This window comes from Oryza brachyantha, chromosome 12 (assembly GCF_000231095.2).
Source record: "Oryza brachyantha chromosome 12, ObraRS2, whole genome shotgun sequence".
Lineage (NCBI taxonomy): Eukaryota > Viridiplantae > Streptophyta > Magnoliopsida > Poales > Poaceae > Oryza > Oryza brachyantha.
Genome location: NC_023174.2, coordinates 2,316,905 through 2,441,269, shown reverse-complemented (window position 1 = coordinate 2,441,269; position 124,365 = coordinate 2,316,905). Strand labels below are relative to the sequence as shown.

General features: G+C 39.0%; 10 protein-coding genes, 1 non-coding gene and 1 pseudogene across 12 annotated transcripts; 7 read left to right on the top strand and 5 right to left on the bottom strand.

Annotated features, from left to right (window-relative positions):
- The first annotated feature begins 1,109 nt into the window (after positions 1–1,109).
- Positions 1,110–4,241, top strand: LOC102710646 (probable serine/threonine-protein kinase WNK9). Its single transcript, XM_006663778.3, has 7 exons — positions 1,110–1,258; positions 1,406–1,443; positions 2,006–2,236; positions 2,620–2,837; positions 3,046–3,203; positions 3,290–3,572; positions 3,650–4,241. Exons 1-7 carry the CDS (start codon positions 1,160–1,162, stop codon positions 3,907–3,909), a joined length of 1,287 nt encoding a protein of 428 aa, XP_006663841.1. The 5' UTR covers positions 1,110–1,159; the 3' UTR covers positions 3,910–4,241.
- Positions 4,242–9,807: 5,566 nt separating this feature from the next.
- Positions 9,808–16,483, top strand: LOC102708487. Its single transcript, XM_015843350.2, has 6 exons — positions 9,808–9,982; positions 10,461–10,546; positions 13,193–14,494; positions 14,573–14,785; positions 14,862–14,986; positions 15,235–16,483. The coding sequence occupies exons 1-6, from the start codon at positions 9,980–9,982 to the stop codon at positions 16,095–16,097; spliced, it is 2,592 nt and encodes an 863-aa protein (XP_015698836.1). The 5' UTR covers positions 9,808–9,979; the 3' UTR covers positions 16,098–16,483.
- A 144-nt stretch (positions 16,484–16,627) lies between these two features.
- LOC121055970 lies at positions 16,628–18,747 on the bottom strand. The gene is made up of 4 exons (XM_040529366.1): positions 18,439–18,747; positions 18,293–18,365; positions 17,444–18,150; positions 16,628–17,033 (listed from the first exon to the last, which is right to left on the bottom strand). The coding sequence occupies exons 1-3, from the start codon at positions 18,745–18,747 to the stop codon at positions 17,465–17,467; spliced, it is 1,068 nt and encodes a 355-aa protein (XP_040385300.1). The 3' UTR covers positions 16,628–17,033; positions 17,444–17,464.
- A 65-nt stretch (positions 18,748–18,812) lies between these two features.
- On the bottom strand, positions 18,813–20,239 carry LOC121055969. Its single transcript, XM_040529365.1, has 2 exons — positions 19,772–20,239; positions 18,813–19,675 (listed from the first exon to the last, which is right to left on the bottom strand). Exons 1-2 carry the CDS (start codon positions 20,237–20,239, stop codon positions 19,049–19,051), a joined length of 1,095 nt encoding a protein of 364 aa, XP_040385299.1. The 3' UTR covers positions 18,813–19,048.
- A 19,202-nt stretch (positions 20,240–39,441) lies between these two features.
- Positions 39,442–43,619, top strand: LOC102707922 (annotated as a pseudogene).
- Positions 43,620–48,887: 5,268 nt separating this feature from the next.
- Positions 48,888–63,638, top strand: LOC102707638. The gene is made up of 4 exons (XM_006664295.2): positions 48,888–48,995; positions 62,188–62,400; positions 62,494–62,618; positions 62,973–63,638. Exons 2-4 carry the CDS (start codon positions 62,267–62,269, stop codon positions 63,326–63,328), a joined length of 615 nt encoding a protein of 204 aa, XP_006664358.1. The 5' UTR covers positions 48,888–48,995; positions 62,188–62,266; the 3' UTR covers positions 63,329–63,638.
- An 876-nt stretch (positions 63,639–64,514) lies between these two features.
- Positions 64,515–64,586, top strand: TRNAP-AGG. Its single transcript has one exon. It is a non-coding gene; the product is annotated as a tRNA-Pro (tRNA).
- A 4,672-nt stretch (positions 64,587–69,258) lies between these two features.
- On the bottom strand, positions 69,259–70,827 carry LOC121056025 (E3 ubiquitin-protein ligase PUB23-like). Its single transcript, XM_040529711.1, has one exon. It carries the CDS (start codon positions 70,791–70,793, stop codon positions 69,474–69,476), a length of 1,320 nt encoding a protein of 439 aa, XP_040385645.1. The 5' UTR covers positions 70,794–70,827; the 3' UTR covers positions 69,259–69,473.
- A 3,945-nt stretch (positions 70,828–74,772) lies between these two features.
- Positions 74,773–79,091, bottom strand: LOC102710356 (protein FAR1-RELATED SEQUENCE 5-like). Its single transcript, XM_006663777.3, has 5 exons — positions 78,707–79,091; positions 76,079–78,259; positions 75,865–75,995; positions 75,690–75,776; positions 74,773–75,143 (listed from the first exon to the last, which is right to left on the bottom strand). The coding sequence occupies exons 2-5, from the start codon at positions 78,255–78,257 to the stop codon at positions 75,084–75,086; spliced, it is 2,457 nt and encodes an 818-aa protein (XP_006663840.1). The 5' UTR covers positions 78,258–78,259; positions 78,707–79,091; the 3' UTR covers positions 74,773–75,083.
- Positions 79,092–90,552: 11,461 nt separating this feature from the next.
- Positions 90,553–96,267, top strand: LOC102707362 (BEL1-like homeodomain protein 1). Of its 2 annotated transcripts, none has more exons than XM_040529633.1 (5): positions 90,553–90,795; positions 91,308–92,109; positions 93,814–94,217; positions 95,092–95,152; positions 95,265–96,267. In XM_040529633.1, exons 2-5 carry the CDS (start codon positions 91,396–91,398, stop codon positions 95,934–95,936), a joined length of 1,851 nt encoding a protein of 616 aa, XP_040385567.1. In that variant the 5' UTR covers positions 90,553–90,795; positions 91,308–91,395; the 3' UTR covers positions 95,937–96,267. The 2 variants fall into 2 exon arrangements, with proteins under 2 accessions (XP_040385567.1, XP_040385566.1); XM_040529632.1 differs by having other exon boundaries at positions 91,301–92,109.
- Positions 96,268–96,630: 363 nt separating this feature from the next.
- Positions 96,631–102,319, bottom strand: LOC102707083 (transcription factor LHW-like). Its single transcript, XM_006664293.3, has 10 exons — positions 101,534–102,319; positions 100,972–101,124; positions 100,756–100,837; positions 100,224–100,265; positions 100,083–100,142; positions 97,927–99,645; positions 97,697–97,798; positions 97,438–97,578; positions 97,214–97,339; positions 96,631–97,112 (listed from the first exon to the last, which is right to left on the bottom strand). Exons 1-10 carry the CDS (start codon positions 101,623–101,625, stop codon positions 96,948–96,950), a joined length of 2,682 nt encoding a protein of 893 aa, XP_006664356.1. The 5' UTR covers positions 101,626–102,319; the 3' UTR covers positions 96,631–96,947.
- Positions 102,320–115,271: 12,952 nt separating this feature from the next.
- Positions 115,272–117,528, top strand: LOC121056031. The gene is made up of 4 exons (XM_040529730.1): positions 115,272–115,556; positions 115,669–115,776; positions 116,164–116,338; positions 116,992–117,528. Exons 1-4 carry the CDS (start codon positions 115,311–115,313, stop codon positions 117,168–117,170), a joined length of 708 nt encoding a protein of 235 aa, XP_040385664.1. The 5' UTR covers positions 115,272–115,310; the 3' UTR covers positions 117,171–117,528.
- Positions 117,529–124,365: the final 6,837 nt, after the last annotated feature.

Here is a 124,365-nt window from a genome sequence, read left to right as displayed (position 1 = left end):
ACGCAGTAATCAAAATAAAGTTATCGTTACTTGTTATTGGAGTGAATTATTTGGTGAAGGGTGATATGCCGGTGTATGTTTATATGTTGCAATATCAAGAATTTAGAAAATGTCATGTGAAATTTTCTTGTTTTCCCTATAACATGTCCTATTATCATAAATATAGTCACAAAATATTTTCCTATTTTTCATATATTTTTTTAGATTTTTTAAAGTTTTTTCATTTGACATCACATCCGCGGTCTCCTCGCGGTAACCGCGGTTTTGGCTACAAAAACTACGCGGTAAGTCGCGGTAACAACTGTTCTCATGTGTTGTTCCAGCAAGTAGTTACCGCGGTTTTCGCGGCTTACCGCGCTAAGCCGCGAAAACCGTACGAGTTTAAATTCAAATGTTTTGGATTCAAATTCATCACGGTTTTTGCGGTTACCGTGCGGGATCGGCGGGAGCGCGGTACCGCGGTTTTGGCGGCTTACACGGTAAGGAGAACCCTGTGTACTACTACGTGACTATTTTATTTGTATTAAATAATATTTTGTTATTATCTAGATTTATCTATAGATTAATGAATATGTTTTATATGTGTCTGGTTGTATTAGCATCTACTCCTATAGATAGTATCTTATAACATCTATATAAAACATCTTATAACGTGATAAGGAGATAACAGTAAACAATTGTAACATTACACATCTGGTTTTAGGAACTTATTGAGTCCCTCGCTAATTGAGTCTAGAGTTGAAGTTTTGTAGAGCAGCGAAAGTAGAAGACACGAAAGGTTGCAAAGTGTAACACTGTTTCTTTCAGAATTTGCCAAGTTAAATTCTATTAAAATTGTTCTACAGCTGTTATTAATCTTATTAACTAAGAGTAGGTGGGCCCACATGCCATAGAAAAGAATATCCTGCAGTGCTCCCTGCGTCATCTCCCAACCGAATCCACCCCCACCCCCCCTATCGCACCCATCTCCTAGACCGAGTCCACCAGAACCATCTCACTGCCACGTGGGCCCACCCCACTCGTCCCCCGCCGCTGACTCGGCTGGGCCGGGCCCACGCGCCTCCGCGACTATTAAATCGGCGCCCCGCCGGTCGGTCTCCGTCGGGAAGCAGTTGACCTTTCTCACCGGAGAGAGTGGTCGGCGGCGGCGGCGGCGCCGATGGATCCGGTGGAGGCGGAGGCGGAGGAGCAGCCGCCGGACGAGGAGGAGGAGGAGGAGGGGTACGTCGAGACCGACCCCGCCGGCCGCTTCATCCGGGTTCGTCTTCGATTCCCTTGCTTCCGCTTGTTTCCGTTCCGATTCTAGGGTTTGCCTGCTGCTGCTGCTGCTGCTGCTGCTCGTTGCGTTGCAGTCGGAAGGATGTATGGCCGTGTGTCTAATGTTGTTCTTGCTCCCCGTGTGCAGTATGATGAGATCGTGGGGACAGGGGCCGTCAAAACAGTGTACCCTTCCACCTTCCATCCATTTCATGTTTCTTGCTTGTAGCTCGCGTGTTGATTGACTATTACAATTTACTCGTACTTATTTATTAGGTTGTGGAATATACTCTATAGAATTTGATTTATTAATCAGCGGTGTGTAGAAGGGGCTCATGATCTGAGAGAATTGAACCATAACATCTTTATTATGAATTACATGCTATGATAAACTCTCCGGTTGCCATGTATAATCCATCTGACACATCCAGGAAATTCTTGGCCCGACATTTTCCATGTTTCTCTAATGTGTGTTCAGTGTCTTGGCCTAAATATTGATCAGGATTAACTTATTAACCTCCATAGATTCATGGCAAGCATGTTAATCAATAAATATTTTAGTTTTGCTAGATATATTTATTTATGGTATCATGTGACAGTCTGCAGCTAGTGGAGCAAATCCTTTCGTTGTTAGTGAATTTTAGATACTTTGGATTTTCTTTAGTTTCAGATTCTACCCCTGAATGTCTGAAGCTGATGGGGAAATTAGATGCTCATACCATGTTCCTTAATTGTGATTTGGAAATAGTTATAAAGCCTTTGATAAGCTGGAGGGTGTTGAGGTAGCATGGAGCCAATCCCGGATTGATGACTCTGTTATGGGGTCCTCTAAGAAGATGGAGCAGCTGAACAGAGAGATTCAACTATTGAAGACACTCAAGCACAAAAACATTGAGAAAATGTTTGCTTCATGGGTTGATGAGGAGAAGAAGACCGTAAACATCATCACAGAGTTGTTTACATCTGGTAGCCTGAGACAGTATGCCCCTCATTCTCAAAACAACTATGCCTGTTGCTAGATATTTTCTAGACTGCTCGTTTTATTAGGAGTGCATTTATAAAGTTCTACTTATTTTTTCAGTCGTTGATGCATGCTTTCTAAATAGAATTTTTTTTTTGTTGAAGTAGTGCTATCTGAACTGTTTTAGAGTTTGCCAATGTGTCAATTGATTACTTCTCAATTCTTGAAAGCATAATGCTAATTTGTCTTCTCATCTAATTTGTTCCCAGTCACCCTTTAATTCAGTGTAGATGACTGTTGCTTAAAATTATTCACTCTCTGAAACTTCAAAAGGGATAGCATTATGTTCCTTTTACCATGCAAATTGTGCAATTACCATTTTGATGTCACTATTTAATCAGGTACCGTAGGAAGCACAAGAAAGTGAACATCAAGGCTATGAAACGATGGGCAATACAGATATTAACAGGGCTAGAATATCTGCACTGTCAGAAGCCAGCAATTATACATAGGGATTTAAAGTGTGATAACATATTCATAAATGGAAATCATGGAAAAGTGAAGATTGGTGATTTTGGCTTGGCAACATTCATGCAGCAACAGAAAAAAAGTATAAAAGGTAGAATCTCATATTCATGCAGCAACATTCTTGCGTCTTTTCAAATGATTACATTTTTTTAGAATGTAACTATTCTATTTAGCATGTATTTCCATGATACATATCTTACCAATTTAATTTATTCCAGTACATTCGTTTTTTTCATCTCACAAAAATATTTATTTATCATTTGTATATGTACTTAGAATGTTTGCATTGTTAACTGCAGGCACCTTAGAATTTATGGCACCTGAGCTCTTAACTGGACATTACAATCAGTTGGTTGATATATATTCGTTTGGGATGTGCATGCTTGAAATGGTGACATGTGAATACCCGTACAGTGAATGTCAAGGCATGGCCCATATATTCAAAAAGGTTGTTGAGGTAAGGTCTGAATGATCTATAGATAGCAGGCTGATTGTAGCAAACAACAGCTGATTTATTTTGTCTGTATGGCTCATTTGATGTAGGGTAAGAAACCAGATGCTTTCTACAAAATTAAAGATGCAGAAGTAAGATCTTTCATAGAGAGCTGTTTAGCTCCAGTAGAGAAAAGAATGTCTGCGACAGAACTGCTGAATGGCTCTTTCCTCCAGAATGATGTCCCTATCTCAGTATCTCTGGTCAAGAATATGTCTGAAGATGGACATGAATCTGTCAGTTTCATGCTTTGGAAGGGCCAGTTTCTGCTCAAAGGAAACGTTGATGTAGCCAGCCATGTTGATTTATGGCTAAGATTTCCTGATCCCAGCGGTAATCATATTTGTTGAAATCTTTCTTTTCCATAATTCAACCAACATATTTTGTACTAAGACATCAAGTTATTTCAGGTTTTTTCAAGAATGTTGAGTTTCCATTTGATGTGACTGAAGATACCAGTCTTTCTGTGGCTGTGGAAATGGTCGAGCAATTTGGACTGACAGAAGAGAGCAGGCTAATCATCGCGCAGCTGATTGATGCATTCATGGTCATCCTGATTCCTGAATGGGCACCGTGTGTCACCATTGGTCACGTGGTTTCTGAGGGCGCAAACAGCAACATCAATGAATCCATGAACTGTGGACAGTTCCGAAGTGCTGACCCGGAGTGATTCTGCTTCCCCCAACCGCTGCTACCTTCCAATAGTCATAGTTCTCTATTTATGTATCCTTTGCCTTTCCTTTTGAGATGGAGTGGACCTTATGCTTCAGCCTCTTGTGTGCACTCATATTACAATGCCTACAGGATGTGCTGCTGAGCATGGGGTTCTTCCTATGGTGTGATGATGACGAAAGTTAGGCCTAGTTGGGCTTATTTAGTTTTAGTTTAATTTAGTTGCTAGGAGGCAGCGGAAAAATGAGAGTAATCAGTTAAAAATGTTACTTTTTCATCTTCAAATACATTGCTTGATTAGTTGTGGCATATGTCTGATCATAATTCAAATCTGTAGATTGCTGTGCAGTGTGCATTTGTGCTAGCTAGCGTCTAGCATTTCTTCTGCTTGTCGTTCTCATTCGGCATTTTCTTTCCGTGGATTTAGGATGTGATTGGGAAACGAGAGTGGAGAGCGAGATGATAGTTGTCATGTGGATGACTCCAGTCTCTTTTGGTACAAAGATTCTTTCCCAACTCATGATGTTCGAACGGTGATAAGCAGTACAGATTTTTCCTCGTTTTTTTCGTGCATAACTAATGTTCACCATCCCACTTTTATAAGTGAATTTTCAACTTTACGGTAGTTAATTTTATTGTTTATACTATTAAATATCTATAAAAATCAAATAATCTTTTATCTTTTATTATCAAAAGAACACAAGAATAAATTGCAGGGTGAAAGTTTAAATAAGACTTCGATAAAATCTTATCCCGATGTTCTTTTTTTCACTTCGCACCACTTTTCTTTTGTTTTCTTTTGCTTCTCTGTTATCCACTTTGTCTTGTGCTTGAGCTCTGTGAGCCAAGTAGCGGAAAATAGCTCGAGCTCATGAGCTTGGCTCAAGCTCCGCTCGGCTTGAATTCTAAACGAGCTGAGTCTGACCCTGGGTTTTAGCTCGTTGGTGAACCGAGCCAAGCCCGAGCTAGCTCGCAAGCAGCTCACGAGCTTAGTAGACTCGGTTTGAATAGATCAATTTCTGGCTCATTACTTCGAAAAGTTCTATTAGGGTTGTCAATTGATCTTAGTCCTCTCCGGCTCTCCCCTTCTTCTGTTCCCGTACGCAGTAGGGCGGCATGTCGTCGATGCGGAGTCCCAAGTCATTGCTACGTCTATTCTTTTTATCAAACATATATTGTTGCATGCTGGATTGTCAATTGATGATTGCTTAACTAGATTCTTCTAGTCCTCATGTTCTCCTAGAGGGTTTTTTTGTTGCAAAACTCACGAGCTAGCTCGAGCCTGTCCATGAGTCCAGCCGAGCCAAGCTTGGTATTTGGCTCGCTTCCACGAGTTGAGTTGAGCTTGGTGTATAGCTCTATTGGAATACTGAGCCGAGCCTAGTATTTAGCTCGCTTTCACCCCTAACCACAAGCAGTATGCCGGTGTGGCCATTATACTATTTTGCGGACACAGAAGGGGCATGTGCGATTGAGTTGGAGAAGAAGGATATGAGGCCTAAAGTGAAAACTAGGGATTTATGCTAAAAGTTGATGCTCTAGGAGGTTCGAATTGCAATTAAAAATAGTTTATGGAGTGAATGCATGAAGAGGCTTGAACTAGTATATTATAGGTGAATTGCATATCCAATGGCTCCAAAATAGTTAAAAATATATCAAAAGTTATTATGTTTTAAGCAAGACATTTTTTTGGAAAACAAAGATATAGTGTAGTACTCAATAAAATATCGGAAATTAAAAGGAAAAAAATGCTACCTAACCCTTCAAAGTATTAGGGTTGGTTTTACTTAATATTCTGAAGTATGAATAGGAGTAGTTTTACCTCGCAAAGTACTCAAACCAATTCAAATAACCCTTAAGACAGTTTTATAACGTGACATCAATATTATTTATATAGCAGGTGGTATGTGGCAGACACGTTGGTTCATTTGGCCTAAGTTGGTCGAATGATACATTTCTTTTATTGCAAGCACGAGAATTACGTTTGACCTAAGTTGGTCGAATCAATGTATTTCTTTTATTGCAACTACGAGAATTACATATTTTCATCAATGTGCTTATTTTTCAAGTTGTTACGCTGGTTAAAAGTACTTTAACACACTCCATTGAAATGTCATTGTTACATCGTAGTTCACATGTTCAAATCTATTTATAAAATCATTCTAGAAGATTATTTGAACCGGTTTGAATATTTATGGGTAGAATGGTTTTATACTTTAGAGGGTTACATCCAAACAACCCAACACTCTAAAAGGCTAAGGCTGCGTTCGTTTATGGGTTGGGTAAGTTAACTTACTCGACACGGAAAACGCAAGAATAGATTAGTATATGATTAATTAATTATTAATTATTAAAAATATATAAAATATATTAATATGATTTTTTAAAATAACTTTTCTATAGAAAATTTTTGCAAAAAAAACACCGTTTGACAGTTCGGAAGCACGTGCGTGGAAAACGAGCAGGCTAAGTTATCTTTATCTTAGCCTTGTTGCCGAACGAGTAGACTTTGGAAAGTATGTTAGAGGCAGAAAAATATATAAAAGGAATCTTTGTAGATATCCATATATGGAGAATTATCTTTAACAAATCTAACTTAGACAGTAGGAAGTTTTCTTTAGTACTATAAAAGTCTCTAAAGTCTCTAGTAGGAAGTTTTCTTTCACTGCCACCACCACATACTCTTATTGGATTTTCACAATTTACCCACTTAATTTTGTAATATTAAAAATTAATCAAATCTAGATGGATATCTACATAAAATCAAATTAATATGGATATTTTCTATATAAAAAGATGGTCACTTATTTCATGAAAAATATTTTCTGTTTATTCTACGAATAACATAATATATTTTTATCCTCTGTAAAGCACATAATGAAATACGAACAAGAATTACAACCTTAAGAGGCCATGACTTGGAAAAAAAATAAAACACACCATCGCGTACTGGCGACTCTTGCACATAATCTCGAGGACGAAACTAGGCCATTATTAGGCGTGACCATTCACCGTTGATATTTTAGACAGTGAGACTTATTATTTTTTAATCCTAGTCAACAAAAAAAATGTTTAGCCTAGCAATGAGACCTGCTTAGTCTTAAAAGAATATATTGCAGTTTGACATTTTTTTTTGCCAAAATTTCACTTTGAAACCACCATTTTTTCAATCTTTTCACTTTGGGAATAGGTATGTTTGTCTTTTTACACTATGAAAATAACCCTAAAAAAATAAACCCTAAACCACTTCTTTAGCACATCAAAAACCTTGAACACATCTACTTTGACACACCGGAGAACTCCCCACCCATAAACAGAGCACATCTTCACCAGATGAGATGTTAAACATGAATAATTACCTAGTCAAATAAATAACATAACGGATGACCCAAAATTAAACATTGGCAATAAAATGATGATACAAACCACAATTCCTTCTTTATTACCAGACTTTAGGTCTAAATGCTAAGAAAAAACTCTTGAGGACAAACAATATGGTTCCATTGGTATTAAATAGGAATAAAAACAGTTAGATATTATCATTCTTATATTAATTTTACAGAAATGGTCTCTTACAGTTGAGATTTTTTTTTCATATTTACGAATTTAACTATTTAGTAGAAACTTTAGTATGATGCTAAAAGAAATTAGGGAAATAAAAAATGAACGAGTTCTAAAGAAAATATCAATATCGGTACGGTAAGAAATATCCGTACCATTCCGGTAAAAAAAAATTCTGTACTGTTATCATCCCCGCTGAATAGCCTCCTACACTGAGCTTGACACACACACATCGTGCAATCGAGGTAGCCAAAAGAAGAAAAGGACAGTAGAGAAAAAAAATGAAACATGAATGAGCTTGTCATCCTTATATATACTACTCCGTCTAAAAAAAGATTTATGAGTTTTGTGTGGAGTATTTGATCATCCGTCTTATTTGAAAAATTTACTAAAAATAATAAAAATTAGTCACATGTAAAGCAATATTCATATTTTATCATATAGTAACAATAAAAATATTAATCACAAAAGAAAATTTTAAATAAGACGAAGAGTTAAAACATTGTATTTAAAAACTGAAAAATGATCTTATTTTGGGACGGATGTAACGGATGTAGTACTTTTTTTTTAAAAAAAATTGAGAGCTCATTTGTACTCCCCAAATTTGTAGATCTCAAATCATATTCGCTATTTTCTTTTAAATCTTTTACATAGGGATTCTATGGCGTTTGTTTCTATCAGCTCACTCAACGCATCGCATGACTTATTCGGTTAACATTCTTTATGAAAACTGAAGGGGATTTAGAGTTAGAGAGGATCAAGTGTGTACCTATGATTTACAGAGGATTAAGGTATAGATTTAATTTCATTTTATGAGGATTAACCCAACATGTTTTTGTTAAGAAAAATATACCGAAACCGCTAACTTAATAGAATTATGGGTAGCCGAGAACTTACGATACAGATAATCGTTGACCGTTCGTTTGAATTAAAGCCAATCAATTGCACTACTACTCTTCTTATAAATTCAATATTAGATACAAATGTTTGGTTTGCTAATTAATTTTGTTCATACCAATACATAGGCTGTGTTATTCTGCACCAGATTATTTCTCAGCTTTTACGCGTTCTCAAACTGCTAAACCATACGTATTTTTAAATATTTTCTATATAGAAACCCATCATCTTATTTTTTTGAGTTAATTTTATATTAATCAATTTCATTGTTTATCCTATTAAATAACTACTAGCTCTGTTCATATTAGAAGACTTTCTAGTCTTTATATATATATATATATATATATGAATTTAGGTAAGGTTAGAAAGTATAACATTATTAAACGGATGAAATATTACACAATCAGGTATTTCTAACCTTTTATCAACCACGACCCATAGCCATAAGGGTTCTTTTGGCTTTTTAGTAGAAAAACAAAGGAAAAATTGCAAAGATGTCATTATAATTTTGCAAAATTAAAGATATGTCATTATGACCCACATCAACTCATGCGGGCCCCATATGTCATTGTGTACCAATGTCATATATCTAAATTTGTAAAATTATAATATTACGTTTGTAAATTTTCCAAAAACAAATGGCATATTGCAAGCAAAAATAATTTATAAATAAAACTTTTGTATGCGTGTTCATAGCGATCTAAAAGACAAAACTAAAACATAAATTATAATAATAAACCTTAAAATTAACTTTAAATTTAATGTTTAAATTCAAATTCCACTTATAAGAAAAACCAAAATATAGTGGTGATAGAATCTACTGTATGAAAAAGCTGGATGGTCAATCCTATCTGTTTCGGCGCCGTGACGGGATCAACCGCAACCACGAGCGCTCGATCTCCGTCCGTCCAGACCCCGGATCCAACGGCCCACGATCCCCGCGACCCACGCGGCGCCACGTCGCCTCGCCGCGCCGCACATCTCGCGCACGATTTCCGAAACCGCCTGGTTAACCGCGCCGCCGCTCGTCGTTAACGACCCCGCATTACTGCCTCATCATCGTCTTCTCGTCTCCTCTTGAGAGAGAGATTTAGAGAGAGATTACGAGAGCCAGTGATCCCGGGAGGAAACCACCACCCCATTATTGCTGCTGCTGCTCTTCTTCTCTTCCCTATCTCTCGCACTGCCGCACAAGGACGGGACGGAAGCCTGCCACTGTGCCACTGCCACCCCCTCTCTTTCGCTCTCACTCTTCTCCTCTGTTTGCTGGTGAGAGAGAGAGAGAGAGAGAGAGAAAGGTGAGGCCTTTTTGCCCTTTGGGCGGTGCGGTTGAGGGAGGAGGCTGCAGAATCTGTTTCTTGGGCGGCGGCCCTTTGTTTGTTTTCGGGTTTCATTGATTGAGGTCCTGAGGAGGAGATGGGATCAGACCGACGGTTTCTTCTTTCTTGAGGAAAGGCCTCCATGGCTCCATTGTTTTTGGGTGCTGTTTCTTGGTGAGATCTTCGGGTTCGGAATCCATCTTGAGGTCTAGCGCTCGCTGGAACCGCTTCTTTTTTCTTGGTGATTCTCTTGGAGGCGCCCGCCGCAGAACGGAAGTGCTCTGCTCGAGGATGGTAAGTTTTTTCTTTCTTTCTCGTCCATCCCATTTTTCTTTCTTTTTTTTCTCATTTTGCTTTTCTGGAATACATTGTATGGGAATTATACCCAGAAAGATTGTTTCTTGGTGGTCGAGAATAGAGATTGTTTCTTGGTTGATAATGGATATTACCTCTGTTTTGTTTTATAGAATAAGCTGCTTTGCTCCTTCCATTAAATATGGGTGCTAATAAATCTGAACATATATGAATAAAACATATTCACTGATTCATGAATGAGTTAGACAGGGCCGGAACATCTTTTAACATGGAAATGGAATGGGTGGAGTAGTTAATAATTAATTGATTGTGTATTTTTTGATTCATACACTATTTACCTATAGATGAGCATTGACTGTCTTCAACTTACAATACGATGCCTATATTCGTTGGTAATACTTTCTGATTACCTGCTTAACAGATGGTTTTGACCAACTTCTATTTTGGCATTATGCAGACCACTGTATGTGAAGTTTGTGGAGTTATTGGTTGTAGAAATCTTTTGCTATCTTGCAAAAACTGCAATGGAGCTGCTGTGCACCGGTATGCTTTCAAGCTGAATATAGCATGTTGCACAATTAATTGCTTAGTTGATAAATGATACTACATCTGTCCTAAAATAAGATTATCTTTGTTCTATTTAGTTTATCCCACAATAAGTTTATTTTTAGCAATTATTGCATTGGAGTTGGTGAAAGTAGAGAATAAATGTATTGGAAGCATATAAGGTGGAGGATAATTGCGTAGAGATTTGATAAAGTGGAGGGTTTGCTTTTGTATTGGGATGGGTGAAAAATGTAGTCATTTTGGGACGAAGTGAGTAGTTGTTTGTACTGATGACTTTAATTCGATGATAGCTTTATAAAGAGTAAAACTGATGATCACAGCAGGCTCTTTGTATGTCAATGCCATACAATTGTTGTCTGCTAAATGTCACTATGTCTATTAGAAAACATGTCAGAGCATGATCTATGATTTTAAACAAAATTATACCTTTCTATGTTATGGCTGATACATTATGCCAGCCATAACATTTATGTATGAACATGGACCTTTACCATGATGAAACTTAGGGGCTGTTTGGGTTCGTGTCTAAGTTTGCCAAACGCAAGTTAGGCATGCCACAATTTTTAAGGTGCACGTTTGGTTCATGCCACAACTTTGACTTGCCATAGTTTCTTAGCACCCTGTCACCTATTATAGACTTAGTTTCTAGTCACAGTTTGTCTAACTTGTGGTGCGCTTAGGGTGTGTTTGATTGTTCATATGACCCTAGCTTGGTCTATCTCTTCCATCCAGGTTGAGTGTAGCTTGGCTGTGGATGTACGCATGCGCTTGTTTGGTTGTAAGATTAGCCTGGCTCGCATGAGATCGTGTTTGGTTTCAGGAATTATGAGCTGCACAAATATATAAAGGAAAATAAATATGAGCTGCACAAATATATAAAGGAAAATAAATATGAGCTGCACAAATATATAAAGTAAAAGAAATATGAGTTGCACAAATACATTCTCAGATAATACATTGTCGCAAAATCAGAATAACAATTGATGAAATGCACAAATACATTCCCAGAATATGAGCCACACAAATACCAATTGATGAAATGCACAAATACATTCTCAGAAAATCAAAAAAATCATTGGGAAAGAAAAAGATGAAGAAAAAAATTTGAGCTATGGCTACAGGGGACTTCAATGGGGATGGCGGCGGACTTTGATGGCGTCGAGCTGTTCCGGCGGGACTTTTCCAACGGCGCGACGTGGTGGTGTACAAGCGGTGGCAGACCATGGATGACAACACGCTGGTGGTGGCTGTGGCATCGCTGCCCAAGGAGATCACAGCGGGCCTGCTGCCGCCGGACGCCAGCGCCAGGGCGTGCGGCGGTGGCCTGCTGCTGCAGCCCGGCTGGGTCGTCGAGAAGCAGCCTGACGACGCTGGCACCGGCAGCGGCGACCCCTCCCGCTGCGTCGTCACCTACGTCGTGCAGCTTGACCCAGCCGCCGACTGGCTCCCGCGCTGCTTCGTCAGCCGCCTCAACAGCAAGCTCATCATCTTGATCGTCGCCAAGCTCAAGAAGATGGCCCGACAGATCTGGAGACGGGCGCGACGACCCTCGGCACGGCTGGAGATGAACGTGGTCGTGGCGACAGCCGACGGGTGCGGCGGTGGTGGATCTGGAGACGAGTGCGACCGTGGAGCCGGATCTGGAGTTGGGAGCGCGACCGTAGGGGAGACGACGATGGCGGGGATGGCAGCGGAGGGCCTCACGTGGACGGACGGGGTGACGACGGAGGGTGGGGAGGAGGCAGGGGCTCGAACTCCTTTCTATGCATCCGCGCTGCATGCACCGAGCCTGGCTGGAGAGTGAAGCTCGCTCGGTGCGTTTCTCATGGGCATGGCTGTGGGGCTACTTTTGCACTAGTTGGGCCTGGCTAGAAAGCGCATGCAGGCTACCAAACAACCGTTAGTTGCATCCACTAATGCGAGCCAGTCTTCATGCAGGCAACCAAACAGCCCCTTAATTTCTTCGCCTCACTTTCAATGGTGTGCCACATTTAACTAAAGTTAGGCATGGCAAGCTTGGTCACAAAGCAAACAATCCTCTACAAACTAATCATAGCCTTAAGTTGTTTGCTGACTTAAATGTGGCATATAATAGGCAGCTGACTTCTGAATAAACTTTTGATGGCAAATGTTTAAAACCATGTGGTAATATGGAGTTTTGAAAAATACAGATGGATCTTTGAAAGTTCCCTTTATAAACATCTTCAACTACAAGTTAGGTTATGAGATGTGCCACCATTTATTTTTCAAATTTGATACTTTATATGCATCTTAGGTGAAATGATTTCTGATTTATGTAATTATTACTTTTCTGTACAGTGTCTGAAAGAATTAGTTGAATTGTTGATATGTTATGGAAATTTCCACTTAATTCTATTGAAATTATTGCTGCATCTTTAGTTAAAAAATATGAGTTTATTTTGACTGAACTTTAACTTCTATATTATTCTTGTTAAAGTATGTACTCAATAACAAGTTCACTTTCTTGATAAATGGGTTTTTGTTAATGCCATCAGTAATGGCATTGTTTGTGTATAATTGTTTTGCCACAACTTATTTAATTGACATTTTATGTTTCTAATAATGAGTTTTTCTTCCTTTTTTTTGATTCTTCATTTGTAGATATTGTCTTGAAAAAGCTGATTTTGATGGAATGGTGGTAGATTGGTCATGTGATGAATGTCATCCAGCATGTAGCAAAGTTCCTGATGCAAGATCTTTAGAAGTGTCTCAAGATGATAAAACAGTGGTTGGCAGGCTGTCAGAAATAAACGAGGCTGCATCATCACTGGATACCAACCACGACGAGCCTAGGGCACATGGTGGTAGTGGTGAATTGACATTGGAGAGAAATAAGGAAATACTTCAGTTCCACGTTAATGCAAACAATGATTTCCGGCAGAGAAGTATGTCTGCTAATGTGGCTCAGCCTTCCCCTCCGCATGAGGAATCTCTGGCCCAAACCATATCGGCCTCAGCAAATACAGATGTACTACCGAAGGATAGCAATTGTGCACCATCTACTCACACTCAGATTGGAAATATAGGAGGCAGTAGTGTGGGATTAGTATTAACAGGGGGAAAAGAAAATCGCAGTGAACCATCAACGCAGCTGGATGAGGCTTATTCAGGTTCCTTATCAAAAGACTCTTCTGGAGAGAAAATTGTTCATCAGGCCAGTTCTTCCCAGGTGGAACTTCCTGATGCTGCCAAAAACTTCTGCAAGGACAACCCCAGGAAAAGAAGAAAACTCATTTTGGTAGATGATGATGATGATGATGATGATGTAGAGGTAGAACTGTCTAATACTGTCCAAAATGTTAAGGACAACCGAAGGAAGCGACGAAAACTCATTTTACCAGATGATGATGATGATGATGTAGAGGTGGAACTTTCCAATACTGTTCAAAATATTGTTATGGACAACCCAAGGAAGCCGAGACAGCTTATTCTACTAGATGATGATGTACAAGAGGATGCTAAAAATATGAATCCATTATCTCTTCAGTGTGAAGGACCAATCAAGAAGCATATTATAGACAGTGTATATGCCAAAGAGTCTGTACAGGCTGAAAGTGAAAGTTTGAACGGTCAAAGTCTCAAGAATGATAAACCCCTAAAAGAGCAGAGATGTTTAGAAGATGATGAACATGATGTACTGCTTGATAGTTTGGCTCCCCAAACTTTGGAGAATAGTTGTCCCACAAAGAAATGGAGAAGATACATATGTACAAGTGAATATGAAGAAGAGGAGGCTATTAAAGGTTCTATGATCGCTGACTGTGCTCTGAATGATGTAGAAAATATGGCTTCACAACCTGTAGATGCCAAGGACCATCTGCAGTCCAGAATGACACTTGCTTCAGATTTCACCAAACATCAATATTATATTTACTCGCAGCCTGTTGGTGAGCCTGTTTGGAGGTATGCAGGATTCTCTTTTATATGCTGAATAATATTTATGTATTTGTACGAAATGCCAATGATTTTTTCTGTATGTAGTGGTATCTTTATGACAGATAGCAATGTGTCTGTAATGTTGGCGGCGCACCTATCAACTAAAGCATGTCCAAGAGTGTTTGAATTTGCAAGATCATTGCAACAAGTGATTGAAGTAATCAAGCTCCCTCGGTTGAAAGCATGGCCAAAGAGCTGGGGCACATCAGGACCTACTGATGACAGCATTGGGTTGTTTTTCTTCCCACGTAGTATGAGGTATGTTTTAGGTTATGTTTCTTCACTTATTTACCTGATCAAGACTAAAGGTCTAACACCCTCATTGCATCTCCAGGCCAAATGAAGAGTTAGATAGACTGCTGAAAGAAGTAATTGAGAGTGATCTCGTTTTAAAAGCTGTTCTTGGAACTGTGGAGCTACTAGTCTTTCCCTCTATTCTTCTACCGGAACAATATCATGGTAAGTGCCCAGTTGGTGACTTCGTAATTCTGCGATGTTGCACTAGACATGGCACTGCATCTAGTTCAGTACGCACTAACCAGGAAGTTGAATGGAGCTATGCATGGCTACTAGTTATTATCAATCTTCTTGGAATTGTGTTCTTGCAAACAAGTATTACTTTGAACGAAATTTTGACGGATCATTATATATCATAATATCTTTACGCATGTTTTAGCAGTTGATGAACAAATTCTGTTATGTCTCAGAGTTCCAGAGGAAATACTACCTGTGGGGAGTGTGCAGGGCCAGGAAAGATGATCCTGACACAGCTGTTCTAGTTGAAGAACAAGGTGGCTTGGCCTCTATGTCAGAGGGAGGTGAGGTACAAGAACATCATATCTTGGACCACCAATATGAAGCACAATGCGAGTCGCCAAAGGAAGAATGTTTTGCTGTGAAGCGTGTTGAGGATCAACTGGCAGCAGACCGTAACCACGAGGCACAGAAGGGGGACACCAAAACTGCCTTGAGAGAAAACTCTGTCTCACCTGATAGCTGTTTGTCATCTAATAACCCGAGCCCCCCGAAAGCTGGATCACACTACTTTATGCAACCAAGAGGTGGCAATAAACCTAGTGAGCCTGATGTAGCAGACCAGCAAGAGGAGCAAGACTTCACCTCTTTGCCTAGATGGAATAATGATCGAAATGCTACCAATCCACCAAGTGACCCTCCTGCGAACAGACTGTTTGGATTTGTCACAGCACAGTCTGCAAGATGCCATCAACTCATCCAGGAGATGATCAAAGAAGGTGCTCTCTTATTCTCAGTGCCAGAAGAGATGACGAGTGCTGGATCTGGATCTACCACAGGCAAGAGCAATGGAGTAGGAGCAGCCCAGGCCCCTGACAGTGGCTGTCAACATATCCAGGAGCTTCATAAACCCATTGAATTCGTTCCGATTGATCAAGACGACGCCGACACCGACGCAGCTTCTGAGGCCTGCCTTGAGCTGTTCCCGGTTCGGCAGGAACAGATTGGATCGACTCCTGGGGTAGATGTTCAAGTAGTTGAGCTGGATTTGAGTCTTGGCGCGTCCCGGAGACCACCTTCAGCACTTTCAAGATGAAGGCTGAAGGTCCCGGAGACCATTCTGTGGCTCTGGTGTGTTTTTGCTGAAGCTCTTGGCTGAGCATCAATAATTTTGTCTGTGAATGAATCAATCTGTACTGTTTAGGAAACTGACAGTTTTCTCTCTAGTTGTCGCCTGTATATGTTTCTGACTGGATTTCCACTAAGGGCCTGCTTGGGAGCATTGTATATCTTTACCCTTTAAACACATTGCCCTTGTAATTTTTAGGCCACCAAGAATACCCTTGAAAATATTTTCCGGTTGTATAATAATACAAGGGGGAGAAACATGTTGTTTGGGTAAATGACTGGAATTTCTTTCTTCCCCCCAAGCAAGGAGTGACGTTGCTGTACTCATTGAAGCATATTAGAGGGCAACATTATAGCCTGAAACAAAAATTCAGTTTTCCGGTAGTATTAAACAAGTCGGCTGTCATTTTCATTATATGGCAACACACCAAAACACAATTAGAGACTATATTTGCAGTGACAGTTACTTCAGAGCTCTAAAGAAAAAAAATTCTGAAGTAAAAAACAAGACGAGACTCCAACCCATAGCTGCTTATGCATACCAAGCATATGCAGTACACAAGTGATTTAGAAATTTCAAAACAAGTTTTAACAAAAATATTTGACCCCTCATCCACATCTAACATGACGAAAACAACACCAAAAACTCCATTTCAAGAAAAAGAAGAATACATCAACTTGATTACAGATTACACAAGGCATCAACGTCTATTTCAAAAAAGACACCAACTTTGTGAAATACTCCTAACACACTACAGTACCACACCAACATTGTGAAATACTCCTAACACTTTGAATGTCCTAAAGTCCCAAATGCTTGCATTGAGTGCCATATGCTTGAGTAGTGATTGCTGGCAAACATGATTTTGAATACAACTACTGCTGCTGCCGACTCATCATCCATCTATATATGAAAAGTTAAAAGAAGTCAGCAATTCTGTATAACATATAATAGTACTAAAATTAATGTACATTCAAAGGGTACTAACTGATCAACTTGCAGGCTATGATCAACTCCAAAGTTAAAATAGTATTTTGAATCAAAAGATGCATTCATAACGGAAGTTAATCTAACAGGAACTAATTACCAAGCAATGTCACAATCACAAAGGCATATCTGAACCAAATGTAATCAGCACACACAATAACATTTTAGACATAAATTGCTACACTAAGATCAGGGAGACATCAAATCATTCCAAATCAGTAACTAGCGCTAAAAGTGAATTGAACGAGTCCTAAAACATAAACAATATTACCCTAAATAGCAGTTGAACAAAAAGAACTTAATTGCCTAGATTTTAAGTTTCATACCTGAAATAAAATCTTGTGAGCTCAAATATGGGAACTCGACATTGAAGTGCCCAAAGACCCAAGTTTGTTCACCTCTTTCTTCAACCATAAGCTACGCAGTCTAGGCTCATAACGGATGAACATTTCTCGGTTCAATGGATCTTTGAAAACATCGGATGCCATGACCTTGATATCATCAGATAAATCCTCCATAGAATGCAACACTTCAAAGCAACATGCAATCGAGAATTCCTTTCCTTCCTTTGATGCTTGTTTCTGGGATCTAACTTGTTCTCTTTTCAGATTAAGAAAAGCTGACATTGTCTCTTCAACACGTGGTATAGGAGCCCCTTGTTTATTGGATTTCCTTTTGTGCGATCCAAGAGCATCACGTCTTGCCTTTGCTTGTTCACCACGTTCTTGCTGATGTTCTATATCAGGTTCGCCTTCATCTGACAGGTCATCATCTCCACTTTGTCTAGCCATATTCCCAAAACTACGACCAATGTCCTCTTGCCTTTGGACTGAGTGGACAGTATATTCCTCTTCATCTTGTTCACGAGTAACCTCTAAGCTACGCCATCCAGTTCCCTGAGCTTCCTCACTAACACATCCATCCCATGAGCGCTTCCTAGCTGTGGTGTTTGCCAGTGTTTTGCCTTTGCCCCTAAGGTCACCATGGCTGGGATTACTTGAGGTAAAGCAATGCTTTCCTTCAGCACATTGACCTATTAGGACACCAAATTAGTAATATTACGACAGAATTAACTTAAAACCAAAATATTAGCATATAATTCAAGCATTCAACTATTACTAATTTAGCTTATATATAGTATACAAGCATATTTTAATAATTAGAAGATGCCTTACCTTCATACAAGTGATCCAATGACTCGAACAATGGGAAACTTTTGTTCTCATACCTCTTCAACTTTGGATCTTCCTACAAAATTCATTGAATGGGTCAGGATTCTGATGTGCAATATAAATCTGAATTCAAATAAGTACAACCTTACCTCAATGACCTCCTCCCATTTTTCAGGTGTGGTTTTAATCATCGATGCATTATGGTCCCAAGAAAAGCCACTACGACTTTTAATTGATTTAATTGCTTTGAAGTCTTTTTTCAATTGGGTCTCTTTATCTTGAATTTGAGACTTGGTAAACTTAGCTTCTGGAAATAACTTGTTGAACTCTCTCACTATTTTATTCCACCCCTCTGTACACCATCCATTTTGACCTCGATAGTGGGAGACGTTATACTCCATAAGTATATCCACTAATGCCTTCTCATATTTTGATGTCCACTTTGCCCTTAGAGCCATCTAATCTAAAACAAATCACAAAAAATGTTGAAGCAAGAGCAATTTTGTTCAAGATATCATGGCCTTAAATGATTCAGCACCAAAACATTCAAACAATTCAGAATATTCAAATAGTTCATTACAATAATAGTGGGTTCAACATGAGAGAAAAAATAAATTACACTTTGACATATAAAAGTGTTACTACAAATTAAGAAGATCTTCTATGCACCCTTCTTTGCACCCTACGCTCTCTAATTCTTTGGTAGCCAGCCCACATCTTCTTTGCAATATTGTCCCTCAACTCATTTCCTAAGTTTCTTTAGCTATTCATTGGTGCAACATCATCTCTATATGTATCATCTCCTTCAGGTAACGGGACATATTTCTTTGGAGGGATATACTTTTTTTGATGACTTAACCACTCCTCATCACCTTTATGGCTCCTGATTATGTTGTGGAGGACCGCTGCAGCAGCTGGAATAATTACTTGGGTCTCGATTGGATAAAATGTTGCCACTTTTAGGATTGGAAATCGCATCTTCAGGACTCCAATAGCACGCTCTATGTGGTTGCGTAATAGGGCATGGCGAAGATTAAATAATTCCTTGTAATCCTTTGGCCGACAATTTTTTCGCCCTTGTTCTTTAAGATGATACCGAACTCCTCGATACGGCGCGAGAAAATATGGTGTATTTGCATAGCCACCATCAACCAGATAAAACTTTCCTTCCGGTACCTTAAATCCATATTTAATGGCAGAATGCAATACCCCGGCATCAGATGCAGACCCTTCCCAACCAGTAGAGATATAGACAAAATTCAGATCAAAGTCACAAGCTAGCATCACATTTTGAGAAAGTGAACCTTTCCTATTCCGATATGGTGCAGCCTCACAGCTAGAAATTGTGATAGGAACATGTGTTCCATCTATTACTCCTATACAGTTCTGCAATGAAACAACATACGCCATTACCTAGTGAGGTATGTAAGGATAGGGTAGAGAAGTGTTAAATTATAATATACTATCGTATATTAGATATACCTCAAAGTAAGGCCAAAATTTTGGATTTGATGATATCTTCCAATGGCATTGAGTTGATGGGGGCTTGATAATATCAGAGGTCAATGATCTCATTGCAGAAAAACAAGATGTAAGATGCCTGTGTACAGTCTCAGGACTATGCTGGAATCTATCTGTTAAGGCTCCAAAACTAGCATTCCTTGATAGCATATACATAAACATGCCTAGTTGCTCTTCTACCATAACACCTCTTGTACTTTGGAGAAGGTTTTTTGACCTAAGATGGTCTGAAAGCGATTGAAAAATATGAGATTCCATCCTAAGGTTATTGCAGCAGCGTCTTGGGTGGCCATTTAGAAGCTCTGAAATATACTCTGCACCGCTAAGTTTGGATGTATGGCATGGGATTTTGTTTGGTCTAGTAGATGCTAAATAAAGTGCTGGAAAGATGAGCAACATCATCTCGTCATCTTCTTCTTCAAGCTCCATGTCCATCAGTAAGAACCAATCTAGTGTAGGTCTAGGACAGAACTGCAATATGTTGGTACAATAATTGTATCATGCAGTGCTATTATGGTTTAAACCATACAGTTCAATCACAACATATACTTTCACGCCTTGTAGAATGTAACAACAATTTTTTTCACTATAATTGCATGACAAATTACAAGATTATGAACACAAATTTTGCACTCAAAGTGAATTGAGCAAGTAGTAAATATAAGCAAATTACTACTAAACAGTAGTTCAATCAAAAGAAAATTAAATTGCCTCGATTTTAAGTATTATACCAGAAAATTAACTTGTGAACTTAGAAAATTATCATCTCAGCCAAAGATGAACAAATCATCAGACACACATACAAAGAGAGAGATAAACACAGAGAGAGGAGAGAGAGGAGGGGGCAGCACAATGGCTCACCTAGACTAATGTGATGGTGGCATTAAAATCGAGCTACCTAGGTGCAGATCCACAACTCGTTGGTACTACAGATCAAGCTAGGTTGTGCACATAAATCAACTCTGCCAAATCGAGCTAGGGTTAGCTGGCGGTGATTGAAGAAGGAGGGAGAGGGAGAGGGAGAGGGAGAGGGGAGGAGAGGGGGGCTTACCAGCGCAGGTTGTGGACGATGGCTTCAACGGCGAGCGGAGCAGGCGACGTCGGCAGGGAGCGGAGCAGGCACCGGCGGCGGCGACGCTGGAGGCTGGAGGAATCGATCGTTCTGCCTGGAGGCTGGAGCACGCACGCACGAGAGGGTGAGCCCGACAAATACCGGAAAAAAAATATGGCCTCCCTAGACCACACAATTATTCCGACGGATTGGGCTCAATACCACCGAAAAATAAAAAGGATACGGCTCATCCAAGCACCACTTTAAATCTACCTCGGAAAGTTTTCGCGGGCCTATATTTTACACCCGGATTGGGCCAAAAACGAGGCTTCCAAGCAGGCCCTAAGGTGTTGGTTTTGTGATTGTCTTGATCACATTCTTGTTCACTGATATACTGTTACTCATTTAATTAGTGTATGCTTTTTTTTGAAAACGCAAGAGAATTGCGTTTTATTTCATTAAGGGGAAAAATATATATATTTCTTTAAAAGAAGACAATGATGATGGCAGTGAATTTGTCACTCTATCATATATTGTTTTCTTTACTAACTACTCTATGTCTTTAGTGTTAAGAAATAATCTTTCTACATATTATTAATATCTTATTTTATCTCTACGATACAAGTTTACCCTCTCAAATAATCTATTAAACATTTGATAGTGTTAAGAAATAATCTTTCTATATATCATTAATATCTTATTTTATCTCTACGATACAAGTTTATCCTCTCAAAAAATCTATTAAACATTTGATGTACCATTGCAAAGTATCATTGCAAAGTATGTGTGAGTAGATGCTCCCGCTAAACACCAAAGATTTCCTTCAATCTCTACTGCCTGCAAGACCGTAGTAACACTTGGACTGGTATTATTGAAATACAATCATTGTGATGCTTCCTAATCTTCGAAGAGATAACCAGGGAGTTGAGTCATTTTTTTATGTTTTTTGATGGTATTTTGTAGTTGGCAAATGTTAAGTCTAAGAAATGTCATTGACGAATACGAGTTCTAAGAAATGCCATAGTACAAATAAATTTGTCTGAGAAATGACATTACCGTTAGGTTTTCATCTATTTTTTTCCATTAAATACACTATTCATACTATAGCACTCAACGGAAAAAAATTGACAGAACCCTAACGGCGTTGGCATTTCATAGACAAATTAATTTGTATGATGACATTTTGTAGAACTTACACTCGTCGATGGCATTTTTTAGAATTAAGTGTTTATCAATGATATTTGTTAGATTTTCCCTTTGTAGAGTGGTTTCACCGCCTCAAAAACTATTGGTTGAAGGTCGAGGCGCTACATCAGGGATACCAAGCTTAAAGAAAAAGTGTGTCCACACTTGGCAGAAAAAAAAAACAAGCTAGCAGAATGGGTTGTGCGGTTTTTTTGAGAAAAGGCCATGCAGCCCTACTTTTTATAAAGCAAAAATGGTTTTACATTGGGAACACCAGTTTACAATTTGAACGATACAACCAAAAACACCAAAAACATCCACTCACTAACACAAAAGCCCACAAAAATATGACAACATAAACGACCAACCTCTAACTCCTTACACAGCAAAGGCTAAATAAAAACACACCACCCCTACTCCAACTCTCTGATTAAGTTGTCTAATACTCTGCAGAATATTTCCCTTCAATTCTGACATCTTCTACTTCTCTTCCTTCACCAGTAAGCTCCACTGTGTCAAAAAGAAAACACCCCTATATATTAGTAAACAAGGAGAGTTAATAATTTTTTCTCTAAAATCATCTCATTTCTAGTAAGCCAAATGGTCCAACAGAGAGCTCCTAAAATCATCATCATGGCTTTGCAGTGTTTAGTTGAAAAACCATCCAAACATAAATGTAACAACAACTCTAAACTAGTTGGGATAACATATCAACCTAAAGCATCCCTGCACACACATCAACCTAAAGCATCCCTGCACACATATCAAACAAATTTAGCTATAGAGTAGTTAAAAATAGGTGATGAGTTGATTCTACCTCACCACACAATTTACAAAATTCTGGCCCTCCCTTCCCAGTGTTTACTTTTCAAAACTACAGCAGCTTGAAACACAAGCCACAAAAAATGCTTCACTTTGAGAGGAATAGGCGCTTTCCACGTCATATTCATCTTAGGCCCTGTTTAGTTCTCAAAAATTTTCTTCTAAAAACATCACATCAAATTTTTGAATATCTAAATGGAGTATTAAATATAGATAAAACAAAAAAAAAACTAATTGCACAGTTATGGGAGAAACGTGAGACGAATCTTTTGAGCCTAATTAGTCCATGATTAGCCACAAGTGCTATAGTACCATACATGTGCTAATGACGGATTAATTAGGCTTAAAAGATTCGTCTCGCGGTTTCTAGGCAAGCTGTGAAATTCATTTTTTCATCCATGTCAGAAAACTTCTTCCGACACCCGGTCAAACGTTTGATGTGACACCCAAAATTTTTTTCCCTAACTAAACACCCTCTTATAATCAACCACTCCTCTAAAGGACAGAATGTCATAGAGAGATTTAGAGGTAAAAATTTTCTTACTTCCCGTTGGATGGTTTCTTCACTTTGATCACATAGGGTCCAGGCCGCTGGGTGCTCTAGTCCTCGCTTTGCAAGTCAGTAGGCTGTCCAGCGTCTATTAGCCAACCAAAGGAAGAACTTATAGCGAAGAGGGGCCCAACTCTTCCAAATGTGTTTCCAGCAATCAGACTAATCGATCATAGAAAAATATGCTTCATAGGTAGATTTACTATTATAATTCCCATTCCCATCAGCGGTTAACTTCCAAACATGTTGGTTTCTTAATTACCAGAACCACTCCTTCTACCAAAGACCAAATGGTCAAGTATTAATTAACGAAGGACCTGAACAGATAACCCTCCACGTATGTCAGGCTGTCAGCCGCCCATCTTCTGTTTTTTCCAAAGCCTGCGCCAAAGGACGTTGCTGATGTTTTTGTATTGTTGTGGTTTCTAGTAGCAGATTGCTCTGAGAAAAAGAAACTGACCGTTAAAATTTGAGATCTGTTGCGAAACATAGATAACAATTATCTTGAGAACATGGAACATGATGCATTTGAAAGCTAGGAAAACAACTTAGATGTCTCGACATACATACGGAAGGAACTCTGCGTTTATGCATGTCTTATATTAATAGAAGCAACCATTACAAATTTACAGGATAGGTGGATAACCAATGCTCTCTCCGTTTTTTTACTTGACACCTTTGATTTTTAAGTCTATGTTTAATCTCTTATCTTATTAAAAAATTTATATAATTATTAATTATTTTTATAGTTTGATTTAGTACTTAATGAACTTTAAACATGACTTATATTTTAAATACTTGTTAAAACATTTAAATAAGATGATATTTAAATATAGATTCAAAAGTCAATAATATCAAATAGAGAAAATGGAACTGAGTATCAATACTTCACATGTTGCTACGTTGTCCTTTTTCATATATTTTGCATTACGTGATTCTGTGGTGGTTATGGACATGCGAGGAGGGAGAATGACTCCTCTTTAAGTGCTACTACTCGTCCGTTCTAAAATAACTCTATTTTTTAATTTCTGTGTCTAACGTTTAATCATGCATCTTATTTAAAAAATTAAAAAAACTTAAAAAAATTAGTAACATGTAAAATACTTTATCATCTAATAAAAATAAAAATATTAATTGTAAAAATATTTTAAATAAGACTAAGAGTCAAATATTTTATCCAAAAACTGAAAAATGAACATATTTTGGGACGGAGGAAGTATCTCATCTGCATAAAGATTTCAATTTTAGTTCCTCTCTTTTACCCTACTAATACTTTATTTTTTAAAACAATTATTGCATTGAAGTTTAGCAAAATGGAGTAGTATGAATTGAATTTTTTAAAAAAATATAAAACAAATATATTGAGATTTGAAAAGATGAAGGATATATCGGTATTTATTGATTTATATTTGTAAGTATGATATAGATTCATATTGGTACGTATGATATAGATTAAAACTAAAGATTTTTTAAAGATTTTTTTAAGGATGGAGGGAGTAGCAAGATATATCACGTGAGCAAAAAAAATAGCAAAACACAACTTATGTCACAAACAAATCGCCCGGAAAGTTTGGCCAGAAAAATATAGATATTTCTCTATGGAAAAGAACGTAACATGATGCACATGTTCGGTTGCAAATCTTCACGAGAAATTTCTCTCTTTCCTCTTATGTTTTTATTTTTGGATTGAATTTTTGATTCTTCGTCTTATTTGAAATTTCTATGTTATTACGTGATAAAACATGAATAGTACTTTGTATGTGACTTTTTTTTTTTAATTTTTTTAATAAATTCTTCAAATAAAACGGATGGTCAAACGCTCTATAGACAAAACTCACTTATCTGTTTTTTCTGGGACGGAGTAGTAGTTTGTAGAGGGTACAAGTACCTCATCGAGTTGTTGTCAAGCCAAGGGCACAAGCACGACAGGGGAACGACTCCGAGGCATGTTGTGGGCAAGGTCAGCTTTCGTGACACGGTTTCCCCCCTCCTCCCCCATCCAAGTAACAACTGGCAGTGGTGATGGTGAGCTTGGTCCATACTCCCAAGATCATCTCGATCTACTCGAGGAGGTGAGGTTGGAGGCACCACCACTTGATTTGCCTTTCGGCACCGCTGTGACTTTGTAGATCTGATGATGGAAACGAAGGAGGGGGGTAAGGGTGACCACGACAAGGGAAGGAAGGAGGGGGACGAGGATGCGACATAAAGCGGGCGAAAGTGTTGGGTGAGGACAGCCACACACGATAGGGAGTAAAGAGGGAAGGGTGGCAACATGAAGGGGAGGAAGGGCGGGCGAGGGCAATGGTGTGACATGATATTCGGGGTAGAGGGTCGAGGTACTTTATATTTTGTTTCTAATTTTTAAGGTGTACAATGTGAAGTTTTTTTTTGACTTCTCCGTAAATTGAGAAAACATGAAGACCACAATAAAAATTAACAAGAGCATATATGTAAAACTAAAGACGTCGCTTAAGGTACTTTGCACCATGTATGGGAAGGAGGAGTGCTCTTAATTTACGTGGGACATTATCTATTTATCTCTCCTCCAAAGTCACTTGGAGTGAAAATGACTCTCCACCGACTGGCTCGTTGAAAACTAGGGAGAAACAAGGGAAAATGTAATGATTTTTAGTCGAGCAATTTATCATCTTTAATAAAGTATCAAAATTTTAGATACATTGAGATATATGTAACCGGAGTCACTAACTTTACACTAGAAAACAACGTTGTATCTCTCGGTACTTTTCTAAGAACAGTGAAATTACTCCTCCTTTTAGCCTATTTTTACTAGGTAAAAAGCGATGAGTTTGGGAAAAGAAAATTCAGAAGTAAGCCTGAACAAAGATGGACGAAATATAAATCGTTTAGTGGTAACTACAAAGCAGCAGCGCCCGGGCAAAGAAGGGCCGGTTTAGTTCAAAAATATCACATCATATCTTTGAACACTTAAATGGAACATTGAACATAGATGAAAATAAAAACTAATTGCACAGTTAGGGGGCAAATTATGAGATAAATCTTTTGAGCCTAATTAGTTCATGATTAGTCATAAGTACCACAGTAATCCATATGTGCTAATAACGGATAATTAGACTTAAAAGATTAGTCTGGGGTTTCCAGATGAGCTATAGAATTTATTTTTTATCTATATTTAAAAATATTTTTCAACATCCGATCAACGGCTGACGTGAGATACTGTCTAAAAATTTTTTGAACTAAACAAGCCTAAATTAAACAGTGTGACAGGGAGGGAGAAAAACATGACGGGAGAGGAAGGCAATCCATCCATCCATTTGTTTGGAAAACCGAACAGTAGCACAGACAGACAGCTGCAGTGCAGAGGCCGGAAATGGATCCAACCCCACGGAGCTGCTACATCCTGTCCAAGGCCCTATTTAGTTAAAAAAAAAAACTTTTCTCAATAAGATCCCGTCAAATCTTTAAACACTTAAATGAAATATTAAACTTAGATAAAAATAAAAACTAACTATACAATTATGGAAAAATCATGGAACGGATCTTTTAAACTAATTAGTGTATGATTAGTCACATGTGCTACCGTAACCAACATGCTAATGACAGATTAATTAGACTTAAAATATTCGTCTTACAGTTTTCAGGCAAACTGTGAAATTCGTGTCTGAAAACCCTTTCCGACGTCGGGTGAAACGTTCGATATGATTCTTTTACTAAGGGGTTGTTTATATGGTGTTAAACATTTTAGCCCCCATGTCACATCGGATGTTTAGACACTGATTTGAAGTATTAAACTTAGACTAATAAAAAAAAACTAATTTCATAAATGAGAGCTAATCCGTGAGACGGATTTTTTGAGCCTAATTTATCTATAATTAGCAAATATTTACTGTAGCATCACATTCGCTAATTATGGATTAATTAGGCTCATTAGATTCGTCTTGCGAATTAGTCCAAGATTATAGATAAATTTTATTAATAATCTACGTTTACTGTTTATAATAATTATGATGAGACAATGGGCTAAACTTTTCCAAGCACCTCCTAAATTTTTTTTTTACGACTAAACAAGGCTACAGTGGCCTTTGGCACTTGGGCACGCCTACTGCGACACGACCTCTCTATCCGCTAGTACTAGCAGGTTCATAGTACAGTACTCCGTAATTCCCGGTAATCTGATGCTGCAGTACTACTGCTACCACCACGTGGCACAGTAGAAAGCGTGGCAGTAGAAATGGAAGCGTGTCGATACATATGGCAGCTTCATCGGGTGGCCCCACACCCATCCATCTGCAACGCGACGCAAGGGGTCTGGCGGTCTGCACCCGGAACGCCAACTGCCCTACGCATATCGTATTCGAAACGGTCCATCCAAAAACCCAACATGCAGATTATTATTGTTAGTGGTAGATTTTTCTTTTCGTCCTTGTAGATATGTTTTGTTGTTTCTAAGAAGTTTTCTCAATTTTATTATCTTCTCTTTATAAATATGGAGTAGATATTTATTTTTCTAATAATTAAAATTATTATACCATTAACAAACTATTAAAAATATCAACAATCTTACGTGAGAACAAGCCATATACATGTTAACTGAAATTTTTTATGCAGAACCACTGCTGCTCGGGCCGTATATGTAAATACAACAGAAAAAAGACCGCGTCTGCACGCCTCTCACCTCCGTCGTCTTCGACCGTCCGCTCGCCTCTTTCCTCTGTCACCACCGCGTGCCACCAGCCTCCGCACTCCGCCCACATCCGCACGTCGCCGCGCGGTGCGCCACCACGCTGTGCTCTCGCTACCGTGAGCTGCATGTCTCCACGCGCCTCTGCGCTATGATGCATCTCGCTTCGCTGCACGTAGCTGGTATCAGATGATATTACCAGATATCATATGAGACCGTGTTGGTATTATCTGGTACTATATAGTTTCGCGCACGAGAGTAACTCAAAGGATGCTGGCAAAGATTGGTGTCCGGTGTGCGAGGTAGTACAAATGAGCGACGTAGACGTGCAGGGAGGCATGGAGGACGAGCACTGCATGCACATTGGGGAGAAAGGTGGGGGACGCGGCGAGTGCAGCGGAGCGAAATGATATTTAGGGTACGGCCGTGGTATTTTATATTTTGATTTGATTTTTAAAGTGTATAATATCAAATTTTTACTTCTCCATAAAGTAAGAAAATACGAGGACTATGATAATACTCCATTCGTCCTATAATACAAAACATAACCACTTTTTTCTTTGTCCTACGATATAATACCTTGTTCTTCACTATAAAAATATTTAACCACGTTAATACATATACCTAAATAATTTAAATAAAAAAATAGTTATAACTCTTTCTTTATCTCTATATTATGAAACAGAGGATGACTCATCCCACCTGTTAATTAGGACGGCAACCGGACAACACCCTGTCAGCTCTCAGGAAGTGCTCAGGCCAGGCGAAATCTACCGAGGCCCTGTTTAGTTCCAAAATAAAAATTTTCATGCTGTCACATCGACGTATGCATAAAGTATTAAATGTAGGAAAAAATCAGTTACACAAATTATGTGTGAATTACGAGACGAATTTTTAAGTCTAATTACGCCATAATTTGACAATGCGGTGCATAGTAAACATTCGCTAATGTCGGATTAATTAGACTTAATAAATTTGTCTCGCAGTTTTCTGATGGAATCTATAATTTATTTGTTATTAGACCATATTAAATACTTTAAATATCTATCAATATATCCGATGTGATACACAAACCCAAAATTTTTCCTCGTTGCAACAAGTTCAATAGCATGACCAACTACTGGTTCTAAATCATATATAGTCAATCTAATAGCCAATTTATATAATAGTTACCTATAAATATATACTACCATATTAATACTTGGTCTCATTTATCATACACACATTATGTCTTTAAGTCTATATTGTAGCTGGCTATAAATCTGTAGTTCGCTGCTCTTCTTTTTATCTTATCTCTTTAAAATATATTTATAGGCTATAGCTAGCTTATAGGTGGTGTTTGGATGGGGCTTAAACTTTTTAACCCTCGTCACATCGGATGTTTGGACACTTATTATAAATATTAAACGTAAAGTATTAATAAAACTCATCCATAATCTTTGACTAATTCGTGAGACGAATCTACCGATCCTAATTAATCCATGATTAGTATATATGATGCTATAGTAAACATGTGCTAATTATGAATTAATTAGGCTTAAAAATATATTACGAGAATTAGCTCTTTTTTATGTAATTAGTTTTATAAATAGTCTACATTTAATATTTATGATAAACGTGAGATATCCGATAGAACATGGACTGAATAAATTTTTAAGCTCCATCTACATGACCATAGTCTTCTATGGTAGCTGTTCTAGCTAGTGACCAAACAGCCCGATACATCCTGTTCAAGCTACAGTGACCTTTGGTTGGGGGGACTACTGCGACATGGCCTATCTCTGGCTCTGAGCGCTATCCGCTAGCACTTCTATGTTCATGACAGTAACTCTGTCATGTAATAACTTTATTTTTTTCCGTATCCAACATTTAATTATTTGTTTTATATATGAAAGAGCCACCGCTGCCACACGTGGCACAGTAGAAAGCATGGCAGTAGTCAAGCTCAGGTGGAAAAAGTGGAAGCCCATCCACACGGAATTAGAGGCTGCGTTAGAACCTGTGTTGCAAAAGAAAACGATAAACGTAATTAGTATATTATTAGTTAAGTACTATTCATTAAAAATTTTAAAAATAGATTTATTTGTTCTTTTAAAATAATTTCTATATAGAAAATTTTTACACGAATTACACCATTAGTTGTTTAAAAAACGTGCTAACGGAAAACGAGAGGTACTTTAGCCGAACAGGTTGGTTCAAACACAGCTTTTTAGGCTATAAGCCAGTTTTAAATATATTTTAAAGAGAAAAGAGAGGAGAGAGAAAAGCAATGAACTAGTATTAATTTGTAGTCAGCTATAGCACAGGTTTTAAAATGCAATGTGTATATAATATATAAGACCATATATTAATACTTTGTATATAACTATTATGTAAATTGATAATTACATTAACTGTAGATAAGTTAGAGCTCTCGTACATACCTTGCTCTTTCATATGGCAGGTTCATCGGGTGGCCCCAACACCATCCATCTGTAACCCGAGCTCGGAAACCGGACTCGACGCGACGCAAGGGGTCTGCACCCGGAATCCCAACCAGCCTATCATATCGTATTCAAAACGGCCCATCCAAAACACACCCAACATGCAGATTATTGTCAGCAGTAGATTTTTTTCCGTCTTTGTAGATATGTTCAGTTCTTTCTTAAAAAAATTCCATCATTTTATCCTTTTATACCAGTTTAGAGCCTGTTTAGGCTGCGTTCGTTTCGCCTGGTTGAAATGAACTCCTTCTCGTTTTTCAAATTACTAAATGGTGTATTTCGTGCAAAAATTTTTTATATAAAAATTATTTTAGAAGATCAAATAAATTTATCTTTTAAATTTTTAATAAGTAATACTAATTAATCATATAGTAATTACGTTTATCGTTTTCCGTGTTGCTGATTAGCTTTACTCCTTCTCGTTTTCCGTTAGCACGCTTTTCAAACTACTAAATGATGTATTTCGTGCAAAAAAAATTTTATATAAAAATTATTTTAGAAGATCAAATAAATTTATTTTTTAAATTTTTAATAAGTAATACTTAATTAATCATATACTAATTACGTTTATCGTTTTCCGTGTTACTAATTAGCTTTTGCAATAGCTTGTTTCGAACGCAGCCTTAGTTTTTAATTTTTTCTTAAAAACATCACATTCAATCTTTGGACAATTAAATAGAGTATTAAACATAGATGAAATAAAAAACTAATTGCACAATTATAGGAGAAAGTGTGAGACAAATCTTTTGAGCATAATTAGTCTATGATTAGTTATAAGTGCTACGGTAACCCAAGATGAGCTGAATTAATTAGGCTCAAAAGATTCGTCACATGGTTTCCAGGCAAGTTATGAAATTTATTTTTTCATTCGTGTCCAAAAATCTCTTTTCGACATCCAGTCAAACTTCTAATGTAACACCTAAAAATTTTCATTTCCCCAACTTAACAACCCCTTATTATCCCATCTTTATAAATATGGAGTAGATATTTATTTCTTAATAGTTAAATTCATCGTTGGTACCATTAGATAACTATAAAAAACAATAATATTACATGGAAACACAACCATATATAGGTGAACTGAATTTTTTACCTTATAGCCCCTTTGGACACTTTTGTTATAAATGGACTCTTAAAAAACTTTAACAAAAAAATGAATCTTTTTACTCGATGCTATGATCATTGAAGCCTAGGTCCAATATTGTGACGCCAAAGACCATACCACGGACAACCTCAACCCCTGGTATAGACCAGATGGCTAATTCATTTACATAAAGGAGGTCGACCCTGAGGACCTATTTGCAAAATATTTCGGAATAAAAATCTATCGGTAGCAACAAATTTACAGATAGACCATCAGCGCCAATATGACTATCACCGCAGACTTATTTCTAAATATTTTTTTATGTGTAGATTTCTTTTTTTTATATAAATAGGTCCTCAGTGCTAATAGAATACGTTTTCTTGAACGGTTTATTTATAAATTAAGGGGGTATTTAGTCGGTAAAATAAAAATTTTTGGATGTCACATTAGACGTTTGACCAGATGTTGGAACGAGTTTTCAGACACCAATGAAAAAAACGAATTTCACGGCTGCCTGTAAACCGCAAGACGAATCTTTTGAGCATAATTAATCCGTCGTTAGTGTATGTGGGTTCCTGTAGCACTTATGACTAATCACGTACTATCTCCGTCCTATAATAACTTCATTTTTTGTTTTTCCATATCCAACGCTTGACCGTTCGTCTTATTTGAAAATTTTGTAAAGAAACTTAAAAAAAGTTAGTCACGCGTAAAATCCTATTCATGTTTTATCATCTAGTAAGAAAAAAATATTAATCACAAAATATTTCAAATAAGACGAAGAGTTAAAATATTGTATCAAAAAACTGAAAAACGATCATATTTCGTAACTATGCTGATTCATCTCACAATTTCTCACATAACTGTGTAATTAGTTTTTTGCTTTATCTATATTTAATAATCTATTTATATGTGTAAATATTTGATGTGGTGTTTTGAAGCGAAAATTTTTGGAACTAAAGACGGCGCTATCCCTGGCTTCGGGCCTTTCCCCTTTTTTACTCACGATTTCCGTTTCCTTTTCCCGGCTTAATCACGCCCCCCCCCCCCCCCCCCCCCCCTCACCGCATAAACCCCCTACAAATACGCCACTACGAGAAGGGTTTCCGCTCCTTGGGTTTCCTTCGCTCTCTCTTCGCTTCGTCTCTATCCGCGCGCGCTCTCTCTCTCTCGGCGGTTCCGGCGACCGCTCCTCGGCCGGAGGCGCCGGCGTGCGCGTGCGTGCGTCCGCTCGCCACCGTCGTCAGTTCCCAGAGTTGTCGCTCGCCGTCAGTATCTTAAGGCCGGAGTTCGAGTCGACGGATTTCTGCTGCCGCTTCGTCTCCCGCTCCTCCCAGGGGCTGTTCGGGTGTGGCGGCGGCGAGGCGAAGCAAGGTATGCGTGCTTCTCCCATCGTTTGATCTTCCCAAGTAGTACGTCTTTTTTTTTTTCACAGATCGGTTTTAGAATGCAAGCTTAATCATGCTGTTCGTGAGAGTGTCGCCGTTCCTTGTGGTGTGTCTGCAACTCTGCATCCGCATTCCTGTTGTTTGGATCGTGAGAGGGCCGTGTGGTTGATTGGTGATGCTTGATTGGGTATTTTGTTAGCGATTGGTTTGCTTGGTTAGGGTGCCATTGCCATCTAATCTATGCTATTGTCGCACGGATCATGGGGCTTTGTGTGTGCACTCGTACGATGGTATGTTATGTGATTTTCTTAATCGATTTTATTATCAAATATTCGAATCGAGCCTTGGTGTGGGGAAAATTTAAACAGGTTCAATCTGCAACCTTTGCACAGATTGAGGTGGAAGAGATGGGCAACAACTAACTGTGGATGGAATCTGATGCTATGACGCACCATGGCCCGTTTGTTTGCATTTGCTGTCCTCCAGTTACTAACATTACTAATCTGTAGAATTTGTTACTTCGGGGGCGGGGGTGCTAATGTTTTCTGTTGATCTCGGTGTGGTTACTGTTCTTCGAATGGTTGCAGTTGCATCCTTACCCTCCCAAAGTCCCAATAATCTAAGAGAAATGCTTTACGGCATGCCCAGTAGCTCATACTCTATCTACAAAATGGATGATGGATGGTCAAAAATTTGACCCAGCAGTTCCTCCCAACACATTCTTTAATTTTAGGCATCATCCATATGATGAGAGAAACTCTAAGTAGAGGTAATGTTTTTTTATCCAGCGTTGATATATATATGGATGATCTGTTGGAGCAGAAACAAATATAGATGGTGAACCCTTTTTGGGTGGTTATTCAAACAGAGATATGGAGGATCAAAATTTGGATGACCTGTGGGGATTTAGTTGGTATGACTAAGAACAAAAGATTTAGTGGGCTGGAGTTTCCTATGGATCGCTTTGGGTGGGTGTTGACACCAAATATCAGGTAGGCAAATGTACTATTCAAACCAGAGCAATCCAAGAGATCTAAGTGATGCATCTTGAACAACTCCAATGTAGCTCATACAATTGCAATTGCTGGCAGAACTTAGGGCCTCGAGTGGTGATAAAAACCAGTGGCGACATGCCAAGAGTAGATGTATTGATCTGGGACGCTAGGTGCACATTTATACCATGGGCAAATAGTAGTTCATATCGGACATAACACATCTTTCCTTAAGACAAAAGGAAACATACAAGCCCTGACTGGACGCTAGACTTAGTTCAATATTCAATATGTTTCTATAGGAAACATAGTCTTGATAACCGAAGACATAAAACTTCCTAAAGATAAAGGAAAAGTACTAAACCTTGCCTAATTAATAAATAGAATTAAATTGCCATGCATCTTCATGATTTTTTTTGAACTCGGACTCTTCTGGATAAACATTCCATCTACCGATTGTTCTCTTAACTGAATCCATTAAAGAATCCTACCAAATTTTGACGTTAATAGTGGGTTGAAATGGGTTCATATAAAAATATGTTGGCGTAGGTTGGATGAAGATGGAATATGTATTGGATTAATTTGGACTTTGGTTGGATATTTTGTGTTCAAATTTTATTTGATCCATGTGAATCCATTGGATTGTCCAGACTCCCTAAACCCTCTTTGTCTTCTACCTAACACCACATTATTTGACGATTACTTGGCGTTGTCGAGCTCTTCCCACCTTTCTCTTCTCTTTGTTGGCTTGTGTAGCGCTGCCCTTTTGAACACAAAATGTTGCCAACACATTAGGGGTGGCATGAAGATTTCTTCGGTGGTGCGTCAATGGGAAACGAGATGCATAGGACAAGGAGAATAGGTGGACGTCATGCTTTGCCCCTCAACATGTGAGGTTTAACATGGAGACAATCGTGCGCTTTAGAAATGTCTGATCACGTACGCCTACAATTGTACTGTGCAGTATGATTGTGGTGGTGGCACCTTTGTAACTCCTTGCTGCCGTTATCTCTACTAGCTGCCATCCTCAATCTTCATTTTCTCCACCATCTATTGTTGTGCTTTTGCGCTACATACCGTGCATCTTCTTGTTAGAGCCATCGACCATGTGAGGATGATGACCTTGGTCACTAGAACAATGATCTTGCTATACGTCGAGTCCATGGGTTTAGAATGGATTGGACCCACTTATGTTATGGGCTTTGGATCAAAGGATTTTCATGGCATATTTTTTGGATAGAATAAATCGTTAGGAAGAAAACAAGTGGAAAGTTTCCTTCGGTGTTAATTTCATAGGAAAAACCCATGAAACTTCCCATCCACCTCGAGCTCTTTTCATTTCCTTCGTATAGTACTGAATCAATCATGCAATAATGTAGGTGGCAATATAGTATTAGAACAAGAGCCATCTCAAAAGAAATTAAATTAGCAAAATAATAGGGGAAATACAAAATGAAGAAGCAACAAATAAGGGGCCATTGGCTACTACAACTCGACGCTTGGTGGCAAGCTCAAGCTTTCGTTGATTGCCTTAGCTAATTGAATTTGCCTTAATACTTGCAGCCTTATTGCTCTGCTGCAATGGAGGTCATGCTTTCATTGTTTGGGGTTGAGCTTGCTAATAGTTGTTTGCCACCTAGAGGTCATGTCGTCGGTTCACATTCAGTTGGGTAGTTGAGTAGATTATGATGATGGGTAAAAACCAATTACTGTGCACCTTGAAACACTTCTGTGATCTATCGGAATGCTCTTATAAGTTGTATTCCTCTATTTTCCACTCAATTTAGTTTCCTTTCATATTCCTATCCTATCTTCCAAATGAGCCCCTTCCAAATAAGCCCTGAATTGTCTAGATTGGTTTGGTAGTTCTGGATTGGAGTTTGGATTTTGATCAATTAGGCCTAAAGTCATGTGCTTGGCATGAGGGATGACATCACTATCAACTAGTTGCATTCCTGTGTAGTGTTAAGGAACATATTCAATGAGGAAAATGTTTATCTTGCTTAATTATAGGAAATCTTTTATCACACCAAAGTAACCAATGGAAATAAGCAACCGGGTTCAGTAGCTACCAGGGAGCCCTAAACAACTCCATATGTTATTCTACCGACATGCTTAAGGGGTGTTTGTTTCATTGCTAGATTAGTGGTGTGCCATAGGTTTAGTTTTTTATCCTAGGGATCCATGTCATGCATCCATTTTCTTGTCAAAACCTGCCCAAGATGGTTATCAATTTGGTGGACACCTTTGGCTAGGTTTTGCAAGCTTGTGGCAATGTTAGGACATCAATAATTCATGCCCATCTTTAATTTTTATTTGGATATTGACATGACCATTGAAATGCAAACACTGACTATAATTTATGTTACATTTGAAAAAGGTAATGTCATTTTTGGCCTTAAGTTATTCTTGAAGTGTATGTTTACCTTGAACATTGAAACTGGTTGTCTCTTTACTCATTTTTAAAATAGGAAAAATGGCAACCTATATACCATAGCAAATTTATGGATCTTGCAAGTTCTTAAATTGTGTTATACCGCTTCTATTTTTAATAGATAACATGATTTTTGGGCATACATTTGATCATTTTTATCTTATTCAAAAAATATGCCATTATTATTTATATTATTGTGGTTTGTGTTATCATTGAACATTCTTTAAGCATTATTTGTATTTTTGTATATTTTCACAATTTGAGACAAATGGTTAAACACATGTCCAAAAGTTAATATCTTGGTCGATTTAAAAATGAGAACATCCATTTTACTCGTTAAACTATTTTTTGGCTCATTTTACTCCTTAAATTATTGAAAATAGTTCACCTCACTACTTCATAAACATTTCTCTTTGGTGTTATTTTTAATACAAAGTTTTATTACATGTTGTATTCTTAGAGCCATATATGACACAACTTGAACATTAAAATATTGATGTTTGAATCCAAACTATGTAAATAGTTTGAAAAATTGTAACAAAATGATGAGACTTAAACAAGTTGTAATACATGTTTCATCCTATCAAAATTCCATGACTAATATTGAGAGAAACAAAAATAGAAGAAGCGTTCGAGTTAAGTGAATCTTTTTCAATAGTTCAGAGTGTAAAATGAGCTAGAAAATAGTTTAGGGCTAAGTGCTCCAATTATTCATAGTGTAAAATGAGCCAAAAAATAGTTTAGGGGCTAATTTGTCTAATGAAATAGCTCGAGTTGGAAGGCTATGATGTGAACACGATTGATTTTTTTAGTTTAACGTGTAAATGGATTTTGAAAATTACTCTTTTGAATATTAGGAAGATGCTTACAATTATAGTTAATTTTTGATAGCATAAATTATATTGAATAAGCTAACTTTTTTGTTACTCCTAAAAACTATCGTGTATGTCTAAAAACAACTTAATTAGCTTAGCCCTACTTAGTCCAAATGACATTATGACCCCTTCCTATTATGTCTTCTACTTTTCCATGTTTTCTTAAGTCATCAGATGCCTTCGACTGTCTTCACCTTGAACTTGATGTACTTCCACGGAGTATTGTGCCCATATGTTCTCATGCTTGAGGTTAGGGAAACCGCTAGAATGGAGGTCCTTGGGGGTAGTGGCAGTTGTGACAATCATTTGTGCACTCGGCAATCAACTATTGTCGCCCTTGATGATAGAGCTTTAGGAGCAGTTGGTAGCAATGCATATGCCCCGATGGACAATGTTCTATGTTTTCTAGATTTTCATTTAGAATAGTGTTGCACTAATTTTTAGCGTTTGTTTGGTTTGGTGCCTTTATATGCTAAATTTAGGGGTGGAAACGAGCCTCGGCTTGGATTGTGAAAGCTTGGTCAAGAACATGCTTGGCTTGGCTTGATAAAGAAAACGAGCAAAAAAGGGTGGTGCTTGGGAAGGGAGGCGGAAGCCGACACAACCACATAGGGGAAGGAGGCGGCGCCGCGGTGGCCGGCAATTCCTCTCGCCGCCTAGTCGTGCTACTGTCTTGGTCTTGGTGGAAGCCAAGAAGAGGAGGGAACTTTGTGTTGTGCAAGCGCATAATAGGTTAGGGTTTTCGTATTTCTCATGGGCCAGACAACTTGTTAATGGGCCATGTCAGTTTTTCCATGGCTTGACAAGCCTACTGAGCGACTAGCGGGCTAGCTCGGGCTCGGCTTGATTTGCAAATGAGCTATGGAGGTAGTTTGGGCTCGGCTCGTTTAGTTTTTGAGCCGAGCTCATGAGCCCGAGCTTTTTGTCCACCCCTAGCTACATTGTACTTATTGGAAGGTGAGCCATAGTTCATTTGGAAGGTGATTGACTTATTGCCACGATATTTTGATTGTTTTAATAATATGAAATTTAAGGGGTAGTTTGCAAAATTGATCACAAGTATTTGTGGTGACATTATTCAGTGCCTCTAACACTTGAGCTTCATGGCTAAGTATGCCTCGTGTGATTGATTGCCTAATGTCAAGTCATTGTTAGTAAATGATAATTTACATGTCATACTTTATTAAAATTAGGCATTGACCAAGCATACTCTTAGATAGTACATCAAAAGTTCCCCTGTGCTATTATTAAGTGGTTAGAGTAATATGAGCTACATTTCAAGCTTATATCTAAAGATGCAATACACTTAAGTGGTTAGAGTAATATGATGTAGTGTTGACGGTTATTTAAAAAAACATAGAAAGCGTTAAATTGTATGATTGTAGAAATTGCTCTCAACATTCAATACTATAGGTTTGAAATTCTTTGTGTTTGTATTTGGTAGTACCTAGACTTACCTGTGGCTCCTACATTAATGATATGCAGCATGGTGATTAACTCAAGTCAACTTAAGTTTGGCTCCTACATTAATGATATGCAGCATGGTGATAAACTCAAGTCAACTTAAGTTTGGTCCCTCTGAAAGGAGAATTACGTCAAGATTTAAGTCTAGCCGAATGATCAGGATTGCGAAAGAACATGCGAGGACTCAACGTTATATGCAACGACCGAAGGAAAGAACAAATAGCAATGTCAATATAACAAATGTTGATACAAATACGACTAAAACCTCTGGTGTGAAGAAATATGGTTCTTCTAAAGTGTCTACTAAGGAGGCTTCCAAAACCTTTGAAAGGAATATCTCTCAAGTTTCTAATAAGCCAATGAATTTTAGCGGATCTTGCAATGCAAAGGTGAATAGTGCCTACGAATCAAGTGAAGTCTTAGCATCTACCTCTAGGATTGCACATGCGTACTCCATTACAAGGTAGAAGAACAGTAGCTGGGACAAAACAAAGAAACAAAAGAAATGAGCCGCAAGATAGTCAAAGCCATTTGGTAAAGAGTTCACTCCCTTCGTATAGTGAGACCCTACCGAGAGATGCAAGGGATGGACTAAGTGATCAGAATCACGGAACTTTGGCTCTTGAGCATATGAAAAAGATCAATCTTCATAAAGAGAACTTGGAGGGATGTGTTCAACAAGGTAGAATTCCAAAATCTTTGCTTGGAGAGGGAGATGATGCTAATGGTTCGACTTCAAAACAGAAAATGGGTCAAATGCTAAAAAAACGCAAGACAATCGCCAATGATGACAATGAAGATTTAGAACATCTGACTTCAAATGATTCTACGCTTAAGAAAAAATGGAGAGAGTTTGATGCAAATGAAGTCGTAGATGTCGGAAGTCAAAACGCTCGACATATCAAAGATTGTGTTCCTGAAGTGGAGCTAACCATTTCAAAAGCTATTAAGTGGCATTGCTCACTACCCGTCGATGAACCTATTTGGAGGTACAATACATTCTTGCAATTAAAATTTGAAGTTTCATGTATGTTGATCATTTTTGCAATGTAAAAAATCTTTGCTTACATGGCAATATTAGCTTTGTTTGCTTCATCCTACATCTCGTCAACACTTTGTGATACAGCTAATGTCTGAGGCTTTGCCATCAAGAACAAAATGTTTCCATTGTAGATGAAAGTATGCAATGTAAATTCTTACATTACAAAAACCACCGACAAAGCAAGCCTAGTGTGAACGGACATCTTTCGGCCTATACATTGTTAAGTGCACACTTTGTAGTTATTCTTGTAGTAATGTTCAAGGCTATAAATTCTATTGCTCCATGATATGGAGAACTACTAAAAACCCCATGTGATGCAAAAAAAAAAAATGATTTACAAAGTGAATTTACCTTGCATATGGTTTAACATCATATACGCCATTTACAATTTGCAACTTTTTATCAATCCTTTGAAGGCTACTAGCAATCTGGATAGTGTGGTTAAAGAGGAGAGGCGATTGTGATTTGCTAATTAAGGGAAATCAATGGGCTAGTTTGGCTGATTAGTTTGTCAGTGTTGTCGTTGCCTTATTGGTCCTAGTTAGTTGGTTTTTAGTCAATTAGATGGATTCGCCGGGATAAAATTTATGAGATGAACATTTATAGTAGGGTCAAAAGTAGTGGCTAGGTTTAGTCGAAACCCACTAGATCTCCCTAGCTCTTCCATTGATCATTATTTTTGACCCTACGAGCCATCACACCTTTGCTCTAGTAACTTCATGTTGCTTTCATGCCACACAATGCCCCTGCTTGTTTCCCTTTATGCATGTTGGGGCACACATGCACCATTGCACATAATCCAATCTTCGCAACCTTCAAATATACTCACTTTTTTTAGTAGATGACGTTGTTGACTTCTAAACATGCCTTTGACCATTTGTCTTATTCAAAAAAATGTGCATATATGTCAAAATGCATGTCATGTTGAAAGTACATTTAATGATAAACCATATCACAACAAAATAAATGATTGTGTTAACTTTTTTTAATAAGATGAATGGTCAAACATATGTAAAAAAGTCAACATCGTTTATAAAAGTTGGAGTACAACAAATGTCAAGATAGTTTCTCGCTCTATCCACAAATTTAAATGATTCTAGCATTTGAAATTTGTCAACAAATATTAGGGATCCTAGAGTACTAATCTCACCCGACCACCTCATTTAAGGGACATTTATTTTCACCCAACCATCCAAATGAGGGGCATGCGTCTTTTTCTTTTGTCCTTAATGTCTCCAAGAAAATCTAAGTTTCTCATAATTATGGAAGCTAAGAGTAGCTACTTCTGTTCAAAAATCGTTTTTTGGTCATATTGGAGTGTCTAACTAGTTGTTGCATTGTTGGCCTTATGATTAGGTGACACTCATTTTGAGGCTAGAAACAATTTGTTGATGTAGCTTCACATTATAAAGAGAAAATTTGCACCTTAGATTAATCATGTAAAGTCTAGAAATACCTATGATTATGTGACTTAATGAGAGGAGATTATTTGCACCATAGGCTAGAAATTGAGATGATGTGGCTTCACGAGAGAATGTTGGACAATTTGCAGCATAATTTAATCACCAGAAGGTTAAAAATAATTGCGGTGAGGTGGCATCATGAGAAATGATTGCACTATATGTCTTTGTTTGATTGAAAGGTTAAAATAATGGGGTGATGTGTCTTCATGAGGGGGAGATAGATGAATTATCCATGTGATAAATAGTTGTGGTGGTGCAGCTTTGTGAGAGGAGAGATATAGCACTAAATTATTGACAAGCAGTTGAGTTGACCAGATATAAAGCCAATTATGACGGAAAGGATGACTTCATAAAGTGAACCCATCAAATAGATGTGAGGTCGATCCTTGGGTTTCACCAACGGGGAGCCAACTAGATGATGTTCCGATGTGACACCCACTTTCAAGAAGCTCTACTAGAGGATGCTGACATAACTTTCGAGAACTTTCTTGCTCCCTTGCCTTTGTCTGACCTATAGGTTTGCACTAGAGGCCCTCCTCCCACTTCTTTTGCCATTTAGATTTCTGTCCTCCCTTGTAGCACTTGTACACCAAAGGCTATTGTGGTAGAAAAATATTACAAATTAAATCTCCGTGGTATGGTGTGCGTGAGGGATGATTAAACACCTACTTTGATGTTGACTCGTTGCATGGGTGTAAAATGAACTTATTGTAGATTTTGCAGTTCAGATTCATGATATGGTCCACTCAGGAGTAACTCATGTTCTATATAATCTGAGCGTCATGTCAACATTAGATCCATAAATTATTCTTTGTGCTAATATATGTATTTTTAATTTTGAGCAGTGGATTCTTCAAAATTGGCAGTAAGAAATATGTATCATTGGCTGGGCATTTGTCAACCAAATATTGCAAGAACGTGCATATGCTGTCAAGATCTTTGGCCCTGTGATCGATGTGACAAAGCATTCTAGGTTAGATGTCTGGCCTGGGAGCTTGGAGATGTCAGGTTGTACTGATGAAAACATTGGTTTGTTTTTCTTTCCACACAAAATGAGGTATCTTGCTTAATCTTTAATTTGCAACATCAATATACTCTACTGCAAGTAAATTCTGATCTCTAATCTATTTCTATTTGTAGACCTGATGAAAGTTTCAATCAACTTGTGAAGGAAGCCATGGAGAATGATCTGGCATTTTGTGCTGTCATTGACAAAACTGAGATGCTGATATTCCATTCAATAATGCTGCCTAGACAATACCAAAGTATGAGTTCTATTTCTAATTGTTAACCTTACACGGACCTTTATATGATTTTTATATCTTCCAATTAAATTGCATCCATAATCAAATGTATCCAGAGATGGTAACTATCTGTGCTGCTTGTGGGGAACCGATAAATGTATTCTAAACTACTTTGTCATACATTGCAGTTTTGCTCATAACCTCAGTGACTTAGTAGGTTTTTATTGTATTTATCTGCAGCCTTTCAAGGGAAACACTACCTGTGGGGGTTGTTCAGGCCCAGGAAAGATATAGTTGGCTTAGCAGAAGAACAAGCAGCAAATGCCAGGAGTTCAATGGAGCATGGCATGGGTTTAGAGAATCAGGAGGGTTTCAAAGGTGGTGCTGAACAAGTTGAATCAAGCCATGTTCCCAACCATAGCATGGATAGCGAACCGAAAGATCCTAAAGTGCCAAAGGAAGAACAAGCAGCACATGCCGTGAGCTCAACCGATTACGCCGAACGTTCGGACAACCGGGAGGGTTTCAAAGATGGCACTGAACAAGTTGAATTCGGCCGTGTTCTAGTCCCCAGCATGGACATTGAACCTCAAGATCCTGAAGGTGCAGAGACGCGAGACACATCTGACCAGAATTCAGTTCCTACACTAGGTGGATCACGTGCTAATCAACCTTCAGTGGCTGCTACCGTACCTGCAAATCAGGAACAGATCGACTCAAGCTCAAGAATCTCCCCTGGCTCTGGCTGGATGTTTGCTTTTGTAGCCCAGCCATCACCAAGATTTCTGGAACTCATGCAAGAGCTGGAACGCGAGGGCGCGACAATAGCAACGATGCCAAGAGTAACAGCTAGGCCTGGCCAAGGCCAAGGCCAAGCCACGGCAAGGGAGTAGCAAACGTGTCTGTTTGAATCAGAAATCTTATGGTGATGTAGATAACTTAACCTAGAACATGTATCGTACTCATTGTAGTGATGAGCTCCTGTTAAATTGAATTAGATGGCTGCCTGCCTTATCTGAAATTAATCGTTTTTAGCGTATTCCTGATGCATGGTTAATTAAACAGTAGATCTTGGGGGATTTTAGAACAAAAATTCTGACGATCTCGCTAACCCAACTTGATTGTTCGAATCGATAGAAATATATGGAAGAAAATGAAGCATACCGGTTTTGATCCATGGTGCTTGGCTTCATCTGCTCTCGCTAACCCAACTTGGTTGTGTGTAGGGCTGTCATTGGTATCCATACCCATTTGAATTTTGGATATGCGAGGGCATACCCATGTTACACACTTTATTAATACCCGTATTGCATATATAAAACTCGAATATAAAAACTTTAAACATGTGTTTACCTTAAAAATATATGAAATTTGAGTAAAATTTAGATAGATGATTTATGATGTTAAAGAACAACTTTATATAAATTTTCATCAATTTTTACATGTAGGACTCGTATATATCAATTACCTATTGAATCACACATACCCGTTAGATAATACAAATATAATTTGAGTACTGGTACTAGGTTTGAAAATGGGTATAGGTAAAATTAGATATAGGTACGAGATACCAATATTCTCCTCAGTGATAGGCCTAGCTGTGTGCGTCTTTAGTTAATGCAAGGTCGGATAGCTTAATGAAATATTCATTCAATAATTTTGTTATTAATAAAAGATAGGCCTTGCACAAACATTTGCAGGTTTTTTTAATGAGACACAATTGAACATATTCACTCTTTAATATATTGATACTTATTTTAGTGCCATGGGCACCTTACAATACTAGATGGACATATTTTGAACTTTATAAAATCATTATGTAAGTTTTTTTTGAAGAGTGTGTCACTTATAATTAGTTATAGATACAAATGCATGTGTAAAATCTAGGATTCACATGTAAGGGTGTAAGTGAACTGGCCCGTCAACTCGCTTACAGGCCAATTAAGCGGGTTCACGGACCGGCCCACCTACACCCTTATTCACATGTGTCAAATCTAGGATTTGAATTCAGATAGGTAGGATTTACCACCAGAAACCTAACCATTTGAGCTACACTTTAACTTTTTTAAATAAGATTGTAACTTTTTTCACCGATTAAACACTTATTTTAAAATTACAAGACAACACACGTATATGCACTAACAACACTATGTGTACACATCACATGCACCTGACGTGACTATGGCTTTTCTCACGCATGCTCAAAGAGATGGAATTGGTGACAAATTAATCCCGACTTTACTGAAAATTTATTAAAATCGTCGTAGAATATTGGTGATCAATAGAATTTTAACCCTCTTATGTCACGACTTCACCGTAGCACCAATACTTTAGTCAGGGGTGAAGCTAGGCAGGATCCGAGCATGAGGGGACCTAAATTGACTTGTAATTATGACAAAAAAAAGTAAAATAGACATAAATTTCAAGATTTTTTATTAGTAATATATATTGTAACGATGATAATACAATAGAAACAATATATAACTATACTGCATACAAAACGTACTAATTATAAGAATAACAATATTATCCAAACTAAAAAGTACAGGTAAATAGTTACATACGAAAGTTAGACCTTGGAAAAATAAGAAACAAATTATCTTAGTGTTACTAACTACCATATTTATCCAAAAATAAAGCAAAAATATAGGTCAAGCAATTTGTTTAGATATACACCAAAAATTATTTATATTTTTTTGACAGAGATAGTAACATTTTAGTAGTAGAAATTTAAATTGAAGTGAATAGACAAATTATAGACGATGAATGTAGTATTTACTTATATTATAATGCAAAACAAAATCATTTGTTTTTATTTGGGAGACGGATAGGGTTTACGTGGTGGACTTCCATTGGGGAGGCTAGGGCTGCGTTCGTTCCACTCTCTTTCCAACCTAGATTCTCTCGTTTTTTGCGTGCACGTTTCCCGAACTGTGTATATTTTACAAAAAATTTTCTATAAAAAGTTGTTTTAAAAATCATATTAATTGATTTTATATTTTTTAATAATTAATAATTAATTAATTATATAGTAATCTATTACTATATTTACTGCGCTAGCTAACTTACCGTAAGCCAAAGGTGGCCTAGGACCCCTCAAGCCCTCCTAACAACGCCCTTGATTTTAGTTACGTGTGCTTCTCTAAAACACACCAATTTCAACGCAAGCATTAAGAACATTGGTTTTCAACAGAGTTTACCTTCCTCCATGTTCTATTCTTTGGGTATAAATTTGAAGTACGAATCGGGGCTTCCACCGAGACAAAAGCCGAGTTTTTCATTATACGGTGCTTTTTTATTATAGTTTATTTTACGTCATTGCTTTTGAATTGTGATAAATATGTACAAAACTTTTATCTATAAATATTTTCTAAATGTTTATAAGTTGTGTGTTTTTCATCCATACTTATCATCGTGATGATGCTTTCACTCTGTGTGTATCCGTCCAGCCTGTCTGGTGGCAAGCTAAGGCCACCTCAAACGGATGCCACCTTGGCAGCCAGCTTCACCAACTGCAGTCAAAAAGGCCCCTCTATCTGTCTCTTTCTGCTGCTTCCGCGGAAACGGACGCCAATCCAAATATCCAATCCGGCCCGGGGTTCCAAAGGGACGTGGGAATGTATTCCATCGATCCGGATCATGAGGACTATTGTAACCAATTTAGACAATTCTTTTGCCATTAGATTAAACAGACGAACTAGATCAAATACTAAGGCCGTGTTTGCTGGGAAGACAAGCTAACTTAACCGTCTGGTTTTCCACGCGCATGCTTTCCAAACTGCTAAAGGGTATATTTTTTGTAAAAATTTTCTATACGAATTTTTTTTAAAAAATCATATTAATCTATCTTATATCTTTTTAATAATTAATAACTACGTTTTTCACGCTGTGTAAGTTAACTTACCCATACCCTCACCGAACGTAAGTAATATACATTATGTGCTACAGTAACTAAAATAACAGTATTTTTGATACCATTCATGACATTTTTTTCACTTTGCTTCTCACATAAACAGTTATTGTCAACAGTTATTGTCTACATTAGTGCAGATAATCCGGATCAATATTCGATGGCTCAAAGCTTCCCTTTGTCAAGTACTAGCAACCGAGTTTTTGGTTTTCACGGTTCTTATAGTTTTGCACACTCATATTTTTTGTCTTTTCCTTATACTTATAAGCCAAATTTAAATTTTTAACCATAAATTTATAGTTGATCTTAAGGTTTTCAGACTGAAGTTTATTTATAGCTTTGGCTTTTAGATCTCTATCAACCCATATCTAAAAGTTTTACTTGTAAATTATTTTCCGTTTGCAAATCGTTTACCCTTTTCATTTAAAAACTCAAAAGGTAACCCCTGTTTTCCTAGAACATATAGATAAAGAAAAGCTAAATTTAAAACCTAAAATAAATGGTTCAGTCTTTTATTAAATCTTGGGATTGTCCATTCTTTTGCTAGGCTTTTTCTTAGAGTTTTGTAGATTTTATACCCACACTTTTCGAACTTTCTATACGGTATGATTTTCACGAAAAGATTGTATGTAAAAGTCTGTCTTACCCTTTTAGGTAGATTTATAACCGTGTAGTGATAAATTTTATATTTATACTATTAAATAGCTATGTGTGTTGTTCGTGGACTCTAAGATGCTCTGGCCATGAGTTTTTTTTTCTCTATAACCCGTCTATGGTTTTTACTTTTTTTAAAAAATATAATTGGTAGTCTTTCTGCCGGTTTTCAAGAAAACTGTTAAATAGCTATTAAAAATCAGATAATCATTCTTCGTTTATCTCTGAGCAAGAACATAACCATCGTCGTGCTGAGCTCAAACAGAGGACGACACGTACTCACGTGTCCCTTCAAAATACGCTGTAAGTTGCAATTTACGCTTGCGTGCAAATGTTTTGCCACCGGCTTTCCATTTGAGGTGGCCGTCCCCTTACTAACCCAATTTCCTTACTTCGTACATACGGTTTTTAAACTGCTAAACGGTGGGTGTTTTATGAAAATTTTTTATATAAAAGTTGTTTAAAAATCATATTAATCTATTTTTTATAACTAATAATTAATTAATCATGTATTAATCTATTTTCTGCGCCAGATAACTATCATACAGAACACAGCTTAATATTTGTAAGGCTACACAGTACTTCACGATTTTTCTATATTAGAATAGAAATAGAAAGCATGTGATTTCATTGGGCTAGTTCGCAACCAGCTGCGATAAGAAGTCACATCGGCACATGTAAATTAAATTAAGAAGATCATTACTATATAATTAATTGACTATTAGTTTATCTAAACTTTAAAAATAAATTAATATGAATTTTTAAAATAACTTTTACATCAATTTAGGAAACGCGCTTGGGAAAAAGGTAAAAGTTTGGCTCATGCCTCCTTGAGAACACGCCCGTTGTCGTTTTGTTAGAGCACCTCAAATGCGTGTAGTGAGGTGCTTAAAAACAGAGATTAAGATATAGATTTTTGTATACAAGCACCTTTAGCACTCTATTGGAGATTGGAAGGTGCCCTTATAATTCTATTCGTGGCCCATAAAATTGAAAAAAACGAACCACCAAAGTTTATCAAAATGAGATGAAAATAAAACTAGGATCAAACAATACGAAGATATAAACCAAACAAAAATCACCACGTAAAAACCCACTGTTTCGGATCAATCTAGTGTCAATTTTTTATTTTCTAAAGACTTTTTAATATTTTTTTCGTAAATAAACCATCCCAAATCTTATTATAAATATGACATTGTTTTATAAGAAAAAAACGTTGCCAAACCCCCGTGACATAACATTGTTATAGGCAAAATAGCGTGGCCCGTTGAGAAAAGGGTCGTAAACTATTTGTTTCTAAAATTTAAAGTTCATCAATACTCTTATAAAAAATAGTGGCACCTACCCTTAATACAGTTTTATAATTTAGCCCTTAAATCTCTTGATATTATAAACCAGTAAAATATAGATTGATATCTACATATAAATACAAATTAAGCTGACTATTTTATATAATAAAATTTGATAACACATTATAAAATCCATAATAAAATATAGGTATTTAACTAGTAAAATAAAAATAACAATATTTAATGTGGTTTGGCTCCTTAGTTAGCACATTTATTGTGACCAACCAGCAGCAATCACTGCCGTTTCCACTCACCATTTCCGTTTCCTCCGGGTTTTAATCCGCCGCCAAATTACCGAAATGCCCCTCACCACCGCCAGCCTACAAATAGGCGAGGCCCCCCGCCGCATGGGTTCTTCACTCTTCAGTTGCTTCCGCTGCTCTCGAGGCGTCGATCGGTTCGGTCGCCGCCGCCGCCGGTCTCCGGGAGGAGTTGGAGCTCGGTCGCTCCGGCGGCGCACGCGAGGTCTCCCTGCTCCTGGTTCGTCTACTCTTCCTGCCGTCGTTGCTCTGCCGGCCGGTGGGCTGCAAAGGTAAGCCCTGCCGCTGTTCCCATCTGTTCTAGAATGTTTCGTGTTCGGTTTTGAATTTTTTTTACGATGGATACGCTGCTGCTTGCGTGAGATTGTTCTGCTCCTGTTCGTGCTTAGATTAATTCGTCGCTCTGTGAGTATTTTTTTTTTGAGCGGTTGCTTTTGATCTTGGTCACGGCCTGCGGTGAAATCGACGGTTTCACTCCATTTTTTTTTTTGCGCGGTTCAGCGGAGATTTGAATCGGGTGACGCAAACGATTTTGCGCGGTAGCGGGGGATTTTTGGTTATTTTCGACAGATTGAAGCGGAAGGGATAGGCATCTATTGGGGGATGCAGGTTGAATTGCCACTTTTGTTTGTGTCTACTGTCATCAGTAGGCTTGCTTAGAATGGAGTAGGATTAATGCATTCCTGATTTGCTAATTGCTATTGAGGGAGTGAGAGGATTTGTCCTGTGTGTGAAGATTGTTCTTCATTTTAGTAAGCACGGGTGCAGTTAATGGCCAAAGCTGCTGATGAGTAGAAACACAAGTTAGCACTGCATGAGGGGACATTAAGGCCGTATTCTTTTTCTTTGCTCGTATTCTCAGCTTTCTTTTCTAGTGTTTTGCGCACATTTTTCGAACCGTTAAACCGATCATTTTTTAAATGTTTTTATAAATAAGTTTATCATCCCATGTATCTAAAGTAGAATTTAACTTTGTAGTATAATTTTACTATTTACAGTATTAGCCAGCTATAAAAAATAAAATAATTTTTCATCTTTCATTATTAGCTGCAAAGGGGTACAGCCTAATACTAGCAGTTTTTGTGGAGAAAAATATGTCGGCTACTGCTGACCGATAGGCGATGGCCAATGATTGCCTAACCTACATCCCATCTGCTATTCCTTTTATTAAAAAAATATTTTTGTACTTATGTCCATACTAAAAGATGATTAACAAAAATCTTGAATCACAACCAATAGTAGAACAATTGGAGATGAGATTAATCATATTATTTTAAATTGTATATTGAATTCAATCTCATTTAGTCATTTGAAACAAAGAGTTGATAGTTTGAAGAGATTGTTGGCACCAAATCATGCAAAGGCACACTTGTGCAACATGCAACAACACTTAGATACGTGTCGTGGGATGGTAGGTGCCATTGAACCATCACCCGAGGACGACTTAGATGCGTTTGGTTGACAGTCAAGGTGGGATGGGATATGTTCAGTTTTATGTTTAGTTGGATGGATAAGTATGGATGAGATTAGCATATTGAATTACTAATAAATAATAATATAAAATAATCATCATAGATTTTATTGTAATTAGTACAAATAAACAATAATATATATATGACCACTTATTAACACCAATTTAAACTAGGCAATTACTAATTAATTACAAAATAGGCTACTAAATAATCTATAATGATCAATGTCTGCACGAAAATGAGGGCGAGGGTGTCTCACACCCGACCAGCCGGGCGACCATAATATAAAATAATCATCATAGATTTTATTGTAATTAGTACAAATAAACAACAAAATATATACATCACCACTAACTAACACTAATTTAAACTAGGCAATTACTAATTAATTACAAAATAGACTACTAAATAATCTCTAATGATTGATGTCTGCACGAAAATGAGGGCAAGGGCGTCTCACACCGACCGCCTGGGTGTCCATAACCACCGTCGTGCCGATCGCCCTGTTGAACCAAAATCCTCAAACCCAAACCCTAACCGCCCTAGCTAAAAAAGAACAAACTGTGAAAAGAACAAATAAATCCACGATGGTAGGTCCACGGAAGAAACAAACAAAGCCATAGAAGAAAGCGACGGGGAAGGGAAGGGAGAAGAGCTTACACCGTGGAAGCCAGTGAGAACCTTGATTCGTGTTTGGGTCGGGGCAAGGACAAGAATTCGTGTTTGGCAGAATAAAAGCTCTCAAACAAGGATTCGGTTTTTCGGAAACACCGGATTTTTGAGATCCAAATTTGTGTTTTGTTCTGCCTTAAAAAAATACGGTCAAGGAAAAAACATGGATCCTAATTTCTTCAACCCGAATTGTATCTGTTCATGTAAAAAAGCACAACTACGTTTGAAAGCATGAATCCTAGGTTTTAAAAGCAGTCTCCCTTATTTTGCTAGGGTTTAGGGTTTTGTCCACTTAAGTTCACTAGTTTTTTGACCACTAGGGTGGCCTAATGGCATGGGTATTTACAATGGTATGGGTAGTTACAATGACACGCTTGATATTACAAAATGTAAGATTTTAATTAACATGCTGAAGCAAAACCATGGCAAACAAAAGGCCTAGGTGGCTGCAAAAACAGAAGCTCCCCGCACTCGTTCACTACGGAATCGACGTGGCACTCGTTCACTACGGAATCGACGTGGCACTCGTTCAAGCCACTCACGAGTCATGACTTCTTTTTCTAGGTTGAGGTTTAGGGCTGGTTCGTTTTGGCTGAGGGCGTAGAGCTGGTCAGTTTTGGCCTAAGACTAACCTAATCTTTTCCCATCTTCCTCCACCCGTGGTGGCGTCGACATCCAGCGCATCGAGATCATCGGCGCCGTCACCCACGTTCCCGTAAGGTCGCTAAATGAAATTCTGTCAGTTGATCGGAATGATGTGGTTTCTTCTTTGTGAATAGTAGATGACATGAACTTCTAATGCAATGACGTGGTTTCTTTGTGACATTGCGAGTCCCTATGTTGTGGTAACCGTTGATTAGGAGCAATGGATCTACATTTAATAGTAGTACTGAGTAGAAGTAAAGTTATTTGCATTGCTACTTGTCTCTCACATAAGTATTTTACGTTTACGATCTTCCGTATTCTAAAAGGATGTATGTCAATATTAGAAAGGTTGCCCTCAACAAAGCAAATAATGCAATCATTCATGAACTCATTGTCAACCGGATTATGTACTATTGTCTTCACAATGTTCACTGATAAAAATCATCTCTCAACTAATGCGGTGGCAACAAGCAAAATAGGGAGCCCCGAGCGGCTCCGCGGCCCTTGTCATCAACGTCCAACTCTAGCGGCACCTTGTCGTCCTCACTCGGCAGGGAGCCTCGAGCAGCTCCGCGGCAAACAACATCAAACTTGCATGGTATAGTGAGGAATGCGAGCGACTGAGTCGGTGGAGGAGGGGCGGCTATTGGAGGAGGCGGAGCTAGTGGGGTGTGTTAATATGGAATGGATGCGGCGGATGGCCACACGCTTTGTTTCCACACCTCGATGACGACGTCGGTTTGTTTTTTTCCGGTTGTGTCGCTTTGTTTTCACCGGGTCGCCTTCTACTTTGCGTGTTCACACTTCACACGAGATCAAAATCGCAAACGTTCCCGTCCGGCTGTGTTGTGCGTGCATGCAACATCTTTACTTAATAATGTCAAGTTCCATTTAGGTGTCAAAAATCCATTCTCAGATTCATTTCAACTTCCATTTAGCTATCAAAATCTATTCTTGGATTCATGTCAACTTCCATTTAGGTGTCAAACATCCATTCTTGGATCTGAAGTCTCGATTTTGTACCAAACCTTTGTTGTTTTATATACCTGAATTCGTGTTTTGAACACTCGGGTGCGTGTTTCGTATACAAGGACCTAGTGTTGTGGCAGTGGTGTCAACTGACAGCAATGAATTTTTATTAGCTTTTTAGTACTTTACAATTTAATCTCACCACTTTGAACATGCAGCAAGAGTATTTATTTGGAAAAAAGAAACTTTCCAAATGCTTTTACTTGTTTTGCATGTTGCCATCGCATTAGTTGAGAGATGCTTTTCATCAGTGAAAATTGTGAAGACAATAGTACATAATCTGACTGGCAATCAGTTCATGAATAATTGCATTATTTGCCTTTCTAATGTTGGCATATATCACTTTCAGAATACAGAAGATTGTAAACATGAAATACTTATGTGAGAGGCAAGTAGCAGTGCAAATAATAATTTTGCTTCTACTCAGTACTACTATTCAATGTAGATCCATTGCTCCTAATCAACGGTTACCACAACATAGAGACTCGCAATGTTACAAAGAAACCACATCGTTGCATTAGAAGTTCCTATCATCTACTATTCACAAAGAAGAAACTGCATCGTTCCCATCAACTGATAGAATTTCTTTTGGCGACCTTATGAGAATAGGGGTGATGGCGTCGGTGACCTCGGCCGTCGACGCCGCCATGGGTGGAGAAAGATGGGAACAAATTAGGTTAGTGTTTGGCCAAAATGGACCAGCTCTGTGCCCTCAGCCAAAATAGACCAGCCCTAAACCTTGACCTAGAAAAAGAAGTTCTGACTCCTGAGTGGCTTGAATGAGTGCCATGTCGGTTTCATAGTGAACGAGTGTGGGGAGCTTCTGTTTCTGCAGCCACCTCTGCCTTTCATTTACCATGTCTTCGCTTCAGCATGCTAACTAAAATTTTACATTTTGTGATAACAAGCGTGTCATTGTAACTACCCATGCCATTAGGCCATCATAGTGGTCAAAAAACTGGTAAACTTGGTGGACATAACCCTAAACCCTAGTAAAAATGAGGGAGACCCGAATCTGGGTCACTATAATTAGGATTCATGTTTCATCCTTATGTTCGTTTTGGAACACGAATTCTTGTCGGCTAAATCAGGATTCGTGTATCGAGAAACTCAAATCCGGGTCTTTAAAATTAGGATTTGTTGTGTTTTTTGAAACACGAGCAAAAACACGAATTCAGATTTGTTGTGTTTTTTGATGTCGCGCGCGTCTCCGAGCAATATCTTCGAAGACATGATGGAGCAGAGGGATCAATTTTGCACTGCATGAGAGAGTTTAATTTGGGGACTTTTGGGAGAGATAGAGAGCGGTTTGAAAGTGAAGTACTATACTCTGTGTGTGTATAGAGGAGTAGAAAGGTGGGTTTTGTATAGATCGAGAGGCGGAAAGGTGGGTTTTCAAGGTGCGTATGGTCGTTTCAAATTTGTGCATGATCGGGTGTGTGTAGTAAGTAGATCATTCATTGCTAGAAATAGAACGATCCAGCCGTAGTCTTCGAGGTCATTTAAGCGACTTCACCGGTCGCATTCGATGGGTGCCATCGAGGGGTAAGATCTCTTTAACCCTTGACCTATTTAACCCATGACAACGTTAACCCATGACTTAATTTTGAAACTCAAATCCGGGTCTCCAAAATTAGGATTTGTTGTGTTTTTTGAAACACGAGCAGAAACACGGATTCAGCTCTTTAAAGGTAGGATCCGTTTTGATAGAAACCAGAATCCAAGTTTGAGAGTCACGGATTCGTGTTTTTTCCTTGACTATATTTTTTGAAGCCAAAACAAAATGAGAATTCCGATCTCAAAAAGCCCGATGTTTCTGGAAAACTGAATCCTGGTTTGAGAGCTTTTATTCTGCCAAACACGAATTCTTGTCCTCTCCCATTCCCCGTCCCCGCCCTGACCCAAACACGAATCCAGGTTCTCACTGGCTTCCCCATCTCCTTCCCTGTCGCTTTCATCCGTGGATTTGTTTGTTTCTTCCGTGGACCTGCCATCGTGGATTTGTTTGTTCTTTTCGTGGTTTGTTCCGCCTTTTTTAGTTAGGGCGGTTAGGGTTAGGGTTTAGGGATTTTGGTTCAACGGGGCGGCTGGCACGGCGCTGGTTATGGTTGCCCGGGTGTCACGCCCAGAAATTTACACCAAATTTCTGAACAATAGCATGTATTAAATCTCGGTCCAGGCATCAGCCCGAGTACACACTATGATAAATCAATACACAGTTCTATGACTTAAAAACAAATAAAAACAATTATCTATCGAAATGCAGCGGAAAAAGAAAACAAGACTAAACCATCTCATCTTCAGCTTCAGCTGGCGATGACGGCTCCGCACCACAGGCATTCTCGACGGCGGACTGAACCTCACTTCAACCTTAAGATCAACCTTTTTCTGACTTCTAACTCAAGCTCTAGCACTTGCTCTGGTGGGGGGAAAAAGTAATCAAGGCTGAGTACAAACCACCGTACTCAACAAGTAACATCCAAGAGAGGAAAATAATGAATGCAATAGGGTATCAAAGAAAGGCTAAGGTTAAATTGCACAAAGCTGCAGTAGTTTAGCAAAACAGTAGATAAAATAGACTGAATAAAAGTAAAGTAAACATTTAAAAATAAACATCCACTGTCTCACGTTACACCACGTTGCAACAGGCCCAAACCACTGTCCAGCGTTACACCACACTGCAACAGGGTCAACCCTCTGTCCAACGTTAAACCACGTTGCGACAGACCCAAACCACTGTCCAGCGTTACACCACACTGCAACAGGGTCAACCCTCTGTCCAACGTTAAACCACGTTGCGACAGACCCAAACCACTGCCAACGTTACACCACATTGCGCAGGGTCAAACCAGTTCCAAGATTAATAAAATTATTAAAGGGGTTCAACTAATCCCAGTGAATCTGTCAGTTCGCCCAATAGCCGCGGGCACGGCTATTCGAATAGTTTTACTCTGCAGAGGTGTACAACTTACCCACACGACATGGCTCCCAAGCATGTTACCATGCCCCAACGTATCACCACGATACCTTAGTACGAAAACCATGATAAGACCTTTCACCTAACCATCCCTAGACAATCGCACCGCACTTCAGGTTTCAGCCCCTCCTTTACACCAAGTCGGGCAGTCCCCTCTTGTGCCTTGGTGAATCCGAAAGCAGCAGAGGCTTTCGTTACACCACGATTGCCCGTCCATACTCCATCACGCTCACCCTTGCCTTGGTACGTCGAATAGGGACAAGCTAGATTACGAGTCTCACGTTGCCCATTCTGGCTTGTGGTTAGTACGTGTAAGACTTTAAGGGTTTCCTGAGAACCGGTCCTTAATTGCCATGGGCCCGACTCTCAAAACCATGCACCCACAGCTCACCATAAGCAATATTTTAGTTATATTTAATCCACATTGGGAAATGAATAATGATAACAACCATTAAAGGTGTATCAAAGTGTAACAGATGATTAAATAATAATTGGTGAGCTAGTTGAACTAAGCATGGCTAAGCATTGACTAACCCTAATTCTAGTCAAATTAACCCTGGGATGACAATAATAATTGGTGGGAATCAACGGATATATTGGTAATTGCCCAATAGATAAATACAATAAATAGATTTCATAAAACAATGCATGTTTGAATGTAAAGCGAGGAATTTTATAAACATAGGTTCAATATGATCAAAGAAGGGTGCCACTTGCCTTGCTCAGACCCACGAGGAACTTCGGCGACGACTTCGAGAACGAACGGTGCTTCAACGGGGTCAAAACCTACGACAAACAAGGCAAAACAAGAAAAACAGGCTATAAAACTACTGAAACAGAGAAAAAACTATTTTTAATGGATTCTTGGCATTTTTCTGGATTTAATGAAACTTGAATGGACCTTAACGGAGACTAGACGAATTATTTATGAATTTTAGAAGTTTAACTGTGTTTTTAAACTAAACAGAAAACCTTAATGAATTATTGCGCAATTAATTGGAGGTAATGACGTCAGCAGGGTGAGAGAGGGGAAATGCTGACGGACAGGACCCACTTGTCACGACAGAAAGAGAAGTGGAGGGGATGACACGTGGGCCCGAGGAGGAGAGAAGGGAGGGGGTGGCTGACGGGTGGACCCCGTTGGGAAGGGAGAGAGAGAGAGGGCAGGATGTCCGGCTGGCATGTGGGCCCCACTAGCCGGCCACACAGAGCAGAGAGGAGGGGGAGGACTGCTTCGGCCGGGCGGAGGAGGGCGGCGGCATCTGCAGCGGAGGGCGGTGGAGGGCGGCGTCCCGGTGGCGAGCGACGCGAACCGGTGGGTGGCGGCGGACGGCGACGACCCAGTGGGGACGACCCGAGAGCTGGCGACGGTGCTAAGAGCGGCGGTGCCGAAGGGAGAACGGTGGCGGCTCGGGGAGGACGACGACGACGGTGCGACGGGAAGGCGACGACGCTCTGGCGTCGGCAAGGTCGCGTCGGCGACGGTGAGGCGAGGGTAACAACGGGTGGAGGGGCGACAGCGACGTCTGGAGCACGCACACGCGTGGCGGCGGCGGCGGCCTCAGGAACAGCGTGCGGAGGGAAAAGAGAGGGGAAGGGGGACGGCGACGGCTTACCAGTGGTGGGAACGACGGCGGTGAGTCGGCGTCGTGGCGAGACGGGTGGTGACGGCCGGCGGTGCGGGCGGCACCGCACAGATGGCGTGATCGGGCACGGCGGCGAGGTGGCTAGGCACGGCGGCGGCTCGGGCGGAGAGGGGGAAAAGTGGCGGCGGCGGGCAGGGAGGCGAATTTTATAGGGGTGGCGCGGCTAGGGCGGAGGTGGCGGTTAGAGACCGCGTCGCGCACGCGCGCAAAGAACGCGACGGTGGCGGCGACGTGGCGCGGAAAACGCGGGCGCGGCCGTTGCAGACACGGGCGAAGCGACGCGGTGCGGCGCGCGAATGCTGGCGCGACCGAGTGACGAGGCAGAGGCGAGGCACGGCGGCTCGGCGAGGTGGTGCGACAAGGCCAATGGCACGGGCGCCGTGGAGCGCGGCCGTTGCAGACACGGGCGAAGCGAGGCGGTGCAGCGGAGAGCAGCGTCGTCGCGGCCAGAAGCGAGATGGCGGCTCGGTGAGATGAGGGCGATGGCGGTGGGGTGTGCCAACCGGCGGAAGGGCAACGACGACGGCCGGAGCGTGCGAGGGCACGGCGGCGGCACCGGCTAGCGGTGCGCGACGCGGTGGTGACAGCCACGGCGAGGTGGCACAGCGAGACGGATGCGGGGAGGACGCGAAGGGCGGCGGCCGAGCGGCACACAGCCACAGCGGCGGCGAGATCGACGCGCGGCGCGGCTAGCGCGCACGAGCAGAAGGACAAAGGAGGGAGACGCCTTCGACAGGTGGGCCCCACCTGTCGGCGGCCGGGAGGGGGGCGGTGAACCGGACTCCGGGGCGCCAGTGGGCTACGGCCTCTGGGCCGGCCCAGCGGGAGGGAAGGGAGGAGAGGAGGGAGATGGGCCGAGGGAGGTGATGGGGACGTCGAGCGCTAGTTGGGCCGTGACTCGGGAAATCACGAACGACACGTGTACTCACAAAACAGAACTAAAACGTGCACGAATTAGAGGTTCGCACGACGAAACAGATCCGAAACGCGAGACCGTGAACTGTTAGCGGAACAACGCCAGAATTGAACGACCCGTTAAATCGAGATTTAACGACTCGCTAAACTGGAAACTAAACGACTTTAACGTTAAACCAATCTACACGTACGAAATTGAACTCTGCACTGTAGATCAATCTCACGCTAGCTAATTAGATTAGGAATTCTAAGCAATTAAACAGTAGATCAAAAATAGATTGATTCGCATGAGTAAAACGTATGCGAACCTGAGATTTGGTGGAGAGATCAGCGACGGATTGCAGTTGTTCCTCGCTGTTTGGCTAGTAAACCTAAACAATTAAACGGTAGATTAATTTAGATTGATTCGCAAAAATAAAATATATGCGAACCTGAAGATCGGGGGAAGGAAACCGGCTAATGGTTGCACTGCTGCTCGCTGCTGGACAGGAGGCGGCATGAGGCAGCTCGAGGTGCACGGGAGTGGGAGACGGGGAAAAGAGGTGAGGCTCTAGGGGGGTATTTATTGGGGAGAGCTAGAGATAAATCTAGTTATCCATCCCCTATTAATAAGGAATAGATAAGGTTTCAAAGGGATAAGAAATAGAATTCTAATTGATAGGAATTAGTTTTACCGTGAGAGAGGAGGTGGAGGCGTGCACGGTGTGGTGAGGAGGAGGAGATCGTACAGGGAGAGAGGAGGAGGAGATCGTACAGGGAGAGAGGAGGAGGAGATCGGCTAGGGAGGAAAAAAGGAAAAGAGAAAAAGAAAAAGTAAAAAAGGGAAAAGGGAAAAAGAAAAGAAAAAGGAAGGAGGAAAAAAAAAGAAATTGCCTCCAATTTTGTCGATTTTTATTAAGTTTATTTAAGCAAATCTTATTGACTGCAATTCAAATTTAAATCCTGTTAATGATTTAAAATGCTTTTCGGGACATTTTAGAACATTTCGAAAAGCTTCCAATTAAATTAAATTAATTTATTACACTGGGTTTTCTCCTAAACTTTAATTAACAAATATTTTAATGCATTATTTTATTGAGTTTTAGCTAGGGTAAAACTCAGGGCGTGACACCGGGTAAATAATGAATGTTTTATTTAGTTGTGTGGCTTCTTTTGTGTATATTTGAAGCGGGTGCTTGTCAAGATCTAGACTCAGTAGCAAGGCTTATTTGTTGTTGCTACATTAATAATTTGCAGAAAGATGATGAACCCAAGTCGATCCAATTTTGGTCCCATTAAAAGAACATGGGATAAAAATAAATCAAGAAATGGAAAAAGGTTTATCTCTGAACGGATGAATGGTATTCAAAAAGATGTAGAGAGATCCCAAGCACTTAGGCGATGGCCCATGGGATGTACAAATAGCATTGACAATAGAAGAAAAGATGCCACTAATAAACCTGTGGCACATAGAACCAAGATACCAACTTTTTCCAAAGTGGTTGGGGCGGAAATATCGATAACCTCAAAAAGGACGGAAACATTTGTTGTTGGACAATGTAGTAAGGGAGTAGCAAAAAATTTTGAAAAATTTAGCCATATGAAGGCTAGTGTCAACAAATCAGACTTTGCGTCGACATTGGGCACTGGCAAGGTGAACCAAAACTTTACGTCCATTGGGAGAAATAAGGGAATTGATGTTCATTTGGCAGAACATTGTAATGGAAAAAGAATGCAAGGTCTTTCGCACAAGTTGGCAAATAATTCCCTCTGTAATGGTGAAGACCCTTCTAGAGAAGAGTGTGACGAGGTGTTATGCCTTACAGATGGAAGTAACCGAATGTTATCTTCCAAGCTTATCGTCGACAATGAAGGTAGAATTCGAAAGGCCTTACCTTGTGCAAACAACAATGTTAGTGATAGATCTAGAAAGAGAGTTGTGCCAATGCAACAAAAGTGCATGACCAATGATGATATTAATAAAGCTTCAGAAAACTTGACCTCAAAGAAACCTTCCCCACAAAACAAACATGGGAGGTATATTGAAGCAAATGAAGATGAAAGTGATGACGTCAATCAAAATGTTGTATGTAGCAAAGATGGTATTTTTGGAGTTAGAGTTCCAACTGCTTTAGAAGCTATTAAGCGACAAAGCTTGCTTCTAAACGAGAAACCTATTTGGAGGTATACGATATTCTTTTCCTTAAATTCTAAAGTTTCGTACAGAAGTTTTTGTTATACTCAGTGTAAATTTTATATTTCAATTCTATGATTTGAATTTGCTTAATAGTTAATTTTCATAACTTCCGTTATAGTGTAGTATAGTCTTGAGAGCACATAAAATTCTTCTTGATTGTGATGATATCTACTAGCAATGATGTAAAGAAATGAGTTTTTAGCAAAAATATAAAATATTAATTACATTCCCTTTTAATTGAAAACTACCACCATATATTGTAATGCATGCAATGAAAGACAAGGACAAGTCTCATACATCAACTGTTGACTCCATATCCTTCTACGAGTCCAAACACCCATGTGTTACAATGGTCTTTAAGTAAATATCTCATAATTAGATTGAAAAGGCTCTATATGTACCATGAAAATAATACTATGACAAGCAATGTATGATGATGCTACGGCCAATTCTACCTAAACTTTATCAATTTTACTAGGATGTGATTGGGCCGATTTTAACAACTCAAACATTACCATATTAGGACATTATTGAGTGTCATTTGGCTGAGAAGTGGTTGTAGTTGGTAGTTTAGTTCTTGCGAATTAACTCCACACAAGTGAGGATGATAAAAAAAAGACTAAATCATATGCTACGTGTGCATAGGCCCGTTCCACATGGGAGCTAGGCTAATGCCGATTTTGGAGGCTTTTACGACCCATACATTCTTGAAGCTTCAATTTATGTTTGTTGGTCATAGTTTAAGGTAGTTTATTTTGTTAAGAATGTTGGAGGGTCCATGTTGACTTGCATTTCCATAGTATTGTTTTTAATGATGCATTGTCATATAGTGAAGCAAAGTGGTCAAGTTGGACCAAGTAACCCTAGCTAGGAGCACCTATAGTAATTTCTTGAAACCTTCTTTCTGAATTGCCTAGAGATTAAAAATGTTGGTGCAATGTTCTTTGGCAAATTAGCACAAAGCTAAAGTGCTCTTAAGCAAGTTGCTAACTTTGCTATTTATGAGTGGTTTTGACTGACATAGGTAGTGGACACCACTTGTTATAGAGAGATTAAACGGTCGGTCCATTTGTGAAATGACATTAGAGAATGGTGGACTTTGGATAAGAAACTTTTATAGCTATGATAATTGCATAAAAACCATTGCCAACCTGGTCAAAGGGATGAGTTTTACTCAACTTGTGTGATGAAAACTATATTAAGAAAGAGTCGAGTGATAAGATAAAGACTCCCCCCTAATTTTCAATGAATACATTCCAAAATCGTACAAATGTGATAGGACTGTTTTGGTAGCATGGATACACCAACCAATGGATATAGACAATTCTTGAGTTTTAATAATGGGAATCCAACCATAGAATTTGGGTAGCCACTCAAATACCTCAACTAGAGGGTTTTGACATCCACTTTTGAGAACTTATATTATTATTTACTCCTTAATCTTCCATTCCCTCTCTCCTCTCTCCCTCCTTGTCTGTCTCTCCATTTGTATTCTTGTTCTCTTTTAATTATTTGTACACCCAAAAGCCAACATGCCAAAAAATTATCATAAATTGGGATTAAATATATACATATTTGTAGCTTGTGGGGTTATGAAGAACTTTTTTTGGCAAGTTTAGGGGTCAAAAATCTTGCTATAGTGTAAATCGTAGTCTATTTTTGGCCTTTTGGATGAGTTTGTTGTGAGACATAGGGTGAAAAAGTCCATCGTTTTCCACGAGCAAGTTTCTCAGCTTTTTGAAAAAAAAATCTACAGAAAAGTTGCTTTAAAAATCATATTAATCTATTTTTCAAGTTTGAAATAATTAATAATCATTTAATTATGCGCTAATGGCTCACTTCGTTTTGTTTGGTCATCTTCTTCTTGCATCATGACAAACCGTAGAGTGAAGATCTTTGTGCTAATATTTGTTTTTTTTTTACTTTGAATAGTGGAATCTTGAAAATCGATAACGAGAAATATGTATCAATAGCTGGACATTTGTTAACCAAATCATCCAAAAGTGTTTGTATGTTGTCAAGATCTTTGCTTCCTGTTGTCAAAGTGACAAAGCACTCTAGGTTAGAGGTCTGGCCTATGAGCTCGGAGGTATCAGGACCTACTGATGAAAATATCCATATGATTTTATTTCCTCACAGCATAAGGTATATATCTTGCTTAGCCTTTATGTTTCTCTGCAACACCAATATACTGTACTGCAGGTAAATTCAGATTTGTAATCTTATTTCTATTTTTAGGTCTGACAAAGATGTAGATCAACTAATTAAGGAACTCATGGACAATGACCTGGCCTTACGTGCTGTTGTTGGTGAAGCTGAGATGCTGATATTTCCTTCAATAATACTGCCCAAACAATACCAAAGTATGAGTTCTGTTCATTTCTCAGAGTGCACCTACTGTAAAACATACGGGGGCCACCACATGATTACTTTCTCTGCTGGTGGGAAATATATCAGATTACCTCTTCAGGCCCTCACAAAATAATGTCATTTTAGAATGCAGTTAAGATAAGTTGACTTTGGGTTTAATTATTGTATAGAGTAAAGGATTTAGGCATATGATAATAACGTAGCCAAGTTTTCTATAACAAACACATTCATAATAAATTAATAATAATCTGCTGTGACCAGAGGGAGTGCTTTATTCAGGCTAGAAGTCTTATTATATTTTGCTCTTTAGTTTAATCGTTTAATCGACTTCTTTTTATTATTTGCAGCTTTTAAAGGAAAACATTACTTGTGGGGAGTGTTCAGGCCCAAGAAAGATCCTGAAGGAGCAAATACGCAAGACAAAGTCAACCAGGAATCGACTTCTGCACAGGGCAGCTCAAATGCTTCTGCTGCTGCTGCTGCCGCCACCATACCCGCAAATCTTCAATGGATCAGCTCAAGCTCAGGAATCCCCACAGGGATGATGTTTGCCTTTGTGCCCCAGCCATCTCCAAGGATTGAGCAACTCATTCAAGAGATGCAGCGTGAAGGTGTGGTGTTTGTTGGAATGCCAGAAATGGCAGCAGGGCCTGGCCTTGTCCAGGCAACAGCAGCAGCAGCAGCAGCAGCAGCAATGGAGTAGCAGCAAATGCGTTCTGAACGTAGTGCTCTTCGATACATGCATTGGCATTTGTTTCTTTCTGCATGTTCAGGTGTTCTTTTTTTGCGCCCCGGGTAGTGTCTTAGCAAGATATATACATGCATCTCTTCTGGTGATGTAGAAATGTGTACATGTTTGTCTGTGTGCATCGATCCCAGGGGAAGCCTGATCGTAAAAGTTCAGGCTGGCTGCAATTAATATCGTAGTTAAAGTTTGATTCTGACTCTTTTTTGTATGGTGGTTAAGCAACAAACATTTATAGCAATGTTCTTGGCCTGTTGCTCTTGTTGATTCCGTGATATTACATCTCTTGCGTTGCGTGAGGTCGCGAGCATGGCTGACGAGCTTACGAGAGCAGTTATAATAGCATGTTATAAAGCAAGTTATAAGCTAGTTATAAACATATTTTAAAAAAAGTAAGAGATAAGAGAGAAGAGAGAAGATCAGTAGTCTATAAATTTATAGCCAGCTGTAGTACGGACTTCAAGACACAGTGTGTGTATGTTATGTGGGACATGTATCCATGCTTTCAAGGTAACTATTATATGAATTAACTATAGATGAATTGTAGCGAGTAGTTGGCTATAGTATTGAACTTGCTACGAAGAAACATGTGATTGCCTTTCTTCAGAATAGCTTTCAGCAAATTCCTGATTCCGTAGTGTAACGATAGAACAGTATGCATCCGGTTTACTTAGGCGAATGAACTGTCAGAGATCTCATATCTTAATCCTTAGATTTGAGTAAATTTCCTCTATAATACAAACGTTGATTGATAAGAAGTTGAAGAAAACAAACAAGTAGCATGGCTAGTTAATTTTCTTGCGTATGGATACACTCATACTGTCATACACGAGCCTGAGCTTGCCAAAGCCCTCAATCATAGATACTCCCCTCTTGCAAATTACTCCGTCCATCCTAAAACAAGACCGTTACTAAATATTCTGCTATGAATTTTCCTCATCCTAAAATAAGACACCGTTAAATATCATATATATCTATAAATGTCTAGATTTATATTAATAGAATGTTACCCTCCAATTATATATTTATTTTAGAACGATACAAATGTTAATTCTTTGCGAAGATAACATATTATATTTCAATGTAACTTTTTTATTTCACTTTGTATGAACTTTAAATAGCGAAACATAATCAGGCTGTAGAAGGGCATTTGGTCTAGTGGTATGATTCTCGCTTAGGGTGCGAGAGGTCCCGAGTTCAATTCTCGGAATGCCCCTCATTTTAAATTTTATTTTTATTTGATCCTTCAGCATCAACGATGCAATTTTATTTGATATATAAATGCAATATTCATTGGACTTAATAATATTTTTGCACCGAAAAACAAAGTACAGCGAACGACAATTTTTGCACTGACAAACAAAGTACAGCGAACGACAGCGGGAGAGCTGCAAACATGACACTCGGAGTAGATGACATATGGATCCATCTGTGTCTATGGAATATGAGCCCAGTGTCAAATATGCGAAACACATGATTGGCAGTGTTATTTTTGCAATTTCTGTCCATATTTATTTATTATTAAATTCAGCAACGTATCTTTTCACGCGGCCAAATTTAAGTGCGTGGAAGTATTTGTTTCTAAAATTCATAATTTCCCCTGTTCTTTTCATCATCTTCACAAGATTATTGAAACATTTTTTTTAGCGGGAAACAGATTATTTACTGGAGCCATGATTTAGAAAATATGTTCTCTCAAAAAAAACTTTTCTATTACATTATTCAGAACAGTTGTTTCATGCTACATGTTAGGTTTATTTACCAAAATATTTAATCTATCTCCATAGTTAAGCAGATAATTCAATGCAGTAATATCTTCAAGACTTCAATATTCTAAGTCAAAGTGGGCCCTCATATGAGGTAAATCTGTTGCAACGACTGACCACCATGCAGTGTCAATAGTTGAGGAACCAAAGTATCCGTACGACTTTAGAGCTCTAGTGGTACTGGATCTACCACCCCCATATACTTTTCATAGTTTTTTTTACAAATTAGCCCATAATATTTTCTGATATTATGAAATAGTCTATATTTAATTTCAACTAGTGATATTAGGATAATTAAGAAAAAACTACTATAACATTTTATAATATTTTTATCTATTACAAAGCAAGGGTATTTTACTGGTAGGAACATGCAGATACCTCTGTAGTCAGGACCATCGATCTCCTTCAAACGTTGGACCAGAAAATGGCTGCTGAACAACAACCTTGTACTGTCGCACCTCTGCCGGTGTATTATGGCCTTGTTTAGTTTTTAATTTTTTTAGAACATCGTATCGAATTTTTAGACAACTAAATAAAATATTAAATATAGATGAATCAAAAAACTAATTGTATAGTTGTAGAAGAAATCTTAAGACGAATCTTTTGAGTCTAATTAGAACATGATTAGCCATAAGTGCTACAGTAACTAAGATGTACTAATGATAGATTAATTAGGCTCAGAAGATTCGTTTCGCAGCTTCTAGGTTAGCTGTGAAATTCGTTTTTTCATACGTGTATGAAAACCCCTTCCGACATTCAGTTAAACGTTCGATGTGATGTTTTTACCAAAAAAAATTGATAACTAAACACCACCTATATATACGCCCCGTCGTCTGAACTCTGAACGTACGCTGAAACTTCAGGAAAACGTTGAACAAACTTGCAAACCCCACCGATCGAGGTTCATGCATGTGTAGGCCGGGTGTTCGGCTCTCCCCTTCCGGACCCTAGATTACTGATCATGCGTACGTTTTTTAAACTATTAAACAGGGTATTTTGTGTAAAAAATCTATAAAAAAATTATTTTTAAAAATCATATTCTATTTTATAATTTTTAATAATTAATAATTAATTATGTACTAATTTATTACTAAGTTTTTCACACTGAATAACATAACCTCGTTCCCCTCCTGCCAAACATGTTCTATTTCTTAAACTATCTTTCACTTTATATTATCTTCTTATTTAATAAGAATTTAAGCCTTTTTTAAATGATTTACATTTACATTTAAGAAATATACTTATAAGGAGGCAGAGGAGGCAGAGGGAGGACTATAAATATATTCTTTATGAGACAAGTTTAAATTCTAGAAATATATTTATTATAGGATAGAGGAGTAATAACTATTGTATCTGCACTGATAAGATCGAGCAATATGAATTATCTGAAGATCGATCGGTCCAAAGAGTCAATATAATTAATTCGTGCTGATCGATATATGTATATCTATCGATCTTTGAACCATGTTTAATTAATTCTTCTCCGATCGACCATTCGACCGTGTGTGTCTTGTTTGTTTTCTTCGTGTTGTTCACACGATCCCTAGCTTGCGTGTTCTTCCGCTAGCTAACTAGATCCATCGATTGGTATATACTCATTCGGTCTCTAAATATTTAACACTATTGATTTTTTATACACATTTGACTATTTATCTTATTTAAAAAATTTATTAAATATATAAAACTATATATATATACATACATAAAAGTATATTTAACAATAAATAAAATAATATAAAAATAATTAATAATTATGTAATTTTTTAATAAGACGAATAGTCAAACGTGTATAAAAAAATAAACATCGTCAAACATTTAGGGACGGAGGTAGTATATATTAATATTATATATAGTGTATTTATATAAAATAATGATTTTCTTGGAAGGGTACAATTCAGCAGGATGTTCTTGGAAATTCTCTTTGTTCCGAAAATGCATGGTGTTGAAGGGAATTAAAAGCTGCAAATTTTTATCCTATTCCATATTATAAGATTCTTTTCTCTTAAGTAAATTTATCCATGTATCATAAGTAATTTAGGTAATCCTGGACAATCTTATATGACATAAAACGAATGGAGGGTACTAGTTGACATACCTGTATAATATCAGGCAATCAGCCATGCGGCTCTCGTATGTTGACCTTGCTAATTAATTTCCTTTTACATGTTATCTATAATTTTGTGCGGTTTTTAATAGATAAACTGATTCATGCGTTAAAGACACACAAAACCCAAGGATCATTGTTACTAATGATGCACACAAAACCGATTCAATTTTACAGCATATTTGCTGTGGCATTTATAAACGGACTGAAGAAACAGGACAAAAGGAGCGCCGTACGTTCCTCGAGATTGAACGGGAGCAAAACAAATCCTGTCTCCGTCCTAAATGTTTAACACCGTTGATTTTTTTATACATATTTGACTATTCGTCTTATTTAAAAAATTTATATAATTATTAATTATTTTTATATCATTTCATTTATTGTTAAATATATTTTTATGCATATATATAGCTTTACATATTTGACAAAAAAAAATTGAATAAGACAGAGAGTCATTAAACATGTATAAAAAGTTAACGACGTTAAACATTTAGGAACGAAGTGAGTATATGAGTATGATTACATATACTAGTAATGTGTTCGTGCTAAGTGTCAAACAAGCTTTATAGTATATTATGTGTCAAATTTATTTCCATATAAAAATGTAATCGAGCTTTAAATTGATGTCAAATACCATTGACACAAAGTGCAACAACATAACCTACCTATAGATATTGAAGTAACCTATAGATATAATTACACTTACATATGCAACTAATCACACATGAGTGCGATTTCGATAGTAAGTTAATAAGGTCAGTGAGCCCTCTAGTGCGTTAATAAAAATTTAATATGATTACTGATTTTTCTTTTCTGGAATTTTAACGCTTAGTGATTTACTATGAGCCTTCCGTTTAAACAGGCATTATTTCTATTTCCGTTTGTTGGTCATCTACTAAAATAGGTGTTATGAAAATTCCCAACAAATCGAGGAGCGTTCCTGGTTGTTTCATCCCTGGTGGTGTGAATAATTTTTATCACTCAATCTTTTCGCTTCTATTGATGCTTATAAACAAAACTTTAAATTTTCAATCTTAAATTTAGAGTCGATTTAGAGGTTTTTCGTCGTAGTTTATTTTTCAACATTGGTTTTAGATAACAAAAAACACGCGTATAAAAAATATTCATAAATTATTTTCTATTTGTAAATATGTAGTTTTTTTTCTTCCACAGGTAAAAAAGATTACCCCCTGTACCAAAAAAAAGTATCCATTCCTTAGGTGCACAACGTGTATCACCGGATGCTATTACTGAAAAGCTATTCCCTCTGATCAGAACACTGCATTTCAGTGGATTCGCATCGTCATGGGCAGGATACTGTTAATAGTTCCACTGTACAGAACTGTGACAAATTTAATAAAGTTATTACTTTATACTATAGCAAAATCAGATATTCAGAGCCATTCATCTCAAAACGAAACGAATGGTTAAGATTTTTTCGATATTACGACATTCTTTTTTCGGGTCTTTATTTTACGAAGGCAGAGGATCCGATTTTCATTTGGATGCTCTTGGCCGGCACTCGTACAACTTGTGTCACATGTTGCGTGTGATGTTGATTTGGACCAGAGACACTAGTCCAGATCATTCATGATATGATTGATTGATAATTACATTCATTCATTCACCTCAGCTGCGAATCATTTGTTGACTGGCTTTTCGATCGTTTCCGTTGTTCTTCCGTAGTTTCCATCACAACATTCCAAGTCACCAGTTAGACTCTACTCTTGCTTCCTTCAGTTCAGTCCACAAACCGTGTCGACATGACTTGCATCTTATCTTTTTTTTAATCCTTTTTATAGATGTTTAGTTAAGATGCAAATTATTATTGTTATTGTTTCATGCAAAGTCACAAGTCACAACCAATATAAACACAGTCGTTGTCCGTGTGTGTTTTGAGTGTATCTGAGTTATACGTAGAACGAGAGTGTTCTATGTATAGTTATACCATGTAGATATAATTGACTGGGATTAATAAAGTTTCCATTATCTTTAAAAAAACACTCATTTTTTTCGTTCTTTGATCAGTCGGTTGATTATTGGATTACACAATATAGAAATGTACAACCATTATTATTAGTCAATTACGAAACCAACCTAATATCATCTGCATATGAATTTACAAAATTTTCTGTCGTCCTTCGAAACGCACAAAATACAAAATTATACATGAATTTTGCATGGTTTTATTGTAATCAGTATTAAACTATTAAATTAGTGCGTTCCAAGTAGCTTAGAGGTAGCGAGACAGCAGGTAAGCGCTGACGCACGGCGAGCCGCTCCACACGCCGGAGTGCATCCGCAGCACGGCCCTCGCCGTCTCCTTCACGCTGGCGTCGCAGTCCGCCTGCAGCACGCAGCACAGCTTCCCGACGGCGCCCACGCGGGCCATCTCCCGCAGCACCTCCGGCGACGCCGCCCTACCGCCCACGGCCGCGAGCACGCGCACCGCGCACACGTCGGCGGCGGCCGACACGCGCAGCACCCGCTTCGCCACCACGGCGATCCCCGCAGGGTGGGACGCCACGGCGGAGCGCCCGTCCGCGCACGCGCACAGCTGCGCCAGCAGCGCCACCACCAGCTCCGTCGCGCGCCGGCCCCCGGGCGCCTGCGGCGACCACGCGTCCAGCTCCAGCTCGATGGCCTCGTGCGCCGCGCCGGCGTCGACGACCAGCGCGCGGTTCCGGCCGCTCGAGGCGCACGCGTGCAGGAGCGTCCGCAGCGCGGCGCGCGCCGCGCCGGGGGACACCCGGTCGCGCACCACCGCCGTCACGGCGGCGAAGAACTCCGGCCTCAGCCGCTCCAGGAGCGACGCGTCGGCCGCCTCCGTCACGCACTCCAGCAGCTGCACCGCGCTCGCTCTCGTCGCGTCGGCGGCCTCGTCTCGCCGCCCACGCTCGAGGGCCACCAGCACCCGCGTCACCGCATCGACGAGGTCGTGGTTGTCGGCCACGAGCGGCCGGAGCTCGTCGGCGGAGACGTCGAGCGCGTGGAAGAGAGCCAGGCACGCGTCGAACGTCTCCATCGCCGACACCCTCGCCTCACCCGAGGAGGAGGAGCAGCAGCTCTTCTCGGCGCACGACACGGCGAGACGGAGCACGCGCCGGAGCACGCCGGCGGCCTGCACCATGCACCGCCTCGCCGCGCCGCTCTCCGACGCGACCGCGGCCGCCTCGCGGAGCAGACCACACGACGGGCCGCGGCCACCACCACCCTCTGCCGCCGCCGCCATCACCTTCTCCACGACGCCAGCAACATCCGCTGGCAACGTCGCCGCCATCGCCGCCGCCGTGAGCTGAGCACCAGGCGGGAGCTGGGATGAGCTCCACGAGTCGATGAGGCGGCGGAGCGTGTGGTTCGGGGTGAGGTCGGCGAGGGAGAGCGGGTGACCGGTGACGGGGCAGGAGGCGTGGCCGGCGGCGAGCCAGCGGTGGATGGCGCGGCGGTCGTAGGTGATGCCGGTGGGCGCGGTGACGGGGTCCTGCATGGGGTGCAGCGAGATGGGGCACATGAAATGGTGCGGCGCGAGGCCACCGGCGGACTCCATCGCCATGAATTCTTCTCTACGTAGCTTTGGCTCGTCTCTTTCTCTCATGGTCATGGACTCATGGGTGCCTGTATGGCTGTATATATAAGCAAGTCAATGCACACAAAGCTCGTAATGCCAACTAATCACTCGGTTCCATAAAGATTTTGACTCTAAAACAAAGTTGATAAATTATTGGTAAGCTGGTAAAGAGTACCACTAATTGATTCTAATTAATACAAAATACTTCTTTGGATTTCTTGGTTTAACGCTGGATTTCTTGGTTTAACGTAATCGTCTTTTGGATCTACGTTAAACATTCGTATTATTCAAAATGTTTGTGTAAATATATAAATTATAAGTCCTTCTTATAGTTTTTATAATAAATCAAATAATCAAATAACTAATAATTATACAATTTTTTAAATAAGGCAATGGTCAAAAGTTAATCCAAAAATTAACTGTGTCAAATAAAAATAGCGAAATATATTCCAAAGTGTTAGATACAAGGGATAACGAAGGGATAATTTTTTTGGTTTACAGTTCTATGATATAAAAAACAAATAAAGTATTTAAGAGACAAAGCTAAAGGGCTAAATTTGAATTTTTTAAAGGGATGGAGAAATTACTAACAACGTGTGGTACGTCGTGTACTACTTGTGTATTGTGTGTATTGTGCTCAAACACATGGAGGATTGGGAGTTGTGGTTGCACGGCCCTGTCAACATTTATTACACCGTATTATCTACGATTAATCTAATCTATTTGATAGGTAAGGAGATAAATCAATCTATAGAAATGAAATACATCTATGCTTGTAATCATACTCTAGATATGTTTGAGGAGCTTCTCCCAGCTGTAACTTTTCCCAAAAGCTGCTTCTGCTACAAGCTGCTCCAAACGATTCATAGTTTCTGAGAATCTGCAGTTACAGATTCTGAAAAATGAACTAAGAATCCAGAAGCTGGGTTTAGGAGCTTTTCCAGATTCTTAGAAGCCGGCTACCAAGCAGTTGTTTCTCAGAATTTAAAGCTCTCCCAAACAGATCCTCTTATTATATGGCAGGTTTTACTATAAAATAAAATTTAGTTCATTAAACCGAAATGAAAAAAAATAAATTATATCAGATGATAGAAATGAAAAAAAATAAATTACATATTGGCTCTATGTCCCATGAAACCGACTGTAATTAACCACCGAGTTATATCTTCCCAGCTTCCTTTGATCCTTTAAAAAAGGAACACAAAAGTAAGAGTTTTAGTGCAGTTGTTTTCCTATATTGTTTTATTGCTTGATTTCTCCTTTTTAAGGTAGAAATGAACTGTTAGATCAATAATCTCTCTTTTATTCTTTGATTGTTTCAGAGCTTTGTATATCGGTGTATCCTTTTATCTTAGATTAAATTTGTTCACTATTTTGCAAAGTACAAGTTATGGTGCCAACATATCTATATACCGAGCGAAGTTACTTGCATGACTAAATTTTGTTCTTATTAGTTGTCTAACTAGATATTTTAGCTTCTATTGGGTCAGAAAGCTATATGCAACTTAGAACGAAGGTCTTTAATATATTATGTATTCCACATGAAAACTGGCTTCCTTAAAGCTACAACTTATGAGTGATCACAATCTGTTACATGTATTCTTTTTCCAAGAGCTAGGTCTTGAATATTTCCTTTTGTATTGTTGGTGATCTTATGTCCGATTCTTGGTATTTCTATTTCTGTTAGCTGCATTATTTAAAATCCCAAACAGCAGACATATACTAGAAATTACCATGTTTTTACCTTCAACCTTTTATTATATTGGTGTACTCAACATCGTCACTTGAACCAACGAGGGTGTGACTAGAGGAGTGGTGAGTGTGGGCTCCAAAGGAGCAGCAAGAGCAAGGGATCATGCAGAGGGCTCCTTTTTTCGAGGAGTGAGAGAATGAGATAATATTTTTTTCTTCTTTGATAGCCTGGCCATGTGTAATTTTTATAAACAATGACTGATACGTGACTCTCTAAGGTTTTCATATCACATATATATGTTCAGAATGGTATACACTTTAGTTAATTTACAGTGTTAGACCATGGATTATTTTTTATTTACATTACCAAATATAAATTATCACCGTAGCGTTAACACTGATATATAACTAGTTAAATTAGAGTCAACCCAAAATACTCGTGAATTGACCCATGACCATCCCTACATGTATATCATCCTCCCACTGTGCCTACAGTATATTCCCATGTAGGATGTGTAACTATGTAAGATCTAGGCCGTGTTCGGTAGAGGGATGGATAAGTTAACTTACCCGGTACGAAAAACGTACTAAGTATATGATTAATTAATTATTAAAAAAATATAAAATAGATTAATATAATAATTTAAGACAATTTTTTTATAAATTTTTTTAAAAAAATATACCATTTAGCAGTACGGAAAACGTGCATACAGAAAACAAGGGTGTTAAGTTAACTTGGAGGGGGACGAAGGCGGCCGTATCCAATCGTATAGGTCTAACCCGTTGTAATGTATATGGGCATGTTTGGTAATACAGAGAATAATTTAGTCTATGAACTGCAATGACTGCAATCCTGCAGAATTGCAATAAACTGCAGGCTTCACTGTCACATATGTAGTAGTTATAGACAATATATTTGATCATTCACATTTGTGGTTTCATTTCGTGAAGTCACCGTGTTCTTTTTGTCAAATCCTGAAGGGACGCTGCAACGGGCTCCTTTATTGATCGACGTGTGCGTTCTTTGACCGGCCAAGAAGTAAGCAGGCGTCACTCTGACCCATATCTTTTGTTTGACCATGTGTAGCGGTCATACTATGGTAGTACATGTGTCGTTGTTCGTATCCGGCCTTGCTATACGGTTTTCACATATCCAAGTACCAAGTCTTACTTGTCATCTTTTCTCTCATCCATTTTTTTATGAGGAAAAAAGAGGAAGAAAAACACTATATAAACAGAGGCCTCTTGATGGCTACCTCAAACAGGATTTGAAAGTTTTACTCCAAATCATTCATACACAAGATTATTTTAGCACTCTAAAAGATGCTAATACCCCATCTTTTCATTTCTATTTATAATTATAAATCAAAATTTAAATTTTTAACTTTAAATTTAAAGTTGATTGGAGTTTTTTTCGCTGAAGTTTATTTTCAAGTTTTGGCTTTTGGATCACTAAAAATACGTGTATAAAAATTGTTCATAAATTATTTTTCGTTTGTAAATATACCGTTTATGAAAAGGCTAAACAATCGCCCAGAGCATTCTCTTGGAGCAATGTGATATAAGTAATTCTGCATAGGAACATGTAACTTTATTATTCTATAATTTTCTGAGGACAAAATGGCTTTGTAGGCTGGCTGGTTTATATGAACAGAGAAACGGATAGCGGGCGGTTCAGCAGTCAAGCTGACCGGCCAAACAGTCCAGCTTCCTCCGTGTTTAAGGGTCTGAAAATTATGACCATTGCAGTCAATGATGTGTCTGCAAGAAATTTGATTAAATGACTTCACATTCAGTTTCTTCAGGGAGGTAAAATACGAAGTATTTGACCGTTTCAGTGAAGGCGCTTTCAACAGCTAGAAGCAAGGAGAAAAATGGAGCTTTCAGATGTTGAATTTGATATATAATCAGTAGCTGTGATGCGTGGTATAAGACAGAAACAAACTGTTTAATCGCATGCATTTTGTAAAGTTAGCACATCAGGAATCATGCGTTGCAACTCAATAAAAAAGCATGGTTTCCTCGTGTGTTTTGTTAAGAGCTACTCCCTTCGTTTTATAATATAAAATGTTTGACTTTTTTACTTATAATATTTGATCATTTGTCTTATTCAAAAAATTATGAAAATATAATTTATTTTATTTGTAACTTACTTTATTGTCAAAAGAACCTTAAGCATGGCTTGTCATTTTTTATATTTGTACTAAATTTTTAAATAAGACGAATAGTCAAATGTTGCAATCAAAAAAGGTCAAACATCTTACATTATGAAACGGAGGTCAAACATTTATATTATAAAACGAAGATAGTACTAGTTAGTTATTTGGCATACACAAAGTGTATTGATTGATCTGTTTCCTATAGCACAATTCACCCACTTCATGCAACTAAGTGAATAACAAATTTACAGCTGGTACAACAATCACCAAATTCAATAATTTCAACGAAAAGAGAAGCCTACTTCTATTTTTACTAGGTAAGGTGACTAATGCCTAGCAAAGTTGTTCTATTCCCATGCACATACAACAATCTGTCGAAGAAATACGAACTTCAGCTATTCACACATCAATTCTGCTGTACTCTTCAGAAATTTCTTCCACTGCCAAATGTTGGAGGATGAACTGGGCCATAGGCTGAATATTCCTGTCGTAATTCACAGATATGCTTGAATAACTAACGTTTAACATAATAAATGAGAAGATTTCAATGATGTGCCACTGAACGGCTCTCTGCTTGCAACATAAAAATAGCCACTGATGGTATTCTAGAACATCAGTAGTAGTTCCATTACTATATCCTACTTTATGTTTTGCTGCATAAACGGTCACTCATAACTACATTGAAGCGCATTTTGGCCTTCCGGAAAGTTCGCACGAAAGAATGCAGGAGAATTGCTTCTATATGGATACACCTGTGGATATTTGTATGGTTCTTGTGGTATAGATGGGAGGCGCAATGCACAAGTCTTGTGCTACAGACACAAATTTCTCATAAAACCAAAAAACAAAAGAATATGCAATATAGCATGTGGTGCACAAAGTACCTATTAGTTAAGGGTAAACCCCAGGCAGGCCAAGCTAAGGTGCGCCTGTATCTCACTACACATGTTTGGCGCATCCTAACCATGCCTATTTGTTAAAAAATGCTATCCTCACTCAAGATAAGGTAATACAAAGTTCAACAAAGTACCTGTGGTGCACACTGAGGCACAGAATGCATATTCGTATGGCCCTGGCCCTGAATCTGACTTGTTGAAACACCAGCAGCAGGATATCCCTAGAAAAGGATATAAAATGCACAAATTTGGCATAGCATGAGAAAGCAATATTTAAAAGAGAACAATAACTACTTGAAGGACTTCTACCTGGTAAAAGAAAGGTCTACCGATAGATGAGTTTGTTGCGATATCTTCTGCTGCATAATATTGATTTTGATTTGGTGGATCAACTAAAACTGTGTCAGTTGTCTGAGATAAAACTGCTTGTCTAACATTTCCTATGAAGCAAAGAAACAACTTAATCAAAAACGATGATGGGTTATACTTCGCATAACAGACATAAAAGTAAAAGAAGGAATACTTGAGCTTTTATCTTGCTTGGCTGATTTTTTCTTCCGCTTTTCAACCTTACTTCCATCTTTGTCCCTTCCTGAGGGGTGTGCATTCAATCTCCTGAGTTCACATACACTTTCTAGTGTCTTTTCTCCATTTTCAAGCATGTCCAGAATAAGTTTCCTCGTATCCTGGTGACCTTTGCTCTTCATCAAAAGATCATACACAAATCGCATAGCTTTATTACGAAATGCCGGCTCAGGTTCTATGAAATCTTGTCCCAGAAACTCATCAGCTGGAAACAGATATGTTCCTCTCCTAACATACTTTGTCCACCGTTTTGAAATATACCTTTCAGGAAGCCTATCGATATTCTTGAAATCAAGTGCATTTATTGCATGCGAACAAAGTATGCCCATCGTCTCAAATTTTTTACAACTACAATTCAATTCCATGCTAGACGTATCTAGAAAAACTATACAAACTTTTGGGCCAATTCTTTGCAAAATGAACTCGAACCTGTACAATGTTTCACTACACTGTATTTCTTGATATGAAGTTCCATTGCATCCATCTAGATATTCCATTTCAAGAGATTTATAGACTTTGCGTGTATAAATTTCAGCAGCATGCTGCAGAATGCTACTATGCTTAATTGTACAGTCAGGGGAAGTCTGATTGCACTGAATATCCTCAGCAGATTCATCTGTACGCCAACTCCCCACCAGTTTATCAAACTCGAGGATAAATTGATTGGGTGGAGTTGATTCATCAGCAATGCTGCTCAGGGCATTGTTTGAACTATCACTCCTATCATGTGAATTAATCCCACCATCAAATGCATCCTTGTGAAGTGCTGTGCACCATTTACGCCTCTGCTGATACAGATCAGCGAGCCATTGGTGATCCTGGATATTGCATTTGTCAAGCATCAATGCCCATGTTTCCTCAAACTCTGCTTCTGACTCACATTCTCTCATGCACTTTTTGAACATGCTATGAAATGTTCCAGAATCATTTAGAGTGCCTAAATGGGACTGTAGGGTATTTTCGATACTCCACTCACAGATGCAGTGATGTGTCTCAGGGAAAACACCATCAATTACCTTGGAGATAGTTTCATCCTTAACAGTAAAGATTGTTTTAGGAGGACGGCCACCCATTGAATCTAAGAATGACTTGAACAACCATTCATAGGATGTCGAGGACTCATCTAGCAAAAATGCACAGCCAAATATAACGTTTTGGCCGTGGTGATTAACACCAACAAATGGGGCACATATCATATTGTATTTGCTGGTACGACATGTTGTGTCAAATACCATGACATCTCCAAAACAGTCGTAGTCTATACGACTTCTACCATCCCTCCAAAAAAAATTAGTCATTCTACCATCCTCTACCTGCACATCCCAGTAGAACATACCTTGTTCAATTGTTCTATGCTTGAAATAGCCTACAAGTGACTCAGAGTCCTCTGGTTCAAGCAGTTTGTAACTTTGGATGCTAAGCTGAGCGCGACATTCAGCACCATCATCGTTCATATGCAAATTGTCATGCATTGCTTGTATTTCAGCATTTACCATTGCATTCAGCACACCAGGTTTTGGAATTGAGAGAGTCCTCACTGATCTCAGTAAGTGTACCTCTTCCGGTCGAACCAACTCATGGTTATGTTCAGGAACAATCTGAATAACTCGCCAATGGCCTTCAGAATCAACTCTAAAACGTACCATTGCTTTACAGTTAGTCCTGGTGTCTGGCTTATTAAAGTTTGCCTCAGTAAGCTGTTCATCATCCTTTAGACCTTCCTTTGAGCAGTAATAGTCTTTTGTACGGATAGTTTTGGTCCCCGTAAAGTAGTACTGTTTTCCTTTCCGCACACTAAAGCCCATACGGTGTCCATAGTCACAGTACAACCTGTATGCTTCTTCCTCACTATTGGCAATTTTGTTTCGCAATTCTTCAGTCAACTCCTCACGGCTTGGAATTACAGGAATATTTTCCTGATCTTCTTCGCCATTCCTCGCAGTATGTTCCTGCCCTCCCTGTTCTTCGTTGTCGAAAGCAACTTGTCCTTCACTTTCAGCATCATAGATTATCTGTATCTCTTGGTTCTCCTGAGATCCTTGCTCCTCGTTGTCTCCGACACTGTCCAGACAGATCGCCTCCCCATCAATCTCAATAGCAATGCTAGTATCTTCCATTACTGCATAATCCACAAGAAAAGGGAATATTGTTTTCAGCATTTCAAGCAACGAAATCATATGCAGCACCAAATGAGGTAAGATACACATTCGGATGCAACAAACATACATGAGTACGAGACACCACTAAACTAGAGTGCACTAACATTAAATCCATCTCTCTAGAAAGATCAAACATGAATTTCAACGATTATTCCTATAGTCCAGGTGTTATTTATTCATTGTGACAAACTGACAATAAGCCTTTGGTCAACCACCACATACATAATTCCTCAAGCTATAATGCATGCAAGGAACACTCCCATGCTTCTCCATCTAACTAATTCCGGGGGGAAGCTAAATTTATTACTAGAACAGAAAACAATTTAGCCTCCAAGCTGCGGCCTACCGTGCAAAACAATCGAATTCGCAAACATGGGAAGGCAAATGGTTTGTCTTTGATTCCTCACCGTGAAGAACAGAGCCCCTCTTCGGAGAAGAATTCCAAGCAAGCTACGTTAGGGCTTCCGCACCAGGCAACGGAAACCTAGTACAGGAGAAGCGGGCGCCACGCCGCCAGCCCGCCGGCGAGGAGATCCCGTCCCGGGGGGGAGAGAGGTAACTCGCCTGGAGGGCAGTCTTCAGGATGCCTCCCCAGCATCAGCGGCATGTAATCACCCGGCGCCTCGCCTCGCGATGCGGCGGCGCTCGAGAGAGATGGTAGAGGAGGGGGTGGGGGGTGGGGGTGGGGGTGGGGGAGGGAGCCACCTTTGCCTCGCCTGCCGCGGGCAGGGAAGGTTCTTCGCGACCCCGCGCCGCGCAGGAGGAGGAGGAGAGGCGGGGAGGGCGAGCCCGCGGAGAGGAGGGAGACGGGCGGTGGCGCCGGCGACGGCGACGGCGAGCGGCGAAATGTGGAGGACGCGAATGGCAACGACACGAGAATGGGGAAGGGGAGACTGCAGGGGAGAGAGGCCATGGGCCCGGCTCTAAGTGGGCCTGAAACTTTAAGCCCATGTAGGCCCAGAAATTTTGATAGTATTACTACTAGACTTCCTCCGGTTTTTTTATTTGACCCGTTAACTTTATATATATATATTTGATCATTTATTTTATTAAAAAAATTCTATATTAAAGTTGCTACAATAAAAAAATTAAATCATAAAAAGTAAAAGTAATAAATTACTATATAATTTTTTCGTAAGTCGAACGTTCAAACGTATAACTAGAAGTTAACAATGTAAAATAAAAAAAACAGAGATTACTAGTGAACGGTTTAAAACTTCGCTATTGGCTTATATAGTGAAATGACATTATCAGCGATAAAAAATCTATTTAAAATATTTATATACTTGTTTCTTGCAATTAGGAATAAATGGTGAAAAATAAATTATGATAAAAGACCCTAAAATTAACTCTAAAATAAGTTTTAGAATTTAGTTTTTCTATTATGATTGTAAGCCGGAGTTGAAAAGTTGAAGCCAGGAACTAAACCTAATTGATTGAATGAAGCTTGGGGAAATATACATTTTGTCTCCTTCAACTGTAGCCCCCCAATTTTATTGTGTCCATGGTCACAAAACCGACTCATTCATTATATATGTATCGTAACGTGACATCCTGCATCGGCAAATATCAAGCCCGTGCTAGGAATTAGGTGCGGGGTTAACAGAAGCCTGTCTACAATTTTTTTTTTAACTAGAGCTTATTTATTTTCACTATATATGTCTCGCTTTTATCCAAACTCAGACATCCATAGCCGCCTCAACTTAATTTAAAGTACTAAAAAACAAATAGCAAATGAGTTGTACCGTGTATTTCTTTCTAGCTCCGTATGTAGAATCAAATATGATAAAAACAAGATATGCAGTATAATTATATTTGATAAATAAGACCATTTAAATAACTAGGAGAACATATAATCATATTACCCTACCTCCCCTCTCCCTGGTCCACCACTTCCCAGAATGACCATCCTAGCAAGAAGTATAATTCATATGATCCTTAGTTTAGTGCTCTCATCGAAACGATGTTACAATTGCTTATAAACTAAAATTTAAGTCTTAAAATTTGACTTTAGAGTCGATATTATGGATTTTTTATCATTGTTTATTTTACAATATTTGCTTTTAAATTAATATGTAGTATGGCCATGTATATAATACTTTTACTCGGAAGTTTTTTTTCATTTTGCTTTTTAATCATTGTTCTGGAATTGTTGTATGTATTTTGAACTAACGTAATTTTCTTCTATGTGGACGCATCGTATATATCAAATTTCACTATCAACTCTAGCTAAAATCCCATATTTTAATTAAATACTGCCTCTATATATCCTTTAATTAAAGAATTCTGAACTCGTAATCTCTTGCATTAAAGGATGGGATAGTACAGTTAAGAGCAAAGCTAATAGAAGAGCTAACTACTAGCTCTAAAATCTTTTCATGTTACTAAGAGTTAACATAAAGTCAATTTATACAATAGTTACACATAAACATATGTTACATCAGCACCTCATATACGCATATGCATAATATTTTAGAGTTTGTGTTGCAGCTGGCTATAAATCTATAGCCTGATTTCTTCTCTCTGATTCTCCTCTTCTCCGCGTAAACATAAATATAACGTCTCGATTTTTTGAGTTCGCTTCCATCCCCTGTTGTACTCGCTCTAACAGGGGCGGCCACAAGCCTGGACCTCCCCAAACTGGGAAAATTGCACTGTGTTTACTGTAGTTTTGTGAGATTTTAAATTCTTAATCTCTTATATTATCGGTCCCTCCAACAAATGACTTTTTGTGTTTCTGCTTCCACGCCACTGACGGTCAATACCACAATCAGTTAGAGTATATACCATTATTAAGGAGACAGCCCACGAGAGAGTGGTAATCAAACAGTTTGAAGATGCGAAAGAGACCTGAAATTTGTGTTGAGCAAAGGGCCCCGACGCATGCCTCGATGTTCCTCCATGGCTTAATTTTCTCCGGCCAAGCTTAGCTTAAGCTAAGCTAAGCTAGTCCAGTGCGATTAGCTAGCCAATTGATCGAGCTGGGACTGGGACCAAACAGTAGTGCTGGGTGGTTCTGCACTTTATCGTTTTTGCCTTGTAGGATAAGCACCTATCAAAATCGATCGAACTCACAAAGATTAGTGCTGCGCTCTGTCGCCCCGTCTTTTCCTTCTGCTTATGTATATAAGACAAAATATAAATTTTTAACATAAATTTAAAGTTAATATTGAGGTGGGGTTTTATTAAAGTTTATTTTCTAGTCTTAGCTTTTAAATATATATATATATATATATATATATATTATTTATAAATTATTTTTATTTACAAATATGTTGTTTGGCTTTTTCTATAAAAATCACCCCTATCAAGATATCTAGCTAACTTAGATTCTATAAGAATATTTTCTTTTCGTATGGAAAGTTTGTCAATGTCATATACGTCCCTTTATCGTTTGCTTTATGTATTTTCAATGAAATTAGTCTGTTTTAGGCCCACCAAAAGAAAATATTGCAAATTAAGGTCTAGATTAAACCATACTTTAATATCATCTATTTGTCATCCTAAAAAAATGTATTTGACCTACTAATTTGCCTTGTGATAATTAGCTAATAAGCTTTTATGTAGCGATTCGTCTAGGGCTCCCGTTCATTTTGGATAAATAGATGATATGATCATTGTTTTTCGTGAATATGTTTCTCGAACTACCAAACCAGTGACAAAGTTAGCCAAAAACATTGTCAGTATCAGCTCTATTAAATAATATAATCATACTTAGATATGAACCACATGTTACTAAGAAATTATAGACTTTTGGTGGGGTCGACTGGCCTAGACAGAAGGGTCTGGCTCTGCCCCTTACCAAACCATGTGTTTCATGTAAAATCTTTATGTATAAAAGCTATTTGGAAAAAATAAATAACTCTATTTTAAATCTTATAACAGTTAATATTCAATTAATCGTATGCTAATAACTCATCTTGTTTCACGTATAGTAGATAACCCGAGCCTTTCATCTCCATCTATATTGTCCACGAGTGATTGTGGTGAAGATCCTAGACTCTCTAAAGCCACATCATGTGTTCCTCTGCCAGGGCTGGTTAATTAAATGCTTGAGAAATTCTAAATTAGAAATGCATGGATAGTGATCTGCAAAAAGCATTGTAAAAATGATCGAATCAAAAGGTTGATAGCTATCAACTCAATCATGGTCCAGTAGTCATGTACTCCCTCCGTCCAAAAAAACCAACTTTTTGGTTTTTGTGTCGAATTTTATTTGAAAAAATTTCAAGAATTTAAAAAAAAATAGTCACACATAAAGTACTATTTATGTTTTATCATCTAATAAAAATGAAATTATTAATCGTAAAATTTTTTTAATAAGACGAATAGTTAAACATTGTATCTAAAAACTGAAAAGTTAATTTGTTTTGAGACGGAGGGAGTACTTAGCACACTAATCGGGAGTATGTATATTAATTTCCGTTGATGGTAGAACTGATGTCGGATTGATGATGCATGCATGGCTTATCTTGTGTGAGATCATCATCGATCCAGCACGTTCAATGTTTCGTGTATGTTGTGTGCCAGGATCAGTTGTCACTATTCATACATGATACATTCTTCTCTCACACCCCACTTCTGCGAATCCTTATAAGCCTTGTATTTTTAACTTTAAATTTAGAGTCAATTTTGGTACTAGCTAATACTCGATCGGTAGAAGCTGATACTTAGTTGGCACTGATTGATACTGGGATGGTATCAGTTGATACCTATCAAAATCGGTAACGACTAATACTTTCTAAAATATAAATGACAAGATAACGGATTGAGCGGTTGCTAGTATTAGAAAACTGTTCCGTCCCAAACAACATGCATGATGGGTTGTATTCTAGCATTTTGATGTTAGCAATGTAAATATATAGCCAAAATAAAGTTTTGAGCATTTGATCATTAGAGTTTAAGGACCATGTCTGTATAATATTCCAATTGTCAATAACTAACCTTCAATTGATGAGAATTACCTGCACTTGCCATTTATAGGCCTCGAGTGGACAACAACTGTGTTTTCTTTTATTTTCTTGTTTTTTTCCCCTGAAAACGGCAGGAACCATGTCAGTTGTTTCTTGTATATACAGATAGAGAGAACGTCTCGGCGATTAAAACTACTAAGTTAATTTGCCCCGGTGTTAATCATGTCAGGCACAACGTACTAGAGAAGACTATACCTGTTAGAACGCTCAACGAGCTCACGCTCCGACAAGTGTGAATTTTAAAAGTATGATAAAATTTTGTTAGATATTTTTAGTACAATTAGTACATACTCCTCATGTTAAAATACAAGACATGTTTTTTTTTTGCACAACAGTTATTTTATTACCATGTAACTTTTGTAACACAAAATTAATATCATTACATTCATGTTTAAAAGTGTCTATCTTAATAAAATAAAAACAACCTATATTTCAGATGAACAGAGTAATAAACTCAAATCCAACGGTGCAATTAATTAAGCCACGATGATAAACTACGACGACGTCCTACTGACACGCACCACCGTCTTTTCGTTGGTTTATGCTTAATTCTTTATCTTAAATTTGGTATTATAAAATTCAAATTTGTAATATTAAATTTGGTGTTAAATTTAAATTTTTTTATTATAGTTTATTTTCAGTGATAAATAAGAACATGTATATAAAAAATTTATTCCTAAATTACTTTTTATTTGTAAATACGGCGACTAGTCTTCCTAAGCTTGCACCGGTGGGGCCCGCAGTATTTCCAGCGTGGGCCCTGACGTGGACAGCGCCGAGCCAATAGGGGAGCGTGCCATGTGCTGTGGGCCCCACCGGAGAGCGACGTGGCCCGGAAAGATGCCATTGGCTGTACGGACTGGATTTCTCACGTCCTGGGGATCCACTGCTGCCATGGGTGGCATTGATGCCGTATATATCTCTACATTTTTTTGTTCTTTCATACCGACTACATGACGAAATTAAGTTAAAAGAAATAAACTATAAATTAGATAATATCGGTTGGTATAATACGATATTAATTATCTATTATCATTTCTATAAGATAACACGTAGTACCTGAGCGAGTGTAGAGGAGAGCATCGGTGGCAAAGGAGCACGACGTACGCGGAGAAGCGGTGTTGGAGCCGGCGCAAAAAAACTGCCCTCCAGCATGGGAGTCCGTTGTATAGTTTTTCTGTTTTACTTTACTCACATTTTTCTTATTTGACTCAATGTTTTTACCTTCGTCTTATTAAAAAATGTATAGTTATTAATTATTTTCTTATGTTTAATTTGTTACTATAGATACGTTAAGACGAATGATTAAATATAGATCAAAGTCAAATTCGGCAAATAAAAAAGGAGAGAGCAGAACGCTGGACAGAAAAGCGAAGCAACTAAAATAGCGTGTTTCTTTTAATTATGCATGAATATAAAAGCGCATGGAGGGAGAAGAGAAGACATTTTGATTGCAGCACGGAAAAGAAAGAAAGAAATCAAGTAAAGTTGAGGCTTCATCGGGTTACACACCGTGCTGGTTTCATATCAAACCGAGCCAACGGAACAAAATCCTACGAACAAAAGAGGTTGATAGGAATATTTTACTTTGGATCCTCCAAAATTTTTTTGTCAATCTTTCTCACCAAACGGGGAGGCTGGTTTAATTTGTGATTTTCATCCATCCCAAATTCATGTCTTGTTTTTCTTAAGAAAAATATGTGCCATCTCTAAAAGAAGATGAGGAGTTAAATACCCCCCATTACATATTATAAGATATTTTGAGTTTCTCATAAGTTAATAAATATATTTATGTTTAACCAAGTTTAAAAAAAATATAGCAATATTTTCCACACAAAAGAAATTAGTATAAAAATCTATTCAATGATCAATTTAATAAAAATAATTAAGTATGGCCGATGTTGTGACGTTTTTCTATAAGCTTAATCAATTAAGCTATTATTAAGTATGGCGAAGGGAGTACTCTAGAGTGAACTGTCTTATTAAAAACACAAGCCAATTCCCATGTGAGTAAGAAAATCTCGCAATGAAAATTTCTTACTCAGCATAAGCTATTATTTTGACGTGAACCAAAGAAACGGACGGAGATGTCTAGAAGTAAGTTTATACATAGAAGATAACCATTGCCATGTAATCGTTATCAATTGGGATAATAAAACAGGTGGAAAGTACAAAAGCAAAGGTGGAATAGTAGGGGGAAAAAGGGACCATAAAATGGGGGATTCACCATTTTTATATATTCTTTTATGAAAGGGGGATTCATCATGTAAGAGATGAAAAAGGAGAAGTGATTAGGGTTATGTGGCTGAAGCTGCTTTACCCATAAATATCAGCAATGAGACGTGCAGATTTCGCTAGGGGAATAATTTTAATTTCCTAAGAAATTAGGAAATATGAATCAGATAATAAAGGACGTAGTGCACCACTGCATACTCCCTTCGTCTCTAAATATTTGACGTCGTTGACTTTTTTATATATGTTTAACCATTCATCTTATTTAATTTTTTTTAAATATGTAAAGTTATATATATTTATACATTAAAGTATACTTAAAAATAAATGAAATGATATAAAAATAATTAATAATTATGTAAATTTTTTTAATAAGACGAATGGTCAAACGTGCATAAAAAGTCAAATATGTCAAATGTAGTACTATTTTCCTAGCTAATGTAAAAGCGGTCCCCATTTTGATTCCTTTCCTGCATAATCAGTTAGTTGTATTATGTATAGCACTATAGCATCAGCAACCCCCATTATATTCTCCTATTATCTCAAAAAGCAACCCATTCTCATAAAGCAACAGCCGTGTCGTAGCGGTCACAAGTTTATATCTATGACAAAAAAAAGTTTTTATATGGATTACCAAATTAAAGATAATTAATTCAACTTTGTGTCGATAGTACTGTTAATGCTTATAATTGAATAGAGCAGAATAAAAGATCTATTTGACCTAATATATAGCTCAATGAGTCCAAAAGAATTCCACTAAATAAAATAAATTACAATTAGCTTTAACGTTACATAATCAACTAGTCCTTCTATTTTAATAATTGTTCCCATTTTGGAACAACGACGTTCTTCTAAATATGGTTACCGGTGATTTTTCTATTAAAATTATATTTACCATATAAATGTTTACTTTTATTAAGTACTCTTTATGACTCATCTATACATATTGTTCTAGTGTTTTCAATCTAAATGTTTTAAAATGTATTAATAGTCAAAGTTTTAATAGTTTGACCATAATCTTATCCATGACAAAAATCATAGAATTGGAGAGAGTATATGATACACAAATTGTAAGGCATTGCAGACCTGTGTGCATATGTTGATCAAATTCAAAGAGCAATTTTATAGTCATTTAGAAAGTATTAGAGGTACAAAAAATTTTAGTGTAAAGGTACTAGATTTTACACTGAAATTTTAGTACCTCTCGGTATCTACTCAAGGACGGTAAAATTGCTCCAATTGAAAACATAACACAAATAATAAATGTAAGACTATATATACTTATATTTGTCATAATTTCAAATTATGTCATGATATTCTCAAAGTACATTCTCAATTGGAACAGGTATTTTGCATGCATGAACTTCACAAGAAGTAGTTCATTTTTCCCATAAATCATGAAAACATATATTTTCCAAAGGCCCTAAAGAAAAATATTGTGGCTGTGCCCACACACGTATAAGCAACTCATGGCCATGAGTTTTTGTGTACCCTTATTATATAAGAAAACATACATCTAAAATTTTATAATTGCAGATGCGCATCACAAAAACTTAGATGTAAAGACTCAGCTGTGTATATGATGTAACAAAAATATGCTCTTTTTTATGGGGAAAAAACGTATGATTGAGAAATCTGATCCAGGTTAAAAAAGTTTAATTTGTTGGAAGGCACATCAACATATGGTCCCTAAAGGTACATGGTATATATAGCTAGATCTTCTGAAAACGAATGTAAAATGTGTGTGGGCACATCAAGTCGATTTGTCAAACATACTGGTCCTTCTTGGTCCAATCAGAAAAGAAATAAAGCATGGCATCTTTCAAACAAAAGCACACAAATAATTGTCCTATATTTTACAGCATTTTTTTTGTTTGAGCTCAAATGGATAAAGTAGTTGTTTAGTTTTGTGTGTGCGCGCGTGTGTTTGTGTGGCTTCTGTCCCATTACAAGAGTATTTAGTCAAACTTCTCAAATTTTGACCTTTAGTAATTTCTCATATAAGCTTAAAAGGAAAGAAATTGTATACGTATATTTGTCTCAAAAAGTGCTATCGTTATATTATAATTCTTCGAATATAAAATTGGCAGTTAGAATTTTAAAAATTCAACCAAATCTTATCCTAAATATTAAATTTTCATGACTAGAGAAAGTATATGCCTAGAATAAAATACCTTATAAAACTACATAGTTTGCAACTACAGAAGAAAGAATAAAAGTACAAAACCTGGAGAAAACCACAAATGAAAAAAAAACAATGTACAAATGCATCACAGGACAAGATAGGAGGAACTTGTGAAAGAGGCAAGGGGATAAACAAACAACCTAATAAAGATAAAAGAAACTTGCACCAAATCACAAAAAGAAAAAAAAATATAAAGAGACATGCACCTGAGGATGAGGAAAGCAAAAGGGATAGGAACTGCAGCTCCTGCCCTTTTCTTCCACAAATAAAGACATGGACATTTCCTAGTTCCTCTCATACTAACTCACACCTGTGCCAGAAGGGAGAAGGCCCAGGAAGGCATATACACGCATTGCTATCATCCTATATATATATATATATATATATATATATATATATATATATATATATATATATATATATATATATATATATATATATATATATATATATATATATATATATATATATATATATATATATATATATATATATATATATATATATATATATATATGAATATTAAAACTAATTACACAGTTATATGGAAAATCTTGAGACGAAACTTTTGAGCCTAATCAATACATGATTAGTCATAAGTTCTACAGTAACCAACATATGCTAATTACGGATTAATTAGACTTAAAAGATTCATCTCGTGATTTTCAGACGGAATCTAAAATTTATTTTATTATTAGACTACGTTTAATACTTCAAATATGTAACCGTAGGTATCGATATGATCACTTTCCAAAATTTTTTGGGAACTAAACGCAGCCTAACTAACTCACACCTGTGCCAGAAGGCCCAGGAAGGCATATACACGCGCGCGTTGCTATCATCCTATATATATATATCCAGTCTGAATTCTAAAATCTATGTGCCCTATAGCACCAGGGTCCTTTTGGAAATAGTATACAAGCTAGTTAGCAAATATATGTCCCTATCTGCATCTTTTGCTTTCCAATCTCTGCACATTTTCACATATGCATATATTATAACATGGGGAAGACTGAAAAGAATGAAACATTGGTTTTCAATTGTCTGAACAAATGATGATATGAAAAAGTATGTGATCTACAATTTTTTTTGCCAGGCCGGCCGAAGGAGGATCTACAATATTTTCCTTTTCTTTCTAACTGGCATATAAGTCTTAATTTCTACCATCTTAATTACTCCCTCCATTTTTTTTATTTGACGCCGCTTACATTTGAGTCTATATTTAAGCATCCCTCTTATTCAAATTATGATTTGATTTATTATTAAAGAAATTTTAAAAATAACTTATAATTTTATATATTTACATAAAATTTTAAATAAGATAAATGGTCAAATTTGGTTTAAAACTCAACTGCGTCAAAAAAAAGTATGAAGTATATGATATGATGTTCACCGTGCATGATTATTCCTGACTTAACCGTCAGCAAGCACCTAGCTAGGGTACGTCAGATATACTTTTTTTTCTATGCTCCTTTGGTTCTCGTACGGTACTGTGTAAAGAGTAGCACCTTGAACATAGCATGTGTTCTAAATAGTAAAAACATATGGCATATGGTATTTTATTGTTGAGCTAGGTAGGTCTAGATTAATATTGGAGGCATAATGAAAACTATATGTGTGTTAGAATTCTTACTTGTGGATGCAAGCTATCGGTGTGTGCTTGTGGGCTTTGAGGTCCGCTAAGGCTGCGTTCGGCCAAGGGGACTTAGTTAACTTATGTGTGGCACGAAAAACGTAGTAATAGATTAGTACATGATTAATTAATTATAAATTATTAAAATAATATAAAATAGATTAATATGATTTTTTTAAAACAACTTTATATAGAAAATTTTTGCAAAAAATATACCGCTTAACAGTTCAGGAAGCGTGTGCACGGAAAACGAGGCGGATAAGTTAATTTACATGGGGGCGAATGGTCATACTTGTAATTACTTGTAGAGTAAATGTCACAAAAATGCAACTTTGAGCCCTATTGTTTGGCTAATACTTATGCTTATCCATACGATCATTAGCAATTATAAAATAATTTGCAAGTAAAAATTTTATACATATGTCCATAGTGATTCAAAATCAAATATTATAAAATAAATTATAATAAAAAATCATATAATAAACTTCAAATTTAAGTTTTAAAATTTTAAATGTTGACTTATATGATATAAGCATAAGACAAATGATGGGAGCCTTTATTTTTATTACTGTCACTTTGCTGCAAATTCAAATAACTACAACAACAATAGCAACTATTTTTATCAGAAAAACTGCAAATTTTCTCTCTTACAAGTGCCTGACAGGTGGACTCGATTACTCGATTTGCAGAAAAAAAAAACCATTAGCTATTGCTGAAGTTTTGTGGAATTATTGGGTAAAGTTATAGCAAATGATAGTTTTGGTATAACAGTTGCAGTCTTTTGAAATTTACTCTTACTATTTTCATCCATTTCTATGCTAGTAGATGAAAAATGAAATAGCATGCGGGACGGAGGGTTACCCACGTGCATCCCTATTACTTGTCATTTACAGGAATTCTGAAGCGTGAGTAATAAGCTTCCATAATTTTTATTTATTAATGAAAAATAAAAAACGAGTTTAGCAACATCAAGTAATAGAAATACATAGGAAGAAAAACAAAATATGGAGTTGGGGAAAAGGCCTGTGTGGGGATGGTGATGAGGATAATGGCAGTGGGAGGTGGGTATCCCTCCTCTAGCTACCACTGTCTTCTTTATTTCCTAACTCCAAAGACTTCACTGATTATTAGTCTCCTACCCCTACCTGTCAATTCATGTCCCTTTCATAAGATGGGAGTAAACATTTAATTTATGGGTTAATTTTTCTGTGGAGAAAGGGAGATCTATACATATGCAAGTACTTGAGGAGACTTCCACACATGAGTGATCAAATATCCCATGCTAGCTCTTGATACCTAGCTAGCTTCCATTTCTCACCATCCTCTTGACCTCCATCTTTCCTTCTCACTTCTCTTGTTAATTCTTGCTAGCTAAAGAGAAAAAAAATAGAGGAGGAGTAAGAGGGGAGGAGAAGATACTCATTCTTTTTCTAATATACAGTACTTAGCACATGTTGCAGCTCAACCCTTAAGGTAATTAATCAGCAATCCCAATGGTGTATTTTGTGACTTTGTGCTAGCTTGTGTGTGTGTGCATATATTATGTGTTTTGCTCTTGCATGTGCACTATTTGGTTGTTCAATCAGCTGATGAAGATGGATTGATGGATACCTTTGGTTTGCTTTTCTTCTTAATTTTTTTATGTGCTTGATGATGCTTCTCCTACATCTCTATCTTTCTCTTTCTCTTTTTTCCCCTCATGGTGTTGGTTTGAGTTCTTGCATGCTTCCCTCCTCTCCTACATACATCATCCACATCTCTCTCACAAAAAAAAAAAAAAGGTTTGCATACATGGCTCCAATTTTAGCTCACACTTGAAACTCTCCTACTAGAGATGTCTCTTGTTTCTTAAATAAATACATATATCTTGATTAATTAATTAGCTGTGTCATTAACATCAAATAATTAAATTCTGATTGATCTTGTTTGTTGAGCAATTATTGGCTAATTTAATTTAATTTCTTGGTTTCTTGTCAAGTTCACAGCATTTGTGAAAAGTAGATCAGGTAGGCAAGCTTCGCTTGTTGCAGCGTCGAGCGATCGATCCGCCGGAGTTGGCGGCCGGCCACTACGATGGCTGCCTACTTCGCCGGCGGTGGCGCCGGCACGGACGTCCAGGCCGGCACCGACGGCCTGCAGACGCTCTACCTCATGAACCCCAACTTCGTCGGCTACACGGACGCCACCGCGACGCCCGGCGGCGGCGGCGGTGGCGTCGCCAGCATGATGCTCCTCAACTCGGCCGTGAGCACCCTTACGCCGGCGAGCTTCGTCCACCAGCCGGCGCCACCGGCGGCGCAGCACTTCGTCGGCATCCCTCTCCAGGCGCCAGCGCCTTACTCAGGGTACAGCCTGTGGGGCCCTGACGCCGCCGGCGACGACGCGTCGCCACGCCACGGCCAGCAAGTCGGCCCCGTGCTGAGCCTGTCGTCGCGCGAGGCACCGCCGGTCACGGTGGCCGCAGTCGTCTCTGGAGGCTACGAGGAGAAGCACGCGGTGGCGCCGCCGCCGGAGGAGGAGGAGCAGGAGCAGGCGGTGATGCGCTCCAGGTACCTGAAGGCGGCGCAGGAGCTGCTCGACGAGGCGGTGAGCGTCAGCAGGGGCGTGGAGGACGCCAAGAGCGCGGCGGCGGTGAAGAAGAAGGAGGACTCCGAAGACGGCAGAGGCGGTGAGGAGGACGGTGGCGGCAGCAAGAGCGGCGGCGGCGGCGGCGCCGGCGAGATGTCCACGGCGGAGCGGCAGGAGCTGCAGATGAAGAAGAGCAAGCTTCTCAGCATGCTTGACGAGGTAATTAACTAATGGTAATTAATATAAACCAGTAATTGGTAATTAGTTATTTGCTTGCATTAATTTAAGCTTCATTAATTAATTAATAAGCGAAGTCTCACAAAAAAGATCACTGCACTGTTCATGATTTTTCTTACACTTGTTTAATGATATGAATCCTCTGTCGGTGGCAACTAATCCTGATAGATGTCGTACTAGACTGCAAATGTTGTCCTCTCAATTCTCATATTTTGATTCAAAATACTTATTTAAGTTTTAGTCCTCAAAGATAATTTTGTTGCATTATACTCCCTCTACTACTTTTCTATTATCTAAATTCATCTATTGATCAATATATATATAATTTGTATATATCTAGATTTACTGGCATTTATATCAATTTAGAAAACGGGGTGTAATATATACAGCAGTGGCATATTTTCCAAAGTATTTTTTGATTTTCTTGACCAATTAATTTACTTCCTTCAATTTGATAATTATTATCATGACATGGTCTTTAACATATATTTTTATGATTTTTTTTCTATTATAATATAGATGATAAATATATTTTTATTAAAGAACCTTTTAGAATTCATCTATTCATGTAATTCTACGTATTCAAATTAAATATTTTTAGTATATTAATAGTTAAAGTTCTAAAAATTTGACATTAACCTTGTCCATAACGATACAGCTAACATAAGTGGAGCGAGTAGCCCCCTGCTAATTCTGTGATTCTCCCTGGGCAAGAAAGAGGCTAGCATTAATTATGCATGAGCTGCAGTTAAGCTCCAGTGATCAAAATATCGATGAAGCAAAAAAAAAAAAAAGATCCCCTTAACTGTAAGGGAAAACAAGGATAAATTAGTGAGGTGGCTACGGCACCATGCTGCTTTTTGTGGCTAGCTAATCATTAGCTGATAAGAACAAGATCAGATAAGCAAAGCACATGAATAATTATTTTACACCTGTTTCAGTTGTGCACCACTCTAACCTTGATTACCTTGATTGCTCGCTGCCTGCTCAAATAAAGTGGGAAAAAGTTGTGCTTACATGCCATCTAAATAGTTATCAAAAAATATAAAAAAAATTAATAAGATATATTAATATAAGTTATATCACTCCACAAATATGCAAGTTTAAATTCAACTTCTACAAGTTGTAACAAAAAAATAAATAAAACTAAGACTACGCACATTCATAATTATTTTTGTTATTTTTGTTATAACTTGTAAAAGATGAATTTAAGCTTGCATATTGGTGGAGTGATATAACTCATATTAAACTATCTTGTTAAATTTTTCCATATTTTTTATGACTATTTAGATGACATACAAGTAACGGGTTTATATACACACGTGTAATAAACTGCTTCCCAAATAAAGTGTCTCGTTTGTCACCATAGTTCTTCGTCCGCTCCAAAAATATAAACTAATTGTAACAGAAAGTATATTAGAAATGTTTACGTCATAAAACAAAATTTAAATTATACAAAATATTTATATTTTTGAAATGGATGAAAAACTGTGATACGTTAGTAATATTAAGTTTTGCTACCAACTTAATATTACCCTCGTTTTACGTTATACGATATTGCGATCCTCAAAATTGATATGTATGGTAATTAATCAATAAAATATATTCATTAATTCATCCGGGAACGTAGAGGGAGTAATAATTAACAAAAGTAATTAGTGGTAATTAATCATCTTGTGGGCACAGGTGGAGCAGCGATACAGGCAGTACCACCGGCAGATGCAGGCGGTGGCGGCGGCGTTCGAGGCGGCGGCGGGGCCCCGGTCGGCGAGGACGTACACGGCGCTGGCGCTGCGCACCATCTCGCGGCAGTTCCGCTGCCTGCGCGACGCGATCGCGGCGCAGCTCAGGTCGGCGAGCCGGGGGCTCGGGGAGGACTGCGGCGACGACGCGGCGGACGGCGGCGCCGGCGGCCGGACGGTGGGGTCGCGCCTGCGGTTCATCGACCACAAGCTCCGGCAGCAGCGCGCGATGCAGCAGCTGGGCATGGTTCACTTCGGCGGCGGCGGCGGGTGGCGGCCGCAGCGCGGCCTCCCCGAGCGCGCCGTCTCCGTCCTCCGCGCATGGCTCTTCGAGCACTTCCTCCACCCGTAAGCAATGACCACTTTTCCTGACTGTTTTTTTTTTCACTGGAAATGAAATGTTGTTGTTAGTACAACAAAATAGGATTGGAAACTAGTTTCATACTACTAATAAACAGCTTAATTCTCAAATATAAATTAGAAAAAAATTCTAGTCATATGAACTGTAATCGATAATCCATTCAAAAAATTTAAGGTTTAAAATTTAAATTTTGGTTTTGGCCGATAAGCTAAGAAGCAAGCGACATGAGATATGGTATTCCAAAAGATATACAGTAGATGAAAAATATTAAAATGACCTGTTATTCTTCAAGATATTGAAATGTAAAAGAAATAGAGAGTATATGTTTTTGCAAAAGAATATACCGTTTGTAAATTGTAAGTAAATCTATCTGAAAACCGTACTAAAACATGTAGGGCCTGCACAGTTGTACCTTTTCTCTTCTTCGATCCATGCAAGCACGAATACATAGTAATTGACTTTTTATCTACGTTTGACAATTCAACTTATTCAAAAAATTTATATAATTATTAACTATTTTTATTATGATTTCGTTTTATTATTAAAGTAATTTAAGTCTGATTTATAATTTTATATATTTAGATAAAATTTTTGAATAAGACAAAGGTTGAAGCGTAAATAAAAAGTCAACTGCGTCAAAGAAAACCAGAGAGTATAATGATATATAAATGCATATGCAAGTCCCAATTAGGCTTTAAATCTTCAACTGCATATATAAATATAGTGTACTAGTAGTACTTGTTCTATACATAAACACAAGTGATCAAACTGCTTTCCGAGTGCACGCTCAAATCGGTGAATGAGGGTATTCCGCGTGTCGACATCTCATTGGTCGCTGAGATTCCTCGTGACGTCATGCAGATACCCCAAGGATTCGGACAAGGTCATGCTCGCCAAGCAAACCGGCCTCACCAGGAGCCAGGTACGTACGTACACGTCTACGTACAATTCGATGATACAGTACGTATTCGTATGTAGATTTTGTTGAGGTATACATAATATATACGTACGTGTGCATCGTGTATACGGTGTAGGTGTCGAACTGGTTCATCAACGCGAGGGTGAGGCTGTGGAAGCCAATGGTGGAGGAGATGTACGCCGAGGAGACCAAGGCCAAGGAGGGTCCCGTCGCCGGCGACGGTGGCGGCGGCGGGAGCAACAACACCGGCGACAGCGTGGTGGAGGCTGCGAAGCCGGACAGCTGTGTTGGCATTGGCATGTCGTCGTCGGCGATGGTGGCGGCAGGGACGACGACGTCCGGAGATGGCGTGCACACCGGCGGACAGGGCGCTCCGGCGAGCTTCCATGGCGGCGACGCCTCGTTCCAGCATAAGCTCAAGAGGGCGAGGCCGGGGGGCAAGCATGTCCCCGACGTGGCTGTCAGCCACCGGGAGCTGCTCATGAAGTTCATGGAGGCCGGCGGCGAGGGCGCGAGCGGCCACCACCCGGACATCGGCGACGTCGCCGGGACCGGCGGGTACACTCTGTTCGCGCCGCCGCCGTACGGGCAGTTCGGCTCGGACCATTTCGCCGCGTTCGCCGGACACGGCGGCGTGTCGCTCACGCTCGGCCTCCCACACGGCGCCGAGCAGACGCCGGTGTCGTTTCACGGCGGCGGGGCGGCGGTGGCGGCGGCGGGCTACGACATGAACATGCAGAGCACCAAGTCATTGGCAACTCAGCTCATGAGAAACTTCGTAGCATAGTGTGATTAGTATAATTAACCATAGTTAACTAGGTAATTAGGGCATGTGTTTATATAGAAATAAGGGTTAATTAAGGCCTTGACATGCTTGAGATTAGCCATTGGGTATATACTGGGATGTACACATGTACATGGGAGTATTGGATAATGTACACAGTAGATACATTACAGTATAGTTAGTTAATGTATTAGCCAAAAAGATGACATGATTTTCTAGTTTCATGTATAGATGAGCATGCACAATATCTGATCATACAAAAAGTTATATGTGGCAGTTGGTCAGGTCATCGAATTGTCCTGCATATATGTATTGTAAATTCAGCTTAGCTTAATATTTTCCAGTGAGAGAGATGAATGAGTTGGACAATTGTACATCATCAGATGGTTGAAATTCAGATATTTTCCAGTGGGAAAGAGGTGAATGGGTTTCATATCTTAATAACATTGTGCAATTGTGCATCATGAGATGGCTGAAATTCAGTGCAAATGTGCCAGACAAGAGAAGATTAGAGAATAGAAGCTAAACTTAAATGATATGAAAATGAACCTTCGGGATGTGCCATTCTTCTGTTAAATTAGAAATTACGAGCTTTGGATCAGTAAACAAGTGTTTAGAGGCTACCAGGCCTACAGAAGAGCCTTTTTTTTCTCACTCAATTGCTAAACAAAATGAAAACAGAATTTGCATTGAGTAGATCAACAGAACAAAATTCACTAAATACGCCAACAAACACATCAGTAGCAAACTGAAACAAAGATTGTACAAGCAAAACATGGCCTAATGATCATTCTGCTCAACTGAGTGTCCATGTCTCGATGCATCACCTACTGTTAGGCTTTCTGCGGGTGTGTAGACTACTGATCAGGAAGAGCACTGTATTGTCAACAAGGATCCAGCTCTTGGTGCACTGACAATGCTAGTCATGGCAGGAGTGAACTGAAGCTCCCACTCTTAGCACTTCAGAAATTCAGAGATTCAGATGCCTCTGATGAGGTCTCACCACTCATTTGCTCACGTAAGATGGCCTGTTGCTGGTATAACCGAATGTTGCACAATACCAGGAGGCATTTTTACATTGTTGTTAGGATTCTCTCCTGCGCCACCGCCATCACAGCTCGGTTCCAACAAGCGCATAAGCGAGAGGAAAATTTCCATTCTAGTCACGTCCCTGTTGGCCTGCATGACCAGAATCCAAAGTTACTGACTGCAGGAGAAGCTGTGCTTGCCTGATGAAATCTGATCAGAGACTAGAGAGCTTCTCAAATACATTGAATTACCTCAACAGTGAAGCGAGCCCAGATTTTATTTTTGCGAGCTTCCATCACACCCCTCAAGATGGTCAATCCAAGTCCTTTGATAAAGTCAGCTATCTCCAAGAAGATGCCTCTATCCTCGCAGAGCATCTGCAGAGGTACCACCGTCAACAAATGGAAAGCAGTGTGTGTGGATTAAGAATCAAAATACATTACTACAAAGAAGCAGAAATAACAGAATGGTTTACCTCCACAAGCATCTGACGAGGCCGATCAAGATCTTCAACAACGATTGGGCATGTCATAGATTGACTGCCAACATCAAAAGCCCAAGTAGCACCACCTTCAAAGTAGTCCTTCAGAAGCGGACCATTCTCACCACCATGTATCTGTTTGCCATTCACCAAGACCACAGGAATGACATTAGGTTTGCAACAATTGTCTCTTGGAATGTTCTGCAATCTAGTCTATTCATCATGAGGCTAGAAAATGGTAGGAATTGTATACCTTGGATTCGTTAGAGTCCTTGAGGTTGTCTGCATGCTTTGTCACATTTTGCAAGAAAACCATGTGCTTAATAGTCTTTTCCAATAGTGCATCAATGCTACACTGTTGACAATTGACATGAGGCTAGCCGTCAGCACACAGTAGATGTTATGTCCAAACTAGACTAGATGGGATTCAAGACTTAAATAATCATAAAGGAATTTAAAATGTGAGAGTGAACAAGAGAATACCTTTGCCCCATTAGGTACTAATTCCCGCAGCTCTTTTATACGATCTTGAATAAGCTGGCGGTCCTTCGGCCGTGGTTTAGGACTCTCTCCTGGTCTAGATCTCTTTCGGTTTGACTTGTTTGCTGTATCCAGACCTTTGCTGTTTGAGGCTGACACGCTTTCACATTTCATGTTCTGTCCACTCTCAATCCAAAGGCGTATCTGAGATTTGTGCACTCCATTATTTTGGGAAAGACAACCATCTTCAGCCTTTTCTAGGAAACATGGTTGTTTAGCAAAATTTGAAACTGCCAACTCATTCTTGACTAGCAAAGGTGGAGCACCAGATGACTTGCATTGCTTCATCTCTTTTGAGCCACAGTAAGAAGTGCTAGGAATGTCTGTCAACGAAGTTTTGCAAGAGGCGCTGTCACCTGAGATCTGCTTGCCACCAGGATTAACATTGGAGATAACCGCATCCAATAGTTGGTCAGTATCAGTTAGCGAAAAAATCCCAGAATAAGAAAATTCATCCTCTGGTGCACCAAAGACTGGTGGACTGTCAACATAAATTGAGGACTCAGGCGCATCTCTGTCTGAACTCTGAGGCTTCGCAGTGTTCCAGGAGAGGTCACCATCCAAACTGCTGTGCAATTGATGAAACTCAGTACCAAATATATCAAACAAATCATTTTCTGTAGTAGGATCCATAAGAAATGAGGAAGTTCTCTCATTGGAAATGTCTAGGATCTTATGTCGGTCCATACTTTTTACATCTTGCATGCTTAAAGCAGCACTGGAGTCATTGACTTCATTAGTTCTTTTGTTTTGGCACATGTGATCTGAGTTAACCTGACGAGTGGTTGCTTCCAAGTCACTTGAAACTTGAACATCAGAGCCCGAGGGTGGAGCCACATGATCTTGAAATGATTGCCTTCTGGGACTCTCCATTTTCACTATAAATTGAGCAGATTGGGGGATTTTATATGAAACAGATGGTTTATATCCTGCCACCGCAGCAGTAGAACTGTATCTTTGGTCTAAAACATGACTAGACGTACTATTGTTATACAAGTTAGCCTCAACTACTCTAGGACCTGCTTGGAGTAAATCAAAACTCCCATGACTGTTCAGAAAAACTGGCACCTCATCTCCTCCACGAAACAGACTCATGTTACTATTTTCATGGACAACAGGGTTCCGGCATGCAAGGGATTTTAACAGAACATTTCTGGGCCCTGATGACTCTTCCATGTTCCCCTGTTCTAGCTGTCCAATGTTGTTCTTCAACAATGGATACTTCTCCACTGACGTAGAGATAGAGGAGATAAAACCTGAACTCACAGCACTATTCTGTGTGTTAATATCAACTCTCCTGTCACAATAAGGGATTTGCTGTCTGAACCTCATGTCAGGAGCATACAAAACTTGCTCTCTAACAGCTTGGCCACTCCTCTGTGCAACCTTAAGTAAGGAAGTGTTCCTGCCTGTGTTTGCTGATGTGCTAGTTGACAAGGTTCGAGTATCATGGCCATAGCACTGTTCATAAGTCACTGGGGATCCACTAAAGACTTTTGAGCATGAATCTGCAGGATGTATACTTGGGAGACCATGTAAAGGGCGTGGAGCTTTCTGGCTCAAATCATTCTTGACTGAAGCAGATGCGACCATACTTGACCGGTTGTTTAGCTGACAGCACAGCTTCTTATAAAGTTGCACAGAGCTTGTGTTTTCCAGAATCTGTTAGAAATTAGCATTCATAAGCTCTAACATATATAATCTAGAAAGCATAAACCACAGAGCTACCAGAATCCTACTGCCCGAGTGGTCACAATAAAACTCAGAAGTAGATTTCCTAAATGTGGCCTTGACAATCTTTTACACCCTTTTTTTCTTCACAAAAATCCCAAGTTTTAGATACTGAGCAGGAGAACAAATCGTTCTTGTCTCCAACTTCCCAATACCATGATATCATCCACAAGGATGTTTTCTCCTTGGACCATACCACAAATATAATATGTACATAGGGACCCAGAGAACAGAATATTTGACCAGTCAACAATGTAGGTGCCATAAATAGTACGTCATGGCCCATAAAGTAAGAACATAGAGAACTAACTTCAAGACATATAGGATGATCCAGTATACACTATTATGTGAAAACTTTATTATCTTACCACACTAGTAGAGCCTAGCTGCAGCACACCACGTGGTAGCACAGGTATAATTGCAATGGTCTGCACAAGAAGCAACTTATTAAGAGCCTGGGAGTAAACAATCTGTATGGTCTAGCATGCAAGGTCAAAAATTCTACTAACCTTAATGCCAGCTCTGAACTGATTGTTCATCTCAGCAGCAACCTATCATCATGAGTAAAACCATTATTCTTTGTTCATTACAAGAAAATACTGAAATTCCAGTTCAAAATCTCCAAAAGAAGTAAGCAAGAGACCAAAATTCCATTACATTGTTCTCAAAAGAGAACCATAGATCCTCATGAAAGTAGCTCATTGTTAACTTCAGCATGAGGAAAAATATTATTAACAAGAACCTCGAAAGACATTTCAACCTATTCATATGTCCATTTGTGTGCTTCTGCAACTAGCTTATCACAGTGACCACTCATTCAACAAACCATTGAGCAAACTCACTACATGCCAAAGTTTCAAGACACAAGGAACAGATACATGAGGACAAAATAAACCCACAGGGATTGTTGGATTGCTATAAATCCCCTGACTCCACGCTTTAAATGAGGCAGCAGCAGCAAAAATGGACCAGACAAAAGGGAAATTGGGTTACATTTATACCAGTTCACAAGAAAGAAGAAGAACAAGAAAACCGCACTACCTCGGATCTGAGCCCGTGATCATTGGCAGTGTCATGGACAATCCATTGATGATTCCCAGTGAATGCAGCACGGCCAATGGTACTGAAGGACAACAAATGCAGAATCCATCCATTAATGATAACAATGAACCAAGAAGATCACATTAGCTAGTACTACCAGTACTTAACTCCATTAATACTCCAGCATGGAGATGCAAATTACTATAATTTGCTTACCCCTCTCCAACCACATGAACTTGTGAAACCATGATCTTCCTAACAAGCGTGCAGACAGCGCTGCTGCTGCCGGACTCGCACCCAGCCTCAGAAGCCTCAGATCCAGCAGAGCACGATGGGTGGCCACAGCAGCCGTCCTCCCACACCAAATGCCTGCAGAATGCGCAAGAATGTTAGAAAGGAAAAAAGCACGTCAAGATGCCAAATTGACAGCACATTCAGCATTCCATCTAAATCACTTGTCTCTCGCACGCCTCAAGAACTCGCACATTTGAACTAAAGCTTTCATCTTCTCTTTTTTTCCCCACTAGTTTTGATTAGTGTGGTAAAAAGTGCTGGATTTGCAGTATCAGTAAACGCACGCAGCAAGCTGAGGAATATACGCAGGCGAATCTTTCTTCTTCCCCGCGCACGCTTGGCGAATGAAATCTAGCGGGAACGGAATGTTTCAAGAAAAAATCCAAACCCAACAGAGAAAAAATGAGACATTTTTTTCCGCGAGATCGAGCAGGAGAAGAAGGTGGAAGAAAATCAACGAGAGAGAGGGTGGGGAGAGACTTACACAGGGTCGGCGGCGCCGATGGCCTTCCAGAAGACGGCGTACGACCAGCCGGCCTCCTCGCACAGCCGCCGCAGCGCCTCGCCGACGGCCATCCTCCGACGACGACGACGACTCCGAAACGAAGGAACCTGCCCCCGACGAACCCTAGCTCCGGCGGCGGAGGAAAGAAGAGGGGGAAAGGAGCGCAGAAGAAGCCGACCAAGAACCAAGTCTCCTCTCTCGCCTTCCCTAGGCGCCGCGGCAGCTGGCGCGCCCGGCCTGCTTCGCCCGGAGCCCGCCGCCCCTCCTCGCCGGAATCCTAGCCGCCACAGAGGCAGCAGCCATCAGAGCACCCCCCCCCCACCCCACGTCAGCCTGAGCAACACCGGCCGCCACCACTTCGCTCGCCGCTCTCAGCTCGGATTTGCGCGGTGGGACTCAGTCACCTCGCCGCCGCCGCCGCCGCCGCTTCTTGCTCTCCCTCTTCTCCACTCCTCGCAAAGCCAATAGGCTTTGGGTTCTCTTCTTCTCTTCCCACACACAAGCACAGGCACACACTCTCCTCTACTACTACTCTTCTTCCTCTCCTCTCTTGGGGACCTAAGCTAAGCTTGGCTGCTGCTGCTGAGCTTGGCTTTCTCTTTTGTTGCTTTCTCCTCGCCTTCCCTTTTCCTCTCTTTCTCCTTCGCGGCTCCCGAGGCAGGCATCATTCTCTCCACGGGGGCAAAACCGGAACACTCCTATCTGTATGTATGCTACTGCTGCTAGCCTGCTATCTCCTCTCTGCTCTCCGGTGTCCACCGATGAATCTGAATCCTCGCGCTCCTCCACATGGCTGCATTGCAAACAAGGATCTTGAAGATAGGAGGAGAAACATTTTGTTGGACTCCACATGGCTATTATTCCGGGGAGTTTTGAGATGGTTTTGCATCTTGGCCTTGAGGGTTTCGCACATAAACACTGCAAAACTGTTATGATGATCATAGGAGCCTTTTGTTGGACTATCTGGTTAACGAGAAATAAGATGATTTTTAAAGACAAACTTATTAATTCTCCTTATCTGATAATTTTCAGGGGCATTTCCGTTCTGACGCACTGGAGAGCGTTAGCTCGAATTGATGAAGAACAGAAGCTGGAGACGTTGAAGCAGAGGATGCTGACGAAGATGCGACAAATTCATCGAAGGGTTGGAGTAGGTTAATATTAACCTGGATGGATTCTGTCTTTCTGTTTTTAGAAGGTGTCTTAGAGTTCTGGGTGGGATACCTGTTTTTTGTTTTTTGGGTATAAGTTTTGGAGTTGTTACATCCAAGCATGTTAGCTATCTGGACTGATTTCGTTTTGCTCGTTTTGTAAGCTGGTAACCCCAGCATGACACTCTTGCTTAATAAAAAGCAGGGCTTAAATGCCTTTTCTCTAAAAAAAAGATAGGAGGAGAAGATTAAATGCGTGTATTCTTTGTTAGGGGCAATTAACCAGATTAACTCATCGTTGCTTCTTGTGCCATGTGGAAAAGGGACCTAGTTCTTATGATGAACTCCCACTGTTAGTTCTTATGATGAACTTCTTCTAGTCCCACATGTCAGTGACAATGTTAGAGGAAAGTAACACGATCTCAATCCGTGGAAAAATTGTTATTCTATGGTTCTATAGATCCAGAGGTCGCGTTAGATTTGGGTGGTGTCGACATGTGGTGGGTATTGGCGCGAGGTAAAAGACAAAGAGGAACACGACAGTGCGCAATGACTGATCCGCCCTCCGCTGCTTTCTCCTCCTCCACCCCCTCATTGCCATGGCGCTCGCTCTGCCCTTCTCCATTGCTCCCTCATTGGATCTTCAACGACATGGCACGTGGAGAGGTAGGGGTGGAGTTGGGCCTAGGTGCATGTACCTCAGCAGTGACGGTAAGTGTTGTTGGCAATGTCGAGACTTCGTGGGTGGTTTGGTAACGGCCTAGGTGCGCGTGGGTAATGTGTAGGGTTGGGTGGAATTTACTAGCGAAAGCTATGGTCGGCCTAGACCGATCGTACAATGATGCCGCCTTAGGGGTCGTTATAGCGTCCTTCCCTCGGCTTTTTCTCCTGGTGAAAACCGTGTTCATTATTGGATGAGCGGTGACATTATTCACGTCGCGTCCTCCTTGGAGGCACCGCTTTTGGAGAAGCTTACCTTTGCATCGTTGGTCTTTGCCTTCTCTTACGTCGTTCGAGTAGCCTAGGTTGTATTGTGAGCCTCTCGCTACCCTAGCCCCTTCCTACATCTAGTGGGTGGTAGCTCTCTTATTTCGCAGATGATAGGTGAAGTTAGAACTTTCTCGTTGTTTGATGTACGACGAAGCTTGGCAATGATAACGTGTTGCAGTTTCTTTCCAGGGGTATTGGTGCTTTCTGGGTTTAGGCCTTGGTTCTAGGTAGTTTGGGCAAAGGTCTACCGTGGGATGTTGTTGTTGGTTTTAGTTCTCTAGGCAACTTCTCTAGCAATGATGATGCGATAGTCGTGCAATCGGAGCTGCTGTATCGCATAATATAGTTATTGCAAAATCAGAACCTTGATGGAGCCTTCAAACAAACTCAACTACATTGTCTTGCTTTGGGCTCCGTTTTTGTCTTCAGTTGATGGTGTAGAGTTGTGTGTTGCTTGTGTGCTATGAGATGTTTCAGTCACGAGTTTTTTTCTCTTTTCTATAACCCACCTAGGTTTTTACTCCTTAATAAAATATAATTGGCAGTCATTCTACCGGTTTAGTTTTAGAAAAAATATTTTTAATAATTATATTATCAATATTGTCTTTATAACTGTAACGCGACATCTAATGTTTTGGAGGGGCTAGCCAGTATGGCAGTACGTTGAGTAGGGCTGAGCCATGGCTAGCTTGAGCACTAGTCTCTCTTTTTTTTTTTTTGCTCTGCACCTGATGTTGAGACAATTTCACACGTAATTTGGCCTCTACGATCGTATACTATCTTCAAATTTTTTTTATGACAACGTCAAACATTAGTGCATAGAGGTAGTACTATTTATGATTATTTATGATTGTTAGATATCATATGAAAATAAATATATGTAACAGTAAGACTACCCAAAAGCACGCGGCATGAAAATCATATTACTACAGCTGCTATCTCAAGATCAGGCATGACACGTTCAAAACCAAACACTTATTCAAAGTTGAAAGTGACAAGAAGAGGTTACCGTGCAATTCATAGAGGATCCAAATCCAAATAATATAAAATCTAAAAGTGCTATCTTGTGACGAGGCTTCAAGCAATGTAAGAACTAGTTAGGAATTCTCAATCTTCAACTTTTTGTCCTCAAGAAAAAAGAAAATCAGCCCGAGAAGCTTTGGTCACATTCAGCCAAGTAGAATTATTACTCTCTCTATTTTAGAATATACAACATGTTTTGTTTAGTTAGCACAAGGTTTTGAACAAAAATTATTCTATTAACAGAACATTTATGTGACACAAAATATAAGAAGAAGAAAATGCCTTCAAATACTAATTTAATTTATTAATTTTATGTTATAAAAAGTATATTATATATTAATAGAGTAATATTTGATCAAATGTTTATCCTAATAATAAAAACATGTACTATATATTTTAAAACAGAAGGTCTATTCAGAAAAGCTTTTGCAACACCATTCCTGAGTCCTGAGTACTCCCTTAGAAAGAAGACAAGCTGGATAATTTAGATTATCCATCAAATGGAATGCCATGTGCCAAAAAAAAAATTTGACCTTTCTGCCCTAATTATTGTCCCTAAAATTACGGTTATGACCTGATGGCTTGCTGAGTAATTACATTGGATGCCAATATGGGCTTTCAAAAGGTGGGCATGGAGTACAATTATGCGGTCGTGTATGCTTTTGAGGGGGTGGTGGGGTAATTTCTAAATTAATAACAATAATATTATTTTTTTTTTACAATGAAGGCAAAAAGGCAGAGGCTAAGGCAATCAGATGGCAGAGCCTGTCTTAGCTTAATTTAAGCATTCCCCCCTAAAAAAGTTGTTTTCAGATACGATGGGCCTACGAATGCCTAAAAAATTACTCCATCCATCATTAAATGTAAATATGAGATGTTTATAATTTAAATCTTATACTAAAATAAAATATAAGTATTTTTGACATTATTCGTAATACTATTTATTTCATCAATCATTCCTTATTTAATTTTTATTTTATTCACACATTCTTTTACTGTTGTATATTTCGTACTACCTCCCATTTCATAATAACTTCGTTTTTTTCTGATACAATGCTTTGACTTTTCGTCTTATTTGAAATTTTTTACAATTAATATTTTTATTGTTACTAGATGATAAAATATGAATAATATTTTATGCATGACTATTTTTTTTTTAAATTCTTATACAAATTTTTCAAATAAGACAAATGGTCAAATATTAGACACGGAAAATGAAAAATAAAGTTATTATGAGACGGAAGTAGTATTTATTAAGAGGCACTAAAGTTTTTTCCTTAACCCTAATTAAAAACCTAAAAATACTTATATATGTTTTTGTTTTTCACGTGGTGTGCAGTGTGCCTCTGAGCTCCTGTGAGCTTCTTCTCGTTCATGATTGGACATGTCCTGAGCTGCACATTCCCTGGCAGGTGGGCCTCCTGAGCTTTTCAATGTGCCCGGTGGCCCACCTGTCAGCCAGCATAGGCTGTATTAGGTTTGTGCTAGTTGGAATCTTTGTTTAATTACCTTCTTTTTTGTAGGCACATTTTATAATGATGATCTGTGGTCACTTTTCTGAGATCTTAGTTGTTTGGTCTTGGCTTTATTTTTCTGAAAAAGGATTGCCTTAGCTGTCAATCTTCAAAGGCATTGCAGCTGTTCTCTCAGCAATTTCAGGCCTGTGATTAACCAACAACAGAATGTGGATTTGTTTATGCTGTACCAGAAGATTTGTATTGATAACTATCATGTTAACAGTCCAAAAAGGGGTAGTACTAACATAAAAGTTTTTTGTTTTTTCAGAAACAGAAAGTGTGCTTGCAAATGTACCCATCCCATAAGTTAACTTAATCTCTGAATGATAAACCTTGTAAGCACATTCATATTTTTACATATGGCATGTGTGAAAAGTTTTTAGTTAAAGAAAAATGTTCTAATTAGCACACAGAGTCAGACGACATAGGGAGAGACAGGTCATTGTGCTTCAGTTCTTGACCGGACTGACGACATGTGAGAACAACAGGTTACTCGAGCTTTGGTCCAAGGTTGTTGCTTCTCCATTTGATATTATGGGTCAGAAAGCCAAAGGGCTCAGGACAAAAAGGACAATTAGCTTTTAAATATATCCAAGCAAGCAGTAATTAATCCAAAGCCTCATTTCACACTTTTGGGTTTCTGAATCTGAGAAGTCTCCAATTCTTTCTCTTTTTCTCCTGTCTATAATGAAAAGAAAACATCAGTGTCATTCTTGAACGTGTGGCAGCTCTTTTGTTTAATTAATGAGAGCTGGCCTAATCCAAAGATAAGTGAAACTATTAAACCAGGATTATGCTGACTCATTAGTGGAGGCTTGCAAACTAATCCTACTGCTCCTCTTCTTCTCCTTGTTGATGTGGATGCTTTGCTTCTAGAAGTGCTCCACTAGGGCAAAACACAGGGACATTTATTTGAGTTTAGTCACATCAATATGCAACAATCCAAAGCTGCTTTGGCTCTTGTGTAAAGCCAAATTAGATGGTCACTTCATTCTTGCTGTGATGTGATATTGGGTTTAAGATCATCAGCAACCAATATAGTTGGTGGTTAAGATTGATTGTTAAATATTTTATGAGATATGAGAACATGGAACAGATGCAGAATTGGACAAAAGCATGAGATCAGGCAAGACAAAAATGGTAAATGTGCTAGACTAACTGAAAACTAATGCTAGCTAGGAATTTTACAATATCAACAACCATGGTTCTACGCCTCCTGTTTTCCTCCTCAAAATACCATGGAAATTGCACTGAGAAAACCCCAAGTTTTTGGTGAGATACATCAGGGCTTTGTCAAGCATCATCTGAAATTGTTTTTACAATTTTCTGTGTGCATAAATCAAATTGTTTTTTTGGAATTACTACCTCCGTATTTAAATATGTGACATTATTGTCTTTATTCGGCCTTTGTACATCTTGGACCATTATTTTATATTAGAACATAGTGTTTTTCTCTAATAAAATTATAAATATTGTAAAAGTAGTTAAAAGAAAATTGTACCCATATGACTTTTTATGTTTTTAAACTGAATATTTGAAGAGCTACTGATGCTTAAAGTTTCAAAAGTTTGTCCGAATAAATTCAACAATATCGTATATTTAAAGCGTATATCACATGATAATTAAATGATATTTTTCTGCCTGATTTTTTTATGCTATCCACACAAAAATTTAAGTTTTGAAGTACAGGATATTCTGATATACAAGTAGACACCTAAACAGAGATTGTGTTGCCCTGTGCAAGAGGGGATTTTGGAGGGGATGGACAAACAGCAAAGGCACCAACCCACTACAGGACACAATCTGCTTGAGAATCTTGACCTTGGCGTCTTGCAAATAATACAACCAGGAACCCTAGGCAAGAGGGCAATAGTTTCTTTGATTTGAAGCCTTGCTTTGCATTGCATTTGCATTTGCTTTGTTCTCTGCTGTCTGCTCTGCCTGTGCCTGCCCCCACATCCCAAATTCTGATGGTGGCATCCGTATTGGCCTCAAGAAAGGGGCACACATTGATCAGCACAGAGATACCAGCAGCAATGTTGTGTTGGGTCCCCAACCCTCTTTCCTGTTCTTAATCTCATCATCTGTGTGCACTCTTAATCACCATCAATACAACGATCTAGTAGCATTTTGATTAGATATGGTCAACATTTCTGTGCCCAAGCATACTAAGAATACTCATGTTCTGTTCCTTTATGCTATATGGTTGAATACATGAATAGACACAATACAAATATAGCTAACTCGTATACGAGAAAGCCTGGTAGGCTAATTATGTATGAGATGGTTATATTTTTGAACGGAGAGAGTATCGCTTTATATCGTAAGCTTAGTATAGAATAGAGCTGAACAAGGCCGATGATGAGATACAAGGTTACAGTTTTTCTCTTGTTAGAGAGAAACTTAGAAAGGAGATAGAGGGAGAGAGGAGCATAAAGTTAATGGGCATGGGGAATCCATGTGGCCACCAAGCAAGCTAATGTGGTGCTCGGTGATGGCGATGGTGATGTGTCTCCTCCTCCTTGTCATTGTTTGCTACTACTACTGATCTACTCACATCGATTAAAGCCCTAATCATGGGCGACAAGAAAGGTGGTCACGACATACACAAAGAAAAGACAGAGAGAGAAAGTGAAGGAGGATGTGGTAGCACATATGTTTCAAGGTATAAGTATTTCTAGGCTATTCATTATAGACCAAGAAATATCAAAAGATTTCTTTCGTCACTTTAGTGGTTAATTTCTAAATTAATTAGATTTTATTTGTAAGTATTTGATTGGCTTTGAAATCATTGATATGATTGAAATCATAAACATCAATATACATATAATATTTGAATAATAGAAATTGTTATATTTTAAAACATAGGGAGGAAGTAGGAATTGGATGAAGAGCTAGCTGTGACACCATGCTTATGCAACAAAGGGTAGCTAGCTTAGGCACCAGCCATCTACACATTCCACAGTTCTACTTCTCTACAACTTTCTCTCCTCCCCATCTTTTGATTCCTTCCCCTTTTATCCCTTTTTCTCCCCTTGATGAATCAACAGTTTCCCTCTAAGAAAAGCAGACATGACGTTCGACAGTTTCGCAAAGATTTTCTTTCCTAGGCACCGTTCTGAATATTCGAAATTCATACGGTCCAAACAGTCCCAAAAAAATATAACCATACGCATAACCTAATGCCCTATTTCAAACACGGTCTATCAAATCCGAGAGAAAAAAAAGAGATAAGATTGCACTTACAAAATTCTCATTTACTCTCTCAAACCAAGAAAAAAAACCATTTTTTGAGACAAATCTCAAATCTGGACATGTAGGCTATAGAAATGAGCATTTTTTTTATCCTTAAGTAGGTAACATAAGATATCATTGTTTTAATTTAGTAATAAATTTTATATAGAAAACAATGACACCTGCTGGTACCTTCTCATGGATGATAAAATTGCTCTATAAAAATAGTATATGAAATTCTAGTGTTGGAAAAAAAAAAGGGAATGGGAGGAAAATCTTGAGGCTAGAAAGGCAGATCGCTTGGGAGTCCATCTGTCGGTCGTTGTAAACAAGTAGGTTATGCATAGGTCTAAAAAGCATAAGCAAGACCGCAAGAATGTCGCTTGGGATTGGCTTGGGTTGGGAGTAATTAACGCCTCTGTCATGTCATGCAGCTGATGAGGTGTCGTCACTCCAGCATGGTACTGCCATCACAGGAGGGTTGGAAAACGATCGAAAGCCAAATTTTGGAGAAAAGGAGCCGGCACGGCAATGGATTGCTCATTGCTGCTAGCTCCTCTTAGCTGAGCTGAGCTCAAATTTTTACTCTCTGTTACTGATGTGAAATGTACCGACTCTATATTAGCTAAGCCCAGTTCTCAACATAGATTTAAATTAGTTTATCCTCTACGGCACAGTTCAGATGCTAGTGCCTGCCACATCATGGGCAGTAAAACTAGGGGAAATTTGGTATGCTTCAATCAGGGGCATAACACAGCAAGCATTCACATGAATAATTAACTTTCTGACGCTCTTATAAGAGGTGATAATAGATTTACCACTAGACCTATATGTCATAGTCTCATAGACACATGAAAACTCATATGTCATAGACAACAAGTGACAAATCTGTTAACTGTCAATCTTTAGTGGCAAAATGTTAAATGCCCCGCATTCACAGCAAACAATTTAATCCCATAGAAACTAGGGAAACAATTTTGTTATGGTTAAATCAGGGCAGAACAACAGAAAACATTTACAGGAAAAAAAATTAATCCCATAAATTTCCCAAACAACTAGGGGGGAAGGAATGGCATGCTTCAATCAGGGCATAAAGCAGCAAGCATGGCTGCCCTGCCTCCCCAGCATGGAGGCAGGTAATGATGCCCACATCAGGTTGTGAGGTCTACCCACCAACACATGCACCTCCCAGGCCCACTGCACAAAAATTGACATGGCATAGGCCTCCCACTACTCTGCTAAAATGGCCCATCAAAGTGTACATCTACAGAATCATACCAGACAGACATTCCAAACAAACTAACTAAACTGGTAGTATGTTTCAAGATGGCAGCATGTGCATTGGACAAGTCAAACTTCACCGAAATGTATTCATGAAGTTTAAAGAAATGATTCAAAATCAAAGGGTAAAAACTACGGCGGTTGAGTGAAAAATGAAAGGAAACAGCAGTTTCATGTCCTAACGCACAAACAGGGCAGAAATGGTCATAAAGGAGATGCACTTTAAATACTGTCACGGAATCAGTCACACCCTTTGATATTCCAAGGCATAAAACCACATACCGGGTCTGAGTGGATTCATGTTGGCTGAGGATGGTTGACAAGTCGACTGATCCCAGGCCTCAGAAGGAAATGCTACACACAACCTGTAGATTGATCCACAGAGCTCCAGCAAAAACATAATGACAGAAGATTACCAAAGACAGAGGAACTGCTTATAAGCATAACTGTCCGCAGGACCTACACACCATTGTTTTCATTCGCGCTTGAGCCATCAGCATCATACTGCAGAAAATTGCTCCCAACTCTAGCAATAACAGGACGGTTTATGTCATTGTTCACCTGAGAGCAGGACGGATAGCTGCAAATGTGGAATCCATATCTTGAAATGATGGTAAAATTCTCCCCATCAACGCACAATGCTTGAACAAATTTTGATTTTACGCGGTCAGTCCAACCATCTCTCTCTGATTCACTTTCCATCACAACCATCGCTCAAGATTAAGAACACGTTGAGCCTTGCTGAAGTAAATTTTGCATTCTGTAATAAACTTTGCACCAAGGTATCTTAAAAGATCATTGTAAAATTCTTCCAATGGATGCTCATAGCTTGGACAAATTTCAATTTTCCACTTTCACTCCAATCATTTCTATCCAGCTCACTGCGATCAATATTGGAATCGGCTGAATTGTAAGGACACAGTGATCCAGATTTTGATTCTCTGGGAACTTCTTGGTCATGATAGCTTTTCTTTGCCAAGAAGTCATTACTACTTTGCCCGATTACAGTGATTTTATGTCTCTCAGCCCTTACTAGCGTTGATATATCCATTATATAAAGTGCAGCTGCACTCTTACAAACATGTTTCCTCTTTGATGTTACTAGGTATGAAAACTATTTCTTTGCTTCGATGAAACTCCCAGTCCTGTGGTTCTTGTAGTAATATGCAATGCGATCAGCTGTTGTTTTGTGGCCAAGAAAAGATGAGATCTTGGCAAAGTTTTACTGAATGTGACAAGCATCTCCACAAAGACTTCCTTTTCTTATTGACTCCATTGCCTAAGCCTAGTTCCATCCACTTCGAAAGATGAGAAAATCTAACAAATGCCACTGACAAACACTTAATTCTAAAAAATGTCATCGACGAGCGTAAGTTCTAAGAAATGCCATTATACAAACGAATTTGTCTAAGAAATGCTATCGCCGTTAGGGTTCCGTTAACTTTTTCCGTTAAGTGCTATAGTATGAACAGTGTATTTAACGGTGGAAATGGGAGGGAACCCTAACGACGATGGCATTTCTCAGACAAATTCGTTTGTACGATGGCATTTCTTAGAACTCGCATTCGTCAATGGCATTTCTTAGACTTAGACATTTGTCAATGGCATTTTTTAGATTTTCTCTTAAAAGATAATGGGCCTTCAATCAAACCATTCTTGTGATCAAACTTGCTAGACTTGTTCTCTTTCTTGCGTAGAGCCATTGCAGGCATTCTTGAACTACTTCCGTAGAACTTGTTCTCTGATTCTGAAAGCAGCCTGCTTATAAACCTCTAGTACCTCTGTTTTAGTCACCTCATCGTCATCTGCATTTCAAAATGAAACAAAAACATAAGGATGCACACAATATTTTCATAAATTGGTGAGCACAGGAACACAGAAAGAGGAAGATGCTCAGTCCGCCCCGGGCATTTCATCGAACAGGTTGCCCGCAGGACATCAAAGGCACGGGCCGAGCCGGCGCTGGGTGAAGACGTCGTCGCGTCGGGAGGGCGGAAGGAGTCGAGGGAAGCCAACGGTGGAGTACAAATTACCGGGTTCGCCTTCGACGCCGGCCGGCTCACTGGTGGTTCGGTTTGCCGCCACGACGCGAGCGGCAGGGAACACCACGGCCGGTTCGATCCATCGCTGCGTCGCCTCGCCCCTCCGCCGCCAGACCGCCCGCAGACAAACCTGAGAGTTGTACGGGGCGGGGCGGCGTCGCCTAGACCGGCCGCGGCGGTCGGTCTCCCTTCCGCCGCCGTGATTCGCGGCGGCGGCGGCGACGACGGCGACGGCAAGACGCAATCCTCTTCCATGATTCCGGATTGGGCCCCAGGCTGCCTCATTACCTTGGCTCGGCCCACGCAGCAACACCGTTCCGGCCCACAAGTATGGGCTGCACGTAAAGGCTAATGCGCGCGCGCCCCGGACCACCACCGAATGCAATTTTTATTTTATTTTTTTATTTTATCTATACTACTGTAAATATTAGTAGTCGTGATGCCGCCACCACCACCAACTCTTTGTTTTTTTATCTATACTTCATTTTTAAAATAAAAATAATGATGGATTCCATATAGTAACCGCTTTCACTAGCTCTACTTATTAGGAGAAGAAAAAAACCGTGAGATTAGTAAATCATATGTCAATAACAAATATATATAACAATTAAAATCTGACACATGCAAAAATAATGTTAATAATATGTTATGCTATTTTTAAATTAAATCTTGTTTCAACACACGGGCAATATGCTATTTTTAAATAATGTTAAAAAGTTTGTAGGTATAATCTTGATATATAGTTTTATAAAAGTAAGTTTGTGCGTATGTCGGAAGTTTTTATGGATAAAGTTTATAGGTGTAAAGTTTATATATTACCTGCCCGGGATTTACCGGTGCAGTCCCGGCCTAATGAGAATGGGCCACCCATATGTAGCAATCCCGCTACGGGCCAGCTATTATGGGCCACGTACTTCTCAGCAACGTGTAATGGGCCGTAACGTATTTGCAATGTGCGTGGGGCCCAGGATTGTTGGGCTGGAACGCTATCGCAGCGAACGTGTGTGTGGCCCAAGGAAATGTTGCCCCACATTTTCTTTACTGCGAAAATGAATCGTGGGTGTCTTATGTGTGTGTGTATATATATATTCAAAACAGATATTTCATTCTCGCATCAAACAATTTATTCATATTTTTACTTAAAGAACACCTGACCTTTACACGCGTGAATTACGAATTGACTCAAATAGTCAAATGACAGTTCGAGCATTGTATATATATTTTTTCCATATTGAATCGTGATAGGGAAAGTCCATTAAAAAAATAAGAGTACATTTCGTAAAATACTTTGTTTAAATTTTACAATTGAACTACAAATACATTAACAAGGTTATGAATAAAACAACAAGTTCACTGCACATTTAGTCACAAAATAACATTTATAACTCGAACATAATAATAGTGCTATAAATTTAAACTCTAACAAACTCTCTTTCTTTTTGTTATATATCATAAGTTTGTCGTGAAGGTGATTCTGTGTCTTTGATTTCACAAGAACGAAACCATGTCATAGCTGTCGAGCTTACCACGTAGCGACACAACAACTCTAACTCCACGATACTCTCGCCAACACTGCGAAAACAAATAAAAACAAGACTTTTCCACTGGCAATCACGTCGTGGTTCAATAAGATGTGACACAAAAGAAATGTGCACCCCATCTTTTTTTCGGCTTATGCTTATATACCAAAATTTCAATTTTCAACCATAATTTGGAGTTAAATTTGGGTTTTTTTACCGAAGTTTATTTTCTAACATTTGGTTTTTAGATCGCTAAGAATACATACGTAAACATTTTATTCATATAATATTTTTTGATTGCAACTAGGGCGTTTGACTATTTTTCATAAAAAAAACAAACAATCACCCCGTATTAAGTAACAAAATAAACAAAAACCACACAAATCAATTTTTGGGGTGAAAGCCCCCTAGACCAACGTAGACAAGAAAAAAAAACACAAGCTCAAAGTGAAAACCAAAACAACACAGGCTAGCGATAAAAATGGTGGCCATTAATTAAATCCTCCACATGGTGTATGTATGGTGCACTACTTATTTAGAAACAAACGCTTGGTGTGAGTGATGAGAAAAAAGAAAAAAAAGAATAAATAAAAGGCATGTTTTCCCATCACCAAAGCGTGTTTCCTTCCACACCTGAATCTCCAAAATTAGCACTCCCTAATCTCCAAATCCAATTTCGGTTTAAAGCCCACAACATCCATGTTTGCAGCTAACCACCACACACGCAAATTACAAAAACCGCCATTTGCCAATAATAATCCAACGAAATTACGGCACGGTCGGAATTAATCACCCTAAATATAAGTATAAACCAAGCTAGAGTTGTAAAAAAAAACTGTTTTTCTTGATTTTTTAATACTATTAGTAATAAAATAAATAAATAAAATATTTTCTAGCGCTATAAATTACCATTGCGACCCTCGCTTTCTCACGAGGCTTCAAAACCGCCGCCGCGGACCTCGCCTCCGCCACCCAACCACGGCGGCCGCTTCGCGCTCATGGCCGACTGCTACGCGCTCGAGATGGACGACCTCCACCGGCGGTGGCTGCCGCCGGAGATCCTCGACGACATTGGCTTCGCCGACGCCGCGGCGTCGCCGGCGCCCGCCGCCATCGAGGGCCTCGCGGCGCACCTCGCCGGCCTCCTCGGCAGCGGCCGCCGCAAGGCCCCGCCTCCGGCGTCCGCCGCCGCCGCAGCCCCCGCCTCGTACCACTACCACCACCACCACCTCCACCGCGCGACGGTGAGTTCGCTGCTCTGCTTCCTCTGCGCGCGACGGACGGACGCGGTTCGGTTTGGGTCTCGCTTCGGTCGCCCGTGTTCTTCGGCTGATTTGGTGGCTGCGGTCCGTGCAGGTTTGCGGGCTGGAGCGGCAGCAGGTCCTCGTGGCGTACGGCGGCGCTGCGGCGGCGGCGTCGGCGTGGCCGTTCCCGCCGTACTCGTCGCCGGCGGCGCAGTGGCAGGTGAGCGGAGCGAAGGGAAGCAGCAAACGCGTCTCTATCCTTGGCGCGGATCAATCTCACGCGTTAAACCCACACCCTCCTCGCTGGTTTCTCGTTCGTTAACAATTCCTGATTGCGATTACGCCGCCATTGCTCCCCGAGTTCGTCGTCGTTGTCAGCGGATTATTGTTGTTGCTGCTGCCGCTGTCGTCGTGGTTGTGTTCGCCGAGATAATCTCGGCGACCGAAGTCGCTTTTTTTTTGGGGGGGGGGGGGGGGGGGGGGGGGGCGGGGGAAGAGATGATTGATTAATCTGTTCGAGTTGCTAATGATGAGGCGATAATAGCCGACCCGATTCTTATTTCTTTTTGACTGGATTAATAATGGCGATTCTCTTCTCCCCGTGCAGGTCGCGGCCGGTCTCGTGAACGGCGGCGGCGCGCTGGACCACAGGCGGCGCCACGGCTCTCCCCCGGCGAAGCTGCGCCGCGGCGGCACCGGCGTGTTCCTGCCACGCGCCGAGATGTACCACGCCAAGGCGCCGCCGCCGCCGCCGGCGGCGGCCACAAGGCCTTCGTCGAGAGGTAGGGGAACGCCGCGCGCGGCCTCAAATCCTGTTGGTCTCTGCGCCGATTAGCGCCCACGCCGCCTCGAAAATCCCCCCAAAACCATGGAACCAAATCGCTGCAAATCGCATGATCACGGTGGTGGCATTCATGGCGGGTTGGGTTGATGGAATCGATGCGTCCTCACGCCTGCACAAATGCTGCTGCTGCTGCTTCTTCTCGAGAAGTGTGACTGCGACGAGTAGGAGGCGTCATCAATAATGCCTCAATACTTAGTATAATCCAACCCAATGTAATTTTTACAATGTTGAAAAAAATTTGGATTGATCATGAAAAACAAAGGCAAATTGGAGTGAGAGGAGAGGAGAAGCCTGTGGGCTCAGGCTGTTCCCCACCAGTGAAGTGAGCTCTGATGGCAATGCCATTGGATACATGGACACTGTTCCATCGGATGCCATGGGTGATCAGGTGATCAAGATTGACTGCTGGAATGCAGCCAAGCGTGTGGTGTGTTTAATGGTGGATTGGTGTGTTAATTTGCTGCCATTAAAGTGGAGTAGAGCTCAGCCAAGCCTGTGGTTGAACTGAAACCTGACATGTGCATTTCTGTCTTGTTCTCCCTCACATGATGATCGCATCTGTGACACTATCGTTGCATTTACTGTGTGCAGATGGGAAGGCGACCAAGGATCGGCCCGTGGAGCCAGGACACGGCGAGGACCGGTCACCGGCGACCGAGACGGCCTCACCACCGGAGCCGACGACGATGCAGCTGCGGCCGAGCGCCGCGGCGGTGGCGTTGCAGCACGCGTGCCCGGAGCTGGCGCTGCCTCAAGAATGGACCTACTGACCATCGACGAAGATGATGGGCGAAGAAGAACTAAAATCAATCAAAGGGGGTGCGTAGATGGGAAAGATGGATAAAGGGAAAAAGGAATAGGTTTTGTAGCTCAATTAGCAAAGGAATAAAATGGTGTGAAGCAGCAGTTGTTGCTGCTGCTGCTGCAGCTGGTTGTAGTAGTAAGGGTAGTCTTTTACTGTAGTATTATTTAGTAGTGTACTGGTGGTTTAGCAAGTTAAACCGTTCTTATTTGCATCTTGTTGTGTTGTTAATGTAGGCAGCAGCTCCAGGAAGAATAAAGTGGTGACTTGTTATATCTTTACTTTAGCATCGAGTTCGCTAATTATGGACTAATTAGACTCAATAAATTCGTCTCGTGAAATAGTCCGAGTATTTAGTGGGTTTTATTAATAGTTTATATTTAATTTCTAATTAGTGTCCAAAAATTTATGTGACATGGACTAAAGTTAGAGGGAAACAAACACCCCTAGGTGGCTGTTTGGATCATTTTTTTAAGTCCCTTAACACATCAAATGATTGGACGTTAATTAGAAATATTAAATATTTACATTTCAACGACATATTAATATGTAAGAGCAAACTGTAACCTAACTTTAACTTAGCTAGAGAAACAAAAAAAAAGTAAGTGTATTGGTTTTCATATGGGATAGATACATTAAATATATAAATAAAAATGAGATAAAGAGATAAGAAATATAGAGAAGCCAGCTTTATAATTAACATATGCACATATTAGCTCCAATAAGAACTTTATAATTAACATATTCATATTAGCTCCTAGAATTCGCTCTAATAAACACTTGTAGGGTTTGCTGTAATTTTAAACTTACTTTAAGCAATAAAATTATAAAACCTTCCCCTGCCTCCTAATAAGAATATACAATCATCTCATATATACGTTCTTTTTTTTATAAACTCCAATATAACTATTGGCCAAATATAAACTTAATTTAGAATAAAACATAAAATAAAGAAAAATGTTTCTCTTGTCTGCTACGGCTACAGTGTGGGGTTTCGCTGCACCGAGGAAACCATGCCTACAGTGGCTTGCAGCCCTGTGACTGCGCCTGTTTTGCATTGAATTCCTTCACCAGCAGCAACACCACACACATCCACTTTTCAGCTCTCCGCTGCGACTAAAGACGAGTTCAAATAAAATGAAAAGACAAATATTGTCTAAAAACTAAAAAAATATTTATTTTTGAAAAATATATTACTAATGGAAATATGGAATTCGAAAAATGGAATTGCTGTGTGTGAGAGGGAGGTAGATAGAGAGAGAGGGACAAGACAAGACAAGACAGGACTCAGTGGTGACAGTAAAGAAAAGTGCAGTGCAGCAGAGGCAAGCAGGCAGGCATTGATCCTCTGAAACACGCCCCTTGTTCCGAGGGTGATGGCTAACCTCTTTTCTCTCTTCCCTCTTTATCTCTTTAAAATATGTTTAGAGCTAGCTATAGTCTGCTATGGTACTTGCTCTAGCACCAATTTTCCTTTATTGAATTACTGCTATACACGTCCTTCCGTATTACATTGTTCTTATGTTTGACTCTTCATCTTATTTAAAAAATTCTATGATTAATATTTTTATTTTTATTAGATAATAAAACATAAATATTATTTACATATGACTATTTTTTATTTTTATAAAATAATTTAAATAAGACGGAGAATCAAACGATGGACATAGATAGCAAAAAATAAAGTTTAATTAGGACAGAGGAGTAAACATTTTTAAATTATTTAGAAGAGAATAAAGTTAGAAAGAACAGATTATTATATCATTTGATAAATGACAAATACTATGTATGAGTAGGAGGACCGGTGAATATAAAACAAGAAGAATCTTAGAAGAGAAATAATTAATATGAGAAGTTTTAAATACTAAAAAATAATTATATTTTTTACTGAGCGAGAGTATTTTACCCTACTCTAGAGTAGAGATGGCAACGAGAAATTCCCCGTTAGATTTTATGGGCTTATTTGGGGAGTTTTAGATTATGAGAAGCAGCTACTTGGTAGTCAGCTTCTGAGAATCTGGAAAAGTTCTTAAACCCAGATTCTCTAGCTTCTGGATTCTTAATTTATTTTCTAAAATATGTAACTACAGATTTTTATTAGAAAACTATGAACTATTTAGAGCAGCTTCCGGTAGAAATTGCCTTTGAGAAAAGCTGTAACTGAGAAAAACTCACTCAAACATATCATATGTCTTCCTCGTGGGTTTCGTACTTACTTAGGCTGAGGAAATATATCCACCCCATAAGAACCGACAAGGACATGTCTTTTACTACCATTCAATTTTCTCGTGGAGAACCGATTAGAATCATCCCAATCTTCTAATAAGAGAATTCCCACGGAAAAACGGGTAATGCGCTATTGACGTGGGTACTCTAGAGTGACAAGTCGTCATGCCGTACACATGCATAATGCTTTGCGACGCATGCATAACCTTGGCTGACAAGCGGGTCCCGTGCGTGGTGGGGACCACCTGTCCCTTGTGTTGACATGCTAGGTAAAAAACAGTACTCCGTTTCACGGTATATCACTTTCTAACTTTTCTAATGCTAATAAATCTAGACGTATATATAAATTATATATATTAATCAATTGATGAATTTAGACAGGGTTAAAAAGTCTTAACATATGAAAATGGATGCAGTAATACGTAAGTTATTTTGGAATGGACGAGTTCTACCGTCTTATCTTTTAGTAATTAGACTTATGCTTATAAACTAACCTTTAAATTTTAAAACATAAATTTATAATTTAAGGTTTTATCATATTTTATTTTTTAGTCTTTATTTTGGATATTAAGAATACATATATAAAAGTTTGTTCATAAATTACTTTTAATCATCAATAAACCATTTTAATATTGCTTAATTGCTTAATTAATACAATCCAAAAGAGGAGGCTTACTCACCCTGGTAAGTGGTACTCATAGAAAAATGAAGTTATTTTCTCTGGCGAGTGCTAGACAGTAGGAATAAAAACGCTACAGGAATTTCTGACGTACCGTACCGTTTCTGTAAAAATATTATCTTTCCCAAATGTTTATGTTTTGTAAAATTTTATTTTTTATTTGTGTCAGTGTTATTTTGAAGTTGATACTAATAAAATTCGTAAATATGAAAAACCCATAACCATGGCATGATTGTTTTTACCCAAGAACTTACTTTGAAGTCGATACTAATAAAATTTGTAAATATGAAAAACCCATAACCATAAACCATGGCATGACTGTTTTTTACCCAGGAGCACTACCTCTGTCTAAAATAAATATATAGTCTTCAATCTTAAATTAAGCCGGAAGGGCTTTACTTATTTTGAAATACATGTAATAAATATAATGGAATAGGTGGTGAGGGGGGACCAATAAGAAATTCTCAAAATTGGGAAAGAGAAGAACAACAACTACGGCAGTACCACCACCGTAACGTAGGAGCAGGACACATGCAATTTTGACATTTTGGTACTTTTAAAAAACTTATTTTATAAATAGACATCTCAAAAAACTTATTGTACAAATAGACTTTTTTGACCGCGTCAATGTAATTGGCGCCGTCCTATACAACGACGATATCAATGACATTGGCGCGATCAAAAGGTCTATATGTACAATAAGTTTTTTCAGAAGTCTATTTATAAAATACCCCTCCGTCTCATATTATATGAGATTTTGACTTTCTATTTGTAATGTTTGGTCACTCGTCTTATTTAAAAAAATTAAAAATATTATTTTATCATTATTATTTTGTTTATTATTAAAAGTAGTTTAAGTATTACTTATAAATTTTTATATTGCACTAAAGTTTTTGAATAAGATGAATAGTTAAAAATTATAAGTGAATAGTCCCAATCCTATATAATCTAGGGCTGAGTGAGTACATTTTTCAAAAGGACCAAATTCGAAGCAGATCAGTCGCACTGAACTGAACGTTGAGCGTGCATTTTTCAGTGCAGTGCAGCAACCGTGCGGCGGCGGCGGCGGAGGCCGTGTCCGGTGGCCACCGTAGGCCGGTCTGAAGGGGGGAAGGCCGGCGAAAGGGCCGACCACCGTACGTATTTGCTTGCTTGCCTGCCCCTGCGATCTGTGAACGTCTGGGACCATCCGAGTACGTCGTCCTAGAGCGTTGCATTGAAGCAGCAGCAGCAGCTGTACAATGCATGTACCGTTGGATCAAAATAAATGACTGAGATTTATCGTTAAAGTTATTGGTACAGTAGCAAACAGTGTTTTAAAACGTTGTTGCTATAGTGTTCTGTGTACTATCGGTGGTATTTATTTACTGTGCTCCTCACATGAACAGTGATCCCTACGTTACTGCAGAGGATCTGGACCCACTGCTCTTTCTTGTGTTCCGTCTGGTCCCAACCCGGAGTCCTACACGAGCAGCCTTTTTCTTTAGGGTTTCTCTAATTACTAGTAGAAAAATTACCCATGATTTATAATAAGGGCAAGATAAATCTAATTGTACATAATTAGACATGATCTTCTCGTCTTTTACATCGGAGCAGGGGTCTTATGTGAGTTCGGCTCAGGTTTAATATTTTCTACGACAAATAAACCAATACACCAAAAATCTAGCCAGTCTAACTATATCTCGGAGTTTTGGTCACATTTGTATATATCCTTGAATATTTGTTTCGATCTCTTTTATACCCCTCCCGCTAGTTGACTGCCAACTAACCATTAAATAAGTGTAAAAATATCAATTTTACCCTTGCATATGTAAAAAATAAGAATATAGCATTTACAAATTAATAATATAGTAAGATGTTGTGTGACAATAAGTTTGATGTATTACAAAGTACTATAAATTAGTATTTTAAATATATATATATTAAACAATATGTGCAAATTATTAAATGGTAATCATAATAAATTTAAGTTATGGGTAGTATTCATTTGTTTAAGTTATACAGTACGTAACAAATCCATTGTACCACCATTATAAAATACATTACATATACTTTTTAATTATTATAGAAGCAAACTTTTCCATAAATAATACCTTACACCACAAAGAATATAAGTCACACACCACAAATTTATAGCTTTTCATACTATATTAGTATTGCATATATTTCTATTGTTTTTCTTTCCATTATGCATAAGGGCAAAATCAATATTTTAATAAAAATTAAACGGTCAACTTAAAGTCAATTGATGAAAAAGTCATGTAAGGGATCAAAACCAAAATTCAAGAGTATGCAAGAGAGTTGGGAAAATTAAAGGGCACATAGGGGACTGACTAAAATTAAATTCAAGAGTATGCAAGAGAGTTGGGAAAATTAAAGGGCACATAGGGGACTGACTAAAATTTTAGGGACATATAGGAATTTCCCCAAAAACTAATGAGATCATCTATTAAAAATCTATTAAGAGCTAGAGTGAATAGGTCACATCTTTTGCCCTAGAATATATACAGGTCACATCTTTTGCTTGATTATCAAGTCTAGACCAAGCAGCTTGATTTATCAAGACCATGCCTTTTTCGCACTCTTGCGTCGTATTTCCTCCAGCTCTTGCTCTGCAAATGAGCCAAACCAAGCAGCTCGACACACCCGGGACTCACGTCCTAGGCTAAACGAGGGGTGATTGTTCCGAAACGAAAAATAATTTTGAATAAAACTTTTATATATATGTATTCTTAGCTATTTAAAAGACAAGGAAAAAAACTTCGATAAAAATCCTATAAAATCAACTCTAAATATAAATTTAAAAATTTAAAATTTGACTTATAAGCATAAGCAGAAGCGAAAAGATGGGTGAAATGGATGCAAAGAGTCTGCCATCCGACATGGAAGAGAAGGTGATTCTGCATTGCATGTCCCTTTTGATGAATCATCAACGTTAGAGTAGCCGGTTCCAAATAAAAATCACCGTTGCAATTGCAGGTTGTTGCTGTCGGTCGAATTTTGATCTGCATTCAAATCAATGCTCTTTTTTGTTGGTGGAACAGGCAGACCACCCTACTAGAGCTTAGGCCTGGTTTAGTTTTCAAAATTTTTTTAAAAACATCACATCGAATTTTTGAATACCTAAATAAAACATTAAACGTAGATGAACCAAAAAACTAATTGCACGGCTATGGAAGAAATCTTGAGATGAATCTTTTAAGCCTAATTAGCCCATGATTAGCTATAAGTGCTACAGTAACCAACATATGCTAATGACGGATTAATTAGGCTTAAAAGATTCGTCTCGTGGTTTATAGGCTAGCCGTAAAATTCGTTTCTTCATTCGTGTCCGAAAACCCCTTTCGACATCCGGTCAAACATTTAACGTGACACTTCTTCCAAAAATTTTCTCAATCTAAACACCACCTTAGAGCAAGTTCATAGTATAGCCAACTACTAGCTCCAATTTATGTACAGTTAATCTAATAGTCAATTCATTCAATAGTTACCTATAAAACATCAATACATGGTCACACATGTTATATATACATTTTGTCTTAGAATCCTTGTGCAGCTGGTACAAATTGATAGCTCATCTCTTTTCTTTCTGCTCTTATCTCTTGCTTATAGTTGACTTATAGTCTACTAGTGTATCCGCTCTTATACATATATACGTTGGGCCACTGGCCCATAGTGCTTTAATTGGTCCTCACATTCTCAATCAGCCTAGGCCTCCTCAAGTCCTAAGGCCCTACGTTCCAAATAGCGTCGTGATATTACGGGTTGATTTGGTTTGGTGTCAAAATTAACCTTACAAAATTTCAACAATATCAAAATTTGGCAAGCCTTAGATACGGTTAAAGTGGACATTTTTTTTTGAGAAAACCTATAGAACGGTATCCCGTCGCGTCTGCCTCCGCATGCATCTGCCTCCGCCCCCATCTCCGCACTCACATGCCATGCCGTTTGAACGGAATGCCGTAGCCATCTTTTTTTTTCTAGGCATGCTAAAATTTGGCTTCAATCTAAATATAAGTTTAGCACGGTTCAAATTACCAAATATTGGTAGCTCAATTTATGGCACAAACCAAACCAGTCCCACATCTCACTGACATTGTGACTAGAAAACTAAACTACTCCGTAGTACTCTATGGGTCTTAGAGAGATAGTCTTTGAGAGTATAAACGATTGAATTAGCTACTCTAAAGCCGAAATCGTTTTAAATATCATATAAGAAACTTTTCTGCAGAAAAGTGTCACACGAAATACAACATTT

Bases quoted from the DNA above. Each gene is read 5' to 3' on its own strand.
- LOC102710646 (XM_006663778.3), top strand. From the start codon at position 1,160: ATGGATCCGGTGGAGGCGGAGGCGGAGGAGCAGCCGCCGGACGAGGAG. The intron at 1,259-1,405 runs GTTCGTCTTCGA...CCCCGTGTGCAG, and splicing joins CCGCCGGCCGCTTCATCCGG to TATGATGAGATCGTGGGGAC. The intron at 1,444-2,005 runs GTACCCTTCCAC...ATTTGGAAATAG, and splicing joins ACAGGGGCCGTCAAAACAGT to TTATAAAGCCTTTGATAAGC.
- LOC102708487 (XM_015843350.2), top strand. The intron at 10,547-13,192 runs GTATGCTTTCAA...CTTCATTTGTAG, and splicing joins AATGGAGCTGCTGTGCACCG to ATATTGTCTTGAAAAAGCTG. The intron at 14,786-14,861 runs GTATGTTTTAGG...TTGCATCTCCAG, and splicing joins TTCTTCCCACGTAGTATGAG to GCCAAATGAAGAGTTAGATA.
- LOC121055970 (XM_040529366.1), bottom strand. From the start codon at position 18,747: ATGGCTCTAAGGGCAAAGTGGACATCAAAATATGAGAAGGCATTAGTG. The intron at 18,366-18,438 runs GTAAGGTTGTAC...TGAATTTTGTAG, and splicing joins AATGGGAGGAGGTCATTGAG to GAAGATCCAAAGTTGAAGAG. The intron at 18,151-18,292 runs GTAAGGCATCTT...GTGTCCTAATAG, and splicing joins ATTGGATCACTTGTATGAAG to GTCAATGTGCTGAAGGAAAG.
- LOC121055969 (XM_040529365.1), bottom strand. From the start codon at position 20,239: ATGGAGCTTGAAGAAGAAGATGACGAGATGATGTTGCTCATCTTTCCA. The intron at 19,676-19,771 runs GTATATCTAATA...GTTTCATTGCAG, and splicing joins AATTTTGGCCTTACTTTGAG to AACTGTATAGGAGTAATAGA.
- LOC102707638 (XM_006664295.2), top strand. From the start codon at position 62,267: ATGTTGTCAAGATCTTTGCTTCCTGTTGTCAAAGTGACAAAGCACTCT. The intron at 62,401-62,493 runs GTATATATCTTG...TTCTATTTTTAG, and splicing joins TTATTTCCTCACAGCATAAG to GTCTGACAAAGATGTAGATC. The intron at 62,619-62,972 runs GTATGAGTTCTG...TATTATTTGCAG, and splicing joins ACTGCCCAAACAATACCAAA to CTTTTAAAGGAAAACATTAC.
- LOC121056025 (XM_040529711.1), bottom strand. From the start codon at position 70,793: ATGGCGATGGAGTCCGCCGGTGGCCTCGCGCCGCACCATTTCATGTGC.
- LOC102710356 (XM_006663777.3), bottom strand. From the start codon at position 78,257: ATGGAAGATACTAGCATTGCTATTGAGATTGATGGGGAGGCGATCTGT. The intron at 75,996-76,078 runs GTATTCCTTCTT...TTTGCTTCATAG, and splicing joins CAAGCAAGATAAAAGCTCAA to GAAATGTTAGACAAGCAGTT. The intron at 75,144-75,689 runs GTACTTTGTTGA...GAATTACGACAG, and splicing joins TGCCTCAGTGTGCACCACAG to GAATATTCAGCCTATGGCCC.
- LOC102707362 (XM_040529633.1), top strand. From the start codon at position 91,396: ATGGCTGCCTACTTCGCCGGCGGTGGCGCCGGCACGGACGTCCAGGCC. The intron at 92,110-93,813 runs GTAATTAACTAA...TTGTGGGCACAG, and splicing joins TTCTCAGCATGCTTGACGAG to GTGGAGCAGCGATACAGGCA. The intron at 95,153-95,264 runs GTACGTACGTAC...TATACGGTGTAG, and splicing joins CCGGCCTCACCAGGAGCCAG to GTGTCGAACTGGTTCATCAA.
- LOC102707083 (XM_006664293.3), bottom strand. From the start codon at position 101,625: ATGGCCGTCGGCGAGGCGCTGCGGCGGCTGTGCGAGGAGGCCGGCTGG. The intron at 100,143-100,223 runs GTTAGTAGAATT...CTTCTTGTGCAG, and splicing joins AGTTCAGAGCTGGCATTAAG to ACCATTGCAATTATACCTGT. The intron at 99,646-100,082 runs GTAAGATAATAA...AATTTCTAACAG, and splicing joins AGCTAGGCTCTACTAGTGTG to ATTCTGGAAAACACAAGCTC.
- LOC121056031 (XM_040529730.1), top strand. From the start codon at position 115,311: ATGGCCGACTGCTACGCGCTCGAGATGGACGACCTCCACCGGCGGTGG. The intron at 115,557-115,668 runs GTGAGTTCGCTG...CGGTCCGTGCAG, and splicing joins ACCACCTCCACCGCGCGACG to GTTTGCGGGCTGGAGCGGCA. The intron at 116,339-116,991 runs GTAGGGGAACGC...TACTGTGTGCAG, and splicing joins CACAAGGCCTTCGTCGAGAG to ATGGGAAGGCGACCAAGGAT.